Genomic DNA, 144,179 nt, shown 5'->3' with positions numbered 1-144,179 from the left:
ACATTTTAAGTAATAATAATAGTAAGTAAAACTTACTAGAAGTATTTGAGTAAAAAATGTCCTGGGGTTTACAGTGCTCCTACACTGTAAACCTCAATGTGCTGTCATTACCCAAAACTTTTGAGGAAACCTGTTGGACTTATATTATCAGTTACGTAAAGTGATCAGGCCTGCAAGTAGGGTTGCAGAATTCCGGTTACTTTCCCTAAATTCCCAGATTTTCAAAAAATCCTGGCCACGGTTAGAGTTTGCGTGCATAGATGTCAAACTATAGAAAGTACATGTATTGTTAGTGTCAGAGTTTTGGGTAAATATGCCAAAGTAAGTGGAGAATCATATACTTTTTTATTTTGAGTCAAGCTGTCTGTCATTTTCACAGACCTAAAAAGTGAACAGTGAACAAAATGTAGTCAATATGAGCTGGGAGCTGGAAATTCCTCTGTATGCCCCTGATGCCTTCAATTGCAAAATGGCATTTTACTTAGATCCTCTTAATTTCTTTCACACTCACAATTTCACTATTACCTTTTTTGGGGGTAGGGGCTGCCTCTGCTATGCAAAGTAACAAACGTGTCAATTCAGATATAATAGAACATGAAACAGGAAAATGTATGAGGCTACCTCCTCCCATCATTATAGCCTCACTTTCTAACTGTGCGTCATCTGAAAATACTTGGTGGCATGAATCCCCACATCCCCTCCCCCCAGGCAGAAGCACTTAAGTGTGGTGCTGTCTCTGTATCCACTACAAAAAAAGGAAGGGGAAAGCACTTCCACACTTTCTATTTCTATTGTTCTCATGGCGCTGTTTCTTCTTTGGTTGGTGGGGTGCTACGTCTGGTAGTTCATGATACTGCTTTCGCTAAGGAGTTTGTAGACAGACACAACAGACACAACAAATGCATTTAAAACAATTTGCTTGCAGAATTCAGTCTGTTTGTCCTTAATGTTTAGGGGTCCTTGCATTTTCAAGTTCATTGCATTGCTAGAAGCAGTGTATTCTTTTTAGTTAAAAGCTTTTGGGGGCTGCTCATCTGCCATTGGACAGGGTTAGCCTGATATGAGACATTTGCAGGCTCTGACTAAAGAGTGACCCCTCGGGCGCTACATGCTCTCTGACCTTTTGATTCAGACTCCGCTCTTGAAATGTTAGAAATAAGACTCCCATTCAGAATAATTTGCATACAGGATGTGGCTATAGTTTTTTTTTTAAACACACCAGAGCTGCAATACAGTTAATTTGAGAATGTTTGGAGCAACTATAATTCTACCATCCCAACACAAGCTGGTCTCAGGGGAATTCGTAGGATTTGGTAAGTAAATCAGGTCCCTACATTTAGTACGACATATTACATTACGTCAAACACACAACCTTTGGATTGCTAGACGGTTGCGGTATACGCCCCCCGACCAACCTCCCTACTATCGTTTCTATCTCAAATAACTAGACCATTTGTACATATCATATGTCTTGGAGTTGCTCAGAAATACATATAGTGTGTTTTGTATGCCTCTGAGGCCAGTCTGCCCAACAATGGGAAATAACGGAGATTACATTTTCCAAAGTAAAATTTTGCGTCTTTGGAATTGTGATAAAATCATTATTGTAACTGCTTTTTGGTGAAAGACACAACTAAATAATGTCCTCAGGTGTGCTCCTTTTGACTCCATCATGTGTGTAAAGGCTATATTTGGCAACTGTTGCTTTTCCTGAAAATGTCCAATCAATGTCGGTGTTTTCAATGTGAGTGGATGCACCTGCAATGTAACTCCACAGTTTCTGAGGAAGCCACATGTGTGATAGAGTGAGGAAATATTAATGGCAAAGGACAGTCAAGACACAGGCTTTCTCCATATTTTGGAGACAGCTGCTTCCTTTGGGAGATTTTCCAATACATTGGCCATGCTGGGATCCCACTTCCTCATGGAAAGTACTTGTTTTATGTTAGAACTTTTTATATCATCAAAACAATGATATCATAGCTGTCGGGGAAGCCAAATGCTATTTTTGGTTGGATTAATGAGAGACGATTTGTTGTACATTGCCAGGACCACAAATCTACAAATGATGTTGAAAAGTTCTTTGATGAATATGTTCTTGAATGATCAGCGTTTTTGCCCCACTGCTGACCTCAAACTTATAATAAGGTAAAACTCTCTTTCTTAATCCTTATCATTTACTAACTGACATTAGTAATATGCATCATCTATTATTTTTCTTATGTTCAATCATAAGTGACTGAGGCGAACCCCAGGCGGCTTAAACCATGTTCAACAGATATGTTATTCTCTTGCCAGACTGGGTTGTTTCACCACTGTGAATCATACTGTGATTCCCAGCTGCACTTGCAGCGATGTCTGAACTGTCAAATCAAGAAGCAGTGATGCAGTAAAAGGTCACAAATACCACTGACTTACACAATATCCTGACACGACTCAAATGTTGTAACTAGGATAACATCTGCGAGAAGTGTTAGTTATTCATAGCCAAAAATCATGGAAAACATTCAGACAACATAGCCAAAGATCATGGAAAACATTCAGATAGAGAACCGTCAGAGAACATGCACATGTAAAACCAGCAGCCATCTTCTCAGGGGCTATTACTGAGGTCAATTTAAATCTGTTTCTAAGTTTTTTAAAAGCTGCATGGAAATCCTATTGAATGAGCTGTGGTTATGTCACATGAGCTTGTAGGCGGACCTGATAACCACTGCTCCAATAAGGGTTAACTAAGGGTTGGGGAGGGGGTAGAACCCTAGGCAAGGTTTGTTACACTACCATCAGTTATATTGTAGTCTTTACCTTGTCAATTATTTCCCACAATGTAAAAAACATCCTGTTGTTTCTATAGTAACTTACTGACAGTCAGTTACCTGCAAGTTACTGTAAGTAAATGTACAGTATGTTACCGTAAAATCAAAATGAATTTTGGTTTAACAGTACATTACTGCAAACATTAACAATTGGCTATGATATAGAAAATGCAGCCTTAATAAGTAACTAAATCAACATTCGTCAAGGTTTTGCTTTCGTTAATGCCATTGATATTGGACTGGCTTTAGTTCAGTACACTGTCTCATTAGATCGAACAACATTGTAATTATGAGAAACGCGATCCTGCTGCTCTGTGCAATTATTATCTCCGCTATGACAATATTTGCCGCCTTCCTCCTCTAACTTAATTTTCTAGAAATATCACTGGCCTACTAATGAAGCTCTTTCTGTGTCTGGCTTCATTTTGCACGGCACAAAGCCTTGGCTCGCTGCTTAGCCCTTACACACTCACTAGACTGGTCACAAAGCTTGATTCCAGATTCCCCCTGCTCTGACCAACTCTGTCTCTTTTCTTTGAATGATTTCCAAGACAAAATGCCTTCAGGCAATCCTTTGCAAACCCCCTTATAATGTAAATGAGATAGAGGGGTAAGAGAAGAAAAGAAGGCAAGAGATGGACTGGTGGGAAAAGAAAGAAATGAATGCAAGCAGCTTAAAGATCCTTGCACGTCTTAGTCTACAACACCCTGTCTTGGGGGATTTAAACATGGATGGAGGATAACATCATATGATGGTGGTGGGGGAAGGTTCACTGAGATTGGGTCACGTATGAGGACAATCTCGACACATTGGCAGACACGTTCACTCTGGCTGCGATGGAGAGAGAAAAAAACTGTCATAACATGGACATTGACAGCCAAAGCGGAACGAAAGAGAGTGCCACTGAACCCATTGTTGTTCTAAGAAAAGAACGACAAATGTAGCCACATGCATAAAGTTTCCACCAGCTTTCCCTCCACACACCACTGGGATGGCTATTTCCAGTTAACATTAATCCATCTTTCCTACCCCTCGACTCAGTCCCCTGTTGCACTGTAGGATACTGTAAATCTCTCTGCTCACACTTGGGCAGATGTTGCACAAATCCCAGCAACCTCTGGGTGCTCTCTGTTATGCACATGACCTCGGGAAGGCTTGGCAGCAAAGCTGGACTCTTGCCTTATCCTTCCTGCCCATCCCTTATAAGTGCTAACTCATTGAGGACACTAGGCACTCTTCTTCACCCAGCCACCACACCCTTGGTGTACAGGATTCAGGAACACTTCCCAGCCAAAGTGTGTTTGTCCAGCTGAGCACTCTAACATAACTGTTCCGTTGGTCCTCACCCTACCTCGCCCTTGTAGTAGTCCTCAGCACGTTTCCATTGCATTCACTGATAATATCCCACAAAACGGAATCAGTGGGCATGGTTTTCTGCTATCCATGTGTTAGTTAGTGCATGTCACTCTAGGCAATTGAACATGCAATTGAACATTTCAGATAAAGTTATAAGCAAGGCCGTAATTGCATATGAGGAGGTTCGGACCTCGGTCACAAAGAAATTATACAAATTTCTATCATGTACACAATAAAGAAAATCTATTAAGTGTCAACATCTCAATATTGTTCCCAGCATTGATCAAAGTTCAGAATGCTTATATGCTTGATCTGACTGAGTTCTAATCATGCCTTCCTTTTTGCGAACGACTGGAATCATGAACACAGTATTCATGAGGGCCAAGAGAAGCCAGGCTTCCCCAAAAGATTAACCAAGAAAAAAAGAAAGAATGTAAAATAATTTATCTTTCATCTCTCTGTGTTCTCATAATTTTCCATCAATTCGCAAGAGGCTGAATGTACTTTAACTTACCGGAGAAAGCATCCGAGCAAGCGATGCAGGGCCCCTTTGTCTATGTATGCATTGGACCAGTAACCGAGCTGACGAGGTAAAACTATGTCGTTCTGCCCTTGAACAAGGCTGTTAACCCACTGTTCCCCGGTAGGCCGTCATTGTAAATAAACATTTGTTCTTAACTTTTTATGGCTGCAGGGGCAGTATTGAGTAGCTTGGATGAAAAGGTGCCCATTGTAAACAGCCAGCTCCTCAGTCTCAGTTGCTAATATATGCATATTATTATTAGTATTGGGCAGAAAACACTCTAAAGTTTCCAAAACTGTCAAAATATTGTCTGTGAATATAACAGAACTGATATTGCAGGTGAAACCCTGAGGAAAATCAAAACAGGAAGTGGCTTCTATTTTGAGAACTCCATGTTCCATAGCCTCCCTTTGCTGGATTTAAAGGGATAAGAACCAGATTCCTTTTCCTATCGCTTCCTCAAGGTGTCAACAGTCTTCAGACATAGTTTCAGGCTGTTATTTTGAAAAATTAGCCAGAACGATAATATTGTGTCAAGTGGTCACATGAGTTTTGCTCGCGCAACAGAGTTCGGATAGGTATTGCTTTTCCCTCTCCTACTGTGAAAGACATTTGCGGTTGATATATTATCGATTATATATTTTAAAAACAACCTGAGGATAGATTATAAAAAACATTTGACATGTTTCTGTGGACATTATGTAAACTATTTGGAATTTTTGTCTGCGTTGTCGTGACCGCTCTTTCCTGTGGATTTCTGAACATGAACGCGCCAAACAAACAAAGGTATTTTGGAAATAAAAATAATCATTATGGAACAAAAGGAACATTTGTTGTGTAACTGGGAGTCTCGTGAGTGAAAACATCAAATCAAATCAAATATATTTATATAGTCTTTCGTACATCAGCTGATATCTCAAAGTGCTGTACAGAAACCCAGCCTAAAACCCCAAACAGCAAGCAATGCAGGTGTAGAAGCACGGTGGCTAGTAAAAACTCCCTAGAAAGGCCAAAACCTAGGAAGAAACCTAGAGAGGAACCAGGCTATGTGGGGTGGCCAGTCCTCTTCTGGCTGTGCCGGTTGGAGATTATAACAGAACATGGCCAAGATGTTCAAATGTTCATAAATGACCAGCATGGTCCAATAATAATAAGGCAGAACAGTTGAAACTGGCCAGGTGGACTGGGGACAGCAAGGAGTCACCATGTCAGGTAGTCCTGAGGCATGGTCCTAGGGCTCAGGTCCTCCGAGAGAGAGAAAGGAAGAGAGAAAGAGAGAATTAGAGAGAGCACACTTAAATTCACACAGGACACCGAATAGGACAGGAGAAGTACTCCAGATATAACAAACTGACCATAGCCCCCCGACACATAAACTACTACAGCATAAATACTGGAGGCTGAGACAGGAGGGGTCAGGAGACACTGTGGCCCCATCCGAGGACACCCCCGGACAGGGCCAAACAGGAAGGATATAACCCCACCCACTTTGCCAAAGCACAGACCCCACACCACTAGAGGGATATCTTCAGCCACCAACTTACCATCCTGAGACCAGGCTGAGTATAGCCCACAAAGATCTCCGTCACGGCACAACCCACGGCCAACCCAGACAGGATGATCACATCTGTGACTCAACCCACTCAGGTGATGCACCCCTCTCAGGGACGGTATGAAAGCATCCGGTATGAAAACATCCGAAGATCATCAAAGGTAAACTATTAATTTGATTGCTTTTCTGATTTTCGTGACCAAGCTACCTGATGCTAAGTGTACTTAATGTTTTGTCGTGCGATCGATAAACTTACACAAACGCTTGGATTGCTTTCGCTGTAAAGCATAATTTCAAAATCTGACACGACAGGTGGATTAACAATAGGCTAAGCTGTGTTTTCCTATATTGCATTTCATGAATCTAAATATTTGTAGTAATATTTTTTGAATGTAGCGCTATGCGATTCAGGGGTCGTTGATTACACTTATCCCGTTATCCCGGATTGCAGCCATAACAAGTTTTAACTGACTTGCTCAGTTAAATGAAGGTTAAATAAAATAAAAAATAATGTGTAGGCCATCTGATGCAGTCTGGTCATAAAGAGTATAACATTGTTGATCCCTGCCTACAGACAGAAACTAAAACAAGAGGCTCCCACGCTGAGGTCTGTCCAACGCTGGTCCGACCAAGCTGACTCCACACTCCAAGACTGCTTCCATCACGTGGACTGGGATATGTTTCGTATTGCGTCAGATAACAATATTGACGAATATGCTGATTCGGTGTGCGAGTTCATTAGAACGTGCATTGAAGATGTCGTTCCCATAGCAACGATTAAAACATTCCCTAACCAGAAACCGTGGATTGATGGCAGCATTCGCGTGAAACTGAAAGCGCGAACCACTGCTTTTAATCAGGGCAAGGTGACTGGTAACATGACCGAATAAAACAGTGCAGCTATTCCCTCCGCAAGGCTATCAAACAAGCTAAGCGTCAGTACAGAGACAAAGTAGAATCTCAATTCAACGGCTCAGACACAAGAGGCATGTGGCAGGGTCTACAGTCAATCACGGACTACAAGAAGAAATCCAGCCCAGTCACGGACCAGGATGTCTTGCTCCCAGGCAGACTAAATAACTTTTTTGCCCGCTTTGAGGACAATACAGTGCCACTGACACGGCATGCAACGAAAACATGCGGACTCTCCTTCACTGCAGCCGAGGTGAGTAAGACATTTAAACGTGTTAACCCTCGCAAGGCTGCAGGCCCAGACGGCATCCCCAGCCGCGCCCTCAGAGCATGCGCAGACCAGCTGGCCGGTGTGTTTACGGACATATTCAATCAATCCCTATACCAGTCTGCTGTTCCCACATGCTTCAAGAGGGCCACCATTGTTCCTGTTCCCAAGAAAGCTAAGGTAACTGAGCTAAACGACTAAACTGAGTAGCACTCACTTCCGTCATCATGAAGTGCTTTGAGAGACTAGTCAAGGACCATATCACCTCCACCCTACCTGACACCCTAGACCCACTCCAATTTGCTTACCGCCCAAATAGGTCCACAGACGATGCAATCTCAACCACACTGCACACTGCCCTAACCCATCTGGACAAGAGGAATACCTATGTGAGATTGCTGTTCATCGACTACAGCTCGGCATTCAACACCATAGTACCCTCCAAGCTCGTCATCAAGCTCGAGACCCTGGGTCTCGACCCCGCCCTGTGCAACTGGGTACTGGACTTCCTGACGGGCCGCCCCCAGGTGGTGAGGGTAGGCAACAACATCTCCACCCCGCTGATCCTCAACACTGGGGCCCCACAAGGGTGCGTTCTGAGCCCTCTCCTGTACTCCCTGTTCACCCACGACTGCGTGGCCACGCACGCCTCCAACTCAATCATCAAGTTTGCACACGACACAACAGTGGTAGGCTTGATTACCAACAACGACGAGACGGCCTACAGGGAGGAGGTGAGGGCCCTCGGAGTGTGGTGTCAGGAAAATAACCTCACACTCAACGTCAACAAAACTAAGGACATGATTGTGGACTTCAGGAAACAGCAGAGGGAACACCCCCCTATCCACATCGATGGAACAGTAGTGGAGAGGGTAGCAAGTTTTAAGTTCCTCGGCATACACATCACAGACAAACTGAATTGGTCCACTCACACAGACAGCATCGTGAAGAAGGCGCAGCAGCGCCTCTTCAACCTCAGGAGGCTGAAGAAATTTGGCTTGTCACCAAAAGCACTCACAAACTTCTACAGATGCACAATCGAGAGCATCCTGGCGGGCTGTATCACCGCCTGGTACGGCAACTGCTCCGCCCACAACCGTAAGGCTCTCCAGAGGGTAGTGAGGTCTGCACAACGCATCACTGGGGGCAAACTACCTGCCCTCCAGGACACCTACACCACCCGATGTTACAGGAAGGCCATAAAGATCATCAAGGACATCAACCACCCGAGCCACTGCCTGTTCACCCGCTATCATCCAGAAGGCGAGGTCAGTACAGGTGCATCAAAGCTGGGACCGAGAGACTGAAAAACAGCTTCTATCTCAAGGCCATCAGACTGTTAAACAGCCACCACTAACATTGAGTGGCTGCTGCCAACACACTGACACTGACTCAACTCCAGCCACTTTAATAATGGGAATTGATGGGAAATGTAAATATATCACTAGCCACTTTAAACAATGCTACCTTATATAATGTTACTTACCCTACATTATTCATCTCATATGCATACGTATATACTGTACTCTATATCATCGACTGCATCCTTATGTAATACATGTATCACTAGCCACTTTAACTATGCCACTTTGTTTACATACTCATCTCATATGTATATACTGTACTCGATACCATCTACTGTATCTTGCCTATGCTCCTCTGTACCATCACTCATTCATATATCCTTATGTACATATTCTTTATCCCCTTACACTGTGTATAAGACAGTAGTTTTGGAATTGTTAGTTAGATTACTTGTTGGTTATTACTGCATTGTCGGAACTAGAAGCACAAGCATTTCGCTACACTCGCATTAACATCTGCTAACCATGTGTATGTGACAAATAAAAATTTGATTTGATTTGATTTGATTGTTGCCATCTGTAGCATTGAATGCAAGGGAAACCTACTTATACTTATTTTCCACCATAATTTGCAAATAAATTCATTAAAAATCCTACAATGTGATTTTCTTGATTTTTTTCCCTCATTTTGTCTGTCATAGTTGAAATGTACCTATGATGAAAATTACAGGCCTCTCATCTTTTTAAGCGGGAGAACTTCACAATTGGTGGCTGACTAAATACTTTTTTGCCCCACTGTATATGCAGAGACCTGATTAATTCGAGAGTCATCTAAGCTCGTAATTGCAAGTGTATTTTCAACCAACTTTTGAACCTATTAAAAATCATAAAATGTGTTTTCTTTGCATTTAGAACAAGTTTCAGCTGTGTAAAGACCCTTGTAATATCTTAAAATCTGTCTCCAATAGTGATAATGCTTGGTCAGCCATTGAAGCGATAGAGTACATGACAGTGTCATCAGCATATCAATGAATTTGACACTTTATCTCATCACCGATATTGTTTATGTAGAGAGTGAACATTAATGGACCAAGTATAGAACCTTGTGGGACCCCTTTAACCAACTCCAATGGCTCCGACTGGATGCCGTCGACTCTACCAGCCTGACTTCTATCCTTTAGATAGTCATAAAACCAACCACAGGCATCCAATCCCAGTCCTATTAATGATAGCTTACCCAAAAGTATTGTATGGCCTACAGTGTCAAAAGCTTTAGACAAATCTATGAGCAAGGCGGCAGAGTACTTTCTATTATCTAGGGCATTAGTACTATAATTTAGAACACGTACAGTGGCCGTAGTGGTACTGTGTTCAGGTCTGAAGCCAGTTTGATTGCTAGAAAGAGTATTGTTAACAGTTAAAAAAGATTGCCTTTTCACCAATGACTCTAGAATTTTAGCCAAACAGGAGAGCTTAGAGATGGGTTGATAATACTACCATCACCTCCCTCGAGGAGTGGTAAAACAAAAGCTGTTTTCCAATCTTTAGGAATCTTTCCTACAACAAATGTTTGATTAAAGATATGCGTCATTGCACTAGCAATAATAGGTGCCGCACACTTGAGTAAATATGGATCCAGATTGTCAGCGCCTAATGATTTCTTAGAATCTATAGCAGATAGTGCAGATAAGATCTCATCTTCTGTGACTTTTTGAAAATTAAAAACCGGCTTACTGTTTTACACATCAGCTGGAGGTCAAGGGGCTGAAACAATAGACCAATCAGGATCATGTTGGCCATTTTTTTCTTTCAAAAAGAAAACCAGCAGAAATAAAATGCTTATTAAAACATCGCAATATTTAGTTTGGTCACTGATGATCCCAGATTCCGATGTAATTTGCTTCGGCAGTGAAATCAAAGAGTTTCCTGGTTTAAGTGAGTTGACAGTTTTCCAGAATTTAGCAGGATCACCAGCAGACTCTGTCAGAGCATCAAGAAAATACAGAGATTTTGCCATTTGTATTCCTCCGTTCCATTTATTTCTCAATTGCCTAAAAAGCAGCCAATCAGCTGTTTCACCAGTTTTCCTCGCCAAGGCCCATGCTTGATTCTTTGGGAAGAAAAGGATGCTACAGCAGACAATGCCATTCTAGACCATTCTGCGCTTCCAACTTTGTGGCAACAGTTTGGGGAAGGCCCTTTCCTGTTTTAGCATGACAATGGCCCCGTGCACAAAGCGAAGTTCATACAGAAATGGTTTGTCGAGATCAATGTGGAAGAACTTGTGGAAGAACTTACACTACATGCTTTTGGTCATGTAGTGTATGTTGTAATGTGGCTTTTTTTCTGGCTTGGTATCCCCAGTGATTTTACTCACGCACCGCTACTGCATGAACAGTGATTCGTTCGTTATGTTCACCTGCGTACCCAATTTACCTTTATAGCAGCACGTTCACCACTCTCCCAAACAGCTAACTCCACCCACTCGTGGCACAGGCCATGACTGATACGTGACACAAACTACCGCAACTAGACACGTTAGTGACAGTGTGTTTGTGAGATGCCAAAAGGCAATTATAAAACTGTCCCACAACTCCTGCTGTGTTTACAAACATCGCTGAAACAAACAAAAAAACTGACTTTCTGAGAATGAGTGCACAGCTGGTAAATAGTCGCTTATAGATATGTCAGTCAGTCAGGTGGCTAGCTGCCGGCAGAGACTACTATTGCAGTAACATTGAGCCCAGGCTATTATTACTTAGCCTGCTAGAAGGATGAATTAAGAAGCTAACATTAAGTGGAGCCTACAATAGCAGGAGCAAAAGAATAGGCTATTAAGTTATAGTAACTTTACAGATAGTAGGCTACTGAGACAGACAGTGATGTGACACTCAGTGATGAGGCTGAGGCAGGCTGTAATGTATGCAGGAGGAAGCAGAGAAGAGAGAGAGAGAGATAGAGGTTCCCAAACTTGGGGTCGGGGCCCCATGTGTGGTCCCCTGGGAAAATCTGTACTAATCTTTTCAAACAAGTTAGGAACTATAAAAAAGAACATACTTTTCTTTATGAACATCTCTTCATGGCCTATCTTTCCTCATGGACTTAAAATGCAATAAAAATCCCTTCTCATTAGAACTCACCTGGTTATGGCCCTGGTTATGAGATGTCAATTTTTGTCACCTTGGATTTTCACATACAGTCAATTGCAACTGTAATAATGGTTGAAGTTATATCCATATGATAATATCAAGATAATAATGTCTAATCTAAAATGTTTTAGAAGACTAATGTGTTGCCTCTGGTTGGACTAGGACTAAGAAAAATCATGGCATCTACAATAGCTCTTTAGGCTTTAGGTCAGGGTTCATTCATGGGCCCCACCCTTACGGAAAAAAACGCGTGACATTTCCACATGTGAAACCATGTGTTTTTGGAACATTTCATATGATGATATTTGAACTGTGGATTTTCACGTGAAACCATATTTTGGAATGTGATGATATTTCACATGGGGATTTTCACACATGATCAAATAAAATTGTATTTGTCACATGCGCCGAATACAACAGGTGTAAACCTTACAGTAAAATGCTTACTTACAAGCCCTTTATCCAACAATGCAGTTTTAAGAAAAATACATCAAAGTAAGAGAAGAATAACAAATAATTAAAAAGCAGCAGCTAATAACAATAGCGGGGTACTGGTACAAATCAAATCAACTCCAATTTTATTTGTCACATACACATGGTTAGCAAATGTTAATGCGAGTGTAGCGAAATGCTTGTGCTTCTAGTTCCGACAATGCAGTAATATCCAAAGAGTAATCTAACCTAACAATTTCACAACAACTGCCTTATACACACAAAGGAATGAATAAGAATATGTACATTAAAATATATATATCAAAAAAATAAAGGGAACACTAAAATAACACATCCTAGATCTGAATGAATGAAATATTCTTAATAAATACTTTTTTCTTTACATAGTTGACTGTGCTGACAACAAAATCACACAAAAATTATCAATCAAATCAAATTTATCAACCCATGGAGGTCTGGATTTGGAGTCACACTCAAAGTTAAAGTGGAAAACCACAATACAGGCTGATCCAACTTTGATGTAAAGTCCTTAAAACAAGTCAAAATGAGGCTCAGTAGTGTGTGTGGCCTCCACATGCCTGTATGATCTCCCTACAACGCCTGGGCATGCTCCTGATGAGGTGGCGGATGGTCTCCTGATGGATCTCCTCCCAGACCTGGACTAAAGCATACGCCAACTCCTGGACAGTCTGTGGTGCAATGTGGCGTTGGTGGATGGAACGAGACATGATGTCCCAGTTGTGCTCAATTGGATTCAGGTCTGGGGAACGGGCGGTCCAGTCCATACCATCAATGCCTTCCTCTTTCAGGAACTGCTGACACACTCCAGCCACATGAGGTCTAGCATTGTCTTGCATTTAGGAGGAACCCAGGGCCAACCGCACCAGCACATGGTCTCACAAGGGGTCTGAGGATCTCGGTACCTAATGGCAGTCAGGCTACCTCTGGCGAGCACATGGAGGGCTGTGCGGCCCCCCAAAGAAATGCCACCTCACACCATGACTGACCCACCGCCAAACCGGTCATGCTGGAGGATGTTGCAGGTGGCAGAACGTTCTCCACGGCATCTCCAGACTCTGTCACGTCTGTCACATGTGCTCAGTGTGAACCTGCTTTCATCTGTGAAGAGCACAGGGCGCCAGTGGCGAATTTGCCAATCTTGGTGTTCTCTGGCAAATGCCAAACATCCTGCACGGTGTTGGGCTGTAAGCACAACCCCCACCTGTGGACGTCGGGCCCTCATACCACTCTCATGGAGTCTGTTTCTGACGGTTTGAGCAGACACATGCACATTTGTGGCCTGCTGGAGGTCATTTTGCAGGGCTCTGGCAGTGCTCCTCCTGCTCGCATTGATGTGCCATCCTGGATGAGCTGCACTACCTGAGCTACTTGTGTGGGTTGTAGACTCCGTCTCATGCTACCACGAGAGTGAAAGCACCGCCAGCATTCAAAAGTGACCAACACATCAGCCAGGAAGCATAAGAACTGAGAAGTGGTCTGTGGTCACCACCTGCAGAACCACTCCTTTATTGGGGGTGTCTTGCCAATTGCCTATCATTTCCACCTGTTGTCTATTCCATTTGCACAACAGCATGTGAAATATATTGTCAATCAGTGTTGCTTCCTAAGTGGACAGTTTGATTTCACAGAAGTGTGATTGACTTGGAGTTACATTGTGTTGTTTAAGTGTTCCCTTTATTTTTTTGAGCAGTGTATATATGAATGAATGATGGTACAGAACGGCATATGCTAGATGAAGTGGATGGAATAGAGTACAGTATATACATATGAGATGAGTAATGTAGGGTATGTAAACCTATAAAAGTGGCATTGTTTATTAAAGTGGCTAGTGATACATTACATCAAGTTGGCAAGATGCAGTAGATGGTATAGAGTACAATATATACATATAAGATGAGTAATGTAGGGTATGTAAACATTATATGAGATGGCATTGTTTAAAGTGGCTAGTGATACATATATTACATACATTTTTCCATTATTAAAGTGCTTAGAGTTGAGTCAGTATGTTGGCAGCAGCCACTCAATGTTAGTGGTGGCTGTTTAACAGTCTGATGGCCTTGAGATAGAAGCTGTTTTTCAGTCTCTCAGTCCCTGCTTTGATGTACCTGTACTGACCTCACCTTCTGGATGATAGCGGGGTGAACAGGCAGTGGCTCGGGTGGTTGTTGTCCTTGATGATCTTTTTGGCCTTCCTGTGACATCGGGTGGTGTAGGTGTCCTGGAGGGCAGGTAGTTTGCCCCCGGTGATGCGTTGTGCAGACCTCACTAACCTCTGGAGAGTCTTACGGTTGTGGGCGGAGCAGTTGCCGTATCAGGCGGTGATACAGCCGACAGGTGATACAGCCGACAGGCACGGACTGGGCACCAGCGCCATCCCATCTGATTTGCGCTTTGTGGGACTATCATTTGTTTTTCAACAGGACAATGACCCAACACACCTCCAGGCTGTGTAGGGGCTATTTGACCAAGAAGGAGAGTGATGGAGTTCTGCATCAGATGACCTGGCCTCCACAGTCACCCAACCTCAACACAATTGAGATAGTTTGGGATGAGTTGGACCGCAGTGTGAAGGAAAAGCAGCCAACGTGCTTCCACACCTTCATTGCTTGCTGTTTGGGGTTTTAGGCACTTCGAAAAAACATTCCAGGTGAAGCTGGTTGAAAGAATGCATAGAGAGTGCAAAGCTGTCATCAAGTCAGAGGGTGGCTACTTTGAAGAATCTCGAATATAAAATATATTTTGATTTGTTTATCACTTTTTTGGTTACTACATGTTTCCATATGTGTTATTTCATAGTTTTGATGTCTTCATTATTATTCTACAATGTAGAAAATAGTACAAATAAATAAAAACCCTTGAATGAGTAGGTGTGTCCAAACTTTTGACTGGTACTGTATATACTGTCATGACTGTCCTGTGAGGATCCAAATGGGTCAGATCATTTTGTCAATGGATGATAGTAACCAGACCCTTTCTCTCACCCACAGAGGGGAGAGGAGGGACCTGGTCGGGGGTTGACAGATCACGCCCTGTCGTAAGTTAAAGGAGAGGAGCTCCAGAGAACATCCCTCTCCAAATTAACACAGGAATGTTCCTTTGTCTCCAGAGACTTTTCCCGCTGAAACTCTAACACGTTCTAAAGCAAAAACTGGACAAATATTCCTAACAGAGAACGTGGGGAATGGTCAGAGGCGAGCTAAAGAATAATACTGTCATATGGGTTGTTATTTTGTGATGTCATTAAAAGTGTTATTAAGGAAATACTGTAACTTGAAAATATATACAGTCCATGTACGACGTCTCCATCCTTTACGTTGTGCATGAAATATGAACGTTGATGAAAGTAGATAAGAATGTTAATTTGTTAAGATAGGAATGTGATTTTAGGAGCCATAAGAGAAAATTGTCTCCTATAAACTTTGCCCAGTAGGGTAGCCACTCCCCTAGTGAGGTCAGAGAGCATGTCAGCTTGATGGAACTGTCCCTTTCGACCAGAGTGCATAAATGGATTGGTAAAGGAATTAACATTTAGGCCAGGAAAGATGGGGAGTTGCAGCCCACGTCTAAAGTGGTTTGAACCCTGAATCTCAACACGAGGTTGAGACAATAACGTCACCTCCCGGACACTCACTGGTACGGCTGATTGGCTGTCGTAAGTAAAATCTCTTCGAAAGTGAATTTAAGTGGGACCATTCTACTACTCTGTCAAATCACTGTAGTACGCTACTCTCATCACCTCACTGGAACCATTGACACGGTTGGCTAGCCTATCTTCAAAGAAGTTTCATGAGCGAATGAGAGGAAAACAACAGAGAAACACCTTTTGGACAATCAGAGCCTTACAAGTTTGCAGAGGAAAAGCCCAACAGCCTTCCTAAAAATACCTGGTTCCAACAGAGATAAAAGGCGAACGAAGGCATTCATACGTAAATGCATTCATGATTTCTTACTTCAAACAGGCGGCAGTTCATGTGAAAAGTATATGATTACTGTGAGAGTAGTTCCTAAAATGTATCAACGATAAGTGTCCTTTTTCCCTTCTCTCGATTCCCTTCCTATCCATCTCCTGTAACAAGTTGCCATAGATTGTGTCAGTCCAATTTGTGTATCACATCAAATCAAATGTATTTATATAGCCCTTCTTACATCAGCTGATATCTCAAAGTGCTGTACAGAAACTCAGCCTAAAACCCCAAACAGCAAGCAATGCAGGTGTAGAAGCACGAGTAGTACTGAGTCATAAGTAAGGATCAGGGTTTTGCAGATACAGGAAGTTATGACTGTTCAGAATGATGATATGATACAAGATTATGATTAATACGTTGACTGTTTTATGGAAGTGATAGGTAAAGACCTTTAGACTTTAGTTCAGGAGATGGTAACTCTTTAACCTCTTAGGGATAGTGAGACACTAGCGTCTCAAGTGGCCAATAGCCTCAGGATATGCATAGCGCCAAATTCAAATAATACGCGATAAAACTCAAACTTTCATTAAATCACACATGCAGGGTACTCAATTAAAGCTACACGCGTTGTGAATCCAGCCAACATGTCAGATTTTAAAAATGCTTTTCGGCGAAAGCATGAGAAGCTATTATCTGATAGCATGCACCCCCCTGAACTAGCTGATCCAGTTGTAAACAATAGAACTGGCGTTAGCAGGCGCTACACAAAACGCTGAAATAAAATATAAAACATGCATTACCTTTGACGAGCTTCTTTGTTGGCACTCCAATATGTCCCATAAACATCACAATTGGTCCTTTTTTCGATTAATTCCGTCCATGTATACCCAAAATGTCCATTTATAAAGCAGGTTTGATCCGGAAAAAAACAGCTTTCCAAAACACAACGTAAACGTAAACAAAACATTTAAAAAATTGCCTATAAACTTTGCCAAAATATTTCAAACTACTTTTGTAATTTAAACAACCACTCTCGTGGTGCCCCATATTCCAAATTAGTTAATTGTTATGATTAATTTAATCGGAATTGGGATTAAATAGCTTATGTTTGGTAATGTGTTATTGTTATATGACCGCTTTATATAAAAGTACCACGTATGTAAAAGGTATATGTAAAATGAATAAGTAAAATGTATGTATATGCAGCAGAAAAGCTGTAAAAAAAAATATGTATATATATTTGTCCTATATATAAAAACTTTTTAAAAAAATAAATAAATAAACAATTATACATAGTTGATTTGATGAATAACAGTCATCAGATGAATGAAAGTAAAGTCACGACAATACTCTACGTCAAGTGTCCTTGAGCACTGCTCGATTTATGTTGATTTTACATTGGTGGTGGTAATTGAACACATATTTAATTGATTCTGGGCAGCATTTAACAAAGAGCAGTCTGTGGCCAATATCTCTTTCATGCTCACAGATCTGGTGGTGTAGCTGAGTCCCAAGTATGGTCACAGTACAAAATTATACAAGTTTATTTACACTAATTTAAATCAGAATACAGCAGCATACTGTCATTTTATAGAAATAATACCAAGTTGTTGTATATATTTAACAGATTTTTACTGCAACTTTAGGCAAAGAAATGTTTTATTGCCAATATCCATTATGTCCACAGACCTGGTGGTACAGTAGGAACGTCAGGTAGCTAGCAACCTATAGGTTCTGAGTTCAAATCCCAAGAGAGATTGAGTCCCAAGTATGCAGCAGCATACTGTCCTCTAACATGGAGTAACTAGTTGTAGATTTAATGTTTTTTTTTACCGCAACTAGACAAAACCCTCCAGGGGACCATGACACAATGTTTTGTCTAGTTTCCTGGAACAAACCGGGAGCTAGACAAATCCTGCAGGGGATCATAACTATTTAATTGGAATTCATATAAATGATGCCTTTCAAAGTAAAATATTCAAATTACATTTGGCGCTTGGGTTTTCAAATTTTATCAGGTGTAGTGTCATAGTATCACATGTTGAGATTTTGCATCCCCATGTTGTCATTTATTTCACATGAGATCATGTTTTCATGTACTCACATGTTGCAAGTGAAGTTTCATGTTATCATATGTTGAAATTTTGCATCCCCATGTTGTCACATTTATTTCACATGAGATCATATGGTCACGTGTTTATGTTTTGACATGTTGCATCACATGTTGGCACATGTTGCTTCACATGTTATCGCATTAACTTCACATTAAATCATGTGATCACACGAGATTGCATGTGTTCACATGTGAAATTCATGTGGTTTTTCTTTAAGGGCCTCTATGATGTTTGGCAGGCAATCTACAACCAGACAGGAAACTGTGCTCCCACATCCCACTTTTTCCCAGAGCCTTAGGCATTTGGGGCAGGGGCAGAACAATGGCAGGAAACAGAGAAAGATAACACTTCGTTCCTAGAGGTGGAACCTTCTTCAGAGGCACACATAACCTAATAGGGCTGCCACTCAAATCAAGCCCAGAATGTGAGGCAACCAGATTGACCTAAAGCCAACAGTGGGCCAGATGAGCATTTGATGAAATGAATGATTATTTACTACACACTCCCAGTGTGCATCTAAAAACATGGATGCCTACCAGGCTAATATTGGGAAAAGGGGAGCCTTGGATTTGAAGACTACTGAGATGCAACTTTGACCTACATTCTTCGAAAAAGAAAGTGCTATCTAGAACTTTTAAAAAAAAGGTTGTTTGGCTGTCCCCATAGATAGGAGAACCCTTCGAAGAACCATGTTCGTTCCAAGTAGAACCCTTTTGGTTCCAAGTAGAACCGTTTTGCATTCAATGAATAACAGAGATCCACAGAGATTTATACATGTAACCCAAAGTTGTTCTATCGGGGACCAAAAAAGTGTTTTTACCTGTAACCAAAAAGGGTTCTCCTATGAAGACAGCCGAAGAACCCTTTAGGAACCCTTTTTTTCTAAGAATGTAGCACACACGTCCCCATTCATTCGATAAAGCTCTAATGTCAGAACAACACCCATGACCTGCCTATTATGGCAAACCTCGGCTTGCTTTTGACCAACATGGAAGTAAATATGGGTATATCGATATGGCTATACAGCACTAGTAGCACAGTTGTTGCATAAACAAATTATAATATGCATGTTTTCTGATGATATTGTCAAAAGGAACCATTTCAACTGGCTCAAGCCAAGTTTATTTTAGTGTCAGCATATTAAAATACCCTGTTCTCATTGTAAATCCATTGTTATAAGAAGTATGAAAAGGATTATTGCATTCTCTTTCAACCTAAGTTCAGACAAACATGCATTCAGTGGAGCTGCAAAGAGGAGGGTTGATGTCAACTCATGCTGTAATGGAAAGAATTAGAATTTATTGCCCTGTGAATCCTTGCGGCATAATGATTCCGACACTTCCTGCAGTGCCACCCAAAACCAGGTTGCCATAGCAACCGGGATTCCGAGTTCTTGACCTGCCGTGTCACTCATCAGCACCCCATTCCTATAGCAAAAAAGGTTAATACATTGTTCCCTAGAGTCCTAGGTCTACAATCTTGCAACTTTGTGTTCTTTGCGTTATAATTGACTATAATTTATTATCTGCGGTACGGTGAAGATTGCAGAGACAGTGGCTGAGGTTTTGCAGCTTTACAAGGGCTAGGTTCATCTTTCCTATGCATGCTCTACGTCAGTCCTGAGCGGAAATATATGATACTCAAGCAGCACAGGAGGCTGCTGAGGGGAGAACGACTCATAATAATAGCCAAAACGGAGCAAATGGGATGGCATCAAACACTTGGATACCATGTGTTTGATGTATTTGATACCATTCCACTAATTCCGTTCCAGTCACTACCACCAGTCTGTTTTCCCCAATTAAGGCGCTACCAACCTCCTGTGTCATGCAGACCGGGTCTTGACCAAGGTCATTTCTGTTCCCTTATGAAACCAGAGATCACAGACGTTATATTTGACGCTGAAATAGATGCCACTATTGATAGTACTTTGTTGACATGTCACTGTTTTGCAGCATGGAAATGTGAAAGTGTCAGTTGTCATGAGTGGAAAATACAGTATGCTGCCATTTAAACACTTCGACAGATGTGTTACCATTAATATGACCAATCTTGTTTGGATAGTGCTACAGAGATTATGACAAAGGTCAAATAATCTATTACTGATTTGAACTGCTTTCCCTGTTCTTTTACAAAAGCACTTACCTCAAAGATGATCAATGTTATATTTATGGATGCATTTCATAAGTTACCCTTTAACACCAAGTGTCTTGGGAATATGACACTAGGACACCGCTGGGACTGAAGAGAACTGCTGAGCCACGCACACATTCTACTCTCCCTTAGCAGGAGTCTTGGTAACGGTAACCAAAGAAACCTTGTCAGTTGGCACCCTTTAAAATGTTTGGCAGGGGACTATGCTTCACAAACGGGTAATAAAACTCTTATGATCCCTCAGTTGTGATGATGCAAATCCCACAGGCTGCTGGATTGGATCGTCATTGCATTTTTAAAATGTTGTATACTCTGTTGAACTTCCACATCAGTGATGTGTGGTTTTTGTCAGGCTTCACAGTGAGCCAGCAGATCTAGTTCTCCTAGTGGATGCTGACTCCCATGTACGGGTGTCATGTTGGACTGTTGGACGCCCATCTTCAGACTGAGCATAATTGTAATTTTCAACAAATGTAAAGGTTTAAAGACTAAATGTTTCTTTAACCTTTATTGCGGGTTTTATAATGCAGTAATGAAGGTAAATACTTGGTAAATAGGTAAATGCTGAACATATGACATAATACACATCCTTTTATGTATTTTGAACATATTTGCATAATGCATTAATATTAACATAATCTGACGCATCAACCAATCATATCTTTATAAATATTTTTTTTAAATCAATCTGTAGCTATAGAGCAGCTATATTACGTTTGATGTAATATCCAATATATCCTGTATTTTAGGGAATGTCCAGGGTTGAGCCAACACCCAGCCACAGATCCAGAAAAGGTCAATTATACAAAATACTTATGCTCTAAAAATACACAGTGGTGTAAAATACTTAAGTAACAATACTTTACTAAAGTACTACTTAAGTGGTTTTTGGGGGTATCTGTACTTTACCTTACTATTTATATTTTTGACAATTTTACTTTTACTTCACTACATCCCTGAAGAAAATGATGTACTTTTTACTCCATACATCTTCCCTGACACCCAAAAGTACTTATTATATTTGGAATGCTTAGCAGGACAGGAAAATAGTCAAATTCACATACTTATCAAGAGAACAGACTTTGATCTGGTGGACTTGTGTTTCATGCTTTGTTTGTAAATTCTGTCTGAGTGTTGGGGTGTGCCCTTAGCTATCAGTAAAAAAAAAATGTAACAAGAAAATAATCTGGTCTGGTTTGCTTAATATAAGGAATAAATTATACTTTTTTATATTTTTGATACTTAGGAATATTTAAAACCAAATACTTTTAGACTTTTACTCAAGTAGTATTTTACTGGGTGACTTTCACTTTTACTTGAGTAATTTTCTACTAAGGTATCTTTACTTTTACTCAAGTATGAAAATGTGATACCTTTTCCACCACTGAAAACACATACATTGTTTCATTTACTCAGTTCAGTTAAAAGGCCAAAACCAAGCGTTTGAACCTTTCTCCAGATGTATATGCATTCAACTTGCAAAAGGATTTTTGGGGGTGAGCTATTTCTGAAAGACATCAAAATCTACAAATACTGCTTCTAAATGTGGGAGACAGGACCAGTCATTTTGATCCAACCACATTACTTTAAACCTTATTCTATGCCACTTCTGTTGACTGCAGCTTGAAGTGGATTCGTAGGCCTGGTTAGTCATTGTTTCTATGACTCATTCCCATCGTACACTAAATGCTGGGTTAAAAACAACCCAATTTGGTTAAATATTGGACAGAAACACATTGGGTTATTTTGACCCAGGCAGTTGGGTCACAAACAACCCATTGTTTTCTCTAAATTGGGTTGTTAATACTGGGTTATTGAGCTATGATCCACTGGGACAGATCAGAAGACTGGAGGTGTGGTTTGCTGGAGTGTGGCTTTAAGGTAGTTATTTTTGGCCACCTGTGAAAGTTAATGTCATTCTGGTAAATCTGTTGTATTGTCAACACATGTTAAGGTTGAGCAGTGAGACTTTGTAGATTTGAAAAGGCTTACACAAGAGTTTGATTTAAGTGCCTATGCATATCCCAATATTGGGATTGTAACCACTTTATTGTAATATTTCAATATTAATGTTATACATTTCATATAAAAGTATGTCATTTGTATTTTATTTTGGGGTAATTAACGATTTGCAAAGAACGAACTGAACATTACATTTTCTCCAAAAATAACCATCTAAAAGCAATGCCTTTGGATTCCCCAAACATATAATTTAAAGGTCATGAATAGTCAAAATCATGTTGATCAGGAAAATGTATGATATTTGAAGGAAACCAGATCAAATATGACAACTAATATGACAACTAACATACTAAGTATGAAAAATGACTGTTTCTTCTACATTGATAAAGTTTGATTATAAAGTTACTATGTCAAACGCTTGTATTCATTGTTAAGGGGACAAGGTGACATCTTAACTCTCATTAAAATGCAGTAATACAGTAGAAAAAGTCTAAAAACAGTGTGTGCAAATTAGGTAAGATAAGGGAGGTAAAGGCAATAAATAGGCCATGGTGGTGAAGTAATTACAATATTCCAATTAAACACTGGGTTGATAGATGTGCAGAAGATTAATATGCAAGTAGAGATACTGGGGTGCAAAGGAGCAAGATAAATAAATACAGTTTGTGGATGAGGTAGTTGGATGGGCTATTTACAGATGGGCTATTTACAGATGGGCTATGTACAGGTGCAGTGATCTGTGAGCTGCTCTGACAGCTGGTGCGTAAAGCTAGTGAGGGAGATATGAGTCTGAGCTTCAGTGATTTTTGCAGTTCAATCCAGTCATTGGCAGCAGAGAACTGGAAGGAAAGGCGGGCAAAGGGGGAATTGGCTTTGGGGGTGACCAGTGAGATATACCTGCTGGAGTGCGTGCTATGGGTGGGTGCTGCTATGGTGACCAGTGAGCTGAGATAAGGCGGAGCTTTGCCTAGCAAAGACTTGTAGATGACCTGGAGCCAGTGGGTTAGGCAACGAGTATGAAGTGAGGGCCAGCCAACGGGTGTGTACAGGTCGCAGTGGTGGATAGTATATGGGGCTTTGGTGACATAATGGATGACACTGTGATGGACTGTATCCAATTTGTTGAGTAGAGTGTTGGAGGCTATTTTGTAAATGACATCGCCAAAGTCAAGGATCGGTAGGATGGTCAGTTTTATGAGGGTATGTTTGGCAGCATGAGTGAAGGATGCTTTATTGCGAAATATGAATCCGATTCGAGATTTAATTTTGGATTGGAGATACTTATTGTGAGTCTGGAAGGAGAGTTTACAGTCTAGCCAGGCACCTAGGTATTTGTAGTTGTCCACATATTCTAAGTCAGAACTGTCCAGAGTAGTGATGCTGGATGGGCGGGCAGGTGCGGCAGCGATCTGTTGAAGATCATGCATTTAGATTTACTTGCATTTAAGAGCAGTTGGAGGTCACGGAAGAATTGACAGAGTCGAAAGCCTTGGCCAGGTCGATGAATACGGCTGCACAGTAATGTCTCTTATCAATGGTGGTTATGATATCGTTTAGAACCTTGAGCATGGCTAAGGTGCACCCATGACCAGCTCTGAAACCAGATTGCATAGCGGAGAAGGTACGGTGGGATTTGTATTGGTCTACAACTACAAATACCTAGGTGCCTGGCTAGACTGTAAACTCTCCTTCCAGACTCACAATCTGTTTGTTAGCTTGGCTTTCGAAGACCTTAGAATGGCAGGGTACGATAGATATAGGTCTGTAGCAGTTTTAGTCTAGTGTTTCCCCCTTTGAAGAGGGGGATGATTGCGGCAGCTTTCCAATCTTTAGGAATCTCAGACGATACAAAAGAGAGGTTGAACAGGCTAGTAATAGGGGTTGCAACAATTTTGGCAGAATATTTTAGAAAGAGAGGGTCCAGATTGTCTAGCCCGGCTGATTTGTAGGGGTCAAGATTTTGCAACTCTTTCAGAACATCGGCTATCTGGATTTGGGTGAAGGAGAAATGGGGAGGCTTGGACGATTTGATGTGGGGGTTGCAGGGCAGTTGACCGGGGTAGGGGTGGCCAGGTGGAAAGCATGGCCATCCGTAGAACAATGCTTGTTGAAATTCTCAAATATAGGGGATTTTTCAGTGGTGACAGTGTTTCCTTGCCTCAGAGCAGTGGGAAGCTGGGAGGAGGTGCTCTTATTCTCCATGGACTTTACAGTGTCCAATATCTTTTTTGAGTTTGTGCTACAGGATGCAAAATTCTGTTTGAAAAAGCTAGCCTTAGCTTTCCTATCTGCCTGTGTATATTGGTTCCTAACTTCCCTGAAAAGTTGCACATCAACGGGGCTCTTCGATGCTAATGCAGTATGCCACAGGATGTTTTTGTGCTGGTCAAGGTCAGTCAGGTCTGTCGTGAACCAAAGGAATATATCAGTTCCTGGCTCTACATTTTTTGAATGGGTTATGCTTATTTAAGATGGTGAGGAAGGCACTTTTAAAGAATAACCAGGCATCCTCTACTGATGGGATGAGGTCAATATACTTCCAGGATACCCGGGCCAGGTCGATTAGAAATGCCTGCTCGCTGAAGTGTTTTAGGGAGCGTTTGACAGGGATGAAGGGTGGTCGTTTGACCGCAGAACCATTACGGAAGCAAGCAATGAGGCAGTGATCGCTGAGATCTTGGTTGAAAACAGCAGAGGTGTATTTGGAGGGCAAGTTGGTTAGGACGGTATCTGTGAGCGTGCCCGTGTTTATGGATTTGGGGATGTACATGGTAGGTTCATTGATAATTTGTGTGAGATTAAGGGCATCTAGCTGAGATTGTAGGATGGCCAGGGTGTCCCAGTATAGGTCACCTAGCAGCACGAGCTCTGAAGATAGATGGGGGGCAATCAATTCACATATGGTGTCCAGGGCACAGCTGGGGGCAGAAGGTGGTCTATAGCAAGTGGCACCGGTGAGAGACTTGTTTCTGGAAGGTGGATTTTTAAAAGTAGAAGCTCGAATTGTTTGGGTACAGACATGGATAGAAAGACAGAACTCTGCAGGCTAACTCTGCCTCCTTTGGCTGTTCTATCTTGTCTGAAAATGTTATATGGAAATTTCAGGGTTTTCGGTGGTCTTCCTAAGCCAGGATTCAGACACGGCTAGGACATCCGGGTTGGCAGAGTGTGCTAAAGCAGTGAATAAAACAAACTTAGGGAGGACGCTTCTAATGTTAACATGCATGAAACCAAGGCTTTTACGGTTACAGAAGTCAACAAATGAGAGCGCCTGGGGAATAGGGGTGGAGCTAGGCACTGCAGGGCCTGGATTAACCTCTACATCACCAGAGGAACAGAGGAGGAGTAGGATAAAGGTACGGCTAAAGACTATAAGAACTGGCCGTCTAATACGTTCGGAACAGAGAGTAAAAGGAGCAGGTTTCTGGGCGCGATAGAATCGATTCAAGGCATAATATACAGACAAAGGTATGGTAGGATGTGAATACATTGGAGGTAAACCAAGGCATTGAATGATGATGAGAGAGGTATTGTCTCTAGAGACATTTAAACCAGATGATGTCACCACATGTGTGGGAGGTGTAACTAAAGGGTTGACTAAGGCATATTGAGCAGGGCTAGAGGCTCTTCAGTGAAATAAGACAATAATCACTAACCAAAACAGCAATGGACAAGGCTTGTTAACATTAGGGAGATGCATGCAAAGCCAAGTAATCATAGGGGTCCAGTGAGTAGTTAGGAGGGCTGGAGACCCAGCGATTCAGACAGCTAGCAGGCAGGGTCTGGCAAGCTAGCAGAAGGGCCTTAGAGGGACGTCGCAACGGAGGAAGTCTGTTATAGCTGCCTCGTGCGGCGCTCCTCGTGTGGTTACGTCAGTAGACCAGTCGTGATGGATTAGTAGGGTTCCGTGTAGCAAAGGGGTCCAGTTCAATTGTCAAAATTGGTATAGTGGCCCAAGAAATTGGCCAATGGATTTCTTCAGCTAACAGAGCAATATGCTCTAGACAGCTAGTGGGCCACGGCTAGCAGGCTAGCAGATGGGCATTCAGGGGACGTCGCGACGGAGGGGCCTGTTGGAAAACAAAACCTTGGGCAGATTATGTCGGTAGTCCAGTCGCGATGGATAAGCAGGGCTTTGTGTAGTAAAAGGGGTCCAGGCCGATTTGCAAAATAGGTATAATGGCCCAATAATTTGTCCGATGGACCTATTCAGCTAACTGTCCGTTATGCTCTAGACAGCTAGCATGCCATGGCTAGCAGGCTAGCAGATGGGCATTCAGGGGACTTCGCGACATAGAGCCAGTTGAATAACCACCTCGGGCAGATTACGTCGGTAGTCCAGTCATGAAGGAGCTCCATACTGGCAGTAAAAGGGGTCGGGGCCAATTGGCAAAATAGGTATTGTAGCCCCGGAGTGGTTGATGGACCTCTTCAGCTAGCTGGGAGATGGGCCTAACATGGGCTAGCTCCAGGCTAATTGGTGCTTGCTTCGGGACAGAGACGTTAGCCAGGAGTTGCCACTCGGATTGCAGCTAGCTAGTCTAAGGCACTGCATCTCAGTGCTTGAGGTGTCACTACAAACACCCTGGTTCGTTTCCAGGCTCTATCACAACTCGCTGTGATTGGGAGTCCCATAGGGTGGCGCACAATTGGCCCAGAGTTGTCTGGGTTAGGCCTGTGTTGGCCGTCATTGTAAATAAGGATTGGCGCCTTTTTTTTATTTTAAATTTTGCTTAACATGACAAACCCAAATCTAACTGCCTGTAGCTCAGGCCTTGAAGCAAGGATATGCATATTCTTGGTACCATTTGAAAGGAAACACATTGAAGTTTGTAAAAATGTTAAAGGAATGTAGGAGAATATAAAACAATAGATCTGGTAAAAGATAATACACCGAAAAATCAAACCGTTCTTTTGTATTTTTTTGGTACAATCATCTTTGAAATGCAAGAGAAAGGCCATTATGTATTATTCCAGCCCAGGTGCAATTTAGACTTTGGCCACTAGATGGCAGCAGTGTACGTGGAAAGTTTTATACTGATCCAATGAACCATTACATTGCTGTAAAAACAATTGTATCAAGACTGCCCAAATGTGTCTAATTCGTTTTTTAATAACTTTTCATGTTCACAACTGTGCACTCTCCTCAAACAATAGCATGGTATTATTTCACTGTAACAGCTGCTGTAATTTGGACAGTGCAGTTAGATTAACAACAATTTAAGCTTTCTGCCAATATCAGACATGTCTATGTCCTGGGAAATTTTCTTGCTACTTACAACCTCATGCTAATCGCATTAGCCTATGTTAGATCAAACGTCCCGCAGGGGACACACCAATCCTGAAGATGTTTTAACCCTTTAAGCTAACCCTTCCCCTAAACCTAACCTTAACCCTTTAACCTAACTCCTAAACTGAACCACTAACCTTAAGGATAACCCCTAACCACTAGCCTATTTAATGTTAGCCAGTTAGCTAAAATGAGCCACCTAGCTAGACTTTGAGCATGGTATGATCTTCGGTGCCATGCGTGCCGGATCCAGGATCTCAGAAATGGCCGCCCGCACAACAGTGTCTGGGGTTTACCGAGAATGGTGCAACAAACAAAAAACATCCAGTCAGTGGCAGCCCTGTTTGCTAAAACAGATCTTTGATGAGAGAGGTGTAAGTAGAATGGTTAGAATTGCTGCTGGTCACAAACCAACCTGGACTATATTATATTATTCTGTACGTAAATCCGGGACCCTCCATTTAGTATGATATAATATGTTTAATTTGGTATGTTTTCATCTGTGGAAGTCACCCATTTCGTATGATATGTTACAAATTACAATTTGTATTATGTGTTGCGAATTTGCAAAGCAATATGTTAAGAATTAAGTCTAATGCTCAATCGAAGAGTAACTGAATGCTTTGATGCCTGTCTGCCTGCTTTGCATAGCAAGTCACAGCCATGTGACTCAGTGTCTGCAGGAGCGATCTATTTTTGTGATCATGATGGTGTAGCTGATATAATGTCCGGTGAGTGTGGGATGAAAGGAGGCCACAAAATGGTGAACCACTATACAGAAATGGCATAGAAAAGTATTTTGTATTTTGAAAATACAAATGACAGCTTTCGAAAGTATCTTCTTACAAAATACATTGGGGTACAGTTTAGCCCATTATAATCCAAAATTCTCAGATGCAATTAAAATACTTATTTCAAATACATAGCCAACTGTTCATAGCTCAATAACCCAACTAAGTGACCCAACTGCTGGGTCAAGAATAACCCAGCTGAGGGACACCCATTTCAAATCTCTGTCTCTCTAGAATTATTGAGGAATTGTTACACAATCAGACGTAATACTACATTTAATGAAAGCCATGAAAATGTTCCTAGAGGGGAAGATCATTCGAGGCACATCACCATCTGACCTTTGGAATAGCTATGGGAGAAGGTGAACTGATGCGTGATTCAGTCATTTCCATTGTTCAAGATTGGTAGGTCTCTCCTCAAGCTTGGTAGGTCTCTCCTCAAGCTTGGTAGGTCTCTCCTCAAGCTTGGTAGGTATCTCCTCAAGCTTGGTAGGTCTCTCCTCAAGCTTGGTAGGTCTCTCCTCAAGCTTGGTAGGTCTCTCCAACAGCTTACTAGGTATGTCCTCAAGCTTGGTAAGGTTCTATGCGGACCAACAGCTGCAGTCTCAATCTGCATTAATCTGACATTACTATCTTAATTGCCTTCATTTCCGAGCTAAGGGCAGAGGAGCAAGGGGACATTTGTAAATAATCCCTCCCTTGTTTATGGAGCGCTCTTATCTAAATACATGCACGAGATTGCACATTAAACCCATTTGTTGTTGTTGGCATGTCCAAGGGAACATACAATACCTTAAGTTAAATAAATGTCAGCTGTCTCCTTGTCGGTTTATAAACATAGAATATAAACCAACTTTATCCAAGCAATGATTTGATTAATGATGGATTGTTTGATTTGCATTGGCATGCCAAGTTTAAACTAGTTCTTCAAAGCACTGCACTAGTTTCTCTTCACAGCACAATAGAAAGGGAGGTCTCACTTGAACCACATCCTATTGATTTAGGATTTATATGAACGTTTGAATTGCATGCTTCTCAAATCAGGATTATGCCTATGTGATTACATTGGAAAGCAATGTTAGACAGCTGAAGAATTTAAACTCTTTCAACTCTCTATCGGGGTCAATTTCCATTAGCAGTTGCTTATATAATCTATAGCTATGCACAAGATATGATTGACCTTTATGGGAGTCCATAAGGTTGACATACTTACGTAGCCCGATGACCACAAGTAATGACAACAACAAAAAACTCTCACCGGTGATTTCTTACAATCACAGGAAAGCTGCATATAGTGCTCTTGACCCTCTTACATGATAGTGTGGAGTGACCTGAACAGATATTTCCTAATCTGATAGAGGAGTTACTCTAGTAGTAGTAGTTACCATTGTTAGTGGTCATCAGTCTACTGGCTCCGCAAACATGTCGTCTACAGACTCTTCCCTGGTTTTCTTAGAGTAATCGCTGCAAACGGTGCCACTTTACAATCCAAAGTTTTCCTTGTCTTTGTGAAACTTGACAAATAAACCATGCTCTCTTGACCTATCAGGGAGTAATCTACTCTGCAGAAATGTGTTTATATCCCTGTTAGTGAGCATTTCTACATTGCCAAGTTAATCAATCCACTTGACAGCTGTGGCATATCAAGAAGCTGATGAAACAGCATGATCATTGCACAGGTGCACCTTGTGCTGGGGACAATAAAAGGCCTCTCTGAAATGTGCAGTTTGGTAACACAACACAAAGCCACAAATGACTCAAGTTTTGAGGGAGTGTGCAATTGGCATGCTGACTGTATCAACGTCCACCAGAGCTGTTGCCAGAGAATTTAATCTTCATTTGTCTACCATAAACCGCCTCCAACATCGTTTTGGGGAATTTGACAGTACGTCCAAACGGCCTCACAACCGCAGACCACGTGTAACCACTGTGCTCTTCACCAATGAATCCCGGTTTCAACTGTACCGGGCAGATTGCAGACAGCGTGTATGGAGTCGTGTGGGCGAGCTGTTTACTGATGTCAACATTGGGAACAGAGTGCCCCATGGTGGCAGTGGGGTTGAGGTATGGGCAGGCATAAGCTACGGACAATGAAAATGTTTGATCGATGGCAATTTGAATGTAGAGAGATGCTGTGATGACATCCCGAAGCCCCTTGTTGTGCCATTCATCCGCAACCGACACCACATGTTTCAGCATGATAATTCACAGCCCCATGTCGCAAGGATCTGTGCACAATTCCTGGAAGGTGAAAATGTCCCAACCAGACATGTCACCAACTATTAAGCACGTTTGGGATGCTCTGGATCGACATGTACGACAGCGGTGTTCCAGTTCTCGCCGATATCCAGCAACTTCGCACAGCCATTGAAGAGGAGTGGGACAACATTCCATAGGCTACAATCAACAGCCTGATCAACTCTATGCGAAGGAGATGTGTCACGCTGCATGAGGCAAATGGTTGTCACACCCAGATACTGACTAGTTTTCTGGTCCACGCTCCTACTTTTTTTTAAGGTACTATATCTGTGACCAACAGATACATATCTGTATTCCCAGTCATGTGAAATCCATAGATTAGGGCCTAATTAATTGATTTCAATTGAGTGATTTCTGTATATCAGTACAATCTTTGAAATTGTTGCTTGTTGCGTTTATATTTTTGTTCAGTGTACATACTCAGGGAGAAGAAGTCACACATTGATATATGACTCGCTGACAGATCCGAAGGGGGATTATCCAGATATTCCGATAGATGCCTGACACAGAGGCGAAGACCTGCAAATTATTGTTTGGTAAAAGACTGATGCAAGAAATGGAACAAGACCCTTGGGTGTCAAGCTCAATAAGCTCTCTGATTTCCTTGGGCAAAGTCTTATATTACAACTAAGTCAGTAACTTTGTAAAATTAAGTGGGATGATCCATGTTAGTTAAAGTGGATTTAAATATGTTGATCATTTCTCTCAGTTTATTTTTTAAAAATTTACAGTAGTTTTCCTCTCGCTGAAAGGTGCTTGGTCAATTGAAACACTTACAGGTTCAATGCAGCCATTTTTTAAAATCTCAATATCAAATCCTTTCTGGGTTACAATAAAGTACCTTACTGTGATTTTTGTTCAATTAACATGGTCAAAAGGAAACAAAAATAGCTTCTTAGCAAAAAGCAATTTCTCGAACTAAAATGTCACCAGGACTGTCTGGGTGTGTTCTGTATTTAACCTGAAAACAAGCTGTTATTGGCAGAGAGGTTCTAAATTCTCTTTGTTATTGGTCTATTAACTTCACCAGGCGGTCCAAAACCCCACCCATGCAAAACGACCTGACAATTTTTGTCTGTCTTTTCAAACAACTATTACACTAAAAGGGGATTATGCTGATTTTCACAATTTCACAGTATTGTTCCAACCTCAGTGTGGAAAGACATGGAAAACCCAGGAGAACCTCGTTTTTGACTGCACTGCCACTTTAAGATCATCTTTCACTTCACTTTAACTCAACAACACATACTCAGTGGCTGTCTCAATGACCGTTTCCTTTTGGAGGATGAACAAAAAAGAAGGAAAAATCTGATATTCTTTCTACATTGTTAACTTGACCCAATGCTCTGTTCCTGATGCCAGTGGGTGGTTTTAGCTGGGAGCAATCCAAGCAATCCATGTCAAGGACATACATGTATATTATCTCAACAACTGAGAAGACTGTAGTTACTGGTCTGGGACACACACACACACACACACACACACACACACACACACACACACACACACACACACACACACACACACACACACACACACACACACACACACACACACACACACACACACACACACACACACACACACAGCTCTGGTTACTCACACACGAGAGCAACAGTGCCTTTCAAAAATATTCAGACCCCTTGGATTTCTTCAGATTTTATTGTTACAAAGTGGGATTAAAATTGATTTAATTGTATTTTTTTCGACACAAAATACTCTGTAATGTTAAAGTGGAAGAAAGATTCAATAAAATAAAAAAAGATGAATAGACATTAAATAACAAGAATCTAGAATTTACAGGACATTACAGATTTGATCAAAATGCAAATAGTTTGAGGGCAGAGCTCATTTGAATAATACCCAGCAGTGTGCTTTGCAAATGTTCATTTTTAACATTGACATTTTGGTCATTTAGGAGACGCTCTTGTCCAGAGAGACTCATAGCTGATTTATGCTTGATCCGGAAATGCTGTCCGGAGGCTCAGTCCGGAAGCTCCATATGGAGGATGTGATGCAATTGTACGCCTCCTAATTTTTGTAACAATGCAGAGGACTTTGTGTAGCTCCACATTGACATGATTGATTGACGGTAGGTTGGGGAAGACGGTCAGTCGGTCTTGTATAAACACAACTTCCTTCACAACAGCTCTGCTCTGTGCCTTGAAGCGCAAGAATTATGAATGCCCTGATTTTTGATTTTGACTGTTCATTACCTTTTATTTGGTAAAAAAAAAATCTTTACAGATAAAATGTAAACTTAAAATTCAATCAACATTATTTTAACATTCAAAATAATAAACATTTCAAAACAATAAGCAATCAATTCAAATTAGGCAAACCAAATGGTCATCGAATCAAACAAAAGCAAAAACATAACTATCAAAAAACAAAACAATCTGGAGAATAATTCCGTCAGTCAATCAGTCTGTCAGTCAGTCCACAATGTGTCTGTGTCTTTGTGTTGCGGAAGGGGTGGGATCTGGGCTGGCAGTTGCTGGATGAAGGTGGCACTTGTGGTTGGTCGGCACTGTGTCCAGGGTTGGTGCTGGTGTTGGGGCTGGGGCAGGGAGAAAACTGGGTTGATGCTGGTGCTTGGTTCGGGACTGGAAGTCATGGTAGTACCGGGACTGGAGACCAGGGGTTGGTGCTGGGTCTGGTGCTGGTACTGTGGACCGGGAAACAGGAACCGGGAAGAGGGAACTGGGAACTGGGGCTGCTGCAGGTTCCGGGTCGGGATCTGTAGTGGAGAGGAAGGACAACCTGAGGAGCAAGCCGACACATAAGGGAGCCCCAGGGGTCAGTGGTAGTACTCCACTGTGGACTGCCAGCTCTAGGTGAAAGTCTGGTCCCTCTTCCGTGCCTTGTCTGGTGGTCTGGTGCTGGAAACCGGGATCTGGTTTGGTGTAACTAGACCAGGACCAGCAGACCGCCACCCCCCCGGAGCAGACCAGACAGTATTAGCACCATATTAGCCTCCCGGAGGTCAGTGATGGTACTCCTCTCTGGCCTGCTGGTCCACCACACCTCTCTGGCCTGCTGGTCCACAACACCAGAACAGGCGTGGTGGAAGGACCAAAGATCTAGACCTACGCCCAGAGCAAGCAAGCCAGAGAGGAGTACCATCACTGACCTCCGGGTACTGACCCGGTTCCTGACCTGGAGGTCAGTGATAGTACTCCTCTCTGGCCTGCTTGCTCTGGGAGTAGGTCAAGATCATTGGTCTTTCCGCCACGCCTGTTCTGGTTTGGTGATGAATAGTTCCTGGTTCTGGTCTTGGTGTTGTCTAGTCTGGTCGTTGTTCTGTTCCGGTCCTGGAAGGGGAGGAAGTGTGAGCAGTGAGCAGACACACCTGGAAACCTGTGACCCGTAGGTCAATGGAGGCGCTCCCCTGTTATCTCCTTCCTCCGTGCCTCTTGTTCTGGTGCTAATACTGTCTGTTCTGCTCCCGGGGGCTGGCGGTCTGCTGGTCCTGGTCTAGTTGGTGGTGGCCTGAGCAGGGTAGATGGAGAAAAAGAAAGGTGGGGGAGTAAGGCTCATCTAGGCAGCCGTCCGTTGTCTTTTCCTCAGGCAGCTGGTCCAGGGCTAGTTCTGAATGCTTGGGGGGGTGGGGGGGGGGGGTATCTACTACCACATATCACTTAAATTGGTACAGCACTCACACTAACGGGTGCAACAAGTACAGCCTCCAACAAGGCACGCCTCAAAATGTGTTAATGATTCTCAACAACACCATGCACCTACAAAAGGTTTTTGGCGCATAAAAAATACAATTTGATATTGTATTCTGTGGGGGTGGTACTGAATTACAGTAAATTGGCGACACATTAGCCAGTAACTTGCTGTTGAATCACAGGAAATGTTTTTTAAATTCCCCAAAAAATGGTGTTGTTCTTTCCACTCTGTCATTTAGGTCATTATTGTGGAGTCACTACAATGTTGTTGACATTCAACTCTGTAGCTGTTTTAAAAATCATCAACGTCCTCATGGTAACATCCCTGATTTGTTATTGATTTGTTATTGTTACCCATCTACCAATCACTGCCCTTCTTTGTGAGGCTTTCGAAAAGTTCCCTGGTCATTGTACTTGAATCTGTGATTGAAATTCCATACTAGACTGAGGAACCTTACACATGTTGGATGTATGGGGGACAGAGGAATGGTTAGTCACTCAAAAATCACATCAACCCCTATTATTTCACACAGAGTGTGTCCATGTCACGTATTACGTGATTTGTTAAGACAAATTCAGTGGTGTAAAGTACGTAAGTAAAAATACTTTAAAGTACTACTCAAGTAGTTTCAGGGGTATCTGTACTTAACTTTACTATTTATATTTGTTGACAGCTTTTATTTTTACTTCACTACATTCCTAATGAAAATAATGTACTTTATACATTTTCCCTGACACCCAAAAGTACTCGTTACTTTAAATGCATAGCAGGACAGGGAAATGGTCTAATTCATGCACTTATCAAGAGAAGTCTCACCAAACAAGAGCAGTCTCACCAAACACACATGCTTCGTTTGTAGATCATGTCTGGGTGTTGGAGTGTGCCCCTGACTATCCGTCAATAAAATAGTAAACAAGAAAATGGTGCTGTTTGGTTTGCTTAACATAAGGAATTTGAAATGATTTACACTTTTACTTTTGATACTTAAGTATATTTTAGCAATTACATTTACTTTTGATACTTATGTATATTTTTACTCAGGTAGTATTTTGCTGGGGGACTTTTACTATCTTTACTTTTATTCAAGTATGACAAGTATTACGTACTTTTTCCACCACTGGCCTAAATGTAGGATTGCCTAAACAAAGGGGTCGAATTCCTTTGCAACGTCTCTATTTGATTTATGATTTTTTTTTCTTTCCATTTTGACATTACAGACTGTTTTGTGTAGATGGTTGACGAAAAAATTACAATTAAATCCATTTTTGTAACACAATAAAAGGCAATACTTTATCCTTCAATTCTCATTTTCTGTTAACGGGGCCTCCGTTACGACACACCTGTCTTTGCGCGCTAGGCTCTTAAGACTTACAGTCCTCAAGAAACTTTCGGGCTGACGCAGGTCGGCCGCTGCTTCAGAACTTCTCTTGGTCAAATCTCAACAGATGGTTGGCACCATCAGGTGGTTTACACAAATAGCATTGGACGTGATAATAAAGGACCTCGTTAGGCATGAATTATTACCGTGGGTGCGCAGGTCAAACATACTGGTTGGGGGACACAACTATTTCGGGCACTCTAATTGTTGGGCTTTCAAGTGTAATCCTCTACTGATATTTCATTACCATTCTCATTCCTTTTTCCTTTTTAAGAGGACAAATGGGCAGCGTGTTGTTTGGCAACCGAAGCCATTAGAAGAATTGCCATTGATTGCTCAGCAAACAGCCTAACTAGGCTCCAGCTTTCAGAGCATGCTCACAAAGATAATGCTCTTGCTTGTGCATTTATTTATTCATGGGGCTGGTCCGACCTCTGGGGATGAGGGAAGCATCCAGGCCTGATCTTGACATTTCAAATTATTATTTATTTCAGGGGATGAACTGATGCTCTTCAATTATTTCAACTGTGCCTGGGTGAATATGTCTTTATAGCGTTTAATTTCTGTTACATTTAGCAGACACTCAACCCAGAGGGACATACAAGGCAGATGACACCTGCTTTAACAATCTGTGGCATGTTCGAAATTTGCAACAGCCATCACAATAACACACGAAAGCACAACTCTTGTGATATGACAACACTTTGTTTATGTCATTACCTCTTTTATAAGGGCACTGCAATATATACATTTTTTTTTTTTAATTATACCTTTATTTCAACAAGGAACACAGACTGAGACCAAGGTCTCTTTTACAGCTGGGCCTTGCGTACACATGTTTACACATACAGTTTAGGTACAATGATTAAGAAACTACACAAGACAAAGAAAACGATCACAGATAACACAAAAAAATAGAGCAACAGATTACATTTACACACAGGTTATTCCCCTAACAGGTTATTCCCCTAACAGGTTATTCCCCTAACAGCACAATAACTTGCATTACCTGAAACAGTTACAAGCAATACAAAAAAAAAAAAGACAAGAGTCTCAAGTTTAAGTTTAGCCTGCAGGCTATTCCATAGGCAAGGAGCGTAACAGGAAAAGGCAGCCATACCCAACTCTGTGGAAACCGCATGGGCCTCAAGTGTAATCCATGCTTAAGACCTGGTTGTAGGAATTCTAATTATAATGTTGATGAGTGATGATAAATAAGAAGGTAGCTTATTCAGAAGTGCTTTATAGACAAACACGCATGTTGTCCTCGTCTCATGGACAGCGAAGTCCAACCCGCATTTTGTTACGAAACGCAATGGTGAGTTCTGTAGCTAGTACCCGTAATAAACCTAAGTGTGCAATGATAAGTAGCATCCAGCGATTTAAGTGTTGATACCGTAGCATGCATGTAGATAATATCCTCACAATCTATAACAGACATAAAAGTAGCTTGCACAATTTGTCTTCTATTTATAGAGGACAAACATGTCCTGTTTCTATAGAGGAAGCCTAGCTGGATTTTTAGCCGTTTACAAAGTTTGTCAATATGCATTTTAAAAGACAGTATATCATCCAACCATATCCCTAAGTATTTATATGCAGAGACCTGATTAATTTGAGAACCATCTATAATACATGTATGTGACCTGCACACTGATTCAGATAACATACAGGGTTAGTATAGCTGCTCTGTGAAATGACAAACAAAGAGTGCATTGCCGTGGTCTCCTCACCCCAAATCCCCCTTGGGTATTTCCCAAGGCACGGAAAGACAAATCCGACCAACCTGACTCTTCTTCGCAGCTGTGACCCCTGCAAAGGGACAGAGGGGTAACGACCGAACACCCTCTCAAATATCAGCTCCTGTCCCTGTTGTGTTTCCGGAGAGGGGGGCTGTGAGGGGAGTAACGAGAAAGAGAGAGAGAGAGGAGAGTCCTACTCTTCCCAGAAAACCACGGTCAACCAGTAAACAACACCACGACCACCAAGAGTGCCCCCACGTTGATCCAACTGCATTGATAAAGCAGGTGGAAATAACAAGGAATCTACATTGACAAAACCATCCTCCCCAAGAGATGTGGTTCAGAAATGTGTGAGGTGGATTGTAATTTGAAAGTAAATGTATTAGGAGTACAGCAGCTTCTCTTATTAGTTTCAGGGTTACCATCTGTTTGGTTTACTTCAAAAGGTCCCACACTTTAGGAGACATATTATCAGCCAATTGGTCATTGATTTGGTTTGTGAGGATTCTGATCTATACCATACGCTCTCTTCTATACCATTCCAGACACAACCAATTAAAGAGGGAGAGCTATTGAGTCCATTAACCCATAAGAGTCTAGGCCCTGTCTTAGCCAGAGGAGGGGGGGAGTACTATATGGATTTTTAAAAATAATGTCATACCAAGGATCATTTAGCTATTTGATTTTGAATGTTAAGATCCCTTGATGTATAAAAATCTATACAAATTATTTGATGAAAAATTATTTTTGGCCTTACTGCTATTAATTAGCCCATACAAATGCTCAAAACAATAGATTCACTACATGGAACAACAGTCCCCCCAAAAGTATATCTGGAAGATATATGAAAGACCAGGAAACATTTGGTATATTAGTTTTAACATTATTTAGCATTTTACATTTAACCCCTTATTTTTTGTCAGTTAACAGTCTCCATATACTGTATACTTCCATAAATGTTTTCAACTGGTACCGGAGGTCCTTCAGACAAGTCTTACGAGGCCTGTGGGCATGCTAGAGCAAAACAACTGACATGTACGTGTTCGAGAGAGTCTAACCTTCACACAGAGGGCTCATATTTTTTGGATGCTACATACAGAAGTTGGCAGATTGGCATTACCGACTTCATAGAAGTCCCAAGACGCTTGTGGGGGTACTTTTGTAGGCCAAACTGTTCGAATGATACAGACGATTTTGTGAGGAGACCGATTTTCGGGATGTCTCATGGTCTGACAAACATCGCTCTAGCACTGTCACCTTTCACCACAGAAGTGTTACATAGACGGTGGGTTGAGATGCATCTAATGCAAAAAAAACAGACATCTGTAGCTTAAACTGACAGATTTCTATGCTTTAAAAAATAATTATGCTAATTCGATTTCTGCAGGGGTGCAGACATCGACCTTTGGGAGGGTTTAATGTGTCCTTACAAAACCTCTCAACCCTGCTTACATAATGGCTAGATCAGCCAATCAAAAGAGTCCAATCATAAGTCTAACAGTTGCTGAAGTCCAGTTGCACCCAAGCCGGCGATTGCTGTTCTTGCTCAAAAAAGTCTTGTTCACTTTGCGTATAACCATTTCCAAAGTTCCGCAAGTAAACAGACCTTTCTCTCAATAACAAGTTGGCTCAGTTCCTAAGGATACATTGGAGCTATCAGCACAAGCCTTTGTAATTATTCTTATTGAGCAGAGACTCTCCCTTCACCCCATTTCCTCTTCTATCATAGAGAGGGGGTGATTAGATAGGAAAAGCATACAAGTTGGCTCCTTCCTATCCTGTGTTTCCTGCCTTGCAGCTCTCAAGAGCCTGAGCAGGTCAGGACCTTCTTAGACGTGTTGCATAAAATCAAACTCATGGTTTGTCCTCTGTTTTCCACTGTGTCCATGTACAAAAGTGACTTTAGTAGAATATATTTTCCAAAATTAGACAAAGCAAAACAAGGAAAATGTCTCTACTTCTAGGGTTTTAAAGCCATCCTCCTTATGGTGCGTCAAAAGTGATTGATGGCATTTTACTGAACACGTTTCACCACTCTTCAATAGATGATGTCATCCTGAGTCTCAGTAGGGTTGGACCGCTCTCCGTTATCCTCACTTAAGTGGTGGCCAGACCATAAACACTGGGTTTTCCTGGCACCGCCGTTATGGTGTTGCCCGATTGTTGATGGAGGACACCGGCGGTTGGTTTTCGCATGAGATCATGTGTTTGGTTTGGCCAATCGTCGACAGGTTAATCTCTGTCAGGCCAGAGTATATAGGAAGGTCAGTCTATCATTAACTACTAATCAAACACCATGCACATGCAGAGGCCATGCCTAGTTAGATCATTTCCTCACTGACTTGTACCCAGGCATCTTGTTTTATATATGGTCCTGCATTTTTTGACATTTGTTTCGGCTTGTCTTTCAGTTAAACATCATTTTCTAAAATAGAATGTTTGTTCATGTTAAAATTATACATAAGGACGCAAGTCATCAAAACAGGTTTTGCACTACATTCAACTTGAAAATAAAAGGTCTCTAAAGCAATCAACATCTCAAGCCTCAAGTTCCCCATTAACTGCAATGGATTTATTTGATATTCAAGAATGAACCACACAATCCGTCAATACTATTTCCTCTTGTCCCGTCATCTCCAAAGGCCCCAAATTCATACTCTTAATCGGGGGCAATATTTAACAGATATGACAGTGGTACCATGAAGGTCAGAGACAGTCTCCAATGCACAGCTCTACAGACATTTCTCTCTTGGCACTATTCCACACCTCTGGATGTCTCTCTTTCCCCCTTTCACTCATTGCACCCAGCGATCAAGGCTCGTTAGGGAGCCGTGGGAGAATCAGAGCACTGATCCACGAGGGGAGAACCGTGGCTCTTTGACACGTTTCACTGGCGCTCATAGCAGGATGAAAACAGCCTCCAAATGGAGTGCACTGAGAACAATAGGAAGTTGGATGGGATGAGGGCAGCATTTTGCCATTTGGTTGCATTGGGCGCATGTGGTTTTTTGGCTGTTTCAGCAGCAGTGCGACACATGCTTTGTGTCTGTTTTAAACCTGTCGGCTATCACTAACAATACAGTCAAAGGTGCATCTCCTCCCTTTACTGCACTGTACCTATCAAAAGCTGTACCTATCAAAAGCAAGCCTACTTATATCCCACGCTGTGGCTGAAGACCTGTAGATGGGTCTCAACCAATTTCTTGATGTTGCGGCTTAAAATGGGGCTGTTGGAGGACACATCGTTTTGTTCACCCCGAGTGTTAATAAAGGGAAATGATCTCTTGCAAGAGGAACACATTTGCAATGACATGAGGTAGAGCAAACATGAAACAAAAGAATGGGGCGCTGAGAACTGTGTTTGTTGTACCAAATCTCATCCCACGCATCGCTCTGTCTGTGGGTATCTGAGTCACTGAAACAGAATTTGCTGAGTTAAACAGAACATTTGGAGAACTATTTAACAGCAAAACGACGTGTACTGTATGTACCTATGTGGTTTGAAGAGCAGGGAGACATCTACACTGAGCCTGTAGTTGTGGTTTGTGTAACGCCTGTTACCATCACATTTTGAAGCTAAGCGCAGGTGACAGTGGCCCAAAGTCAACCTTGTCCTGCTATAACCAACCATCGGTGTGGCAGTCCTGCTATATTCAGGTCATTCTGCAGGAAGACAAGTTAGCAGCAGGAGCATTGAACTGACATGAAAGTATTATCTCTCACGCAATAAATATATAGTAGAACTTTTTGCTTTATGCGGCCATTTAAAATGAAAGGTCTAAAAACCTTCAATTTTGGACTGGTGTGAACACATAAGGAAGTGTTGAATAATGCCTGAGTTTCCCCTCCCATGCAAAAATCTCACAAACGGTCATTTGAAATTTCAGCCGTCAACTCCAGCTAGTCGTGGCCAGTCAAGCAGCAGTAACCTAGCTGTACAGGGGAGTTATAATTGGATAACGTGTGATATTGAAAGGGATTGGTGGTGAATACATCTCTTTTGCCATTTTGGAAGAATAACTTTAAGCTAGTGTAGTAGCAGACATGGGTTTAAATACTATTTGAAATCTTTCAAATAATTGCAGCACTTGCTTTGCAGCCTGCCGTGAGAGCCAGATAGGCGGTGTTTGCATTTTTGTGACTATTCTATTGGTCCCACTGCACCAGGCAAGCTCAAATCAAGCCCAGCTATAGTTTTTGAAATTATTCAAAATGGTGTTTGAACCCAGGTCTGTGTAGGAAGGTGTTGAACTGTTGAACTCCTCAGATAACTATTTGTGTAATGAAGATTAACCCTTTCTAGCAGTGATTCTAACCCTAACCCTAATTCTAACCCTAACCCAAAACATAAACCTAACCGCTAACCGCTAAATGAGCCTTTTTTCAAGTGATGACTTTTAAAATATCCTACATTCTCAGAATTTTAATTGGTTTACTATTCTTTTGGTACTCATAAATATAGTAAAACGTGTACAGACGCGCACACACACACACACACACACACACACACACACACACACACACACACACACACACACACACACACACACACACACACACACACACACACACACACACACAGTGAAGTTCAATTGATCATAACATTAATTATCATTCAGATTTTGTATTGCAAACCTATATGACAATGTGTATTATCTTCTCTTTCCACGCTTGATTGATTATACCCGAGGCATGGAAAGAGAGAACACATAGAGTACAAGGAAACGGCTTGACAATGCTCAGTGCTTGTGCAGAGTGATTTCATCTGGAACTTACATTGATGACAGTGTTTCAAAAAGCTAATTAGAATAATTTGTAGCAAGTGCATGGTCTGCCCCCTGAAATAAGGTTCAGAGAACCATTTTGTAACTCATGAGGTATATTAAGTTGACTGTTAGACTTCCATTTGGCTTGTATTCATATCCCATTTGCAAATAACTGAAATAACAACCAGTAAGTTCTTGGGAAATGAAACGTGTCCTCAATGACTTACTAGGCTAATGCTAATAAAAATTGAATAAAGTTGCATAAAGTACGGGATTGGATTGGTTAGTGTGATGCTTCAAATCTACCTATTGCCTTTGGCACAATCCAATACTGACTAGCTCAAAACCATCAATAGCACATAATAGTCCATTTTTACCGTAGGCATAAAAAGAGAGAATGACGCATGCCCAAGTTGTTGAAGCCCCCACAACTCCTCTGGTTACAATAAAACATACGGTGAAACAATAGCCTGTGGGTAGCAGGAAAGGCACTTGTTCTCCATTTGTCAAGCACTCTCTGTTTGTCACATCACCTGTTCAAGTGTTCCATTCTTTAAAAAATGGCTATCCACATTGTTGATAAAGAAAGTGGGAAGCTGGTACGTTACTCTACATCTAGCTTGAGTATGTGTTACTACAGATGTAGGATCTTAATTGTACCACTATTTTGTTGCTGAGAATTTTCTGCACAGCAGGAAATACAAACTTGTAGTGTATTTAGGTTTAAAAATGCTTTTAAAGTTTGTAATTTCCACAATTTCCACTTTTAAAAATACTTGATTTACTCTAACAAAAAACATACATTTCCTGTTGCTGCAGGATTATTTACCTGCTGTAGAAAACTGGCTCAAGTTAAAACCCCAAATCTGTACCAATCAATTCCCCTCTACAGAGGCAGAGCTGCTCATGAGAGCTATGATGTGACTGACAGTCAGTTACCAATCATTGTGTAAACCAGCAGTACACAGCTCCAGTCCTCAATGCCCACACCAGCATGCACTCTCCAGCCAATCAATACAATTAATTGATCAATTGAGTGCAGAGGACGTAACTGAAACCAGCAGGACTGCAGAACAATCAATCAAATGTATTTATGAAGCCCTTTTTACATCAGCCGATGACAAAAAGTGCTGTACAGAAACCCAGCTTAAAACCCCAAACAGCAATTTAATTTCAATTTCAATTTCCATGAACACCCATCTGTTAAGTGAATTTTTCAGATTTTTTTGTTGGTTTCTAAAACAATCTATAGGGAACTCATAAACAGTGTGGTCATGACAGGATTATTATAAGAATAATCCATCTGAAACAAAAATCTAAGTTAAATAATAGGACTAAATCAAATCAAACTTTAAATGGACTTTAAATAAAGTTGAATTTGATTTAGTCCTATTCATTTACTTAAATTTTTTGTTGAGATGGAGACGTGAATCCAACAAATCAATTATTCATTTGTAGACAAACTGGAATTAAAGACAGACTACGTCAGTGGAACAGTTGGAACTATCCAAGCAGAAGATACCTCTCCTTCAAATATTGATACTTCGAGAGTTTAGGATATTAAGATGATTCTGAGAAAAATGGCTTTAAAGTTCAGAACCCTCATTGGTTTGAATAGTGTCAGCAATTTGTATAATGCCCAACCCTGGGCAGCAATGCTGCCCAACAATGCTACCCAACCCTTTCTTTTTCTGATAGTGGGATAAAACATTGAAAATCTGACATTGTTTTAAAGATACAAATTCAACATATTTTATACAGGGTTTGTCTATGTTGAAATGTCAAAACAATAGTTAACATTGATACATTTTTAAAAATCCAATGTATTTTTCACGTAGATTCCATGTCACAATACCTTGACATTACGTGACTTTCCTATTAAATTAAAAAACGTCAGTGTATCTTATTTTTTCTGTTGAAATAGAGAATATAAAAAATAACAAAGAAAAATAAATGTTTCACAAATATATATTTTCACATCCAAAGAATAAAACACATACAAATTACACCCATACAGTCAAGTGGAGTCAGGGTGTGTAGACTTCCAAATATATATACACAGTACATTTTTAACATACAATACAGACATTATCCTTGAAAATACTTTTCTTCGTAGTAAGTGCTACTTCAAATGTCAAAGTCGTCTAATATGAAAACACCTCTGAATACAGTTTTAAGATGTCTTTAAGTTCTTCAATAAGAAACTGTCCTGCAGTCCACGTCACATTCTAACAAATGTTACGAAACAGGATGCATGGAATTTACTTGCCAGAAGTACTGGCAGCTAATATAGAGATGTATCTGAGAGTTGGTATCGACATGTCTTCTTGTCTCCATGCCACACTACACACACACACACTTGTGCTGTGTAATAGTATCTGTTTAGTTACCAACGGTCACTGTATGATTGTGATTATAATGTTCAAGTGGTAGATGCCTGGGACGGCCAAAACAACTTTCCTTGTTAGGAATTTACAGATGCAATTCAGGCATCATTCACCCTCTATCAGAGTGCACTGGCAAAATGGAGGAATGGCTTTGTTTGTACCCTTGTGGAAAGCTAGCAGAAATGGCAGAGACAATTCATTTGAATGTCAGTCCGATGGCTAATGATCAGTAAAAGCATCAAAATTGTAAAAAACAACTTCCTGCTGACAACCTCCCACACACTTCTATATGACAGCTGTTTCATATTTGAATGCCTCGTATACACCCGTAAATACAGCGTAAATATATACAGTATATGTACATAAAGCACTCACCTTAATTGCATTTCTGCACTGCAAGATTTACAACATACAAAAGTATGTGGACACCTGCTTGTCAAACATCTCATTCCAAAATCATGGGCATTAATATGAAGCTGGTCCACCCTGCACTTTTCTGGGAAGGCTTTCCACTAGATGTTGGAACATTGCTGCGGGGACTTGCTCCCATTCAGCCACAAGAGCATTAGTGAGGTTGGGCACGGATGTTGGGCAATTAGGCCTGGCTCGCAGTTGGCGTTCCAATTCATCCCAAAGGTGTTCGATGCGGTTGAAGTCAGGGCAAGGTGCAGGCCAGTCAAGTTCTTCCACATTGATCTCAATAAACCTTTTCTGTATCACTTTGTGCACAGGGGTATTGTCATGCTGAAACAGGAAAGGGCCTTCCCGAAGCTGTTGACATAAAGTTGGAAGCACAGATTCGTCTAGAATGTCATTGTATGCTGTAGTGTTAAGATTTCCCTTCACTGGAACTAAGGGCCCTAGCCCGAACCATGAAAAACATGGTTCCTTCGCCACCTAACTTCACAGTTGGCACTATGCATTCTGGCAGGTGGCGTTCTGCTGGCATCCACAAAACCCAGATTTGTCCGTCGTACTGCCAGATGGTGAAGTGTGATTTATCACTCCAGAGAACGTGTTTCCACTGCTCCAGTGTCCAATGGTGGTGAGCTTTACACCACTCCAGCTGACGCTTGGCATTGCACATGGTGATCTTAGGCTTGTTTGTGTCTGCTCAGCCATAGAAACTCATTTCACGAAGCTCCCGACGAACAGATCTTGTGCTGACATTGCTTCCAGAGGTAGTTGGAACTCGGTTGTGAGTGTCACAGCCGAGGACAGACAATTTTTACTCATAAAGGGCTTCAGCACTAGGCAGTCCCGTTCGGTGAGCTTGTGTGGCCTACCACTTCGCGACTGAGCCGTTGTTGCTCTGAGACGCTTCCACTTCACAATAACAGCACTTACAGTTGACCGGGGCAGCTCAAGCAGGGCAGAAATTTGACGAACTGACTTTTTGAAAAGAGTTCTTCAGTACGGGCCATTCTACTGCCAATGTTTGTCTATGGAGATTGCATGGCTGTATGCTCGATTGTATACACCTGTCAGCAACAGTTGTGGCTGAAATAGCAAAATCCACTCATTTTGAAGGGGTGTCCACATACTTTACATAATCTGATTGTGAGTCGTTTCCAGCATTTGGATGAAAACAATTATTTAAAAAGTAGTGAAATTCACATGAATGATTCCGATAGTGAACAGTGGCAATTATATGGAATTTAGAATATATGAACATACAGTATGTGCCAGACATATATTACAATAAACACAATGTTTTATAGGCATACCGTTTGCCACTGAGGGGAATGTAAGGTTTAACCTATAAATATTTATTCCATAGATTTAAAACAGTGCCAGAACCAAACTTCATAATTGAAGTAACATTCAGTTGTACAGGACAGATATTGGCATAAATGACAATAGTTGATAATGGTAAAGCATGTACCTTTTCAAAAGTTATTAACTACCAACAAGGGACTGTACTGTATATCTGTGTAACTTTGCCCTTAACTTGAGCTTAAATTCAGCTAGAGAAACACAGATAATAGCCTCAGAGAGCCTAGTTCTTAGTGGCATAGATTGTTGTGTATAAAAATAGCCGACAAGGGTGGTTCTTGGCTTGGCATATCACAAATAATAATTTTGGGCAAACACCCAGGCTTTATCTGAACTGATAATATCTTAATTTGGATTGTCAAACCTCCTTTTTACATTGTTTATGTACAGTCATGTTAAAAGGACTGCGTAACACTTGAATGCTTTAAGATAAATTATCAGAATATAAACATTTGGCTTCCTCTGAAAAGCAGCAAAGAAGCTTCATACATGGATACTTGAAAAAGTTTTGCAAAAAGTGATTCTCACTAAGCTGATAAAACAATTAAGTGCCCATTTCAATGTGTTAATCGAAGGTAGCAAATTTTTTTTTCCCCCAGTGCGTATACAAGTGTCCGAACGTTTCTGTTGTTTATCCCTTCTTTCTCCCTTCCCTCGGTTAACCCAAGAAACCTACTAACAAACTGCAGCCTCCCCTTCCCCACCATTCCGAAAAAGAGTCATCCTATCCTCAGGTGAACGGGTTCTCTGATTTTAAGATGGAGGTCTCGATTTCGAGGCAGGCCCCCTTGCCGTTCAAGTGTTCTGTGTGGCTGTCGATGCTGTAGCAGCCCTGGACCTCGGTGATGGACGAAGCAGTGTACGAGGCAGACCGCATGGCATCTGAGTGGGCGAAGGTGCTTCCAAACTGGATACGGTACTGGTTCCAATGTCTCCTCAGAACCCCTTGCACCTACCAAGACACGATGTCGACCATAAGATTCAGCACACAGAAAATAAATCAATACATTTAGTAATAAATTACTAGTAATGAATGAACCCTAATTGCAAGACCGTATCCTCACACAGTGTTTTCCTGGCCATCTCCCAGGCATTCACAATTACCATATTAACCCTTGACCACTTCATCTGTTACATAAAGCAACCCTAATCCAAACACAAATAACACATTTGGTAAGAAACCCTCTCAATTTAAGGAAACGTATAGTATTACGCAGAGTCATGAGTGCATAGAACTCCCTTCCATCTTATATAGTGTATGGGAACAGCAAACCTGGTTTCAAAAATAAATAAAGCAACACAGCCTCTCCCCCATGTGACCTACTTGTTGTATATATGTACTGACAAGTACAGTTGAAGTCGGAAGTTTACATACACTTAGGTTGGAGTCATTAAAAACCCGTTTTTCAACCGCCCCACAAATTTCTTGTTAACAAACTATAGTTTTGGCAAGTCAGTTAGGACATCTACTTTGCGCATGACACAAGTAATTTTTTCAACAATTGTTTACAAACAGATTATTTCACTTATAATTCACTGCATCACAATTCCAATGGGTCAGAAGTTTACATACACTAAGTTGACTGTGCCTTTAAACAGCTTAGAAATTTCCAGAAAATGATGTCATGGCTTTAGAAGCTTCTGATAGGCTAATTGACATCATTTGAGTGAATTGGAGGTGTACCTGTGGACGTAGTTTGAGGCCTACCTTCAAACTCAGTGCCCCTTTGCTTGACATTATGGGAAAATGAAAATAAATCAGCCAAGACCTCAGAAAAAAAATTGTAGACCTCCACAAGTCTGGTTCATCCTTGGGAGCAATTTCCAAATGCCTGAAGGTGCCACGTTCATCTGTACAAACAATAGTACGCAAGTATAAACACCATGGGACCACCCAGCCGTCATACTGCTCAAGAAGGAGACACGTTCTGTCTCCTAGAGATGAACGTACTTTGGTGCGAAAAGTGCAAATCGATCCCAGAACATTATCTCTGGTCTGATGAAACAAAAATGGAACTGCTTGGCTATAATGACCATCGTTATGTTTGGAGGAAAAAGGGGGAGGATTGCAAGCCGAAGAACACCATCCCAACCGTAAATTACGGGGGTGGCAATATCATGTTGTGGGGGTGCTTTGCTGCAGGAGGGACCGGTGCACTTCACAAAATAGATGGCATCATGAGGCAGGAAAATTATGTGGATATATTGAGCCAACATCTCAAGACATCAGTCAGTCAGGAAGTTAAAGCTTGGTCACAAATGGGTCTTCCAAATGGACAATGACCCCAAACATTCTTCCAAAGTTGTGGCAAAATGGCTTAAGGACAACAAAGTCAAGGTATTGGAGTGGCCCTCACAAAGCCCTGACCTCAATCCCATAGAAAATGTGTGGGCAGAACTGAAAAAGCGTGTGCGAGCAAGGAGGCCTACAAACCTGACTCAGTTACACCAGCTCTGTCAGGAGGAATGGGCCAAAATTCACCCAACTTTTTGTGGGAAGCTTGTGGAAGTTCAACAATTTAAAGGCAATCCTATCAAATACTAATAGAGTGTATGTAAACTTCTGACCCACTGGGAATGTGGGAATGTGAAGCTGAAATAAATCATTCTCTCTACTATTATTCTGACATTTAACATTCCTAAAATAAAGTGGTGATCCTGACTGACCTGAGACAGGGAATTTTTACTAGGATTAAATGTCAGGAATTGTCAAAAGCTGAGTTGAAATGTATTTGGCTAAGGTGTATGTAAACTTCTGACTTCAACTGTATATAGGGTACAAATCAGAGTGCTAATAAGTCTCAAACCGTAAATGGTTTCTCTTCATTATGCATACCTCTGCTTGGTGGAGATTTTCTGGGATGGTGTCCCTTTCTCTATCCTTGTCTTTTGAATGGATAGACCAGGAGTCTGCAACGGTAATAGTGGCCTGACCGCGAATGGCCCTGTCTCTCTCAGCGGACAATCGCCGGAAGGATTGGAGAAGACTGAACGGTAACCGGATCCCCCCCAAGGTGTATGTAAACGTCCGACTTCAACATATGTGTAACTGACAGATGAATACACACACTACATGTTAATGTTTTTAAATGTATGTAAATTGTTAAGTATTTTGTCTGTAATGTCTTTTTTGTTATACGTCAGACCCCAGGCAGACGAGCTATCGCTATTGGCTATCGGCTAATGGGGATCCTAATAAATCAAATCAGCACTGCTCATACCACTCTATGGACTGCCCCGTGACTGTCTCTGGATGCCTGCCAATGCTTTAATGATCTTCAATCTGAGAGAATCATCTCCAGAGGCCCACAAGCTCCCATGAAATGCTCTGGAAGGTCAACTTCCCCAGATGCATCCCCAGGTCAGGTCACCTCTCGGGGAGGGTTTGCACAGAGGAAGTTGCCTAACCTTGGCTTGATCGCACAGGGAACTGAGGACTCAAATGTACAGGGGAGGAGAGGGTCGCGACATTTCTGAAATGGTCCCAAAATGTCCTGTGGATAAGCTGCAAGGGAATCCTTCGACCTAAAATTCTATATCTGGGATTTCAGAAAACCTGATAAATGAATGTGGGTCAGAATCTTACCTCTCCGTTGAAGAAGCAGAAGATGGTGGCTACCAGCAGACCCTGAGAAAATAAAGCAAACAGGAGCCCAGTCAGTGCATATCGGTTATAAACCCATCGCTTTAACGCCCTGGGAGAATGTCTCAAGCTCTCAAACACCCAAAACAGTCGAGCCGTGGGGCTGATTTAGCCAACTTTGATGCATTTTGGCAGCGGACCTTTCGAGGAGCATGTAAAACGAGGGCGAGAGAGAGGTACAGAGAGAGAGTAGGGACAGAGAAAGGCGTTGTAATGTATTATTCATTGAGCTGATTCAGCCTGGCACCAGAAGGCACTGACTGTACCTCATCATGAGTTGCAGCATTCAACCCTCCTCCTCCCCTGCCAGACAATGACATATACTTTCTTCCACAGGCCATGAGATAAAGACACGGGAGTCAAAGGCTAATAAGGCGCCGACCTGGTCTTAATCCAATAATAAGAGACGGTGGCTGCAGATGACTACTTCAGTTTTATTGTGGCAATGGAAACGTTACTGCTGCTTACTTCAGAAGGGGTATGGTTCTCTTTTTCTCCCCCAGACACCTTAGTATGCACTTACCGACAGTACGTCACTCTGGACAAGAACATCTGCCAAATTACCATGCACAACATACACGAAAGTCACCCTAACCTTGGATGGAAACATGAAAGATACATTACTGTAAGCCTAGAAATGTATAATGTTAGAGTCATATGTGAGCGAGGGTAACTAGCAGAGAATAGATAGTCTTACCTGATAATGCATTAAGATGTGCATGATGTAGTCGTAGATCTCAGAGGAGACCCGTCCCTCTGGTTTGTAGGGCAACAGGACGTACTGGATCCCCAGGAGAGGTACCAGAATCAGGGTGGCGCGCACCGCCTTCATGTAGAGACTGGACTCAGCCTGGTGGGTCACCTTCAGCTTGGTGATCAGGACACGCACAATGTTCAAAAGGAAGAACAGGTTCACCTTGGAGGATATAGAGAGAGGAAAAGGCCACATTTGTCAGAATATAGCCATTGAGAGGATATGTTTATCCAAAGAACCCTCAATCACCATACATAAAAAACAAGAAATACTGTTCACGACTGTAAGCAATAGTGGGTTTACTTCTTGATGTCATAAAATGATGCATTATGGGTAATACATACGTTTCTGAACCACATATAAGTGTATTACTGGAGAGCAGATTAACATAACATTCATTATAATTCTCAAATTGACTAAACAAGGAGAAATCAGGCAGAATTCCTCAAAATAAAGAAACATCAGCACATCTGATAAGACATGCAGCTCTAAACCAGATTGGACCCAAAGAAAATAATTGCAAACTACAAGAGGATGCTTGATTGTCCGGTTTCCTTTGAAGTCAGACCAATGGTTTTATCAGGTCATTCCTTGAATGCCAAAGGCACGTGGTTCTGCCGAATGACTAATGGTCGGGTCACTAATCTATCAACCTACAGGATAGTTCTGTGAAATTACTTATCTAGATATTTGTTTCCTGGGCTAGTTGAACAAAAACAAAGTGTGGTCTCTTTTTGTCCATAGACTACGTTCAAGGTAAGGCAACAAAAATGAAAACAACATCCTTGAACACTGCAACCCCTTTCCACTTAAGTTTGCACTCAAGAGAAGCAGGAATATAGATCGTATTTGCATGTACCTAAATGTACTACAGACTTACCAACAGAGCAGCACAGATGGGCCCATGGATTATGTAGAGGAGTGAAGTGTTGGAGCTTATCCAACAACTGTAGGAGGGGAAGAGACAAATTAGCATTCAGGGTCTACCGCCTTCTTTTATGGTTTAAATTAGATTTTTACAAGAGCTGCTTACAGGAAACATATTCATAAAATTGGATTGAAAGCTCTAGAAGTGTGCCAACAGGATTCTAATAGGCAATGGATACATGGTAGGGAATACTTGTAGCTGTAATAGAAACTAATTACAGCAAGATGTATTATGCTGTATGAATAGCTTGTAGTTGAAGAAATGATAAATTCACTGAAAACAATTGTGGTACAAAATACAGTATCTGAACGTAACTCACTTGTCATTGTAGTAGTAACTGCGAGCGATTGCATGTATAGATGCTGGAATTAGAGGAAAGCCTGAAAAACAACAGACATCCATTGTCCGTGACAAACAGTGTTACTTCCATGAAATAACATCCAAACTTCACATCAAAATCATATACGGGTATACGGGGGGTATCCCCAAAAACCTACCCCAGCCGAGAAGATAGTACCACATCAAGTGCTGTTTCTCAGCAAACACAGCAACAACGATGAGGGTGTGCAGGTATATCCCTTCACAAAGCATCCAGAAATAGTTGCAACCAAAAAGATAAAGATGGATAAACTGGGACACTTTACAGCTTGTCTGGAAAAAAAAAGAAAATAAGGATGTTGCACATGCAGTTCTTCTGTGCTTTACTCTTTGAATATCTCTAAAGGCAGCAGCAAATTAGCAGTGTGTATACTGCCATTGCATTGGTGTGTGGCTGTAAAATGTACATCATACATCATAATACACATATAAAATGATCAATCACATAATATCCATCCATCCACCCACCCACCCATCCACTTACAGGGTTTCTTTGTACTAGCTCCTGGTTATTCGCCACAGCGGTCAGCCAGATGATGGTAATGACCGAGTTCAATACAAAGGAGAAGAAGAGGTTTTTGTGGAGAGTGATTCGCTGACAACTTAAACTCCTACACGAAAGGGGAAAAGGTGTAGACTTTTTCATTGTGGCGTTAAAAACCGAAAGTAATTTGGCATCGACTGTCCGTGTCTAATAACAGATCCAGGAACAAAACCTTTGAATATTCAATTAGTTCTATTGTTTGGTTCATTTATACTCACTTGAAATAGAAAAATATTCCCAGGGAAATTAATAGGGATGTCAGTGATAAGCCATGACCGATGAGGGCCAAGTAGAACAAATTCATGGCAGTCTGAAAGAGAATAGACACAATAAGCCTCATATTGCCCTAGCATATTACTGTATGTGTTCTGAACTCCCTAAAACCCAGCTATATAATGGCAATGCATTGATGAATCAATACAAAATTATAATGCAAGTCCCATAGCCCTGATAATCAAAGAGCAAAGAGTATTTTCAAGTACTTATTGTCCATTCAATCAAAATAGCCATCTGAAAGTTTCTGCAGGAGGTCAAAGTGACATTCCTCACATGCAGCAAGCACTTGCGTTTGAATTAACGGAACATCCATTTGAGAGTTGTTGTTTTTTGGACCGCAACGTACCATTCTGCCTTCATTAGTATGCTCGTTGCATCGTGTGTAGTTGGTCCATGTTCGGTTGCTCTCTGGATGCAGAAACCAGTGGCCGTTGTCACTGCATATTTTTGTCACCAATTCTGTAGAGCATTACATCAAAAATGTAAGTAGATCTATAAACACATCAAATACAGTCTTCAAAATGCCGAGACTTGAAGTTGCTTTTTCTGAAGTCATCTTTCCTCGAAGTAATATAATTTGCAAGTGCTTTTAAAAGCAACAAGGCTTCTGAAGCCTCTAGGGCAGGGCTGCTCAAACCTCTTCCTGGAGATCTACTGTCCTGTGGGTTTTCAGTCCAACCCTAACACACCTGATTCTACTTATTAGCTGCTCAACAAGACCTTAATAACTAGCTGAATCAGATACGCTAAATTAGGGTTGGACTGAAAACCTACAGGACAGTAGATCTCCAGGAAGACGGTTGGGCATCCCTGCTCTAGGGCTTGATTACAAAGGAAAGTACATTGGAAAAGGCATTTGATCTGCCTTAAACCCAGTGTTTTTCAATGTTGATCCTGGGGGACCCACTGTAGGTTGAATTTCACTACCACTGATGTCACTCAATTAGACCAAGGGTCTCCTACTCCCGTCCTGGAGAGGCAGCCTATAGGGAGGTTGTTAGGGACCTGGCAGTGTGGTGCCAGGACAACAACCTCTCCCTCACTGTCAGCAAGACAAAGGAGCTGATCGTGGACTACAGGAAATGGAGGGGCGAGCACGCCCCCATCCACATCGATGGGACTGTAGTGGAGCGGGTCGAGAGCTTCAAGTTCCTTGGTGTCCACATCACTAAGGAATTAACATGGCCAACACACACCTATACAGTTGTGATTGGGCCACAACTGTGTGGGAGGCTGAAAATATTTGGCATGGACCCTTAGATCCTCAAAAAGTTCTAGAGCTGCACCATTGAGAGCATCTTGACTGGCTGCATCACCCTTGGTATGGAAACTGCAAGGCTCTACAGAGGGTGGTGAGTACGCCCCAGTACATCACTGGGGCCAAGCTCCCTGCCATCCAGGACCTCTGTACCAGGCGTCATAGGAAGACCCCAAAAATGTTCAAAGATTCCAGCTACTGAAGCCATTGTCTGTTCTTTCTGCTACCACACAGAATGCGCTACTTGGGCTCCAGAGAGACGCAGCGGTCTAAGGCACTGCATCTCAGTGCTAGAAGTTTCACTACAGACCCTGGTACAATTCCAGGCTGTATCACAACCGGCTGTGATTGGGAGTTCAATAGGGCGGCACACAATTGGCCCAGCGTAGTTAGGGTTTGGCCGGGGTAGGCCGACATTGGAAATAAGAATGTGTTCTTGTTTGAACTGCCTAGTTAAATTTAAAAAACAAGTCTGGGACTGTGAACAGTTTCTACCCCCACTGCTAAATAGCTAATCAGATGGCTACACAGACTACCTGCATTGACCCGTTCTTGCACTAACTCTCTGGCATTGACTCTATGCACACACACTGGACTCGACCCACACACTCACACATACTACACTGACACTCCAACACAACTCCTGCACTGACTCTATGTACACACACTTTGAGCTCTTAGGAAACTATGCAATATTTAGTTTTTTAAAAATATATTACTTCTTACATTGTTACCCCAGGAAATCTTAAGTCTTATTACATACAGCCGGGAATAACTATTGGATATAAGAGCAACATCAATTTACCAACATTACGACCAGGAATACAACTTTCCCGAAGCAGATTCTCTGTTCGGACCACCACCCAGGACAATGGAGCTAATTCCAGTAGGTGATCCAAAACAATGACACCGCAGAAGTGGCAGATGAAGCGACCACCTGGCCAGGCTCCGTAGACGTGCACATCGCACACCACTCCCGAGTATACTACTAGCCAATGTCCAGTCTCTTGACAACAAGGTAAACGAAATTCGAGCACCCAAAACCCTGACAAACTTTTACAGATACACAATTGAGAGCATCCTGTCGGGCTGTATCACAGCCTGGTATGGCAACTGCACCGCCCTCAACCGCAAGGCTCTCCAGAGGGTAGTGCGGTCTGCACAATGCATCACCGGGGGCAAACTACCTGCCCTCCATGACACCTATAGCACCCGATGTCACAGGAAGGCCAAAAAGACCATCAAGGACATCAACAACCCGAGCCACTGACTGTTCACACCACTACTACCATCCAGAAGGCTAGGTCAGTACAGGTGAATCAAAGCTGGGACCGAGAGACTGAAAAACAGCTTTCCTCTCAAGGCCCTCAGACTGTTAAACAGCCATCACTAACATTGAGTGGCTGCTGTCAACATACTGACTCAACTCTAGCCACTTTAATAATGAAAAAAATGATGTAATATATGTATCACTAGCCACTTTAAACAATGCCACCTTATATAATGTTATATATATATGTAACAGGAATCACTAACTCAGAGAGGCTGCTGTCTACATTAAGACCCAATCACTTGACTAGACTCTACCCACACAGTCACAAATACTTACACTGACACCCCCTACACACACATACACACTACATACACCCACACACATAACACATGCATACATGCATACTGACGCCACTCACACACTCACACGCACTTTCACACTCACCACATACCTTGCTGCTATTGTGTATTTTCTATCCTGTTGCCTAGTCACTTTACCCTTACACATATAGCTACCTCAATTACCTCGTACCTCTGAAAATGTACCCGGTACTAGTACTCCCAGTATATAGCCATGTTATATTTACTCTTTATTTTTACTGTTTATTGTTATTCGTTATTCACTGTGTATATATTCCTTGTGTCACTATTTCAATGTATTTATTTTTATCTTTATCTTTCACCCTGCATTGTTGGAAAAGGACCCGTAAGTAAGCCTTTCATTGTTCATCTACACCTGTGGATTACAAAGCATGTGACAAATAAAATGTGATTTGATTTGACATGGTGTGCAGGCCTTTGTTCCAGCCCAGCACTAACACACTGATTAAAACTGGTCGTGATCCAGATTTATGACCATGATTAGATTAAAATTTGAAACAGATGTGCTAGTGCTGGGCTAGAACAAAATCCTGAGGTTTATTAGTACAGCATATCTACTTGGTACCACTGAACTGGAACACCCTGAGTCTGCAATTTTAGAAGTATTCTAAGACAGAACATGACGCAGAAGGCACAGAATAAGTTTGAGGAAAGACTAAAAGAAATGGAGCAATTTATTCATGAAAGATCAAGTGTAATATATTCTAAAAATAAAGCCAACTGGATGGAAAATAGGGAAAAATGCACCAAATATTTTTTTCTCTTCAACATCGAACGAAAAACTATTTACAGAAACTTGTTACAAATGATGGAGTCATCCATGATTCACCAAACAACATTTTGAAATACAATACAATAAAAAAAGAATATAACCTTTACATTACCGTTTACCAATCAAATGTTCCAACTGTGAAGTACTCAGTATATATATATACCGAAAGAAAGAAATGATTTCACTACACTCTATTTGAATAGAAAGTTAGCCAAATTAGATACGATTTATGCTACCAAACCTGTCTACATAGCTGGTAAATTCGCTCTGACTATCTACTCCGATTTCAGGGCACGGGTAAAATAGTCTAGCTAGCTACATTTTCAGATATTGCAAGTTTCTAATTTTGACAGAAAGTAATTTTCATTTCAAGTTAAATTGTACAGTTAGCTAGTTAGCTAACGTTAGCTAAAATTACGTGTATGATCTTATTATTCGTATCTCAGCACAATTTGCTTTTGCTAGTTACAGCCTAATGTTAGCTAGCTAATATTGAACCTGATTGATTAGCTCCCTGCAGATTCATACAGGGCTGTAACGTCATGAGTTGGGATTATGGTTTGTTGTTTACCTAGCTAGCTACATGTCTTAACAAAAGACTACACTATGCAAGTAACCATTTCATTAGAATGTCACTGCGACAACTGTTGACAGCCAGCTGGTAAATTCGCTCTGGCTATCTACTCTGATTTTTCAAAGCACTCTGGTCTGACTGTGCCAGAGTGCAGAATAACTGAGGAATTTACGAAAGCTCAACACCCGTTGAATATGGTCGGTGTCAGTAAACACTGGCAAAAGAAAAATTGTTGCCAGCAGCACTGTTGCAGTCACCAATGCTGTGGATACCACAAAAACAGCCTAACCAGCTCTGCTAGGGCGAGTAAAATGGTCAGTGAGCTGTTCTCTTATTTGTGTCTGGAAGTTGCTAGTAAGCTAGCTAACATTAGCCAGTTAGCTTGGGTGCTTGACTGTTGTTGTTGGGACAGAACGCTCGGATTAACCCTTAAAGAGATGGGTGGGTATAAAGCTTAAGAGGGTGTGAATGATGCTGAATGGGTGTAGACAAAGACCTCTCCTGTAGGTACTAAATAATTCAAAGGCCATTTTCTCAAAAGTGAGGTTACAAGTTTATCAACTTTCAAAGCAGAATTACTTTCCCATTGTTTCTCAAATGCAGTGTATGATATAACACAATTTCAAATTTTGCTACATTAGACCGAATCAAGGCGGTCGGTCACAATTGTGATAAATAAAAAAGAAGAGACAGAATCATTAGATCACTTGTTTCGGTACTGCTCATATGTAGCTTGTTTTTGATCGCAAGGTTCAGGAATAGCTGAGAAAAATTCAACATTTAGCCAACTCTGCAAATAGCACTGCTGGGTGATTTGATAATCATAGTCAATCGATCAGTAATATAATAATACTCTTAGCAAAGGTGTTTATCTTAAATTTACAATCTGTAGAAACTATGAGAAATACAAGCTTCAGAACTTCTGTGAAACATCACAGCACAATGGAAAAATGGATGGTCTACAGAGATAGTTGGGAGGAGTTGAGGGTAGCTGTAGGCTGGGACTAAAATCAAACAAAAGATAACTAATGTAAAATATACCTTCTGTGAAATGTATGTAGTATGTATACGCTGGAAGTGGACGCCTAAGTATTGTTGTCCATTAGTTTACTCCAATCAGGGGAGGGGTGGTAGGGTTAGAGGAAAACAATAAAAAAGGAAAATATCTTTAAATAATATATATTTACAAAAAACTATATATGGGAAATTGGAAATGATGCATACAATTACATTGATAGCAGCCACAATCTTCGTGGGCTTCGGAGGTTACCTGAGGGGTCAAAGTCCTGGAAGTAGTCAGGGCAGTACTGCTCTGAAGTGAAGCCTGCCTCTGTGTCGTCCCAGCACAGCCACCCATCCCAAGTCCGGTTACACACTGGTCCTGCAGCATAGAAACCATCAGAGAAGAAACCTGTTCAAATAAAGCAGGAGCACTGAGAGGTGAGGTCACTGACACTGTCTGTTACACTAATCAACACTGTGGTTCACCGAAGCAGGTCAAGCCAATACTCAGTTTAAATCAATATGTGATGTAAGTACATACAGTGTCTTCAGAAAGAATTCACACCCCTGGACTTTTTCAACATGTTGTTGTCTTACAGCCTGAATTAAAAATCTATTACATTTTGATTGTTTTTGTCACTGGCCTACACACAATTCCCCATAATGTCAAAGTGGAATAAAAAATGAAAAGCTGAAATATCTTGAGTCAATAACTATTCAACCATTTTGTTTTGGCAAGCCTACATAAGTTCAGGAGTAATAATTTGCATAACAAGTCACCGAATAAATTGCATGGACTCAATCTGTGTGCAATAAAAGTGTTTAACATGATTTTTTCATGACTGCCTCATTTCTGTACCCCACACATTCAATTATTTGTAAGGTCAACAATGGTGCCGGAGAAGAAGGCTGAAGTTTTACGTGTCCCCAACTGATTATGTTTTTTGTTTGTTTATTTGTGATGTTTTTGTAACTTAAAAAAAAACTTATTTTGTACATAACGTTGCCGCTACCGTCTCTTATGACCGAAAATAAATTCTGGACATCAGGACTGCGATTACTCAACACTGGCCGGCATAATCCTTTTTCTCCTTTAACGAGTCTGACGAGGCCAACGCGAATGACATACTGCTTTCTTGGGAACAGTCCCAGATCCCCGTGACTTGTGTGAAGAGGAGGCAGAGAAAAAAGGGCCAGAAGGCAGGCTGCCTTCTGAGAATTCGTAGGCGAACCTCCACTTCCTTCCATTCTGCTAGCAAACGTGCAATCTTTGGAGAGTAGAATAGATGACCTATGCGGAAGATTAAGCTACCAACGGGACATTCATATCTTATGCTTCACGGAGTCGTGGCTGAACGACGACACTATCAACATGTTGCTGGCTGGTTATACGATGTACAGGCAGGATAGAACAGCGGCGTCTGGTAAGACAAAGGGCGGCGGACTATGGATTTTTGTAAATAACGGCTGGTGCACTATCTAAGGAAGTCTCAAGCTATTGCTCGCCTGAGGTAGAGTATCTCATGATAAGCTGTAGACCACACTATCTACCTAGAGTTTTCATCTGTATTTTTCGTAGATGTTTACATACCATCAAGGGCACCAAGACAGCATTGAATGAGCTGTATTCCTCCATAAGCAAACAAGAAAACGCTCACCTAGAGGCGGCACTCCTAGTAGCAGGGGACTTTAATGCAGGGAAACTTAAATCCGTTTTACCAAATTTCTATCAGCATGTTAAATGTGCAACCAGAGGGAATACATCTCTGGACCACCTTTACTCCACACACAGAGGTGCATACAAAGCTTTCCCTCACCCTCCATTTGGCAAATCTGACCATAATTCTATCTTCCTGATTACAAGCAAAAATTAAATCAGGAAGCACCAGTGACTAGATCAATAAAAAAGTGGTCAGATGACGCAGGTGCTAAGATACAGGACTGTTTTGCTAGCACAGACTTGAATAAGTTCCGGGATTCCTCCGATGGAATTGAGGAGGAAACCACATCAGTCATTGGCTTCATCAATAAGTGCATCGATGATGTTGTCCCCACAGTGACCGTACGTACATACCTCAACCAGAAGCCATGGATTACAGGCAACATCCGCACTGAGCTAAAGGCTAGAGCTGCCGCTTTCAAGGAACGGGACTCTAGCCCCTAAGCTTATAAGAAATATTGCTATGTCCTGCGACGAACCATCAGACAGGCAAAGCATCAATACAGGACTAAGATCGAATCACACTACACCGGCTCTGATGCTTGGCGGATGTGGCAGGGCTTGCAAACCATTACAGACTACAAAGGGAAGCACAGCCGAGAGCTGCCCAGTGACACAAGCCAACCAGACAAACTAAACTACTTCTATGCACGATTCGAGACAAAGAACACTGAAACATGCATGAGAGCACCAGCTGTTCCGGAAGACTGTGTCATCACGCTCTCCCAGCCGATGTGAGTAAGACCTTCAAACAGGTCAACATTCACAAGGTCGCGGGGCAAGACGGATTACCAGGATGTGTACTGCGAGCATGCACTTACCAACTGGCAAGTGTTTTCACTGACATTTTCAACCTTTCCCTGTCCAAGTTTGTAATACCAAGATGTTTTTAGCAGAACACCATAGTGCCTGTGCCCAGTAACTGCTTAAATGACTATTGACCCGTAGCACTCACGTCTGTAGCCATGAAGTGCTTTGAAAGGCTGCTCATGGCTCACATCAACACCATTGTCCCAGAAACCCTAGACCCACTCCAGTTTGCATACCGCACTAACAGATCCACAGATAATGCAATCTCCATTGCACTCCACACTGCCTTTTCACACCTGGACAAAAGGAACACCTATGTGAGAATGCTATTCATTGACTACAGCTCAGCGTTCAACACCACAGTGCCCTCAAAGCTCATCAATAAACTAAGGACCCTGGGACTAAACACCTCCCTCTGCAACTGGATCCTGGACTTCATGACGGGCCGCCCACAGGTGGTAAGGATAGGTAACAACACATCCGCCACGCTGATCCTCAACACAGGGGCCCCTCAGGGGTGTGTGCTCAGTCTCCTCCTGTACTCCATGTTCACTCATGACTGCATGGCCAGGCATGACTCCAACACCATCATCAAGTTTGCCAATGACGCAACAGTGATCACAGACAACGATGAGGAGGAGGTCAGAAATCTGGCCGTATGGTGCCCGGACAACAATCTCTCCCTCACCAGGCACGACAAAACCTATTCCCCCTCTGGAGACTGAAAAGTTTTGGTATGGGTCCTCAGATCCTCAAAAGGTTCTACAGCTGCACCATCGAGAGCATCCTGACTGGTTGCATCACTGCCTGGTATGGCAACTGCTCGGCTCCGACCACAAGGCACGACAGAGGGTAGTACAAACGGCCCACTACATCACTGGGGCCAAGCTTCCTGCCATCCAGGACCTCTACACCAGGCGGTGTCAGAGGAAGGCCCTAGAAATTGTCAAAGACTCCAGCCACCCTAGTCATAGACTGTTCTCTCTGCTACCGCATGGCAAGCGATACCGGAGTGCCAAGTCTAGGTCCAAGAGGCTTCTAAACAGCTTCTATCCCCAAGTCATAAGACTCCTGAACATCTAATCAAATGGCTACCCAGACTATTTGCATTGTCCCCCCTTCTTTTACACTGCTGCTACTCTCTGTTGTTACCATCTATGCATAGTCACTTTACAAATTACCCCCCCGCACATTGACTCTGAACCGGTACCCCCCTGTTACAGTATATAGTCTCGCTATTGGTATTTTACTGCTGCTCTTTAATTACTTGTTACTTTTATTTATTTTTCTTATCCATATTTTTTTAAACTGCATTGTTGGTTAGGGGCTCGTATTCCGCGCATGTGACTAATACAATTTGATTTGTTTTGAAGGTCTCTCAGTCGAGCAGTGAATTTCAAACGTAGATTTAACCACAAAGACCAGCGAGATTTTCCAATGGATCGCAAAGAAGGGAACCTATTGGATGGGTAAAAAAAGTATACAGTAAATCCCCTTTGAGCATGGTGAAGTTATTAATTACACTTTGGATGGTGTATCAATACTCCCAGTCACTACAAAGATACAGGCATCCTTTCAAACTCAGTTCCCGGAGAGGAAGGAAACCACCCAATAGTGACTTTAGAGCATTTACAGAGTTTAATGACAGGAGAAAACTGAGGATGGATCAACAATATTGTAGTTACTCCACAATAATAACCTAATTGACAGTGAAATGAAGGAAGCATAATAAAAAAAATATTCCAAAACATGCATCCTGTTTGCAACAAGGCACTTAATTAAGTAATAATGCAAAAAAATGTGGCAAAGCAATTAACTGTGTTATGTGTTATGTTACGTTATGTGTTACGTTAGTGTTGGCTGCCTCATGTTATGGGTATGCTTGTAATCATTAAGGACTGGGGAGCTTTTCAGGTTAAAACATAAATGGAATGGAGATAAGCACAGGCAAAATCCTAGAGGAAAACCTGGTTCAGTCTACTTTCCACCAGAGGCTGAGAGATGAGTTCACCTTTCAGCAGGACAATAACCAAGAACACAATGCCAAATTTACAGTTTTGACTTAAATCTGCTTGAAAAAAAGACTCCAAAATGGTTGTCAAGCAATGATCAACAATCAATTTGACAGAGCTTGAAGAATTTTGAAAAGAATAATTGGCAAATGTTGCACAATACAGGTGTGGGAAGTTCTTAGAGACTCACATCTGTAATCACTGCCAAAGGACTTCTACAAAATATTGACTCAGTGGTGTGAATATTTGAGATATTTCTGTATTTCATTTTCAATACATTTGCAAACATTTGAAAAAAAACAACATATTTTCACTTTTTCATTATGGGCTATTGTGTGTACATTGGCGACACGATAAATATATTTAATACATTTTGAATTCAGGCTGTATATGAGTATATGAAATATTTTAATGTTGTTTGTTGACATTACATACAGAAGTTATTGGAAATATCTTGTTGCTAATGTCTTTGTTGTTTTTTGTCTACTTATCAGTTTGTTATGTACAAAACCAACGAATGAACAACTATTGATTCTGACTAAGCCCCTAATTGTATGGTGGCAATAAGATATTACTGTAGAAAACCCAGATAATGAAACATCTCACATCAGACTGATTTCTAAATATAGAACTGCTTCCTGATACTGTCTTCCATCCACCAAAAAGTCCAGTTGACTAAAATCAATCTTAGGGAACAACATTGAGTCAGAAAGGAATACAAATGCCCTTTCTTGGGTTTGAATTTGAAAAAGCAAAAATACCCCTGCTTGTCTCACTATTTACTTTTCTTCACTTTTATCTAATAGTCGGGAGTTTCAGACTTTGTTTTTGACAACAGGGTGGGATGTGGGTTTTAAAGCTTTGGATTGAAATTCACAATCCCCTGGCATGTGGTGACAATAACGCTTGAAATAATAGAAGAGCTAGACGTTGCTCTTGATGGGGAGACTTATTTTAGAAAACATTTCCCTGACAAAGATTGGGCCTTCTACTGAAGAAAATGTGTCATACCTCCTACTGTAGCATCCACCCACACAAACATTTTAATAAATCAATATAACACTAAAGTCAAAAGCATTATTGAGAAAAGAAAAGTGGCAAATATACTTCCCCAAATATCTCCAAACGTTTTGTTTGAAATAGTCAGTTAAGTATGTTTAGGGTCTTTAAAAAGTTTTGGTATTACACCTGTAGGGTTACCCTAAAATTAAATATGGATTATAAGTGTGATAGGACTGCTAATTAGCCAAGACTCCAAGCGAACATCCCCTAGCTGATTGCTGGTGTGACTGAATGCTAATTAGGATTGGGCAGTATCCAGATGACCCTACCGTCATACCATTTCTGTACTATACCGGGGTATACAGTATTACCGGAAGTGTAGACAAGGGACACTATTTTAAAAATATATATAATTTCGGCCCCAGGGCAGTAGTGGAAAAAGTACACAATTGTGATACTTATGTAAAAGTATTGATACCTTAATAGAAAGTTACTCAAGTAAAAGTTAAATTCACCCAGTAAAATACTACTTGAGCAAAAGTCTAAAAGTATTTGGTTCTAAATATACTTAAGTATCAAAAGTAGATGTAATTGACCAAATTTACTTCAGTATCAAAAGTAAAAGAAAATATAAATCACTTCAAATTCCTTATATTAAGCAAAGCTGACAGCACCATTTTAATGTTTTTCAAATTAAAGGATAGCCAGGGGCACACCCCAACACTGAGACATAATCTACAAATTTTGCATTTGTGTTTAGTGAGTCCGCCAGATCAGAGGCAGTAGGGATGACCACGTATTCTCTTGATAAGTGTGTGAATTGAACCATTTTCCTGTCCTGCTCAGTATTCAAAATGTAACGAGTACTTTTGGGTGTCAGGGAACATGAATGGAGTAAAATGTTGATTATTTTCTTTAGGAATGTAAGTGAAGTAAAAGTAAAAGTAGTAAAAACATTTTTTTGAGTAAAGTAAGGTGCAGAAAACCCAAAACGCTACTTGAATAGTACTTCAAAGTATTTTACTTAAGTACTTTACACCACTGCACCAGGGATCAGGAGGGGGTTGAATGTCTCTGCTGTTGATCTTGACATCTCGCCACTTAGGTAGCAAGTTAGCAAACCAGATGCATAGCTGGAGCCCTGACTTAGATATAACATACTCAGCTGACCCCTCCCCGGATGTTGTGTTAAACACTCTACAACAAAGCTTGCTTAGTGTCCAACAGGTTTTCTCTGCCCTTAACCTTGTTCTGAACACCTCCAAATCAATGGTCATGTGGTTTGGTAAGAAGAATGCCCCTCTCCACACTTGTGTGATTACTACCTCTGAGGGTTTAGAGCTTGAAGTAGTCACCTCATACAAGTGTTTGGGAGTATGGCTAGACGGTACACTGTCTTTCTCTCAGCACATATCAAAGCTGCAGGCTAAAACTAAGTCCAGACTTGGTTTCCCCTATTGTAATCGCTCCTCTTTCACCCCAGCTGCCAAACTAACCCTGATTCAGATGACCATCCTACCCATGCTAGATTGTAGAGACGTAAACTCTGGGACACTGTAAAGTCCATAGAGAATAAGAGCACCTCCTCCCAGCTGCCCACTGCACTGAGGCTAGGAAACAATGTCACCACTGATAAATCCACGATAATTGAGAATTTCAAGAAGCATTTATCTACGGCTGGCCATGCTTTCCACCTGGCCACCCCTATCCTGGTCAACAGCCCTGCACCCCCCACAGCAACTTGCCCAAGCCTCCCCCATTTCTCCTTCAAATCCAGATAGCTGATGTTCTGAAAGAGCTGAAAAATCTGGACCCTTACAAATAAGCAGGGCTAGAAACTCTGGAACCTCTCTTTCTAAAAGGATCATCCGAAATTGTTGCAACTCCAATTACTAGCCTGTTCAACCTCTCTTTCGTTCCTGAGATCCCCAAAGATTGGAAAGCTGCCACGGTCATCCCCCTCTTCAAAGGGAGAGACACTCTAGACCCAAACTGCAACAGACCTATATCTATCCTGCCCTGCATTTCTAAGGTCTTCGAAAGCCAAGTTAACAAACAGATCACCGACCATTTCCAATCCCATCGTACCTTCTCCGCTATGCAGTCTGGTTTCCGAGCTGGTCATGGGTGCACCACAGCCAAGGTCAAGGTCCTAAACAGTATCATAAACTCCATCGATAAGAGACAATACTGTGCAGCTGTATTCATAGACCTGGCCAAGGCTGTCAATCACCACATTCTTATCGCCAGACTCAACAGCCTTGATTTGTCAAATGACTGCCTGGCCTGGTACACCAACTACTTCTCAGACTTAGTTCAGTGTGTCAAATCGGAGGGCCTATTGTCCGGAACTCTGGCACTCTCTATGGGGGTGCCACAGGGTTCAATTCTTGGGCTAACTCTTTTCTCTGTAAACATCAATGATGTCTCTCTTGCTGCTGGTGATTCTCTGATCCACCTCTACGCAGACGATACCATTCTGTATACTTCTGGCCCTTCTTTGGACACTGTGTTAACTAACCGACAGACGAGCTTCAATGTCATACAACTCTCCTTCCGTGGCCTCCAACTGCTCTAAAATGCAAGGAAAACTAAATGCATGCTCTTCAACCAATTGTTACCAGCACCTGCCCGCCCGTTCAGCATCACTACTTTGGATGGTTCTGACTTAGAATATGTGGACATCTATAAATACCTAGGTGTCTGGCTAGACTGTAAACTGTCCTTCCAGACTCACATTAAGCATCTCCAATAAAAAATTTAATCTAGAATCGGCTTCCTATTTCTCAAACAAAGCATCCTTCACTCATGTTGCCAAACTAACCCTAGTAAAACTGACTATCCTACCGATCCTTGACTTTGGCGACGTCATTTACAAAATAGCCTCCAACACTCTACTCAGCAAATTGGATGCTCTAGCAGGTATATTTCACTGGTCATCCCCCAAAGCCAAATCCTCATTTGGCCACCTTTCCTTCCAGTTCTCTGCTGCCAATGACTGGAATGAACTGCTAAAATCACTGACGCTGGAGACTAAATCTCCCTCACTAACTTTAAGCACCAGCTGTCAGAGCAGCTCACAGATCACTGCACCTGTACATAGCCTAGTTAAATAAAGGTTAAATAAAATGAAAATGTATTGAAAATCATACAGTCGGTATCTTTAAATACCCAGGTATATGGTATAAATGGTATATCACTCAAGCCTAAAGTTAATCAGACACAACACTAGCAGATTAGCATCCAAATAAGAGGCTGATTAAAGCCCCTTGTGTAAATGACACCAAATTACTGCAGCACTGATATATTGGCATTCCTCTCAGTCCCTCAGCACCTTTTCTCTCCTCACCTGCCGATTGGCTAATGTTAATTCCCTGGATACAAATAAGACTGGTGGGATTATCAAACCTTGTCAGCCATGAACTACACAAGCTTTTTTTTATATACCTCCTCGTTGGACATCAGTTGCTCAGCTCGAGTGCTTGTGTAACATGAATCGAACCCACTTAGGATTCAAACTCATACATGAGCACAAGCACTCGATAATCAAGTTATCCTACCTAATCGGTTGAGGATGTTGCCATTCACAATGAGTGGTACTAGCTTCAGAATTTTCTACAATAAAGAAAAAATAAGTATGTCAATGTAGCAACCTAATTTTGCTACAAGACAACTTTTCCCTATTTGGGATTCAGACGCTCAATTTCCCTCACACAAATAATAATTTACCATGACCCACTATGCCAATGACAGTGGTGCCTGTACACAGGTCATGCATTTTTGATCATTTTACCTATTTTGTTGTGGTCGTTATCTTTCATGATTTTCTGGTAGCACTCAAACTGGGCGGTCACAATCTTTTTCCTGGTGACGTCTGTGTCGTGGTAGACATTCACCGGTACGTACTCCTGGGTCTCGTTCACCTCTGGGTTAGCCACAACAAAGATCTACAAGTAAGAGAACCCAGTGCATTACATACATTACATTACATTACACATAACATACCACATAGCATTACATGGCATCACACGACAGAATAAATATAGAATATCCAAGGGAACAGTATCAAGTTAATAGCAGAAAATCATATGAATCATATAAATGCAAAGCTTAAGTGGAATTAATAAACATTATTAATTTAACATTTTTGCTAATCACAAAATTAAAAAGGACTCATTCATATTTGATAGAAGTCATCTTAAGCTAAATTAACTGGACTGTATATAGATTGTCTGTCATCTCCATCATTAGTTTGTCGACTCATTTGACTGTAAGCAAATAGCTAAACAACACAGTATATTTTTAAAATGTATCTACACCACCCAGGGTTGTGTCTGAATTCTATATTTGAACTCAACGGGGGACCGATTAAAAACGCTCAGTCACCATATCCTCATTTAGGACACAGGAAGAGGCCGTAATGTAGAGCGGAGTGACTCCCTTTAAATCCATGTGAGCTCCATGGAAAATTAAACAAAGTAAATGGTGTACAAAGACATGTCAAATCACCCAATGTGAACCCAAATACCATGGGGCAATGTTAAATTGCAAGTCTTAACAAAATGTCATGCCAAAATAACAAAATTGTGGGTGTTCTATTGCTGAATCATTAGGTGATCACTGGACGCAAAAGCAGTATACACTGCTTTGTATTCAATGATTTTAAGTTTGTCCTGCTCTTTTTTTGTACAGATCAGTCCCCCAGAGAGGGATAAATGGATGGGGACAATAGTGACAAGAATCAGTTAACAAGTTAATGCATGTTAACCTACCAGTGTCTGGACCTATATGCCATCATATTGACCCCTTGCCAATTTCACATGCACTTTATTGAGTATTCATCAATATAAATGTTCACCTAAGTTATTGAGATTTTCTGCATAGATAATTCACTAGAATTAAAAAGGATACAAACACAATTTTTTCCCAGCAAATGGTGGCGTTCTATTACTGGGCATGCCTTTTAAAAATGTAAACATACACAGTATCTTATACGGTGTATTAACCCACCAATGAGACAGTAGACATGAAAAGAGCATTTCTCTGCACTTATGTGGCCCTGCACATATGTGTGTGCGTGCGTTTGTATGTGTGTGTGTGTGAGGGACAGAGAAAGCGACAGAAACTCAGACAGACACAGAGAGAAAGAAAAAGAGAGAGTAAAGAGATTAAATTCTTACATCAGTGGGAGTGCACAGTAGGAGACAGATGACCATCCAACACCAGCCGAAACCGTCCATCTTATTTTTCGGCATGTCAGACGATTCACTCTTTAATGGCTATCAAGCTGCTAAGAGGAAAAAAGCCCATTAAAATTCTGATCCACATTTTCTCACTACAGCAATCAACATCAACCCTCCATCTCCATCCCTCTTTCATCACTCATTCCTACCAAAATATGAAGATGTACACCCATTTGCTGCGCTCTACCTAAATCCTATGCAATCGATTGAGCGCCTTCATGGGATTATTTCCAACCACGGACATCACATCGGCTCCTTAGTGCAGCTGTGGACTGTGCTGTGCCATCACCAGTATTTATGGCAACAGAGCATGCACATGTACTCCAGTTCAGTTCAAATTGGCCAGTGTGGATAGTAGCGAGGTCAACACAATCCCAGAGGATGACCAGAGGAGACTGGGGAAGAGTGAAGAAACACCCGATCTCTAATATGTTCAGACGTTACAGGCTTGGAGGCGTAATTCTTGTACAGCTGCCATTTGCTCCTTTAGATGTAGTCCTGATGTATTTGTATATTGTAAATATATAAACAGCTAAATACATTTACTACTCCAAACAATCTTTGAGAAAAGTCTTTATATTGCTCTATTTCTATTTTGAAATTCACATAGATCGTTTGCATGTAAATTACATTTTGAAATTCCCAATGCATACAGTGGACACAATGCTTTGTCAGGTGGATCAGAACACAGAGTCTTGGATGCTATGTCAATCAGTATCTAGAAGCGTTGCCCAGACACTTTGTTTGGACCGGACATCCCACGTACTGCACACATAATGTAAGTGTTTGTAGAATTGGGTCTTGTCAGGACCACGAAGTACTACACTGCTCAAAAAAATAAAGGGAACACTTAAACAACACAATGTAACTCCAAGTCAATCACACTTCTGTGAAATCAAACTGTCCACTTAGGAAGCAACACTGATTGACAATAAATGTCACATGCTGTTGTGCAAATGGAATAGACAACAGGTGGAAATTATAGGCAATTAGCAAGACACCCCCAATAAAGGAGTGGTTCTGCAGGTGGGGACCACAGACCACTTCTCAGTTCCTATGCTTCCTGGCTGATGTTTTGGTCACTTTTGAATGCTGGTGGTGCTTTCACTCTAGTGGTAGCATGAGACGAAGTCTACAACCCACACAAGTGGCTCAGGTAGTGCAGCTCATCCAGGATGGCACATCAATGCGAGCTGTGGCAAGAAGGTTTGCTGTGTCTGTCAGCGTAGTGTCCAAAGCATGGAGACGCTACCAGGAGACAGGCCAGTACATCAGGAGACGTGGAGGAGGCCGTAGGAGGGCAACAACCCAGCAGCAGGCCCGCTACCTCCGCCTTTGTGCAAGGAGGAGCAGGAGGAGCACTGCCAGAGCCCTGCAAAATGACCTCCAGCAGGCCACAAATATGCATGTGTCTGCTCAAACGGTCAGAAACAGACTCCATGAGGGTGGTATGAGGGCCCGACGTCCACAGGTGGGGGTTGTGCTTACGGCCCAACACCGTGCAGGACATTTGGCATTTGCCAGAGAACACCAAGATTGGCAAATTCGCCACTGGTGCCCTGTGCTCTTCACAGCTGAAAGCAGGTTCATACTGAGCACGTGACAGACGTGACAGAGTCTGGAGACGCCGTGGAGAACGCTCTGCTGCCTGCAACATCCTCCAGCATGACCGGTTTGGCAGTGGGTCAGTCATGGTGTGGGGTGGCATTTCTTTGGGGGGCCACACAGCCCCCCATGTGCTCGCCAGAGGTAGCATGACTGCCATTAGGTACCGAGATGAGATCCTCAGACCCCTTGTGAGACCATATGCTGGTGCGGTTGGCCCTGGGTACCTGGCCCTGACAATGCTAGATCCTCATGTGGCTGGAGTGTGTCAGCAGTTCCTGCAAGAAGAAGGCATTGATGCTATGGACTGGCCTGCCCGTTCCCCAGACATGAATCCAATTGAGCACATCTGGGACATCATGTCTCGCTCAATCCACAAACGCCACGTTGCACCACAGACTGTCCAGGAGTTGGCGGATGCTTTAGTCCAGGTCTGGGAGGAGATCCCTCAGGAGACCATCCGCCACCTCATCAGGAGCATGCCCAGGTGTTGTAGGGAGGTCATACAGGCACGTGGAGGCCACACATACTACTGAGCCTCATTTTGACTTGTTGTAAGGACATTACATCAAAGTTGGATCAGCCTGTAGTGTGGTTTTCCACTTTAATTTTGAGTGTGACTCCAAATCCAGACCTCCATGGATTGATCAATTTGATTTCCATTGATCATTTTTGTGTGATTTTGTTGTCAGCATATTCAACTATGTAAAGAAAAAAGTATTTAATAAGAATATTTCATTCATTCAGATCTAGGATGTGTTATTTTAGTGTTCCCTTTATTTTTTTGAGCAGTGTATATTAAAAGCTACATGGTAATGCTTCAAGGGTTGCAGCATGGCTGGTGCATAGTTTAAGAGACAAAATTCAAATGTTCACATGCCCCTCAGGTCCAACAAATGTGCTTTTCAAAATCAAGGGAAGATGAGGGAATTTCAATCTTAACCAAATGTGGTTGCCAAGAAGAAATGTCTGTACAAACGTCTGCTCTGGATTCAGAGTCTAATGCATAGACCCGAGGGGAGCCCATCTAGCACTTGTAAGCAATAATCCATCCGATTAACAAGACATAGATGTACAGATATGTTTGCAGAGTCAGAGTTCTGCATGATGCATTGGCTGAACCTTGCAGTAATGTTGCTAGCTGTTAGCCGGAACAGACTTTTCTAGTGAGACAGTAGGGAAGAGTGAGCATTCCTGACACACATGCCACCATTGTGTATACAACTGTTATATCACAATATGTTAGCTAAATACAGTGCCTTGCGAAAGTATTCGGCCCCCTTGAACTTTGCGACCTTTTGCCACATTTCAGGCTTCAAACATAAAGATATAAAACTGTATTTTTTTGTGAAGAATCAACAACAAGTGGGACACAATCATGAAGTGGAACGACATTTATTGGATATTTCAAACTTTTTTAACAAATCAAAAACTGAAGAATTGGGCGTGCAAAATTATTCAGCCCCTTTACTTTCAGTGCAGCAAACTCTCTCCAGAAGTTCAGTGAGGATCTCTGAATGATCCAATGTTGACCTAAATGACTAATGATGATAAATACAATCCACTTGTGTGTAATCAAGTCTCCGTATAAATGCACCTGCACTGTGAATGTCTCAGAGGTCCGTTAAAAGCGCAGAGAGCATCATGAAGAACAAGGAACACACCAGGCAGGTCCGAGATACTGTTGTGAAGAAGTTTAAAGCCGGATTTGGATACAAAAAGATTTTCCAAGCTTTAAACATCCCAAGGAGCACTGTGCAAGCGATAATATTGAAATGGAAGGAGTATCAGACCACTGCAAATCTACCAAGACCTGGCCGTCCCTCTAAACTTTCAGCTCATACAAGGAGAAGACTGATCAGAGATGCAGCCAAGAGGCCCATGATCACTCTGGATGAACTGCAGAGATCTACAGCTGAGGTGGGAGACTCTGTCCATAGGACAACAATCAGTCGTATATTGCACAAATCTGGCCTTTATGGAAGAGTGGCAAGAAGAAAGCCATTTCTTAAAGATATCCATAAAAAGTGTTGTTTAAAGTTTGCCACAAGCCACCTGGGAGACACACCAAACATGTGGAAGAAGGTGCTCTGGTCAGATGAAACCAAAATTGAACTTTTTGGCAACAATGCAAAACGTTATGTTTGGCGTAAAAGCAACACAGCCCATCACCCTGAACACACCATCCCCACTGTCAAACATGGTGGTGGCAGCATCATGGTTTGGGCCTGCTTTTCTTCAGCGGGGACAGGGAAGATGGTTAAAATTGATGGGAAGATGGATGGAGCCAAATACAGGACCATTCTGGAACAAAACCTGATGGAGTCTGCAAAAGACCTGAGTCTGGGACGGAGATTTGTCTTCCAACAAGACAATGATCCAAAACATAAAGCAAAATCTACAATGGAATGGTTCAAAAATAAACATATCCAGGTGTTAGAATGGCCAAGTCAAAGTCCAGACCTGAATCCAATCGAGAATCTGTGGAAAGAACTGAAAACTGCTGTTCACAAATGCTCTCCATCCAACCTCACTGAGCTCGAGCTGTTTTGCAAGGAGGAATGGGAAAAAATGTCAGTCTCTCGATGTGCAAAACTGATAGAGACATACCCCAAGCAACTTACAGCTGTAATCGCAGCAAAAGGTGGCGCTACAAAGTATTAACTTAAGGGGGCTGAATAATTTTGCACGCCCAATTTTTCAGTTTTTGATTTGTTAAAAAAGTTTGCGAAATACTTTCGCAAGGCACTGTATGTCTATTTAGCCTCAAGTGCTATGGGAAGGGAGAAGTGCTATACTTGAGTGGCAGGGTTAAATGAGCAGAAATACCCTTAATGGCCTAAAGGAGTAGGACATTTTTATACTTCAAGTTGCATGGCTAATTATATTAAACTGTAATGCAATTGACCCAGGATAATAGGAAAAATAACTGGGAGAAAATTGCTGTTTTGTATTCAAGAACTGCTGTTTGTAATTCAACAACATCCAGCAAACAATTCAATGTTTTTGTTCACAATACGACAGAGGTTAGTGACCACTACGCATGCTCAATAGACTTTCATAAAGAATTCCCAACAAAAATATATCCAAGGCCTACTTCTGACTCAAAGCCCAACAAACATGGTCATGGGAAACTTCACTTTATCCTGCGCTGTGCTATCTACTATTCTAGAGACCCTAAATCCAAGCCTAGGGGAATGGATGCCCGCCTCCCAAGTCTGCTAGGAATTAAAACGCCATTACACCAGGGAAATGCTGGAACTGGGATTGTAAAAAAAAAGTATGGCTAAGTGCAAATTGGAAACAGACAGGAAACTATCAGCTGCACTGTCACACACTAATGGTCCTCTGTGCCAAATCCCCCAGCTGTACTGGAAGGGCTGACTCCAACCTTTTACAAACTGAGACTAAAGCCAAGGATGGATATGTCCAATGACAATATAAAACAGACATTACAGATGTTTTAATTATTAATTTTATTTCACCTTTATTTAACCAGGTAGGCCAGTTGAGAACAAGGTCTCATTTACAACTGCGACCTGGCTAAGATGAAGCAAAGCAGTGCGACAAAAACAACAACACAGAGTTGTGCAAAGGTACAGTCAATAACACAATAGAAAATCTATGTACAGTGTGTGCAAATGTAAAAGAGTAGGGAGGTAAGGCAATAAATAGGCCATAAAGGCTAAATAATTATCATTTAGAATTAACACTGGAGTGATAGATGTGCAGAGGATGATGTGCAAGTAGAGATACTGGGGTGCAAAAGAGCAAGAAGGTAAGTAATAATATGGGGATGAGGTAGTTGGGTGTGCTATCTACAGATTGGCTGTGTACAGGTGATCGGTAAGCTGCTCTGACAGCTGATGCTTAAAGTTAGAGATGGAGATATTAGACTCCATCTTCAGTGATTTTTGCAATTCGTTCCAGTCATTGGTAGCAGAGAACTGGATGGAAAGGCGGCCAAAGGAAGTGTTGGCTTTGGGGATGACCAGTGAAATATACCTGCTGGAGCGCGTGCTACGGGTGGGTGTTGCTATGGTGACCAGTGAGCTGAGATAATGCGGGGCTTTACCTAGCAAAGACTTATAGATGACCAGGAGCCAGTGGGTTTGGCGATGAACATGAGGGCCAGCCAACGAGAGCATACATGTTGCAGTGGTGGGTAGTATATGGGGCTTTGGTGACACTGTGATAGACTACATCCAGTTTGCTGAGTAGAGTGTTGGGGGCTATTTTGTAAATGACATCACCGAAGTCAAGGTTCTGTAGGATAGTCCGTTTTATGAGGGTATGTTTGGCAGCATGAGTGAAGGAGGCTTTGTTTTGAAATAGGAAGTCGATTCTAGATTTAATTTGGGATTGGATATGCTTAATGTGAGTCTGGAAGGAGAGATTACAGTCTAACCAGACACCTAGGTATTTGTAGTTGTCCACATATTCTAAGTCAGAACCGTCCAGAGTAGTGATGCCAGTCAGGGGGGAGGATGCAGGCAGCGGTTGGTTGAAGCATGCACTTAGTTTTACTAGCATTTAAAAGCAGTTGGAGGCCACGGAAGGAGTGTTGTATGGCGTTGAAGCTCGTTTGGAGGTCAGAAGTATGGAGGGCCAGATGTATGCAAAATGGTGTCGTCTGCGTAGAGGTGTATCAGAGAATCACCAGCAACAAGAGCAACATCATTGATATATACAGAGAAAAGAGTCGACCCGGGAATTGAACCCTGTGGCACCCCCATAGAGAATGCCAGAGGTCTGGACTACAGGCCCTCCGATTTGACACACTGAACTCTATCTGAGATTACAGAATGCATCCATGGTTAACTTGGATTAGATTCAGATATGCAGTGCTACTTCATGACACATCTCTGAGGGTAAAACTGCCCGCTGGGGTATAGACTGAGAGGTTTGCAGAAACATGTTATCTAATCAGCAAACCAGCTTAAGATACCAAGAGTGAAATGCTTAGCTTTATGTCAAAGACTATCTGCAAAAGCCATTTGGATGATTAAATCATTGTTGGACATTCTAAATAAATATTCAGTTGTCGTATGTTTTCAAGACGAATGACCATGACTCAAACAATTCATTTAAAAAATGTTTATTGTTGGGGGGTTTACAGGTACAATATCAATATCAAATCATATTTTCATTTTATATAACATGTACCCGTTAGCAGCCACTCAAAATAAAACATAAGTAAGAAATACATACAGAGAAACTATCACATTAATCAAACAGGATTTTGTAATAATAAATTTGGCATGTAAAGAAAAATAAACAAAAAGAGATAGGCCTACACCCCCAACTCCCGATCCCATTCCCCCCGCATCCTCCCAACCCGGACTCCAACAATTCTAACAATATATCCCTTCGTAAGACATTCAAAGGACTGTTTGAGATTGAGAAGAGGGATATATTCGGCACCAATTTAGAATGATGCTTTTTAAAGCGTTCATAAATGTTCCATACCTGTGTCATAATCACCAATGACAAAGATGACATAACCCACTATGTTGAATATGACATAAACATGTGCTTTATAAATGGTGACATGTTGTGCTACAAGATGACATAGGCTCTAAAGTAAGGGTGGGCAACTCCAGTCCTGGAGGGCCTGATTGGTGTCACATGGTTTTCCCCATCCCTAACAAACACAGCTGATTAATCAAATGTTATTCTAAACTGAAGATCATGATTAGGTGATTATTGGAGAGGTGTGTTAGCTGGGACTGAAGCAAAACTGTGACGCCCACCCCTGCTCTAAAGACAAGTCATGTTAGTCACATTACACCAGGCACCAATTACCCCGATGAAAGTCCCCAACATCAGGAAATTGAAAGTGTCTTTCTTCTGGAACCAAGTTACATGTTCCTCAGTACACAAACACGCACACAACAATATAACTAGCCATACCGCAGTGTGCTGGACCCAGTCAGGTCTTTGACATAACAATATAACTAGCCATACCGCAGGGTGCTGGGCCCAGTCATGTCTTTGACATAACAATATAACAAGCCATACCGTGGGGTGCTGGGCCTAGTCAGGTCTTTGACATAACAATATAACAAGCCATACCGCAGTGTGCTGGACCCAGTCAGGTCTTTGACATAACAATATAACAAGCCATACCGCAGGGTGCTGGGCCCAGTCATGTCTTTGACATAACAATATAACAAGCCATACCGTGGGGTGCTGGGCCCAGTCAGGTCTTTGACATAACAATATAACAAGCCATACCGCAGGGTGCTGGGCCCAGTCATGTCTTTGACATAACAATATAACAAGCCATACCGTGGGGTGCTGGGCCTAGTCAGGTCTTTGACATAACAATATAACAAGCCATACCGCAGGGTGCTGGGCCCAGTCAGGTCTTTGACATAACAATATAACAAGCCATACCGCAGGGTGCTGGACCCAGTCAGGTCTTTGACATAACAATACAACAAGCCATACCGTGGGGTGCTGGACCCAGTCAGGTCTTTGACATAACAAGCCATACCATGAGATGCTGGGTCCAGTCACATTCACTCACTCCACCGCTGAAAGGTCAGCCACAAAATGTTGGCACCATTGTAACACGTTGTAATCAAGCCCTGGTCTCCAGTATGAGAACAGAAGAGGTATACCTGGTGCGGTAGTCTCAGGTTGGACTACTCCAAATCATCTCGGCTCTGACACACACACACACACACACACACACACACACACACACACACACACACACACACACACACACGTTGCTGGTCCATCAATCCATCTAAGTACCCCTCACACCCTACAGTAATATGTGGATCATGAGAACATTCATAAATCAGCAAACAGTTTTTCACCAATTTATTCACACTTTATGTAGTGTCCTGTAATACTTTGTTTGAATTGAGACACCTTTGGTCATTCATAACACATCCATAAATACTATATATCACATGACACTGTACTTACTTTAAAGTCAGATATCTTTGGTCATTCATAACACATACAGTACCAGTCAAAAGTTTGGACACAACTACTCATTCCAGGGTTTTTCTTAATTTTTTAAAACAATTTTCTACATTGTAGAATAACTATGAAATAAGACATATGGGATCATTCAGTAACAAAAAAAGTATTAAACAAATCAAGATATATTGTATATTTGAGATTCTTAAAAGTAGCCACCCTTTGCCTTGATGACAGCTTTGCACACTCTTGCACACAATTAGCCCCCCAAAACATACTGATTTTAAAGGGCCCAACCAATGTTTTTTTGGCTGTGCATGATTGCACTTTAGAGTATGTCATCCTGCAGCACAGCATTTTGGGTCAAGCTGAGGTCAGGTCCAATATTGGCTGGGCACCCATGAGGGAAAGAGGTTGGGCCATCCTAGAAAGGGCTTAGAGTAATGGAATGTGTACAATTTATCCAAAGTGACTAATAGTCATGTGTTAACACACCATCCTGGTGTTGCAATGCTCTACCAAGATGCATAACAGGGTTATAAATGCTTTGTGAAGCCTCAATTTAATACGATTTCTAAAGCCTTTATTAAGCGGCACATATGCCACCCTTTATAAAGCACAGGTTTATGTCATATTTGACATAGTGGGATATGTCACACTTGACAATGGTGGTTATGTCACACAGTTACTCCACATTTATGAACCCTTTATAGAACATGACATACGGTCACAGATGCATTGTAACACATTTATGAACCCTTTATAGAACATGACATACGGTCACAGATGCATTGTAACACATTGATGTAGCTCTTATGGAGTCTTTATGAAGCATTTATGAGCTGAATGTAATTTGAAGCGGGACCACGCTAGGTTCACCAATTTTTCACATTTGTCTATTTTCTTTATCAGAAATGATTGGTTATGGGTACCTTCAAGTGTTTGTAAAATAGTACTGTTCTCAGATTTTTTATTAATAGATTTTAGTGTATCTATTGCTATGCATAATAAAAATTTTGAAATCCTGATTATTTGACTGTGATATGTGGGTGTCTCACCTAACTATTTTAAGATGAATGCACTTACTGTAAATCGCTCTGGATTAGAGCATCTGCTAAATGACTAAAATGTTAAATGACTAAAATGTAAATGTTTTACATACAGATCTCATTACACTGTATTAAGTAATTTTAAAAAAAACATTGAAAAAATATTGATAAATAATATAGTTATTTATTAATAATCTAGTTATTTGTTACATTTGACTGTGGAAAATCTAGCAGTACTACTTATTTCTCTGAATGTGAGGTGGATATATAGCATTTTGCAAATAAAACATGATTGTTTGTCTCTGAAATGAAACCATCAAGTGATAAACTGTAAATTCTTGAGTGTTAAATGTAACACTGGTCCAGTATCTATACGTGTCCACACATCTCAGTGTTAAATTAAACACACTGCTTAGTGTAAAGTCTTATTTGCATTTTTCCCAGTGCCTTGACTTTTGAGTGAATTGTAGCGTTACCCCCCATGACTGTATTTGTTAGTGAAAGAGACATGGTTGTTGCATTCGTCAATTTTCAGTCCTGTGTCCTTCACTAAGTGCGATCTTAAAATAATATGTCATCTTTAAAATTAAATAACAATATAACAAGTACTTAATTAGGCCTTATTTTGGGGGCCTAGTTTTCAGGCATGAAACTCACATTATAATGGCTTGCAAAGTGGTGTAAATCCTATTAGAATTCAGCCAGAGTGGGGATATCCAACATTTGACATTTTATTCACCCACAACATGCATTCAGAATGACTGCAAGGTTGGAAGGACTAAGATATGAAACTGCCTAAAGCAGGGGTGGGGAACCTTTTTGCCATCAAGGGCCATTTGGATATTTATAAATTAATTTGGGGGCCATATTATGCTATTTTCTGCTTTATTCATGTTTTAATGTGACGTTAATCACTGACATTGGTTTTTCAGTTTATATATGACTTGTATGTTTCTTGTGTCCTTGATTATTTAGAAAAGTGCTAGTCCTATTTAAATAAATGTTAGTATTGTAAATAATGTTGTTGTTGTTTTTATGATTAATTGTTCAAACTCTAATGCGATGGCTGAAACTGCTTATCTTTGAAGAGGCGTTTGATGTCAGCTGGCAGTGAAGATGACGCTACTCGCAGCTGGTTTTCCAGGTTTTCCCAGGTTCCAGTCAGTCTTGAGCAGAATCGAGTTTTTACAAGAGTCAGTTTGGAAAAGAACTGCTCACAGCAGTAGGTCGTCCCGAACACAGATGCACATTTAATTGCTTGTCTCATCAGAACAGAAAAAATGCTCATCGCTAAAGTACATTTTTGGGACTCAAGGAGAGGGAGGTTGTTGTACCTGGCATTGAACTCGTCATTGCTTTGCAGCTCAATGACTTCATGTTGTAGGCCATCCGGCACATCCGCTGATTCAACAATAAACGGGGTTGCAAATATGTTCAACTCCAGTTGTTTACTTTTCACATCCTTAAACCGCTCACAAAATGCCTTGGCGAGCTTTCCACACTTACCGTCATATTCCAACGTAATTTCAGGCTCTTGTCCTTGCAGAGTAGGAAAATAACACCTTTCTAGTTGGACTTGCCACAGCTTTAATTTCGCTTCAAATGATGCAATTGCATTCAATTAAATCACTTGGACTGAGACAACTCATTTATTTTTTCACTAATGCAGTTAATCCCTTTTTCGAGCCAACCATGGCTGGCGCTCCATCTGAAGTAAGGCCACTTAATTTTTCAAACCGTAGCTCAAATTTGCTCATGGCCGAGACAAGTCTCTCAAAAAAATTCTCATCTCTGGTCGTGCCATGCTTGGCTTCGAACGACAGCAATTCCTCCCTTGCGCCAAACTCAGCGGTAATCTCATGCACAAAAATGGCAAATTGGGCCGTATTTGTGATGTCAGTCGTATCATCACATGACAAAGAGGGAAACTCGACATTTCTTGCAGTCCTTCAATGTTTTTTCGATATCTTGTGCCATGCCACTTATCCACTCCGTGACGGTTCATTGAGGCAAACTGACACTTTGGGAAAAAAAAAATATATATATTTTAATTTTTTACCCCTTTTTTCATCCCAATTTCGTGGTATCCAATTGTTTTAGTAGCTACTATCTTGTCTCATCGCTACAACTCCCGTACGGGCTCAGGAGAGACAAAGGTTGAAAGTCACGCGTCCTCCGATACACAATCCAACCTAGCCGCACTGCTTCTTAACACAGCGCGCATCCAAACCGGAAGCCAGCCGCACCAATGTGTCGGAGGAAACACCGTGCACCTGGCAACCTTGGTTAGTGTGTACTGCGCCCGGCCCTCCACAGGAGTCGCTGGTGCGCGATGAGACAAGGACATCCCTACCACGGCCAAACCCTCCCAAACCCGGACGACGCTAGGCCAATTGTGCGTCGCCCCACGGACCTCCCGGTCGCGGCCGGTTACGACAGAGCCTGGGCGCGAACCCAGAGTCTCTGGTGGCACAGCTGGCTTTGGAACAATTTAACTTTGTCTGCTGCTAGCAACTCTTTTGCAAATTCTCCTTCCAAATGAGGCTTCAGTTTCTTTGCAATAAGCTCGCTCACCACAAAACTTGCATGCATAACACTTTCCCCATCCAAACAAGATTTCGTAAAGAAGGCTTGTTAGGCACCCAAACCCTGCTGAAGAGCAATGACTTTATCCACACATGATGTTGTCCTCGCAAGTCATTTATTTAAGCATGTTTCAAGCTGTAATGACGCTCCAAATTTGCCTTTTTCATTACTGCAAGTGCATCCCCACAAACTAGGCATACAGGAATGCATATCACTTCGACAAAAAATAAAATAATTTGTCCATTTGTCTTGGAAAACTCAACATCTACTTTTATTTTATTTACTGTAGCCATTTTTTCTGACGTACAGGTGCTCGATGATGACGAGCTGCCTGGTAGTGCCTAGGCTTTTGGGGGAGGTGGGTGGGTGGATGTTTTACATTTTATTTTTGAGGAAAAACGACATCTAGAGCTTTTTTAAAATAAAAACAATGTTTTATTTATGAATTGGCTCGGGAGCCTGATCAAACAGTATCGTACGTCCCCCGCCACTGGCCTAAAGCATCTAAACTGGAATAACCTAGTAACAAATGGGATTAGTTTAAAATGTTAGAATTTATATTTGAGTAGCATACAATTAATTAATCAGTCAATGTACATGCAAAAACACTGATATTGAAACAAACTATTTTAAAAATCAAACCTCAGTGCCTTGTTCAGGGGCAAAATGACAGCTTTTTACCTTGTCAGCTCGGGGATTCGATCTAGCAGCCTTTACAGTTACTGGCCCAATGCTCTAACCACTAGGCTACCTGCCACCCCGATGATTGTCAATGCTGGGGTTCTTTTACACAGATGAGTGTTAATTTAACACTTACAGAGATAATGTAACACCTGAATTACAAATAGAATAGAATAGAAACTAGGTAACAGAAACTAGGTAACTAGGTAATAGAAACTAGGTAACACTGGCCCAATTACTGTGTAGATTTTAACCTCTTGAAGCTAGGGGGCACTATTTTTTTGTTTGGTAAAATAACATTCCCAAAGTAAATGGCCTATTTCTCAGGACCAGATGCTAGAATATGCATATAATTGACAACTTAGGATAGAAAACACTCTAAAGTTTCCGAAACTGTCAAAATATTGTCTGTGAGTATAACAGAACTGATATTGCAGGCGAAACCCTGAGGAAAATCCAACCAGGAAGTGCCTCTTATTTTGAAACCCTTCTGTTCCTTTGCATGCCTACATTTAAAGGGATATCAACCAGATTCCTTTTTCTCTGACTTCCCTAAGGTGTCAACAGACTTTAGACATAGTTTCAGGCTTTTATTTTGAAAAATGAGCGTGAAAGATCACATTGAGTAAGTGGATAGGTGGGGGCTCTCAGAGTGAGTTTTTGCGCTACAGAGTAAAGCCGCCATTGTTCCTCCCACTGTTATTGAAAACCTACACACTCGGTTGATATATTATAGAATATATATTTTAAAAACTACCTGAGGAATGATTATAAAAAACATTTTACATGTTTCTGTGGACATTATGAAGACTATTTGGAATTCCCGTCTGCGTTGTCGTGTCCACTCTTTCCTGTGAATTTCTGAACATAACGCGACAAACAAATGCCGGTATTTTGGGTATAAAAATCATCTTTATGGAACAAAAGGAACATTTGTTGTGTAATTGGGAGTCTCGTGAGCGAAAACATCCAAAGATCATCAAAGGTAAACGGTTAATTTGATTGCTTTTCTGATTTTTGTGACCAAGCTTCCTGATGCTAAGTGTACATAATGCTATGCTAGCTATCGATAAACTTACACAAACGCTTGGATTGCTTTCGCTGTAAAGCATAATTTCAAAATCTGAGATGACAGGTGGATTAACAAAAGGCTAAGCTGTGTTTTGCAATATTGCACTTGTGATTTCATGAATATGAATATTTTTTAGTGATATTATTTGACTGTTGCGCTATGCTATTCAGCATTTGCTGACGAAAATTATCCCGTGACAGGGATGGGTAGCGTCAAGAAGATTTTAAACAAATACATGTCTGTCAGAAAAACACACCAATCTCTTTCATAACTTTAAACAATAAAATATAATTTACCAACATTTCTGAAAGTGGATATACAGTATAACATTTTGGAATGAAACTCTTCCAGCACAACTCACAGGAAGAAGTGTCTGTAAAAGTGTTTTTCGAGGACCACCCTGTCCCACCCTCTCCTGTCCTAATACACATAATGCCCCCGTGAATCATGTTGCTATGGACTACAGCTATTATTTACAATGGAAATAGCCAGAAAATTCTATGTCTGGGGCCGCACGCTATAAGACAAATGGAGGAACACTTAATACATGTATTACCTCCTAAGTGACTTACAGTTTATAGAGATCAAGAAGAGAGAACTCCGCTTATCATATAGCTCTGATTTTTGAACAGGACAAGATACCACAAATTACACATTCAGTAGTGTGAAATGTGCATTGCATGTAGAATTGTGTTTTAATATTACAAAACAGATATGATTATTTCATCACGTGGAGTAGCCAATCATGCCCTCTCCATCCACTACATGTTTAGCTACAACAGAACTTTTTCTCTTTCTGAACGCAGCCCATGGATAAGCTAAGCAGGTATCAGGTCAGTTATTGATCTATTTGGGTAATACAACTTTTATCGTTGTTTAGACACATCTGTGGAAGGGGAAGACAGTGGGTGGTCTTCTACAAGCCATACATCAGAGTAGTAGGGAGGGAAGAGGTTAGTCACGGGCCTTTGTAACAAGAACAACATTACTTCTTCTACATCTGAAGGCCGAGAGAGATCCCTTGGAAATATGAAGAACAGCTGTGAATTCTCGCCTGCCACAACAAGCGAACTAAGGAGCCAGAGAGTGAGCAGTCTTGGCTTATCAACTCCATTGTCCGTTGATCCAGTTGTGCGTTGTAAACATCCTACTGCCCGCACAGGATGTTTGCGCCTCCATCCTTCCCAAGTTTCTTTGTATGGCATTTAGAGAAGCAATTTATTTCCCTTTTTAGAGAATGCTGAAACATCGCAGTCTTTTTCTCACAATATGACCTGCTGCGATTACACTTATCGTTCAATAGCACACCAGCTGCAGACCAATCGCAAGGACACAACCGTAAACATTGGACAATGCAATGTTTACATAATTCCCAACACTGTTTAAGAATTCAAATAGCAAAAGGCTACTGAAGCACCTAGATAAGAGCTGTGTGTGTGTGTGTATCTGTAAACAAAAAAAACAGTCCACTGGCAAAATATTGAAGTTGCTTATCTTTTCTTTCTTTGTGGAAGCATGCAGTATTCAGCACTGTGGGTGTATTTTATAAATCACATATTTCAAAAACGACTTCACCATTTACAATTTGGACATTGAGTTCAACAACTGTGTAGGGAGGATCCTTGGAGAGACAAGGAGGCCGTTGTCCCATTTCTTAAGGTCATTGTTGCAGTCAACATGCAGCTTTAAAACATTATACTAGTGGGAGATGTCACCTGGGAGCCAAGGGAGGACAGTCTGACTTCTGGCTTCTTTTGGGCCTGGAGTAACCCAGATTAAACCTTCTCCTGGGCCCGTATTCATAAAGCGCATCAGAGTAGGAGTGTAGATCTAGGATCAGGCCATCCCTGTTCATTCATTATAATCTAAAAGGCATAACTGAACTGAGATCAGCACGCTACTCTGAGACACTTTATGAATACAGGTCCAGGACAAAACAAAAACACTCATTACAGAAGCTCAATGGAGAATAGATCATCCTCTTTTCCTTCACTGTATTACAAAGACAAGGGACACCTTCTCTTTGACACAAGCATGGACCTTGATGAAAAAGTCCCCTCATTTTCCCTGATAGTGTGCAGGTGAATGACGTGTGGCACTCTTTCCTACACAAGACACAGCACGTGCCAGGGCAGTTATTCAAGGAAACAGGTGGCTGAGTGCATAGGCATTATCAGCTGTAACCATGAAACACTTTTCTACGGACCCAACATAAGGATTCCAGGTGACGAATGATGTGTTGAATGAATTTGAGTCCAGCTTCATTGAAAGCAGATAATATGCATCCAGCTGGGCTGGGTTTATTTGCATATGCACATGCTGGCTTTAAGACCTGCTAACAAACCCTGTGTAATATCAAGGGAATGAATTCGGCGAAACACTGTTCAAAGCCCATTTTTTGCTAGACCCATCTCTATGTTGTAATGAAATATAGTGAACACTATGTCTAGGAGATATGGGACCCTTGGATGGCAAAGGGGGAGCAAATCAATCACCTTTAGTTCCTAGAATGTCTCTTGAAGGGAAACAATCTTTGGTTCCTGGAATGTCTCCGGACGTTTTCAGCATGGTCACATTCCAGGAACAGACCACAGGGGAGGGGGAGACATTGAAATGACTAAATGAGAGCCTGGTGAGTAATATACTGTGTGTATATATATATATATATATATATATATATATATATATATATATATATATATATATATATATATATATATATATATATATATATATATATATATATATATATATATATATATATATATATAGTCATTTCATATGTCAGTTGGGAACCTTCAGAGCATTCTAGACCTTCAGAGGATCTTGTCACGGTATCTCTGAGCATTCAAACGACCACCAATAAAATGCAATTGTGTTCATTGTCCGTAGCTTATGCCTACCCAAACCGTAACCACACCGGCACCATGGGGAACTCTGTTCACAACGTTGACATCAGCAAACCGCTCGCCCACACAATGCCATACTGTCTGCCGAGCCACTGCCTGTTCACCCCGCTGTCATCCAGAAGGCGAGGTCAGTACAGGTGCATCAAAGCTGGGACCGAGAGACTGAAAAACAGCTTCTATCTCAAGGCCATCAGACTGTTAAACAGCCACCACTAACATTGAGTGGCTACTGCCAACACACTGTCAATGACACTGACTCTACTCCAGCCACTTTAATCATGGGAATTGATGGGAAATGATGTAAATATATCACTAGCCACTTTAAACAATGCTACCTTATATAATGTTACTTACCCTACATTGTTCATCTCATATGCATACGTTGATACTGTACTCTATATCATCGACTGCATCCTTATGTAATACATGTATCACTAGCCACTTTAACTATGCCACTTGGTTTACATACTTATCTCATATGTATATACTGTACTCGATATCATCTACTGTATCTTGCCTATGCTGCTCTGCACCATCACTCATTCATTCCTTATGTACATATTCTTTATCCTTATGTACATATTTTTTTGGAATCCTCGTTATTACTGCATTGTCAACTAGAAGCACAAGCATTTCGTATAAGATCAGTAGTTTTTGATTTGATTTGATTTGATTTGATTTGTTTGAAATGATGTAAATATATCACTAGCCACTTTAAACAATACCTTATAATGCTACATTGTTCATCTCATATGCATACGTTGATACTGTACTCTATATCATCGACTGCATCCTTATGTAATACATGTATCACTAGCCACTTTAACTATGCCACTTGGTTTACATACTTATCTCATATGTATATACTGTACTCATCTACTGTATCTTGCCTATGCTGCTCTGTACTATTCATATATCCTTATGTACATATTCTTTATCCCCTTACACTGTGTATAAGACAGTAGTTTTTTTTGGAGTTAGTTAGATTACACTGCATTGTCGGAACTAGAAGCACAAGCATTTCGCTACACTCGCATTAACATCTGCTAACCATGTGTATGTGACAAATAAAATTTGATTTGATTTGATTTGCCATTGGCCAGGTACTGTTGAAACCGGGATTCATGCGTGAAGAGCACACTTCTTCAGCGTGCCAGTGGCTATCGAAGGTGAGTATTTGCCTACTGAATTCGGTTACGACACCGAACTGCAGTCAGGTCAAGACCCTGGTATGGATGCTCTGGATCGACAGCGTTTTCCAATTTCCACCAATATACAGCAACTTTGCACAGCCATTGAAGAGGAGAGGGACAGCATTCAACAGGCCACAATCAACAGCCTGATCAACTCTATGCGAAGGAGATGCATTGCGCTGCATGAGGCAAATGGTGGATTTCCTTATATATGAACTGTAACTCAATAAAATTGTAGATATTATATCTTTGTTCAGTGTACAGTGCCTTTCGAAAGTTTTCGGCCCCCTTGAACTTTGCGACCATTTGCCACATTTCAGGCTTCAACCATAAATATATAAAACTGTATTTTTTTGTGAAGAATCAACAACAAGTGGGACACAATCATGAAGTGGAACGACATTTATTGGATATTTCAAACTTTTTTAACAAATCAAAAACTGAAGAATTGGGCGTGCAAAATTATTCAGCCCCTTTACTTTCAGTGCAGCAAACTCTCTCCAGAAGTTCAGTGAGGATCTCTGAATGATCCAATGTTGACCTAAATGACTAATGATGATAAATACAATCCACCTGTGTGTAATCAAGTCTCCGTATAAATGCACCTGCACTGTGATAGTCTCAGAGGTCCGTTAAAAGTGCAGAGAGCATCATGAAGAACAAGGAACACACCAGGCAGGTCCGAGATACTGTTGTGAAGAAGTTTAAAGCCGGATTTGGATACAAAAAGATTTTCCAAGCTTTAAACATCCCAAGGAGCACTGTGCAAGCGATAATATTGAAATGGAAGGAGTATCAGACCACTGCAAATCTACCAAGACCTGGCCGTCCCTCTAAACTTTCAGCTCATACAAGGAGAAGACTGATCAGAGATGCAGCCAAGAGGCCCATGATCACTCTGGATGAACTGCAGAGATCTACAGCTGAGGTGGGAGACTCTGTCCATAGGACAACAATCAGTCGTATATTGCACAAATCTGGCCTTTATGGAAGAGTGGCAAGAAGAAAGCCATTTCTTAAAGATATCCATAAAAAGTGTTGTTTAAAGTTTGCCACAAGCCACCTGGGAGACACACCAAACATGTGGAAGAAGGTGCTCTGGTCAGATGAAACCAAAATTGAACTTTTTGGCAACAATGCAAAACGTTATGTTTGGCGTAAAAGCAACACAGCTCATCACCCTGAACACACCATCCCCACTGTCAAACATGGTGGTGGCAGCATCATGGTTTGGGCCTGCTTTTCTTCAGCAGGGACAGGGAAGATGGTTAAAATTGATGGGAAGATGGATGGAGCCAAATACAGGACCATACTGGAAGAAAACCTGATGGAGTCTGCAAAAGACCTGAGACTGGGACGGAGATTTGTCTTCCAACAAGACAATGATCCAAAACATAAAGCAAAATCTACAATGGAATGGTTCAAAAATAAACATATCCAGGTGTTAGAATGGCCAAGTCAAAGTCCAGACCTGAATCCAATCGAGAATCTGTGGAAAGAACTGAAAACTGCTGTTCACAAATGCTCTCCATCCAACCTCACTGAGCTCGAGCTGTTTTGCAAGGAGGAATGGGAAAAAATTTCTCTCGATGTGCAAAACTGATAGAGACATACCCCAAGCGACTTACAGCTGTAATCGCAGCAAAAGGTGGCGCTACAAAGTATTAACTTAAGGGGGCTGAATAATTTTGCATGCCCAATTTTTCAGTTTTTGATTTGTTAAAAAAGTTTGAAATATCCAATAAATGTCGTTCCACTTCATGATTGTGTCCCACTTGTTGTTGATTCTTCACAAAAAAATACAGTTTTATATCTTTATGTTTGAAGCCTGAAATGTGGCAAAAGGTCGCAAAGTTCAAGGGGGCCGAATACTTTCGCAAGGCACTGTATATTGAGACAAATCACAAATAACAAAATAGAACTCAACTGATTGAACATGAACTGTTTTTCAATATGATTGAAATAGGGCTATAGCCTACTGTTTATATTTTATTGCAGGCAGGCATCTCGGTTTTCATTTGAAGCAACATTTTATACTTCACTTGTTTGTAACATTGGCAACTTTGTATTTGTAGTCAACTATTATACTGGTAAACAGCCAATACAGTAGGTTGCGGCAATACACTAATAGGTTGTAGTCTGTCATAAAACCTTGAAGAAGAAGAAGAAGACAGAGCAAGAGAAAACAGTCATGTAAATGTAAAGGTCAAAGTAAGCATACACTGATTAAAACACCTGGTTTTCTGAGCAATCTTACGAATTATTAAGACATGTAAACCCCTTAACCGGTGTTCCAGCGGGTGTATTTGATCTGTACATGTGCTCGCACCAGCCAAGTGAGCCTCCCTCCTTCGCTTCGAGTGAAACAACTGAATGTATGTGTCCCGGAAGTTGTTTTCTCATAAAAACTTTAAATGTCCAAACTCAGAATCAAATATGCTTCCCAAAAATGACATGTTCACTGTGGTAAAATTGTCATTTTGATTGTGCCATCGGGTAGCCTGATTTCAGTTGTGTCCATGTAAACAGAGTTATGAGGGAAATCGTTCTTCTTGCAAAGCATGTCATTGTTTTAATATAACTATTATATGAATCTGACTATGCACAATAATCACATTTTTGTGTGCATGAAACCACACTCTTTGTTAGGTAGCTTGTGTTGTGATAGTGGGTCAATGGCGATGGCGGCTGCAGCAGCTGTTATCAACTTGAAGGTGGATGTTGCTGAAAAGTATGTAATAAAATATATTTGCAATGGAAAGTAAGATTTGGTTTGTTCATTTCATTTTGGACATGAAATGGTTTTGCTTTTGTATTGGTATGATTTCATGGGGCCTACTGGAGAAAATGGGCTGCTAATTCTTTAACATTATTTGATGCTGTTTGTGACTGCTGTCGTATGTCTATCAGCCGTGTCTGTCTTTGACCAAAACGGGCTCTCCTTCAGCGCCATGGAGTGCACAGGTATTACGGTCGCTGTCCTTTCATCACCATGAGCCTGTCACCTTTGATGTGACACTGTTCTTGTTGCTGTTGGTGATAATATGATAAGGGTGTTGGCTACCATAAATTGTGTAAACAGTGCATTATTTTATGCTGTGTGTCATGATGTCGTGTCCATGCCGGTTCTGTATCTGTGTGCTGCAGCCCGAAGCGCGGCCAGGTCTGTTTGATTCATTCATCATGTCATCAAAAAGTATTCCTCCTTCTTCACTAGAGCTAGAATGGTCTGACTAAAGAAGCTATAATGTCGGGTGCATTAATGAAGTGATGCTATGTTTTCTGTTATTTCCTAGATTTTTTCCTAGATCACCTGCAGAGATAGAGCACCTTATGTACTCGCCCATGGTTCTAACCGGTTCTAAATGGGTATGACCATGTACAAAATCTAAATTACCTTACATATACAGAATGCTTATTTGCAGTCAAAACAACTCATAAAAGTCTATCAATGGCATGAATACTTCGTAGAATTGTCATACAGAAACAAGCGACCCCCTAAATGTGCACATAGTGATGTATTGTATTCTCAGAAAAATAGTTGTTGTACAGGAAATGTTCTACAAGTTCCATAATTCCTGTATTATCTCCAATATTCCATTCCAACATTTAAACATCCTGCCATATGCCCTACTAATCCCATTGTTTCACTAGCAGCAATGCTAAAGCTGGCTGTGGGGTAAGCAAATAAAGAAAACTAAGCCATATTTTTGGTAATTGTCTCTCAGGATCAATGGATTAATTGCTTTTTGTCAATAAAATGATGTACAGTATATTTAAAATGTTGGATGTAGCACCCCTGGCAGTTGATTTTTACACATAAATATGACAAAATGTGTATTTACTTCAAAATTCTAAAAATGATACTGATATCAGATGATGGTGAATTCGCTTTGTATTTGTATTTGTTGATTGTATTTGGATTGCACTTGGAAGAAACCTCCACATTATTTAAGGGAACAATTTAGAATTACATTTGAAAAAATATGCAAATGAACTGTAATTTTGCTCAAATAACAGTCTGTTTTGACAACAAAGAAAAGTCAGATAACATTATTTGCATGTCTAATGATGTTTTGATATGAAATAAGTTGATATTTTGCTATGATTGTTTCTTTTTCCAATGACCCCAGTTGCTAATTCATGTACTGTGTAAAATATGTTGGAAGTATGAGGGTTCATTTCTTCAAGATACCTGACTAATTAATTACATTCAGGGAACATTGTCTCTGAACATTATTTCATAACCAACACAGAAGCAAAGGAGCAAACAAGAAAATGTTCTCAGAACACTCTAGGAACATTCTTGGAACATCATTCTGGTTGTGCAGCAACTCTGTGTTATCAGACCCTATCGGTAATCCCTCCCATATGACCATGGAAGTTCCTGGCCTCACATTTCAGGCGGCAGCCATATAAGCAGGACATGAGAATGGACAGACCACATCATGTTGACTCGCAGTTCGCCTTGGGCACTACCAGATGTCAAGGAAAACAATAACAAACGCACACAGATGCTAGGGAGGAGCCATTTCCCAAATGGACATAAGGAACCAAACGTCTTAGGCGTGAGTGTTATGTTTACCCACCATAATATAGGAAGGACATGCATCGCATAAACTGGCTAAATTGGCCCACAGAGACAGAGACATGCAGTATAATTCTGGAGATGAGCGGGAAGCAGACACTTGTGTTGGGGGAAGAAAGAAAATATGCTTCATATTGGCACTGCAAGGGGGAGTAGAGGATCTTATGTCAACTTTCCTCTTCACCCAAAATGACAAACCCAGATGCAAAGCCTCTGTCTCTTCCCACACCACCTGCAGATGGTTTGCCAACCCTACCAATGCTTGGCATGCACAGTCAAGATTCTTCCCACCATTGTATTACTCACTAGAGGCTAACTAAGACAAGGCCAATGAAGGCATTCCCAACATTTGCTGGCAATGAGGAAGTCTCAAGGAGGTATCCCCGCTGCTAAATAACAATTGGACACACAATGGTAAAGCATGCTGTTAGTAAGGCAGCATTTCAAAAACACATCATACTAATGGCCTTGGAAAATATGCAAATTCCGTGTCAAGAGAAACAAGTTCATTTTTAATTTTTTGTATAAACTTGCAAGGGATCTTCGAAGGTAAAAACTACAGAGATGTTGACATTTTGACGAGATTAAAGTGCAAATGTATACAGTACTATGTAATGTACCTTGCAGAAATATCAGGACTGTGCCTAAAGTAAAATGAGGCACAACACAGTCAGGGTCCGGTTTCACAATAGCGATGGAACTTAGGCTTACAAGTGTTTTCTTGATGCATCTTTCCTACAACGGCTGTAGATGTAACATGCGTTTCCCCAAACACCAAGCTGACATATCATGAAATTCAACAAAAATATAAATGTAAATTGTTGGTCCATGTTTCATGAGCTAAAATAAAAGATCCCAGAACTTTTCCATGTTCACCAAAAGCTTATTTCTCTAAAATGTTGTGATCACATTTGTTTACATCCCTGTTAGTGAGCATTTCAAATTTGCCAAGATAATCCATCCACCTGACAGATGTGGCTTATCAAGAAGCTGATTAAACGGCATGATCATTACACAGGTGCACCTTGTGCTGGGGGTCAATAAAAGGCCACTCTAAAATGTGCAGTTTTGTCACAAAACACAATTGCCGCAGATGTTTCAAGTTTTGAGGGAGTATGCAATTGGCATGCTGACTGCATGAATGTCCACCAGAGCTGTTGTCAGATAATTTAATGTTAATTTCTCTACCATAAGCCGCCTCCAGGATCTTCTAAAATCAGGCACCTGGACAGCTGATGAAACTGTGGGTTTGCACAAGCGAAGAACTTCTGCACAATCTGTCAGAAACCATCTCAGGAAAGCTCAACTATGTGCTTGCCATCCTCACCAGGGTCTTGACGTGACTGCAGTTCGGTGTCGTAACCGAATTCAGTAGGCAAATGCTCACCTTCGATAGCCACTGGCACGCTGAAGAAGTGTCCTCTTCACGTATGAATCCCGGTTTCAACAGTACCGGGCCGATGGCAGACAGTATGGCATTGTGTGGGCGAACGGTTTGCTGATGTCAACGTTGTGAACAGAGTTCCCCATGGTGCCGGTGTGGTTATGGTATGGGCAGGCATAAGCTACGGACAATGAACACAATTGCATCTTATCGATGGCCGTTAGAATGCTCAGAGATACCGTGACGAGATACTGAGGCCCATTGTCGTGCCATTCATCTGCCGTCATCATCTCATGTATCAGCATGATAATGCACAGCCCCATGGTGCAAGGATCTGAACACAATTCCTGGAAGCTGAAAATGTCCCAGTTCTTCCATGTCCTGCATTCCAGACATGTCACCCATTGAGCATATTTGGGATGCTCTGGATCGACAGCGTGTTCCAATTCCCACCAATATCCAGCAAATTTGTACAGCCTTTGAAGAGGAGAGGGACAGCATTCTACAGGCCACAATCAACAGCCTGATCAACTCTATGCGAAGGAGATGCATTGCGCTGCATGAGGCAAATGGTGGATTTCCTTATATATGAACTGTAACTTAATAAAATTGTAGACGGTGTATATTGAGACAAATCAGAAATAGCAAAATAGAACTCAATTGATTGAACATGAAATGTATTTCAATATGATTGAAATAGGGCTACAGCCTACTGTTTATATTTTATTGCAGGCATCTCTGGTTTTCATTTGAAGCAACATTTTATACGTCACTTGTTTGTAACATTGGCAACTTTGTATTTGTAGTTATTATTTGCGTTATTCTGAAGTTATCGGCGATCACAGAGAGACGGATAAACCGTGTGATTCTATGTTTAGCGGAGATCTTTAATGTATAAAGTGAGGTGGCAGGACAAAAAAAAGTCAGGCGTTAGATTACGAGCATTTTCAAGTGCAACGTTAATAACGATGGTTTAGGATAAACAGCTCTGAGATTTAGCGACCCTCCTACGAAGGTTCTTACGACAAACTTAGCCCTTAGATACTTTTGGGAAACCGGGCACAGGATAATAAGACAATAAAGGTATACAGGTCAGAGTTTGATTTTGCTATAATTAACATCACTATGGCAACTATATATCCTAATGCATCTACTTCTATTCATACTTGAACGTCCAGTTGTACCTCAATTTTGCACTGATATTCTGAGATTTAAAACAACGTACTCTGACCGAGACTGACGTCTTGTATTTAAATCATAGATGAAAAGTTGACACGTTTCCCTCGTGTCTTGGTAGACTAAACTAAAGTTTTAATATCAACTTAAACACGTATTGCCTTTGAGTAGACCGTTTTAAATTACTCATGCAACAACAGTAGTTACTTTCTTAATTAAGAAAAAAACAATACAGACATTTCTGCCTGAAAACAACTTATCTTCTCACTGCGGCTGTGAGCTGCCTACAATGTCATGTCATCCTTGAACAAGGCAATGTGTAATCATCTAATTTGTTTACCAGGCGAATATGAAAAACAAGGGGAAGCTCAAAAGGGAGAAAAACACACACACACACACACACACACACACACACACACACACACACACACACACACACACACACACACACACACACACACACACACACACACACACACACATAGGAAAGAATCCGGTTTCAAAGGTTTGCTATGTTGGGCAGCTGTAAAAATATGTGTAAAAATACACAGGTATAAATACAGCAAGGACGAGTAGCACCATACACAGCACTTGTAGTGTTAATAAAAGTTCAACTCTATATTAGGGGTATGATTTCAATGTAGACTTGAATTACACAATAGGTTAGTTTAAATAGCCTAACCTAGCAAGCATGAGCCTACTTGTTTCATAAGTTAAAGAACCTGAAGCAGTAGCATGTAAGAAAACTAGTTCTTATTCCATCATACTTTCCACTTGGCCAGACCACATTGTAAGGTCAGTTGATGATCAAATGCAGTCAAGTGCATTGGGCAAACATGCACACGCATGTAGTGTTGTGTCTAGTCATTACACTGACATTCATTCCCTAGGGTTTTTTTTTAGGCCAAAAGCCACTGTGGAAAAGTTGTTTGTTTACCTTTATGATCTAATCTCTATATCTGTGGTCTGTTTACTTCCACAAGACATCAATTACATACTGGGCATGTAGCCCTTCATCATGGCTTCCCATGGGATACCATTCCCCAAGTTCCCTATGGGAAATATAAAGTTATTCTATTATAAATAATGGTCAGTGAAAGAAAAGACCCGTGGTGAGTGGACCTCTCAACCCACTGGAAGAGGACCATCCCTTGTCCCTCTGTAGTCTCAGAAGTTCATCATGTCCATCAAAGTGTAACCCCATCCACCCCACTGCCTGAGACCAGCATACAAAAACCCCATCCGCAGACTAGCATCCCCATTCTACGCCAATAAAAAGGGATTCCAAGGGTATGGGGGCTCAGGCTAGACGCTGTCCTTGTTGATCCTAGGACCTACAGATCTAGGGTCATGCTACCCAAATCTTAACCATAGTTATTAGAGGTGGTGAGAGTGGCTGTGAAAACGAATTAGGGCAACCTTACTGGATTGAACTGGTGGGGGCACTTTTAGTAGCCCACCCTATTTATGACGTTTGTTAGGACAGGGACAGTGTACAACAAAAACAAAGGTCTCAGAGCGCTTATAAGTGATGTATTGCTTCAGATTTAGCTGACAGATACCGTATAGAGCAGATTCAAACCATGTTTAGCCCAGCATCGCTCGTGCTAGCCTGGCTTGTTTTGGCTCAGCAGTGTGAAAGGGGTATTCGTCTCTCGTTGCATCTGGGACTTTCTGACAGATCCTGTCCTGATCTCTATGGCTAGCTGGCCTGTGAACTCGACCTGGGGGGCCAAAGAATCCTCCCACACGTGCACACCATAGGCCCTAGACTTAACCTCTGAAACCATTCCCCTCACACATGATAGACTCATGTAGGCTACTGTAGCGTTAGTGTGTTCACATGTCAACTGCAAAAGAACAAGACATTTAAAGTATGCAAATACAGACTTGGAAATGAGATGTACAGGCAATGTACAAAGGATTACAAAGGGTAGTAGTGTACAGAGCATTGCAAAATCAGGGATGTTGTGACGCACACAGGCAAATGTTAAAACCACAATATTGACATCTAAGTGGGAGGACAGCTATTGAAGATCATAAAAACAAGATGACTATATGACTACGGTGTCTACTATTGAGACACACAAGCTAGCTCTCTAAATATGTTGAATCTTATGGAAATAATAGGCCTGACACAATAAATTGTTTCCCTTGTGCTATACTGCCCAGGGCAGGGGTGAGATAGTATGCGTATCCGCCCCATCCAGTGTACTAACTCCTAGGGACCCTTTGTCTCTCTCTGTGACCCATCAGAAGCCACCTCCCGCCCTCTAAATCAGGAAGGTTGTGTCAGCCGCTGACAGTTTGTTTAGCACGCATCGACATGGAACACCCCTGGAAATGGCCACAGATTATTTCCACTGTCCTTTATTCTTCAAAAAGCCCTCAATCTCAGATAAACGTTAGCCCGAGCACACACACTCAAGCATAGAAGATGCTGTCCAAAGGGTCTGACTGTTGCAATAACACACAGTAAGTCCAGTTAACATGACAGGGCTGTCAGTGAAACATAGTTCAAATCAACGGTCACTCACTAAAATAATGGTCTGTAATACATGAGTGTGTATGTGTGTTGGGGGGGGGGTCTTTTTAATGTCATTGGGTTTCGACTCAGAATTAAATATAGGGACTAGAGGGAGGTTTGAGAGAGTGATGCATATCAGCACCATTGTAGTTTAGTGTAATGTGATAGCCGAAGCCTAGGGAGAGCGGAACACTAAACATATGATGTGTGCCAAGGTTGTTGTTTAAACAGGGGGATTCAATAATGGCCCGATGCACTTGAATGCATACGAAGGGTAATAAAATATGGAGACAGGATGTGAGATGATGGGGTTATTAGCCCGCTCTCAGATTAATGACTAAACCACAGGCTGGTGAGAAATAGAGAGACAGAGAGACAGAGAAAGATAGAGAGAAAGATAGAGAGAGAGACCAATGAGAGGGGAGAGTGTATGTGTGCATGTGTGAGACAGACAGACAGACAGACAGACAGACAGACAGACAGACAGACAGACAGACAGACAGACAGACAGACAGACAGACAGACAGACAGACAGACAGACAGACAGACAGACAGACAGACAGACAGACAGACAGACAGACAGACAGACAGACAGACAGACAGACAGACAGACAGACAGACAGACAGACAGACAGACAGACAGACAGACAGACAGACAGACAGAGACAATCAAGGGCCTCCAGCATGATGAAAGCATCACAATGCATTTGTGTTTGTGTGTCCCGACTTCAAAACATGGGAGATGATTTATTGGAGATGGTTTAGCAGTGAGCAGCATCATCTCTGCAGATCAGCAGCATGTATCCACAGCATCTGCTTCCTGAGAAGATATCCTGGCTAACATATCTGCCTGAAGGTGTTTACTTCTTCTTAAACTGTGTTGCAGCTGTTGGTTCAGATGATGTTTAGATATCGGAAAAAGTAAGCGGCCATTTGTGTTGAGGGGACATTTATGTTGAGAATTTGTTCAGAACCTCATCTATTATGCAGAACTATGAACAATGTCAGATTCGAAGGTAGCTCTTGGGATAATGCATCATATTCGTCTTTGAAGAATGGTATTTTCTTATTTTTATTCCTCCCATGTTGTGGATTTTTTGCATACTTTTTCATAACATTGTGAGCAGTGAGTTCATATTCACATGTAATGTGAATATCTAGGTAAGACAATAACGACTGATCTTAACCTATCCAAAATACAGTCCATTCTGTAGCTAGACCAGAGTGAGAAACAGACACATTTTCAATCTTCAACACTGTTCTCCTTGTTGACTTTTTTGGATGCCTCAGCATAATCTGTGCCATGGAGATGGTTGAGCATCTAAAGACAATGTTACCAAGTCACAGAGGCACCTATTATACACTGACATGTAATATCCCACTTCGACGCAGCATGCAATGGCCACTCTACAGGACTGCTCGGGTGTGGAATCCAAATCCAATGCTTTACAGTTCAAAACAAACACTCCCCTTTTACTGTGTGAGCTCATACAGATGACGGATCTTCATTTAATCACACTTATTTTGCTACACATTTTCCTGCACAGCAGAAAATGTTAACTTGCAGTAAATTCAAGGTTAAAAAAGGCTTCTAAAGTTTGTAATTTCCACTTTAAAATGTCAGACTTGATTGGCCCTAACGAAAAATATATCAACCCCTACAAAAAAAGTCCATGAATTATATTATGATCCCAAAAATAATTTCCTGTTGCTGCAGGATTCTTTTCCTGCTGTAGCAAACTGGCTCAAATGAAGATCCTACATCTGTATATTTACTGCGAACACTTGGCCATTAATCCTTGCAGATTTATTAGACACTTCTGTCAGTTGGCATCTCATGAGATATTCAGACTGAAGAACCTTCTTCGGCTGTCCTATATCCCCAGTCCATGCAGTGAAACAGCATATTTTCCTCAGCACGCTTTTAAATGGAACACAACAAAAATCATGAAAAACGTCATAAATGTTGAAAGAAGCAATAATATTTTGCGTCATGTTATTTTCTTCATGCTAGTGGGTTATTGTGGATGTGTAATGAGTAATTAGACTTGTGAGAGTGCTTGTGAGTTTAAAAGGGTGCAAATTATGGATGTTGGGGGGGATGAGGAATACAGTGTCAGCAAAATGCATCTGGAAAGGCTTTACAATGTCTAAAGTGTCCTGATGGACTTATAGTACTTGGTTTTTACATGTCTACTCTATCCTCTCATTGAAGGAGTACTATCTCTGCATTTCTCATCGTATCGTGCCAAGATCTGATGTGAGCATCATCATCTTCATCATGGTCTTCCCTCTAGCTTCCCCACAATATTTCATCATGTCCAATCTGTGCCTTACATAACAATGCAGCTGATTCAACAACAACTTGAGATAGCACTGGTGCCAAACAGTGTTCGGGTACACCAAGAATGACACCGCTGCAATGCTGTCAGTAAAAGTTCAGTTCAACTGTATGTGCTGTGCCATGTAAAAATAAATGTCTGCATTTCATGTCTGTTTTCAAATGTAACAGTGTCTGTGGAAAACCCAATTTTCCCTGTGTCTGAAGACAGTGGATGATATTACAAGATGGCTATCTGTGACACAATAATTCTCATTCATTTGACTCAATGTTCAGGCCAAATATAAAAAGTCTCCAGTCAACTCATTCTCAAACAGCAATATACATACACTTACGGAATGCCCAGTAAATTACTTTTTGTTTAGGAATAACATGGTTATGATGACAATTTAGGATATATAGGTTACCTACCATATCATGGCCTAAATTAAAACGAATTGGTTGCCTATCACTTACACTTTATGTGCAGCTTCCACTATAAAGTTTGAAAAGGTTCCATATAAGGACCCATACAAGGTTGTAAAAACATATCTTGAATAAAGCCTGAGTTAAAAAATAATTACATATTGTAGGTTGTCTTCCTTATAAACCTGTAATGAAGCATGCTGCAGTGCAACCTTAATGACAGGCTACCTACCACTAAGCATTTACCACCAGGCAACATCATTTGGACGTCTTTTTTTGGTCATGTCCTCGGACGTTGATTTCTGGTCCGGATCGGACCAAATCTGAACCAATCATAGACGTCTATATTTGGTTCAGATTTAGACCGGCTTTGATTTCAATGTCTGGACCAGCCTACGTTTGTCCTAAATATAGGCCAAGATAGCACTGGTGGACAGCACAGTACAGTTTGGACAGCACAGTACAGTACATTACAGTTCACGATAAAGAAAAGTACAGTACACTACCACAGAGTACACTAGAGTTACAGTAAAGTAAAGAAAAGTATATTAGTGTACTGTATTGTACCCTACTCTACTCTAATGTACTTCACTGAACTAAACTGTACTGTACTCTACTGAATTAAACTATACGGCACTCTACTGTACTGTACTGAATTAAACTGTACTGTATTCTACTGAATTAAACTATACGGCATTCTACTGTACTGTACTGAATTAAACTGTACTCTATTGTACTGTACTCTACTGAATTAAACTATACGGCATTCTACTGTACTGTACTGAATTAAACTGAACTGTATTGTACTGTACTCTACCGAATTAAACTATACTGTACTCTACTGTACCGTACTTTACTGTGTCTACTGCACTCTACTGTACTCTAATAAATTCATCTCAACTGTACTGTATTGTACTATACGGTACTTTAACATACTCTACTGAATTAATCTCTACTGTACTATACTGTACTGTACCCTACTGTACTGTAATGTACTGTACCCTGAATAAAACTCTGTCCTGTACCGTATTGTACTGTATTCTTGTGTTCTACTGTGCTGTACTGTACTAAACTGTTCCCTACTGTACTGCGATTTTCAAACTTGTAAAACATAGCTTAGACATCTATGATTCGTTCAAATTTGGATCTGGTCCACACCGACCAAAATTGTACTTGTTTGGGTGTGGAGTTTATTAGAAAATAAAACCCAGTATGCTTTGCTAGTGTTTGTTTTTTTATATTTACATTTTGGTCATTTCTAACCTTTCATTCTGCACCTGAAATGCAGGTGATGTCAACGTCTGGAAAATATTTCTAAAATACACATTTTCAACTAATTTTGCTTATTGGGCTTGCATTGTTTTCTGTTCCAATCCTTTCGATTCCTTTAAAATTACAACTCTTTATTGGAAAGGTTGTCATAGATTAAACAAATCCGTTTAACACTAACATAACCTAATGATTAAGTATTCATAGGCTATTCCAAGTAATAGGCTATAGCCTCGTTATTGACCTAATTCCTGATCTTCTTCAATACTGTCTCACAGGGGTATCGACCAAGCCTTCTATTGATTGTGTTCTCATTTCCCCATGGAATTATGCAAAATATTACTGCAAATGACTAGCCTATCTGCGGTGCGCAATTGATTTTTGAGTATTACAAGAAATACAGTAGTCTATACATGTAGACAGTGCACTGAAATCCAAAAACCGATTTCAGGACAATATTAATCCGACAGAAATGTAACTCATTACAACAGACTCTTTCCAATTATTATGGTCTTGAATTGGATATTCATAGGCTATTGATTTGAGAAATGCAAATGCCTATGCATGGATAAAACTGGAAAATAGTCATCTTAAAATAGATCTGTAAATATGGCCATCATAGGCTATTCCAATATTTCTTACCTGATGACAAGAGCTTAAAATCCAATGACAACGTGTCTTAGAAAGTCACATAAACCGACCAAACACTCCAGAGACAGCTTTCCAAATGCAACCTTCGGGACGGTGATAGTGAACCAAACCCAACGGATCCCAACGCTCAATGAATAAAGTGTCAGACTAGGACTGCTGTCAGGTTGTTGGAAGCCACCCACTATTGTTAGCCGACTTCCTTTTACATCACGAATTAGCCTACAGCGCTTCGGGAGAACCCACCAAGCTTTCACATCATTCACGCGTAACAGACGCCGACGGCATGTAGGGCAGACCGGGTTGGTTGTCTCGCGGGTTGAGCCCGGTTTCCCAATAGCGATGGAACTTAAAAAGTGCGTCTTTGAGGCATGCGTCGATACTGATAGGATCGAAAGAAAGGCAGCGCTGCTCTCGGGTCATCTGTCTCCACCCAAATCTTATTTTAACATTAGAATTATTCCACAATACTGACGACGGATCAGCTCCTAGAGAAATAATATCACATCTGGCTGCAAATATTCAGGCAGCTTATTCTAATGCTTAGCCTATAATAATGCACTAAATCAACATTTTGCATACCATTGCGCACATGTTAGGCTACACATAATGAAATATATTTAGGCAGAAATTACAGTAGCCAAATAGCAAAATAAAACTAAATTGAATGAACATGAAACTGATTTCAATATTATTTAAATATTTAGACCTATATGTAGCCTATAGGGGAGACTAGGGATGGTGCAACACTTTTTGCATTTTTATCAATTTCTCTGAGATTGTTTGAGCTACAACATTAAACATGTGGTATGAACAACGTACATTGGTCTTCTACAAATTGGTATAGGTAATATATCTCTAAATTAAACGGTCAAGGTGTGACTTTGTCTCAAATACAAGGAGTGAAATGTTACAATTTACCCCACCAGTAAACCCGTGAGGTCAGTTGTAACAGGGCTTGGGTTGAAATTTTAAAGTAAAAAAAAAAAGCATAAATCATGAAATATAACAACATATTGAAAGCCTTTATTGAGAACATGAGAACAACATTGTCATGTTTAAAATTCTGTTTGGAAGAAATAATATTATTACTATTTTTACACTCCACTAACTGGCCATTTTCAACTAAACAATAATGTCTGACTACTAAACAACACCATCTGAAGTAAACAACTGAATGTTTGTTTGTGTGTGTGTGTGTGTGTGTGTGTGTGTGTGTGTGTAAGTCAGTTGCGGTAGTGGTATGGTAGTCCTGGGGAACAGGCTTGGTGGGCCCATAACTCACATTCCCAGTACTGCACCCAGACCGCCTTAGGCTTGCTACAACTAACCCTGACCCTTGAAGCCATTAGCTACACAGCAAATTCCCCTGTGTTAAATTAACACCAAAAATGTGGATCCGAATAGCATAGGAGGTTGGTGGCACCTTAATTGAGGAGCACGGGCTCGTGGAAATAACTGGAACAAAATAGATGGAATGGTATCAAATACATCAAACAGATGGATTCCATGTGTTTGATGCCATTCCATTTGCGCCGTTCCAGACATTATTATGAGCCGTCCTCCCCTCAACAGCCTCCACTGCCTTATAGACACTGAACATTGCAATATCAACACACTGCTTAATGTAAAGCTTCATTTGCATATTTCCCAGAGTGCTTGACCTTTCAAGTGACTTTTAATGTTATAACACATGACTGAATTTGCTAGTGACAGAGAGATGTTTGTTGCATTCATCACCTTATCACTCCGACAGAATTCAAAAAGTGAGATTCTATGTGAATATGTTGTCCTGGAAATGTTAATATTTGACACATTACAATGTTTTTCATGAGGCCTTATTTTGAGGGCTTACACTCTAAAAAAATATTGGGTTGTTTGGATGACCCAACTGCTGGGTTGCAGGCATTTGTAAAAAAAAAAAAAGAGCAAGGTTGATTAGTTGATGCTGTGTAATTGAGATAGGACCCAACGGATCAGATCAGAAGACTGGAGGCTTGGCTTAGTAGGGGTGTGGATTTAATTAAGCACTTTTTGGCCACCTGTGAGAGTAAATGTCATTCCGGTTCATCTGTTCTGTTGAACTGGTATCCCTAGTTAGGGTTGAATTGTTTTTATTGCTTTAATGAACTGTATAAAAGTGTATGAGTTTCTTAAAAGCTTACACAAATCCCAAAGTGATAGTACCCACCTTGTTGAAATATGTAAAAGATAATGTACATATTTTTCTACTAGAATATGTATTGTGCAATAATATTTAAAGAAAATTATACATTGCAGTATACAAACTTAACAAAATCAACAGAAATAGCAAAAAATGGCTATCTAAAAGCAAGTTACTGCCTAGTTAGGTCTTCAGCCAGCATAGAACAAAAGGGGGCGAAGGGTCGTTCAAAACTCTGACAGTTGTCAAGTCAACGCATCACAAGAAACATGCCAAATGGGAGATGTATAATTATTGATGCAATTGACTCTGGTTTCTCTTCATTATGCACAACCCTGCATGGATGATATTTTCTGGAGTTGTGTCCCTCTCTCTATCCTCTCTCTCATTATCCTTTTCTTTGGATGGACCAGGAGGCAGCAAAGGTAACGGTGGCTTGACCATGGCTGGCGCAGTCTCACTGGTCCAGCAGACAAGGCCGGAAATCCTGGAAGGACTGGGGAAGACAAAAATGTAACTGTGGCCTGACCACGGCATGACCTAATTCCATGGACCACCCCAAATCCCAGCACCAGACCAGCTGCCTGTGGAGGAAATTACGGACTGCAGGCCTTGAGGCGAGTAGAGTGCTGCCGAGGCAGGCCTTACTCCCTCTACCCTTGGCCTGCAGCCCTCCTCCCCTGCCTTTCTTTTTTTACATCTGCCCTCCATAGGCAACCACCGACCTGTCCAGAACCAGCAGAAGACCAACAGAAAGAGAGAAAAGACCAGACAGTATCACCACCAGAACCAGAGGCATGAAGAAAGGATCAAAGACACCAACCTATGCCTGGAGTGAGCAGACCACAAGGGAGTGCCTCCATTGACCTAAAGGTCACAGGCTTCCAGGTGTGCCTGCTCACTCTGAGGTTTGTCCTTCCTCCCCCTGCAGGACCGGAATAGATCAACACCGTCCTTCTTCAAATCCCCCCCACCCAACCTGAACAAAATGACCGAGATGAACCCAGGAGTGATGCACAGCTACAACGCGGTGAGGCTGGCACTAATCCCCATCGAGGAGGCTGCCAAGGACAGAGCGCCGCCAATCGCTGGGGAGCAGCTGGAGCAACTTGAGCAGCAATAACAACCGCCAGAGCAGAAACCATGACCCGCCTGGAATTCAGCAGGGCAGTTCTACAGAGAGGTATGGGCTTTGAGAACTGCCTGGTGAAACCTCCAGGGCCAGGAATAATTTGAAGCCAGTTTAGATTAGTTCGGTTTACACCATTTTGCCACTAAAGGCAGTGGCTAGGAGGGTCCTGGACGAAGACAATGTCTGGACTGGGGCACGAAAATGTCTGGTTCAGTTGAACCAGACCCAACAGGAGTGGGTGGAGTCTAACATCTCCCAGTACCATCATGCTCCGGTCCACTACATGGCATGCCCAAACGATGCAGGAACTGCGGCCAACTTGGCCGTCTGGGCGCTACCTGCTTGGCCATCGTCTGCAGAATCTGTAACATGATCCTGCAACCTGAGTGGGGAAGGGGGCCACTTCTTTAAAAACCTGCCCCAATTCCTATGCCGGCAGGGCAAGGGCCACCACCACCAACCCCGCTAACCCAAATCCCAACCCCTCCACCCACAATCCCAACCCCTCCACCAGACAATGAAGTCCCAGACCTTTCCACAAATACTTTTACTTTAAGTTTGAGCATTTACATGCAAAACAAATTTTATGGGTGATATTTTAGTCACTCAAAAGGCTATTTTACATGGGAATCAGAATGGCTGTTCGGGACCAGCTGCTTGATCAAGCCAACATGAATGAAAACCCAAATGATGGTTAAAACTAACTTGTGTTGGGTTATTTACGGAACCTGTTACATTATGCTGGCTTGCAAAGTGAGGTGCAATTCCTATTGAAATCCAGCCAGAGTGGGGATTTCCAACCTTGTGAATTTGTAGGTTTATTTTATTTGGTTATGCATACATAATTAAAATGACATTCAAGTTAAAAAGTTTAAAGCAAGGTATTAAATTAATTCACATTCATATGATTTATATTTAATAAATATAAGTTGAATTGTTCAATCAATGCACATGCAAAAACATAGATATTGAAACAAATAATTCCTAAAATCAACCTGCAATAGAGCATGCTGGGAAATATAATGATGGCAGTGGTTTCAGCTCAAGTCTAGTTATTAACGGTCCTGTTTATCATGAAATTGGATGATATTTGAATGAAACCAGATCAAAGTATGATGTTAATATTTTTATACATCTCCCGTTTGGTAGGTCTCTTGTGACGTGGTTTTCAGCAGCACCGACGGATGTGCTGACTTGACAACTGCATTTAAGTTTTGAACGAGCTGTCCCCTCTCATTCCATGCTGGCTGAAGACCTAGCTAGCCAGTAACTAGTTAACAGCAGACACAGATGAAGACCTAGCTAGCCAGTAACTAGTTAACAGCAGACACAGATGAAGACCTAGCTAGCCAGTAACTAGTTAACAGCAGACACAGATGAAGACCTAGCTAGCCAGTAACTAGTTAACAGCAGACACAGATGAAGACCTAGCTAGCCAGTAACTAGTTAACAGCAGACACAGATGAAGACCTAGCTAGCCAGTAACTAGTTAACAGCAGACACAGATGAAGACCTAGCTAGCCAGTAACTAGTTAACAGCAGACACAGATGAAGACCTAGCTAGCCAGTAACTAGTTAACAGCAGACACAGATGAAGACCTAGCTAGCCAGGTTAACAACAGACACAGATGAAGACCTAGCTAGCCAGTAACTAGTTAACAGCAGACACAGATGAAGACCTAGCTAGCCAGTAACTAGTTAACAGCAGACACAGACGAAGACCTAGCTAGCCAGTAACTAGCTAACACCAGACACAGATGAAGACCTAGCTAGCCAGGTTAACAACAGACACAGATGAAAGGGGAAACACAGTATAAGGCTCTTCACCACAGATGAATAAGGTAAACTTTTAATTATATTTGCTAACACACTCCAGTCAAATTTTGGCACCAGTAGAATAGCTTTCTAGCTATGTAAACCATATCTCTCTGCAAGCACACCTTATCCTGTTGGTTACAAGGCAGTACTTATTTAAATTAGGTAAATATCATGTTACCATTAGTGTTTTTTTAAATGTGATTTAGGGTGAGGTCACCCTATCCCCTTAATAAAACTGCCTCCTGAATCCAAGTGTTTGACATGGGGAAGGGGACCAGTAACTTTATGATCAAACTTTGTAGAAGCAACATTCATTTTTTAATATTTTGGTCCGCATTCTTTTATCTGGTTTCATCCAAATATCCTCCAATTTAATGAAAAACATGATTTTTACTGTTCATGACCTTTAAGGTAAGGGTTACGGTTGAGGTTAGGGTTAAGGATCCTGTATAGAGTCTACGATATGGAAATGATAGCCTATTCTGATAATACAACACTGCCCCCTTGTGTCTGAATAACAGTCTTATCAGCGGAGCAAATTCCAATTGCATACATAATGCAATATAAAAGGGTGCTTTGAACAAAATGAAAATATCCAGAAATGCAATGTGAATGACTATGCAACATTTTATTTAGGCTCCAATTGGTTGATTAGATATGTTCTTTCCAACTATGTTAAAAAAATGTAATGTGCATTTCTTTTACATGGTAATACATTACTCACATGAAGGAATGATCTTAAATACTTACACTGATAATGTAAATGATAGAGCTTTATATTTCATGGGCAGTGCAGTGCTATTGGGTTCCTTAATGTTAATCATTTGTCAATAAAAACAAACTTGTCTGGTGTCCTCAGGAAAAAAATGACAATGATATACCGTTTTTGAGGATGTGACAAGGGAAAAAATGTCTACAATGTTGATATTACAAAACCACTCCTCATACAAAGAGCTAAAAGGTTAAAATAACAAAATTACGTAATAGGCCAAAACAAGCCTTTTATACAATTGCTGTAAGACGACCACATAATACCACAGTCAAATAAGAATAAAACAATAAAGTGTAATTTAAAAAGTAGTGTAAGAATGATTTAATACAAGGCCTTGATTTAGACAGTTTGAAATAAGATGTTGGTGTTCTTCTTTATCCTGATGGTCTTCCTTTTGTGAGTGGGATCTGGAAATGGCACAACACAAATGACAAGTTGCAATCTTTTCAAACACTTCTCTATGGCACAAGTAAAGAAAGAAACATTGCATTCTTAAGGTAAATGCTATTTAGCAAAAACACACCTGATTTTTAAACGAAAGGTCAAAGAGTGAAACAAGTGTGGCACTAACACACCTGTTTCAAATAATCAATTAATCATGGTCTTCAGTCTGGATGTTGATCATTTGAATCAGGTGTGCTAATGCTGGGTGGGAACAAAAGCCTGCACACCCAGTAGCTCTATAGGACCGGTGTTGGAGAAAACGGTAACTTGGATCTTACTCGGCTTCATACACATCTTCATGCAGTGTCTCTTGAGGACAAAGTTGTTCTTGTTGCCCCCACAGCCCCTGTTACGCAACCAATGACATCTCTTTGTCTTGGGGTTGTACGCATATCTCCTTCCCGTTCTCCTCTCCTCTCTGTCACACATCGTGCCCTTGTCATTGGTACTGAGACAGAACTCTGGAGGACTGAAGTCTGAAAGAATTACACAAAGGCAATAGTAAACTGAAATGACGTACAACAATGACTCCATCATACCAAAGACACATTTTATAACACTAAAGAAAGTGTGTAGGCTACATCACCAATGCAACTCTGATAGAACATACTTTAATAAAAGCATTTTTTAAATTTTAGCTATATGGAAATGAGGCTAATGGTAATATACTGTAAAAGTGACTACCCACTGGGCACACACTGGCTGAAACAAGGTTTTTTCCACACAATTTCAATGAAATTACACTGAACTAACATGGAATAGACATCGAATTGACATCTATACCCAGTGGGTACTTGATTCTACTACTTTTTCTTTTACATTTGAAATGTACCTCAAGAAAGGAAACATTGTTTTTACTACCTCAAGAGTCCAACTGTGGAAAAGCCACAAGATGTCAGCCTTGGGTTACGGGAGTACTGTAGGTATCCTATATCACTTCACTGGAATGACAAATACGAATACAGAAACACTCCTTTCCTGAATTCACTGACCTGGGTGGAATTTTGTAACATGAATCATAACTACTTGTCTGTGACTGAGAGACTCCCTGTGTCCCCTTTTTATTGTGCTGTGACTGTATCAGACAGTGGTGGTCTATGAGTACTTACTCACGCCTCATACACCCATACCCTCCCATTTTAATAGCAGTGAATCAGTGTTACATGGAAGAAGGAGGTATGGTGGACGATATGCTGGCTTTATACGTTGTAGTTTGTTTACCTAACTGCTTCTGAAATGGCGCATATAAAATGACTGTCCCTCTTACCTAGCTATTGCAGTTGCAGCATGGTATGTGTGCAATAGTACACATGAGAAATGACTGCATTCTTGGGTTACAGTACTAACCTGTGGCCTGGTGTTGATGATTCTGCTGCATGTTGGAGGCGCTTAAAGCAAACTCATCTGAAAGAGGAAATATTCAGCATATTCACATGCTGCTTTCAATATGAGACTGGAGCATGGTGGAGCATGCATTTCTCCTTCCTTTTACCAGTATTAGAAGTTGTGATACTGTAGTTAACTTAGGAGTTAATATCAACTCACCATGACAGAAGAGATATATACTGTAGCAATACAGTTCCACAAGGGTACATGGTGTTGTCATTTCTACTCTCTCTATAAACCTTCTCCCTCAGCTTTTTCCTCTCTCCCTCAGAATTGTCTTAAACAGAGCTGACAGGATATCAGTCCTTCCACTTAGTGTCTGTGGTTCATAGTCTTCAGAGACCCCACAACCCCACTTTCCTGGCCCTGCCAATCAGAAGGGCTGACAGAAGGGCAGACTGGCATGCTGGGAAAATGAAAAGCTTCATGGACAAACAGTTTAATATACTGAGGCTATGTACAGTATCATGAAGAATTACTGTAGGGCTACTTGCAACATTAATGCACAAATGAAACAATTACTTTCTGTCTGATTATTGAAACATTAGATCAATATATGGTTATGTTTAAAGACATCCATTTTGTTAAATCAGATTAGGCCTGTCTGAAATATCTTTGGTGCTACTGCACAATTAATTGTCTTCTTTAATCAATTACTAGAGCTAACATTTGTTTAAGAAATAAAAATACATAAACATTGTCTTACCAGTTACTTTGACAGGTTGTATATTAGGTTTTCTAGTGGGTTTTGGGACGGTGACCTCCAAATTAGGAGTCACATCCAATTTAAGGGCCACATTGGCGTTTTCTGCCATGAAACCAAAACATTAGAGTTTACTTACATAATAAGTTACAGCATGTAATAGAAATGTAATATAATACAAACTGTTTACTATTGTTAAAACCTGTTTACCGAGGAACTATTGTAATATGATATACTGTACAACATACAGTTGTTATTATACTTATGGATTCAGATTTATTAAAGAGATAAATTATTTTTGAGCCCAATGAAGATGGATTAAGGATTCTGATACAGAATGAAAATGTAATTATCTTTGAGTTGTCGTCAATACTTTTTTTTTTTTTTTACATTGTTTGTCCATTTATATTAACACAGACTTCCAGCTAGCGTTGGTCACAGTAGAACAATTTATCCAATATTTTCTTTGACAAATGCAGTAAATAAATTAATTTAAATTAATTCAAATCGGACTAAAATAATTAACTATGCTCAAAAGGCCAAAAAAACCCGATCTAAATGCAAAATGAAGATGAAGCATGACTTGATGGTTTGAAAAAAATCCATCAACAAGATAATTTGCAAGGTAGAGCAACATCGACTGGGCAACTACATTGAAATGACTCTCCTATGGGTATTTGGTCTTTTAAAGAGGTATGACTGCCTAAAAGCCCAGGCATCACAACAATGACATTAATGCACTTTGAAGAAGTAATATACTCCCCTAGCACATTTCTATTAAAAGAAGCCTTGATAGTGCTGCTATGGCCGTAAGTCCAAACCTTTTTCCTTACATTTGAAAATATTGATTAGCCTCACTGATCAAATCTTTCTTGCAAACCATATGATTGGTTGGTCCCTTTTAGACTACTTGGGTGTCACGCAGTGTTTTGAAGAACAGTGTTCGATGCCGATGCACTACCTGGGTTCTGGCACCTGGCCTGGCACTCTTTCATACTCTTGAAGTTATTGGCGTTGCCGAAGCAGCCTCCGTAGTAGAAGTGCTTGCACTCCTGGCTCTGGCTGTCAAAGAAGTAGCGCGTCACCAGACCTCGGCATGGCCCCGGAGCCTCATCCAGGTGACAGGGACTCTTGTCAGCTGGGGGGAGATGGACAAAGAGTGAGGGAGAGGGCAGAGAGAGAGAGAGAGAGAACATTATTGAGAAACTGAAAAAGGGGAGAAATTGATACTAGCTACTGGGTCATTTGAAAAGATGATAGCTGGGAAATGTGAAAAAGTGCAGTATAGGGAATGGGCTACTGAGACATACTGTTCACTGAAATCAAATACAAATCTACACTAAGGACCCTTCATACCCAGTCAATTGACTTAAAGGGAAATTGTGAATCATAGAAAAAAAAGTGGTGGCACTAAGACTGGAGTGCTTAGAGAGACTGACTGAAAAGCTGGAGAAAGGAAGAAAGAGAAGACATACTTAGGCATGGAGGAAGATAGTGTGGGCTGCCGACACAGTCATGAATAGATAGATGTAAAATAGATGTGGAGAGAAAGGTGAATTGACTGGAGAAAAAAAGAGAGAGAGCGAGAGGGGAAAGTGGAGGTAAGAAAAATACACCACATTACATTGAGGAGTGAGGAGAAATGGAGGTGCAGAGATGCTGAGTTGAAAATCTTACTGGAGCCATAGTCAAATGCTCTAGTGTCGATGAAGCATGTGATGAGAACTAAGCAGATACAGTGGATTCGGAAAGTATTCAGACTCCTTGACTATTTCCACCTTTTGTTACATTACAGCCTTATTCGAAAATGGATTAAACAGTTTTCCCCCCCTCATCAATCTACATACAATGCCCCATAATGACAAAGGAAAAACTGGCTAAGATTTTTTTTTAAATGGATAAAAAAATAAAAAACTTAAATATCACATTTACATAAGCATTCTGATCCTTTACTCAGTACTTTGTTGAATTGCCTTTGGCAGCGATTACTCCTCGAGTCTTTTTGGGTGTGACGCTACAAGCTTGGCACACCTGTTTATGGGGAGTTTCTCCCAATCTTCTCTGCAGATCCTCTCAAGCTCTGTCAGGCTGGATGGAGAGCATCGCTGAACAGCTATTTTCAGGTCTCTCCAGAGATGTTTGATCGGGTTTATGTCCAGGCTCTGGCTGGGCCACTCAAGGAAATTCAGAGACTTGTCCCAAAACCACTCTTGCGTTGTCTTGGCTGTGTGCTTAGGGTCTACGGTGCCAAGAAAATGTATGTGAACCCTTTTGGAATTACCTGGATTTCTGCATAAATTTGTGATCTGATCAAAAGTCACAACAATAGACAAACATAGCATGCTTAAACTAATAACACACAAATTATAGTATTTTCTTGTCTATATTGAATACATAATTTAAACATTCACAGTGTAGGTTGGAAAAAGTATGTGTGAACCCCTAGGTTAATGACTTCTCCAAAAGCTAATTGGAGTCAGTTAACCTGGAGTCCAATCAATGACACAAGATTGAAGATGTTGGTAAGAGCTGCCTTGCCCTTTAAAAAACACTCACAAACTTTTAGTTTGCTATTCACAAGAAGCATTGCCTGATGTGAACCATGCCTCGAACAAAATAGATCTCAGAAGACCTAAAGATTAAGAATTGTTGGCTTGCATGAAGCTGGAAAGGGTTACAAAAGTATCTCTAAAAGCCTTGATGTTCAGTCCATCAATCCACAGAATATAAGACAAATTGTCTGTAAATGGTGAAAGTTCAGCACAGTTACTACTCTCCCTAGGAGTAGCCGCCCTGCAAAGACGACTGCAAGAGCACATACTCAATGAGGTTAAGAAGAATCCTAGAGTACCAGCTAAAGACTTACAGAAATTTTTAGAACATGCTAACATCTCTGTTGATGAGTCTACGATACGTAAAATACTAAACAAGAATGATGTTTATGGAAGGACACCACGGAAGAAGCCACTGCTATCCAAAAATAACATTGCTGCACATCTGAAGTTTGCAAAAGTACACCTGGATGTTTCACAGCGCTACTGGAAAAATATTCTGTGGACATGTTAAAGTACAGTTGTGTTGTTTGGAAGGAACACACAACACTATCTGTGGAGAAAAAAAGGCACAGCACACCAACATCAAAACCTCATCCCAACAGTAAAGTATTGTGGAGGGAGCATCATGGTTTGGGGCTGCTTTGCTGCCTCAGGGCCTGGACAGCTTGCTATCATTGACAGGAAAATGAATTCCCAAGTTTATCAAGACATTTTTCAGGAGAATGTAAGGCTATCTGTCCACTAATTGAAGCTCAAAAGAAGTTGGGTGATGCAACAGGAAAACAAACCAAAAAAACAGAAGTAAATCAACAACAGAATGGCTTCAACAGAAGAAAATACACCTTCTGGAGTGGCCCAGTCCTGATCTCAACCCAATTGCGATGCTGTGGCTTGACCCCAAGAGAGCAGTTCACGCCAGATATCCCAACAATACTGCTGAACTGAAATGGTTTTGTAAAGAGGAATGGTCCAAAATTCCTCCTGACCGATGTGCAGGTATGATCCACAACTATAGAAAATGTTTGCTTGAGGTTATTGCCGCCAAAGGAGGGTCAACCAGTTATTTAAATCAAAGGGTTCACATACTTTTTACACCCTGCACTGTGAATGTTTACATGGGGTGTTCAATAAAGACATGAAAACATATAATTGCTGTTTGTGTGTTTAAGCAGACTGTGTTTGTCTATTGTTGTGACCTAGATGAAGATTAGATCAAATTGTATGACCAATTTATGCAGAAATCTAGATATTTGCAAAGGGTTCACATACTTTTTCTTGCCACTGTGTCCTGTTGGAAGGTGAACCTCCGCACCAGTCTGAGGTCCTGAGCGCTCTAGAGCCGGTTTTCATAAAGGATCTCTCTGTACTTTGCTCCGTTCATCATTCCCTCGATCCTGACTAGTCTCCCAGTCCCTGAAAAACATCCCCACATAATGATGCTGCCATCACCATGCTTCACCGTAGGGATGGTGCCAGGTTTCTTCCAGATGTAGATTGATGAAGAAAAATATATAATATTATCCATTTTAAAATAAGGCTGTAACGTAACAAAATGTGGAAAAAGGGAAGGAAGGGGTCTGAATACTTTCCAAATTCACTGTATATCATTGATGCAATTTCGATGTTTGAGTTGCTTTGTGTATCACCAACTTTGATTGAGAATATATTACTGCAACACTTCTCACTGCATCCAAGTTGTTTGACATAGGCGTTTCAAAGAGCTGTCAGTCAAGGCGAGCTCAAAAATATGAGCTCCCCACCCACAGCCTGTCTTTCCAAACTTTCTGGTAGTTAGCCATGAGAGAAAAAGTAATTTTCAGAATGACAGTTCAGGACCCATAACATTTTAAAGAACGGTTTGTTTACGTTACGCCTTTCAAACTGGAACAACCATTTCAGTAAGGGATGCAAAAAAATCTAACTGATTGGATTAGTTTAGAAAAGGTATGTTATTCATCTTTATGAAGCATAAGATAAATCAATCAATCAATATACCAATATACCTATAAAAAAATCTATCTGCAGTAGAGCATGCTGGAAATTAGACAATGATGGGTGTGGTTTTGATTCAACAATGGTTATTAACACCAAGAGTGGGGTTATGTTACACCAATGAGTGGTTTTGGTTCGATGTGCTATGTATGAGGTTCAGACCCTTGTATTAGAGTAAAACTAGGCCTTCAAAGTAAGGCCTTATGAAACACTTTTGGTATCGTGTTGCATTATATATATATATATATTATATTTATTTTTATTTTTATGATAACGTTCACTTAGGATCTCATTTGGTGAAGTCCATTTGACCCAAAAAGTGATGAATGCAACAACCATGTCTCTGTCACTAACAAATAGACATGGGTGGTAAACTCTACAACTCACTCAAAGGTAAGGCACTCTGGGAAATATTCAAATCGGTTTTACACTAAACCAGTGGTTCCCAACTCCAGTCCTCGATTACTCCTAAGCATACACATTTTTATTGTAGCCCTGGACAAGTACACCTGATTCAACTTGTCAACTAATCCTCAGGCCCTCAACGAGTTGAATCAGGTATGTTTGTCCGGGGATATAACAAAAACGTGTGCTGTTGGGGGTACTCGAGGACTGGAGTTGGAAACCACTGCACTAAGTAGTGTGTTAATTTAACATTGGTTCCAGTGTGTATGTCAGGGTTTCCCAAACTCGGTCGTCAGGACCCCAAGAGGTGCATGTCTTGGTTATTGTCCTAGCACTACACAGCTGATTCAAATAATCAACTAATCATCAGCATTTCATCACTTTAAATCAGCTGTGTAGTGTTAGGGGGGGAAATAGTGATGTTACGGTTGATACCGGAGAGATGAGTCATGCGTCGAAATTACGACATTTGAAGTGGCATCCCGATGCTTATATGACTTCATTAGAAGCATATGATCAATGACATCCAAAGATTCATTTTGTCGAACAACCACCTGATTGGTTTAGTATGGGTTTCGGTAGAAGACAAAAAAGACTGTCCTGCGTGTGCGATGTCATCTATAATAATTTGGCTGTTCTAAATTATTTTCACCAGCAGGTGCCACTAGTGTAAACAATGTTGCTCAAATCCTCGTGTAATGAACCTATTTGACACAATTGTCTGGAAATGCTCAAGGGCTTCAGGAAGCTTAGTTTCCCCATCACTAGCAAAAACCAAAACGTTCACCCCTTGGGGTCCTGAGGACAGAGTTTGGGAAACGCTGGAATATATGGTCCCACTCTTTCAGTGTTATTTAACACTGAATAATTTGCTGTGCAAATCATTGCTGTGCGTCATTGTCACAGTCTTGCCAATAGATTTGGCTGATAGTTTAAAAGAAAAACATCCACATTTCTTTGAAATGGCACTGTGTGCATTATGGGAATGTGTTTGTGAGTAAATGTTTGGTCTGACAGTCTTATCAAAGTGAAAACAATGATAGCGTTCCTCCCAAAACCATAAAGCACTAAAACTATATTGCTAATTTTAACATATGATAGGACACTGTGAACTACTTACTATCATTCAATAAAACCTGCATTCCAAAGCAACTACGTCGATGATGTCATTGTGTTTATTGCCTCAAAGATAATGTCTAATCTATTTTGATACATTGGTAACATGGCTGATGATTAAGTTGACCAGGGAACAGAGTAAAGCAAGTACAAACTACAAAAGGTACATATCCGAACAAAATGTGTATGCTTGTTTCAGATTTTTCACATATCAACAGTCACATTTGACCTGCAGAGAAATCAGAGAAAAGGTCCAACAACTCACCAGACACCAGGCACATTCCCTCACAAGCTTCCAAGGTCTCAAAATTGTTGGCGTTGCCTCTGCAGCCACCGAACTCAAAGGACTCGCAGTGGCCCGTGTCAATTTCGAAATAGAAGCGCTCCTTTAACACCTTGCAGGGCCCTTCATCCTTCTTTAGGGCACACAACTCGTGGAAAATGAAGAGCTCGGGCTGGGCTCCATCTGCTATGAAAGGAAGAAAGCCAAAGTTGGCATACAGCCATGCACAGATTCACAGAATCCCATGGAAATGCTCTGGTGTAATTTAGGTCATCGCTGTGCTTTAACCTGAGGCTTTGGACTAGGTTAGAACTTATCTCTGGTACATTCCAAACAACTCCAATTTTAGTAGTTCAAGACCCCTTGCTGCGTTCGGATAAATTATTTGACATTACAGCCTCGCTGGTAACTCTCAACAGTCCTGAATAGAATTCAACATGTACAGAATTCTCAACAAATGCACCTAATTAGACGGACTTCCAGTAAGTGCACTCAACAACAAAACCCTAAACAGTATAGCTGTGACTTTCATGGTGATCTTTAAATGCATTCCACCAAACGCACATACCACATGTTCTACAAGACATGGGAACAGATTACTTGGAATAGTATCAAAACACTGTAGCATCTTCACAGCAAGCCATCAAGATGTTAAATCACCATCTCAGTCTGGGGCTAGATTCAGCCCGCTGTGAAAGTACCGTTCCTTCAGATCAGGGATGGGAGGGGGTTGAGTGACAGCCTGCTTTCCAGTGGTTGGATCACTTAACTTTCAACATCCTGATCTTCATCTGCCAAAAGGGACTGGGTTTTCCTTTTCCACACATTGTAGATCAGGTTAGTTGACCCCTCTGTTTGCTTATGGCTACCTTCTATCATATACAGCTGGTCACACATATACTGATTCAAACAACTGCAACGTGACAATCAAGATCGATACCCTCTATCTTATATCGAAACTTGTCAAACATCAACAGTCATCCAGCGTGTGTCGCTTTGTTTGTGAGGGTTTGATAGCAAAACACCCTGACAACTATTAATTGCTGCGGGATTGCCTGCCCAGCAACACCTGCAGACTCCACAACCCCACCATTTTGCTCAGGCCCCAGCCAGCCCACAGCAGGTCAGCTGTCTCAACAAATACCCTCTCGCCAGCCTGCTGCTAATGAGAACACAGGCGTGGCATTCCAATCTGCCACCTCTTCCACGGATACAATTCCTTCTTGTAACGAGGCCGGAAACACTCATCAAAAATGCAAACCTCTGGGTTTATGGCGGTTCGCTTTTGCAGGGGAGATTAAATGTTTTTAGAGTATGACTCCAGATATTTTTATTTACATTCCTTTGTCCGGGCAGATAACCAGAGAGAGAAGCGGCCCTTCCAGGGGATAATTACACAGCAGGCAGGCAATCCACATTCTGTCTTCGTCTCTGTACCACTAGGCCCTCTTTGGCTGTGTAAACATGCATCTGTCCTTAGACTCCCTGAACAAACTGCACAGGGCAAAAACAACAAGTTCATGCCTGGTCTTTCCCTCACAGCCCACACAGCACCACCCTGGGTGCAACAGGAGTCACTTCGCTTGTCAGTCCTAAGATCTTTGAAAAGTAAAAGAGGGGAAAAAGTGACTGCTCATTTGTTCCACCGTGCTTCTTTTAAGTGGAAACTGGGAAAACAGCTTGTTTTTTCAAAGATGTGTAAATAAGCGAGGAGAACTCTTCCCAAAGAGGAAAGAGAAAACAACATGTTCCTATTGATTTTATCTGCCTGGTGAGGCCAAGAGAAATACTGTACAACAGACAGTATGTATTTCCTTCACTTATTGTCCAATGTCCAGCCGTGCTAATGTGGGCCATCCAAAAATACAACACACCTAGAGACAACCGTATCGCCTCAAATGTTGGGCAACTAAAAACTTGATCTGAATAAAAAAGAAAATCATTGTTATTGCACCAGAGACTATTTTCCATAAAAATATGATCTTAGAAACTTGAAAAAAGTTAGCCTTGGTGCACAGTAACTGTAAACAAGTTGTGTTCTACCTAATCAAGCTATTCATTATTTGAAATAACACAGAATTGGACATATCGTGAAAATCAAGTGACACTTCACCAAAAGACCTCATTTGACAGTACAGTGCATACATAAGTTATTTTTCAGACCCCTTCTCATTTCTCCCCTTCCACCCTCCCTCCCTGTCAAAGTATGTCTGCATCTCAAGACTGGACCAATGTGCCCTTGCACTGAATGCCAATGAGTTGGGACTATTTATGTTCATCTTCCCACAATACATCAACAAAAGCCTGGTTGATGCCAACCAATAGATCAGCTTTTTCAGCTCACCCCAATACATGTACTGTAGAGCCTGGCACAAAATGTACCAACACATTTTTGGCCTCTTAATTTGGATAATGAGCTGAATTACTCAACACTGGTGATGTGCCTAACTTCTTGGTAATGAAGAAAACGGGCAGGTTGACCCGAGTAGAGGCTCAGTCGTAGCTTGTTTAGAGAAATGTCAGGGGGAAGGCAGCATTAATTTCATTGAGATAGGAGACTTGACATTTGTCAGGCCTGAAAAACAAACATCATTCAAAATCAACAATGTGAGGGCATACTATATTAAAGCCCCATAACATGATAAATTGAAGAAGACAAATTGGATTGGTTTAAAAGGTGTGTCCAAGTGATTGTTCCAAGTAGTTCCAAGTCCAAGTTAGTCACCATTATCAAAACAAAATGAATCGTGTGGATGAGGATATAAGTCTAACTGTAATGTCAAGAAGTAAGGGTAGGTCAACTGATAGTAACATGAGTCAGCGATTATGTCACCCTTATGACAGAGGGTTCAAGTGTCACCACAATTTATTTATGTGACCAAATGTTGCAAGAGAGGTTTTCATCCTAGTCATAAGGTAGGCAAAGGTGGGTGTGATCACTGTAATGACAGTATATAAAGTAAAGGGCACATCATCCCTGGCTGTGCAAACAAAGCCTAAAAAGATACCAGAGCAACAGGCCATGTTCATTTCCAATGAAATATGAATTTCCAAGATGTAGTAGTTTGGTTCTGCTTTCCCTGTAAGGTTGAGAGAGAGAAGAGAGAGAGAGAGCATGAAGTAGTGAGAGCAAGACAGAAATGGGCAGAGGAGAGGCAGGAAGAGAGGCTCAGAAATAAAATAGGTGACAAGCACCATTCAACTATGAATCAGAGTATTAGAAAAGGAAGATGATACAGAATGATACCAGGAGATTGATAGATAACGGTGATGACAGAACACGAGTCATGGGTCCTTGAGAAAATCTCACACAAATTAAAGGATACCTTTCAGAGGCGACTAATTATGACCTCATAATCACAAGCATCCTGTGGTTGCTATAGAAGAAGGCTTATCTCACTTCACATTAGAGATAAGATGCCTCAAGCACTTTCCAAACGAGATCCAAAAAAAAAAACAGATCAAAGGAGCCTGGGTGAAGTGTTTTCTACATGGAGTACACTGTTACCACTTCCATTGATATTAAGTGCTTGGCTCTCCAAGAGACTTTCAGAAAAGCAAGGTTCATTAGCAGACACCTTTAGTGACCTCTAACTTCAAACCCATTCATTTTTGTCTTGTTTGCTGGAACTGCAAGCAAAGCCTTGCTTAATTTTCTAGAAGTCTACAACAAAAACCATTATTTTTTGTATGTATTAGTGTTGCTCAGACAGTTTCTCTCTCTTCCATAGGGACAACTAGGGATGCAATAACAGACGCATATGTTGTAACCACTTCGCTCAATAACTTATCCCAATTGACCGTATTGGGCTTGAGTTTGGATTCAATATAGGTTGTCTTTAGTGCAACTGCTCTACCATGATATGGCATCTCCAGAAACATCCCTTGACAAGAGGCAGAAAGAGTTATTTGTGGCATCGCTGTCAAGGATGACCAGTGTGTAACCCAAAGGAAGGGACTTGGATGACACTAGTCGACGTGGCGCCAGAGGAAATGGCAGCAGTTTTACGGGCGCCCAACTAATTGTGCTATTATGCTGGGGTTTTTTTTGTTGCGTAATTTGTAACTTGTTCTGTACATATTGTTTCTGCAACCGTATCTTACGGCAAAAAAAGAGCTTCTGGATATCAGAACAGCGATCACTCAACAAGATTTGACAAAGATTTTTCTTCAACAAACAAGACATCCTCCAAACACCCGGCAGGGCAGATATCCACGTTATTTGCAAGAGGAAGCGACACAGGTACAGAGGACAGAGCCGGATGCCTGGTTAGGACCTGAAAAAGGTGAGTGGAAAAGCTGCCATTACCGTCAATACTACTCGCCAACGTGCAATCATTGGACAATAAACTAAACGACGTACGATCACGAATATCCTACCAACGGGACATCAAAAACTGTAATATTTTATGTTTCAGGGAATCGTGGCTGAATAATGACATGGATATTCAGCTAGCGGGATATATGCTGCACCGGCAAGATAGAACAGCACACTCCGGTAAGACAAGGGGGGCGGTCTGTGCATATTTGTAAACAACAGCTGGTGCACAAAATCTAAGGAAGTCTCTAGATTTTGCTCGCCTGAAGTAGAGTATATTGTGATAAATTGCAGGCCACACTACTTGCCAAGAGAGTTTTCAGCTATACTTTTCGTGGCTGTTTATTTACCACCACAGACAGATGCTGGCACTAAGACACCACTCAGTCAGCTGTATAAGGAAATAAGCAAACAGGAAACCACTCACCCAGAGGCGGCGCTCCTAGTGGCCACAGATTTTAATGCAAGGAAACTTAAATCAGTTAAACCAAATTTCCATCAACATGTTAAATGTGCAATCAGAGGGAAAAAATATATATTTCACCTGTACTCCACACACAGAGACGCGTACAAAGCTCTCCCTCACCCTCCATTTGGTAAATCCAACAACAACTCTATCCTCCTGATTCCTGCTTACAAGCAAAAATTAAAGCAGAAAGCACCAGTGACTCGGTCTATAGAAAAGTGGTCAGATGAAGCAAATGATAAACTACAGGACTGTTTTGCTATCACATAATGGAACATGTTCCACATCAGTCACTGGCTTTATCAGTAAGTGCATTGAGGACGTCATCCCCACAGTGACTGTACGTACATACCCCAACCAGAAGCCATGGATTACAGGCAACATTCGCACTGAGCTAAAGGGTAGAGTTGCCGCTTTCAAGGTGCGGGACTAACCCGGAAGCTTACAAGAAATCCTGCTATGCCCTGCGACGAACCATGAAACACGCAAAGCGTCAATACAGGGCTAAGATTGAATCATACTACACAGGCTCCGACGCTCGTCTTATGTGGCAGGGCTTGCAAACCATTAGACTACAAAGGGAAGCACAGCCACGAGCTGCACAGTGACACGAGCCAACCAGACAAGCTAAAATCACTTCTATGCTCGCTTTGAGGCATGCAACACTGAGGCATGCATGAGAGCATCAGCTGTTCCAGGCGACTGTGTGATCACACTCTCCTTAGCTGATGTGAGTAAGACCTTTAAACAGGTCAATATTCACAAGACAGCGGGGCTAGACAGATTACCAGAATGTGTGTTCCGGGCATGTGCTGACCAACTGGCAGGTGTCTTCACTGACATGTCCCTTATTAAGTCTGTAATACCAACATGTTTCAAGCAGACCACCATAGTCCATGTGCCCAAGAACACAAAGGCAACCTGCCTAAATGACTACAGACCCGTAGCACTCACGTCGGTAGCCATGAAGTGCTTTGAAAGGTTGGTAATGGCATTATCCCAAAAACCCTAGACCCACTCCAATTTGCATGCTACCCAAACAGATCCACAGATAATGAAATCTCCATTGCACTCCACACTGCCCTTTCCCACCTGGACAAAAGGAACACCTACGTGAGAATGCTATTCATTGACTATAGCTCACCGTTCAACACCATAGTACCCTCAAAACTCATCACTAGGCTAAGGATCCTGGGAATAAACACCTCCCTCTGCAACTGGATCCTGGACATCCTGATGGGCCACCCCCAGGTGGTGAGGGTAGGTAGTAACACATCTGCCATGCTGATCCTCAACATTGAAGCTCCCCAGGGGTGCGTGCTCAGTCCCCTCCTGTACTCCCTGTTCACCCACGACTGCATGGCCAGGCACGACTCCAACACCATCATTAAGTCTGCAGACGACACAACAGTGTCTGATAGGGAGGAAGTCAGAGACTTGGCCGGGTGGTGTCAGAATAACAACCTAGACCCTCAACGTAACCAAGACTAAGGATATTATTGTGGACTACAGGAAAATGAGGACCGAGCACGCCGCCATTCTTATCGACGGGGCTGTAGTGGAGCAGGTTGAGAGCTTCATGTTCCTTTGTGTCCACATCAACAACAAACTAGAATGGTCCAAACACACCAAGACAGTCGTGAAGAGGGCACGACAAAGCCTATTCCCCCTCAGGAAACTAAAAAGATTTGGCATGGGTCCTGAGATCCTCAAAAGGTTCTACAGCTGCAACATCAAGAGCATCCTGTTTGGACTGGTTGCATCACTGCCTGGTACAGCAACTGCTTGGCCTCTGAGCGCAAGGCACTACAGAGGGTCGTGAGTACAGTCCAGCACATCACTGGGGCTAAGCTGCCTGCCATCCAGGACCTCTACACCAGGTGGTGTCAGAGGAAGGCCCTAAAAATGTCATAGACCCCTGCCACCCCAGTGATAGACTGTTCTCTCTACTACCACATGGCAAGCGGTACCAGAGTGCAAAGTCTAGGACAAAAAGGCTTCTCAACAGTTTTTACCCTCAAGCCATAAGACTCCTGAACAGGTAACCAAATGGTTCCGGGACTATTTGTATTGTGTGCGACTTGGGGCTCATCGGAAGTTGGTACAGCCAATCTGGCAACTTCTTTCCGAAGAGTTTTGGTTAAACACTAATATGGTGAGACTCTCAAGAACATGTACATGTCAGTTGTTTTGCTCTAGGATGCCCATAGGCCTCACAAGACTCGACTGAAGGTGCCCGAGTAACAGTTGAAAAAAATGAATGAAGTATATATGGAGAGTGTTTAGAGACAAAAATTAAGGGTTAAATACATGAAACAAATCTAAAAATGCTTCCTGATCTTTTTAATATCTCTCAGATATAGGACAGACACTTCAGAATAAACTTCCTTTAGTTTTTTAAGGGGGGGGGGGCTATTTGTTGTTCAATGCATTTGTATGGGCTAGGGCTGAACCCATTTAGTCGACTGGTCGAGTGTTTGGCCGACCAAATATTTTTTTAGTCGAGCAGTTGCATGTAAAAAAAAATGTTTTTACGGCACATCTTAATTGATGCCTGTCTCAGTGTACTAATCCATTGCAGAGGCCGCGGCGATGGCACACCAGTATCACCAGCAGTACCTTTCATTCCCATCATCTCTAATCTACAATGTTTATTTGGTAACCATCATTTCTGTTAATGCATTCAATATATTATTGTTACAGTCTTTTACTGTTCTCATTGTCAGAGTGGACACATTGTTTGCAGAAAGCCCACAACCTAGGCTGAAGAGAGTAGGGAATCATGGTACCATCTTAAATCGCTGTGAAATATATTTTCAATAATAAAACATTATTGTTTTTTTACAGCTGTTTGATGCTGTAAAAATTGTATTTGTTATTATTCAAAATATATTTCACAAGGATTTATATGGTACAATGATTAAACTTTTTTTTAAAATTACAATGCAAAAACTCTAAAATACCCTATGTGTAGCACCTTTAAGCTTGGTATAGTTAGCATACTTATTATCTATATACTGTATACATATAATTGACCACTTTCCTTTCATAACACTATTTAATTGGAATATGTGTGTGGGGAAAATCATTATTGGTTTCATGGTGGTATCGTCATGGGGATTATAGTTGTGTTTTCACAAAACAAGAGAACACAAAGCTCGAATACTGTATGCACACAGGAGACCTTGAGCAATCAGCAGAGTAATCACCTCTTTGTACTTGTTTGTGTTTGTTTGTTCAAAAAGGTCTCCCATCTGCCAAGTGAGTCTGAGAGGGACTATCGTGGGACCTCTACATTGTAACAGTAGTTTTAGCGGATAGCTCTGTTCGCACATCCAAGGACATCCCTTAAATGATTTAAACCCTCTTTATTACTACACATTAAACCCTTTGAATTTAAGATCTTAAGAAAAAGGTGCTAAATAGACACAGCTATTTAGCCTGAGTTACAACAAGTAAAAGTTACAAGAAGCTGAAACAAGTGTACAAGCGACACCTGAAGTAAAAGAGCAAGCCAAAAGTGCAGCTACGGTCTCTAAAGTAAACCAATGTATACTTGAGGTTACTATGAGGTTATAGTGCTGATTTTGGACTGCGATATCTAAAGTAAAAAGCAAATATAAGTCAGATGCACCTGAAATATCTGAGCATTTTAAAGATACAATTCACTATCCAGTATCCATGCGAAAATGGTTTCAGCCAAACCAACGAGTCCATCCTTGAAGAGGATGTGATTTTACTGTAGAACCGATGGAATAGATAGGAAACCAAAAAGAGCTTTGTCTGATGTCACCCTTAGACCGATCCACACTGTAAGTGCGCTCTTGATTAAATGGTAAGATCAATATGTACTTGTTTTCTGCAATGCAGGTTATCAACATTCAAACAATACAAATGAGAAAAAAGGGACTCCACATTCAATATACAGTTGAAGTCAGAAGTTTACGTACACTTAGGTTGGAGTCATTAAAACTCATTTTTCAACAACTCCACGAATTTCTTGTGAACAAACTATAGTTTTGGCAAGTCAGGTAGGACTTCTACTTTGCGCATGACACAAGTAATTCTTCCAACAATTGTTTACAGACAGATTATTTCACTTATAATTCACTGTAATACAATTCCAGTGGGTCAGAAGTTTACATACACTAAATTGCCTGTGCCTTTAAACAGATTGGAAAATTCCAGAAAATGATGTCATGGCTTTAGAAGCTTCTGATAGGCTAATTGACATAATTTTAGTCAAATGGAGGTGTACCTGTGGATGTATTTCAAGGTCTACCTTCAAACTCTGTGCCTCTTTGCTTGATATCATTGGAAATGCTGGAGGAGACAGTTACAAAAGTGTCTATATCCACAGTAAAACGAGTCCTATGTCGACATAACCTGAAAGGCCGCTCAGCAAGGAAGAAGCCACTGCTCCAAAACCGCCATAAAAAAAAGTCAGACTACGGTTTGCAACTGCACATGGGGACAAAGATTGTACTTTATGGAGAAATATCCTCTGGTCTGATGAAACAAAAATAGAACTGTCTGGCCATAATGACCATCGTTATGTTTGGAGGAAAAAGGGAGAGGCTTGCAAGCCGAAGAACACCATCCCAACCATGAAGCACGAGGTTGGCAGCATCATGTTGTGGTGGTGCTTTGCTGCAGGAGGGACTGGTGCACTTTACAAAATTGATGGCATCACGAGACAGAAAAACTATGTGGATATATTGAAGCAACATCTCAAGACATCAGTCAGGAAGTTAAAGCTTGGTCGCAAATGGGTCTTCCAAATGGACAATGACCCCAAGCATACATCCAAAGTTGTGGCAAAATGGCTTAAGGACAACAAAGTCATGGCATTGAAGTGGCCATCACAAACTGACCTCAATCCTATAGAAGATTTGTGGGCAGAACTGAAAAAGCGTGTGCTAGCAAGGAGGCCTACAAACCTGACTCAGTTACACCAGCTCTGTCAGGAAGAATGGGCCAAAATTCACCCAACTTATTGTGGGAAGCTTGTGGAAGGCTACCCAAAATGTTTGACCCAAGTTAAACAATTTAAAGGCAATGCTACCAAATACTAATTGAGTGTAGGTAATCTTCTGACCAACTGGGAATGTGATGAAAGAAATAAAAGCTGAAATAAATCACTGTACTATTATTCTGACATTTCACATTCTTAAAATAAAGTGGTGATCCTAACTGACCTAAGACAAGGAATTTTTACTTGGATTAAATGTCAGGAATTGTGAAAAGCTGAGTTTAAATTGTTTTAAATTGTTTTATTTGGCTAAGGTGTATGCAAACTTCCGACTTCAACTGTATATACAAAAGGTATGTGGACACCCCTTCAAATTAGTGGATTCGGCTATTTCAGCCACACCCGTTGCTGACAGGTGTATAAAAATCGAGCACACAGCCATGTAATCTCTATTGACAAACATTGGCAGTAGAATGGCCTTACTGAAGAGCTCAATGCCTTTCAATGTGGCAACATCATAGGAAACCACCTTTCCAACAAGTTAGTTTGTCAAACTTCTGCCTTTATAGAGCTGCCCCGGTCAACTGTAAGTGCTGTTATTGTGAAGTGGAAATGGCTAGGAGTACCAACCGCTCAGCCGCAATGTGGTAGGCCACACAACCGGTACCACCAAGTACTGAATCGTGTAGCCTGTAAAAATCATCTGTTCCCAGTTGCAACACTCACTACCGAGTTCCAAACTGCCTCTGGAAGCAACGTCAGCACAATAACTGTTCGTCAGGAGCTTCATGTAATGGGTTTCTTTGGCAGAGCTGCCGCACACAAGCCTCAGATCACCAAGCGCAATGCCAAGCGTCGGCTGGAGTGGGGTAAAGTTCGCCGCCATTGGACTCTGGAGCAGTGGAAACGCGTTCTCTGGAGTGATCAATCACACTTCGCCATCTGGCAGTCCGATGGATGAATCTGTGTTTGGCGGATGCCAGAAGAACGCTACCTGCCCGAATACATAGTGCCAGCTGTAAAGTTTGGTGGAGGAAGATTAATGGTCTGGGGCTGTTTTTCATTCTTCGGCTAGGCCCCTTAGTTCCAGTGAAGGGAAATCTTAACACTACAGCATACAATGACATTCTAGACGACTCTGTGCTTCCAACTTTGTGGCAACAGTTTGGAGAAGGCCCTTTCCTGTTTCTGCATGACAATACCCCCTGCACAAATCGAGGTCGATACAGAAATGGTTTGTCGAGATTGGTGTGGAAGAAATTTACTGGCCTGTGTCATGTAAAAATCTTTCCAGTGTGAAATAGATCCCAATCGTTCTGATTGTGTTGTGATTGTGACGTCATGTTGTAAAATGTCTCAGAGCGTGAAAATAATAATAATGGCACGCGTCTCTTGCGGATGGCTGAGCTCCTGCGGATGTCTCTCTCATCCTCAACAAACTTTTCTGGGCGTGTGCTTTTGCTAAATCTGCCAATGCAGACTCCAGCATTAAATGCTGAGGGTTTATGTGAGGAGATGTCTTGTGATTGAAAAGACTGCTCTACTTTTTCGATTGATAGCCGTCTTGAACAAATATATGCATTCTCAAAACTAATGCTCGAGGCTGAATGGAAGCAAGTCCCCACAGCAATGTTCCAATGTTTTATAACACACTTTTTGCAAAACTGTCAACACAACTCACTGCTTTACACTCAGTTTGCAAAATAATTACACACTTCTAGCAAAACTGTAAACATTGGTCTCTACATTGCTACACTATTTCGCCAATTGCCTTTCCATATTGACACATGTAATGAGTTCACTTACAAATCAGAGCTTGAGCACTATAAATAGGCCACAGGTAAACATTTGGTTTGGACAACAATGGAGGCCAATACTGGACAGAGAGTGAGAACTAGAGGAGGATGAGGAAGTGAAGAAGTGAAGAAAGAAGTAAGAGGAGGAGGAAGAGGTGAAGTAGGACATGGGAGAAGGAGACGGGGAAGAGGAAGGGGAGTCAGAAACAAATTAACTGATGAAATCAGAGTGACTGTTGTTGACCATTTTGACAACCATGGGATGAGCATGAGGGAGGCTGAGCAACAGGTTCAACCAAATCTGAGCAGCTATACTGATGCAGGTATCATCCGGATGTTACGAAAAGAGAACCGGTAAGTAACTATAAGTTCTGAAGTCTTACTGGTACAGTAATATGTACTGTACTTTCATAATGAGAAGAATCTATCACTCAAACCATTCAAATGTTTTTACAGAACTGCAAGAAAACCAGTATCTGGTGAAAGAGGTTGACTGTTCACCCCAGAGCAGGAGACCCACATTGTAAATATGTTCATTGAAAATAACTGCATCAGACTCAGAGACCTGCAGGACCACATTATGGCAGATAACACCATATTCCAAAATGTCAACAGAGTGAGTCTCTGTTGCACTGTCTCGTCTACTGAAACACAATAGAATTAGGATGAAGCAGCTGTAGTTTCCCTTTCGAAAGAAACTCAGACCGTGTAAAACAACCGAGATATGAATATGTGCAGGTAAGCTATACTATCCTATCATTGGTACTGGATCTGCAAGTCTATGGTGTTACATTCATATTGACTGATCCCTGTCTTTTCGTACTGTGCTACATTGTTGTCTTGTCTCTGTCAGAGAGTCATGGAGCTAGAAGCAGATGCAGTGCATCATGAGCTAATATATGTGGACGAGGCAGGTTTCAACCTTGCAAAAACAAGGGGCTGCGGCAGAAATATCATCGGACACCGTGCTATCATCAACGTCCCAGGACAAGATGGTGGCAAGATAACAATGTGTGCGGCTATTAGTCAAAACGGAGTCCTTCACCATCATGCAATCCTAGGCCCATACAACACTGCACACATTTCTGGACAACAGACTAATCCCTAATGACCAGGGGCCAGAGCAGCCCAGGTACGTTATCATCTGGGGCAATGTTAGTTTACACCGGGCTGCTGTGGTCCGCAATTGGTTTACAGGTCACCCACTTTTCATCGCACTCAATCTCCCCCCATACTCTCCATTCTTGAATCCTATTGACAAATTCTTCTCTGCATGGTGTTGGAAGGTGTATGATCGCCAGCCCCACCAACGCATACCCCTTCCACAGGCAATGGAGGAGGCTTGTGGAGACATGGATCAGGGGTCATGCCAGGCCTGGATACGGCACTCCAGGCCATACTTTCCACGCTGCCTAGCTCAAGACAACATCGCATGTGATGTGGATGAAGTCTTATGGCCAGACCCACAAAGGCGAGATGTAGTCTAAATGTTTTCTGTTCTTTTTTTTCTAGCACAAATGTTTTTGTTTTCTTCTACTGCGCTTTTGTTGTTTGAGGAGTGTTACAACATTTTGAGAAACAAAATATATAACTTTTCCCCCTTATTTGTATTGATAGTGTGTTATGTTCAGAATACACATCCATACTATACACATTTGGACACCTGTGTGTATGTGTGTTTTTATTGCAAACTGCTATGCACTGCACACAGAAAAAACAAAAGAAACAAGTATTTTTCATTTATACTATCAGTGCGTAGTTGGTGCTTCGTGTGCTTATTCAAATGATGGTTTGTGTGTACTGTATTGACGCAAAAACACTATTTTTAATTTTTTTAAAGAGTGAAGAGTTTTGTTGTTTGCAAGAATTGTTTGCTTTTGCACGAGATGTATAATGTTTTGCTGGTTTGGTTTAAGTATTTGTGGTTAGTGTGTTGAGTTTTGCAAAATAGCCTATAGTTTCAAAGATAGTGCCTATGCAACTGTAATGCCTTTTATTTTGGAATGAGATGTTCGACGAGCAGGTGTCCATATACACTACATGACTAAAAGTATCTTGTTAGCAGTGAACTGAACTGCTTTGGAACTCAGAACTGCATTCAATACTATTCCTTACATGGATTAACACGACACAACGCCAAGATTAGAGCACATACTTGTTTTTCTATAATAACACATACGCATTGTGAAACTGAATGGAATTCCACAATGAGTACGATTTGCCCAGCTTCAGAACACCAAAATGGAATTGTCATTATTATTTAAAGTACTTCCATCCTTTTCGTGCTCCCATATAAAAAATATGGCAAACACACGCACCCACACACCCACACCTTTAAGAGTACCTCTGCGCTCCATCACAATGTCAGTCTAATTACTGTTACTGAGGTCCCCACAGAGGTGATTAGCAGAATCCAATATGACAATATAGCATGCCCTTTCCCTGCACATTCCTCACCCACTACTCATCCCTTTCAGTTGCTAAATATTGAAAGATATGCTTAAGCAGGTGAAAAGTGTATTTTTTCAGGGTAGATTCAGATTCCTTTTCTGTTTTGAAGAAACAGAAAACCCTCATCATGACCTACAATATGTTTTTCCGATTAGACTATTCTCCAATAACTAGACAATCTAGCAATAGATGTAAATTTCTTCTCTGTGACTATGGTCTCCTTCATCAACACATTTGGACTACTGGGGCGATGGTGGAGAGACAAATGCAATGAGGGACACAAAAGAGCAGTAAGTGTGACCAGAAGGGCTAAAGGTGTAGGTTCCAAATGGGTTCTGGCATCAGGAGAGAAGCTTTAAAACCAGAGCCACTATCAAGTGGCCAGGCCTTCCATTGTTACTGAAGTGAGAGAGGGATGAAAAAAAGCATAAAAGCAGGATCAGTTATACGACCTATGAAACAGACTGAAACTAAAGGTTGACTATGCCAAGTCACTAACATAAATGTTGAACTCAAAGAGCTCCTCTTAATGCAAATCCTTTAAAGGCCCAGTGCAGTCAAAAACCTTATTTTTCTGTGCATTATATATATTTAAAAGTTTGGACACACCTACCTATTCAAGGGTTTTTCTTTATTTTTTACTATTTTCTACATTGTAGAATAATAGTGAAGAAAATAAAATTATGAATTAACACATATGGAATCATGAAGCAACAAAAAAAAAGTGATAAACTAATCAAAAAATGTTTAATATTTTAGATTCTTCAAAGTAGCCAGCCTTTGCCTTGATGACGCTTTGTGCACTCTTGGCATTCTCTCAATCAGCTTCACCTGGAATGCTTTTCCAACAGTCTTGAAGGAGTTCCCACATATGCTGAGCACTTGTTGGCTGCTTTTCCTTCACTCTGCGGTCCAACTCATCCTAAACCATCTCAAATGGGTTGAGGTTGGGTGATTGTGGAGGCCAGGTCATCTGATGCAGCACTCCATCACTCTCCTTCTTGGTCAAATAGCCCTTACACAGCCTGGAGGTGTGTTGGGTCATTGTCCTGTTGAAAAACAAATGATAGTCCCACTAGGTGCAACCCAGATGGGATGGCGTATCACTGGAGAATGCTGTGGTAGCCATGCTGGTTAAGTGTGCCTTGAATTTTAAATCATTCCCAGACAGTGTCACCAGCAAAGGACCCCACACCATCACACATCCTCCATGCTTCACGGTGGGAACCAAACTTGCAGAGATCATCCATTCACCTATTCTGCTTCTCACAAAGACACAGCGGTTGGAACCAGACCAAAGAACAGATTTCCACAGAGAACAGATGTCCATTGCTCGTGTTTCTTGGCCAAAGTAAGTTACGATAATGTCCTTTTCATGTAAGAGCTGTTTGAAAAGACCGCCTGAAATTTCAGTCTGTTTTGGTAGGATGGAGTTTTGGCTTGCCTGGTGAGGTCACCAAGCGTTATATTAGTTCAAAACCTCTCCGCCAACAATAACTGCAAATTAGCTCTCTTCCACACTCAGACAACTCCCAGACAGTCCAAGAAAAATTATTTATTGAGAAATTGCTATTTGTTCCTTTTTGACCATCAGAGTAAGTAAGGTACTTAATTGTTACCCCGAAATGATTTCATTATGAGATCAAACAGCTGCATTGGGCCTTTATCAATTCTTACCCTTGCCCTAACACAGAGTACATCATTGGACCTCTACCACTCCCACCCCATAAGGAAACAAATTAAAAGCACGTTACATAGAGGACAACTAATAGCCCGTATTGCTCACTCTGTTCAGATCTCTTGTGAAAGGCAAGTTCCGACTTAGTTCGACCAGGCCTCTTTTCCACACCTTTTGTACACTCTCCGATATCAGTTGTTCTGTATGAGCACTTAGTATATCATTGCGCAACATCTTGCTATGACTTTCCCTACCACGTTACGTGAGAGTTCAGATCGTTTATCTCAAACGTATTGCAGGCTATACACTTAGCAGAATGTCAGGCTGATTGTATCATGGATACCTCAAAGGCATGTGTCTGAACAGATCTCTCTCTATCCCAGCATCAGAAGAACACTTGACCTGGATCTGCTGTTTTCATGAGAGTTAACTTCTCACAGCGTGGCTTGTTATTCTATACAGGGTGACATTTTAACTACAGAAAAATGTGAAGATGTTGCCAAAAATCTATAGGCCTAATTAGGCAAATGTGTATTGGAAAAGGCTTGAGGGCAGTATGTCAACTGGTCAGTAATGTGCAGTGGGAGATCAGGTCGATCTAGGAAAACATACACATCTTAAAAGCAGCTTGGTCATTGCTCTTTTTGTTTCCAAGTTTTCCAGTAACTCAAGCCACATCTCTCGTGGAGCCAGTATCATGTAAATACCATGGATTTCTGACACACATCCCTATAAAGCATTCGACTTCAGCAATCATTTGTAAGTCAGCCAGGAAGAACATAATCCTATCCGCTAACAAATGCTCAGTGAAATCCTGATCAGCTCTAACAGACTCAAATAGCCTACATACACTCCCCCCAAAAGATTCAGTACAAGTACTAATATATCAGTATCAACTCAGACATGCACCAGCCTGAACTGACTCATAGGAAGAGGAATGACACATAGGGGGGCATTAGATGGCTCAACACAAAGCTCTAAGTGACACCATACAGTCTGTTACTCCTGGCAACTGCTATAGAAAGTGCAATTTGGCCCTTTGTTCAGTTAATGTTTAACTCCTAAAATACACACAAACCCATGTCTTAATGATTTTAAAAGACAGCATTGAACTTTATAAGCTATTAATCACATACTGGAAAGTATTGGAAGCCCTTTTGAGATACAACCTTTTTTTTTGCTTGACCAACTTTGTATTGAGGGTGAGGGATAGCCTGATAGCTAGTTAGTAAGAAGCTGATGGAAAGAATGGGCCAGGAGCAGGCATTGCTTCTCCAGATTAGGGCTTGGAGATATGGCCAAAATACCATATTACCGTATTTCTCAAAGTTTTGACAGTGTTTTACAGTATTTTATGTTTTACATTTGCTTTATGATAGTGCGTGACCCTAGGGTGGCTACACATACACTCTAAGTGATTCCAATAGGTCTTTCTCCAGTCTGATTCTTTTTTACTGTTCAATTCAACTTCAACCATAAATCATTTCCTGCATTTCCATCCATGTGCATTTCCTACACTCATTTGAGATCATTTCCACACTGCCACGTCAGGCTGCAAAAAAAAAAAAAAAAAAAAAAAAAAAAAAAAAAAAAAAATAGGCCTTATTTTTTAAACAATTGTTGCAATTGCGATTTGACTTGCGATTTAGATAAAAACACTTGGGTGAAATGTTGGAATCGCGGAAATATAATTGTTATTCTAATCTTAAATGTTTCCTCATGGCTGCATCTCAAACAACCTACCCTCGCCTTATGCCCTTTGGGGACTCCCCGTGGCCATCGTTCCAAACACTTAGCCAAGTAAGGGAAGTTGGCAATGTAAGCCCTCGTTTGTAAGCCCCCGACACACTTCTGGCGCCGACAGCGATGGCCGCCTTGCTTCTTGTTCCTAGGAAACTATGCAGTATTTTTTATTTTTTTTACGTGTTATTTCTTACATTGGTACCCCAGGTGATCTCAGGTTTCATTACACTGACACTGACTCAACTCCAGCCACTTTAATAATGGGAATTGATGGGAAATGATGTAAATATATCACTAGCCACTTTAAACAATGCTACCTTATATAATGTTACTTACCCTACATTATTCATCTCGTATGCATACGTATATACTGTACTCTATATCATCGACTGCATCCTTATGTAATACATGTATCACTAGCCACTTTAACTATGCCGCTTTGTTTACATACTCATCTCATATGTATATACTGTACTCGATACCATCTACTGTATCTTGCCTATGCTGCTCTGTATCATCACTCATTCATATATCCTTATGTACATATTCTTTATCCCCTTACACTGTGTATAAGACAGTAGTTTTGGAATTGTTAGTTAGATTACTTGTTGGTTATTACTGCATTGTCGGAACTAGAAGCACAAGCATTTCGCTACACTCGCATTAACATCTGCTAACCATGTGTATGTGACAAATACAATTTGATTTGATTTGATTTATATATATACATACACACACAATTGCACCATAAGAAATTCAAACCTGTTTTTGCTTTGTCATTATGGGGTATTGTGTGTAGATTGAGGAAAAAAATGTATTTAATCTATTTTAGAATAAGGTTGTAACGTAACAAAATGTGGGAAAAGTCAAGGGGTCTGAATACTTTCCGAATGCACTGTATAGTATCTGTGGTGGAATTGATTTAACTGTAAAATGTTTTCACTTTCCGTATAGTACCAGAGCTGGTGTTTAAGACCTAGACCCTTCTTGCACTCTACAGGTTTACTATTCTGATGTCTTCTCAATTTGTATCATTCTGGTTGCAAAAGCATATTACTTAACTGTTGAAATTATTCACCACAAAATGAATCCACCGCAATATAATATACTCATCATGACCATGACACCTTCTGTTAATAACCATCTCATTCCAGTTTGAAATGGTTTTATGAATGCTTATAAATGGCGAGAACATGTGCAGGGGATTTTTATTTTTTACTACTTGCAAGAATGCGATTGCAACAGTAAGTTTTTTTTAAATCATGGGGGAGGGTACTGAAACAGTCTCATGTGTATAAGGAGAAAAATTACCTCAATGTTCAATGTACTGAGCCAAGTCAACAGATTTCATGATATAACCACATGCACAAACAGACAAGCTCCAAGTTCCGCTGCATTAATATTTCAATGTGCCGTTACGAACACCAATCTATTTTTGAAAACAGCTTTAGTAAAACATTCATGACAATAACAACCCTGTTTGGATCAGTTCATATTGCTTGTATGCGAAGGATGCAGATATGCTGCCTTCATAGCTGCCTGGCAGAGAAGACAAGTACAATTTTCAATCGACAGCAGGCCAGAAAATTGATTGCTGTACACTCTTAGAAAAAAAGGTGCTCTGTAGAACCATACAGGGTTCTTCAGTTTGTCCCTTAGGGGAACCCTTTTTTGTGTTGGGTAGAACCCTCTGTGGATTTCTACCAAGAACCATTTTATCATCTAAAAGGTTCTTCCTAGGACCATCTATGAACAGTTCCACCAGCCTTATTAGCCTTTGCATTGAATTATTTATGACAATACATACTTCATAAGGCCTTTCTTTGAAGACCTAGTTACACCCTAACACAGTGGTGATAGGAAACTCCTGGTTTACAGGCCAAATCAGGCCTGCAAATCATATTACGCTGGCTTGCAAAGTGATGTGTAATTCCCATTGGAATCCAGCCAGTTAGAATATCCCAAAAATGGACTTCTCAGCTGCAACTTGCATTTAAAATGACTGCAAGGGTAAGAAATATTGAATACTGAAACTCTCTCACTCATCTAAACTGAAACAACCATCTCAGTAACGGTTCCAATAAATCAAATTACTACCAGATTGTATTGTTAAAAAAAACGGTATGTTATTTATCTTTCTGTAGCATAAAATTAATTAATCAATCAATGTACACGCAAAAACACTATTACAGTAAAACAAATTCTGAAAATCTCCCTGCAATAGAGCATACTCAGAAATATTATACAGTTGGAATCAGAAGTTTACATACACCTTAGCCAAATACATTTAAACTCAGTTTTTCACAATTCCTGACATTTAATCCAAGTAAAAATTCCCTGTCTTAGGTCAGTTAGGATCACCACTTTATTTTAAGAATGTGAAATGTGAGCATAATAGTAGAGTGATTTATTTCAGCTTTTATTTCTTTCATCACATTCCCAGTTGGTCAGAAGATTACCTACACTCAATTAGTATTTGGTAGCATTGCCTTTAAATTCTTTAACTTGGGTCACACATTTTGGGTAGCCTTCCACAAGCTTCCCACAATAAGTTGGGTGAATTTTGGCCCATTCTTCCTGACAGAGCTGGTGTAACTGAGTCAGGTTTGTAGGCCTCCTTGCTAGCACACGCTTTTTCAGTTCTGCCCACAAATTTTCTATAATACCATGACTTTGTTGTCCTTAAGCCATTTTGCCACAACTTTGGATGTATGCTTGGGGTCATTGTCCATTTGGAAGACCCATTTGCGACCAAGCTTTAACTTCCTGACTGATGTCTTGAGATGTTGCTTCAATATATCCACATAGTTTTCCTGTCTCGTGATGCCATCAATTTTGTAAAGTGCACCAGTCCCTCCTGCAGCAAAGCACCCCCACAACATGATGCTGCCAACCTCGTGCTTCACGGTTGGGATGGTGTTCTTCGGCTTGCAAGCCTCCCCCTTTTTCCTCCAAACATAACGATGGTCATTATGGCCAAACAGTTCTGTTTTTGTTTCATCAGACCAGAGAACATTTCCCCAAAAAGTGTGATCTTTGTCCCCATGTGCAGTTACAAACCGTAGTCTGGCTTTTTTATGGTAGTTTTGGAGCAGTGGCTTCTACATTGCTGAGAGGCCTTTCAGGTTATGTTGATATAGGACTCATTTTACTGTGGATATAGATACTTTGTACCTGTTTCCTCCAACATTTTCACAAGGTCCTTTGCTGTTGTTCTGGGATTGATTTGCACTTTTCGCACCAAAGTATGTTCATCTCTAGGAGACAGAATGCGTCTTCTTCGTGAGCGGTATGTCGGCTGCGTGGTCCTATGGTGTTTATACTCGCATACTATTGTTTGTACAAATGAACGTAGTACCTTCAGGCATTTGGTAAAATTGCTCCCAAGGATGAACCAATTTTTTTTCTGAGGTCTTGGCTGATTTATTTTGATTTTCCCTTGATGTCAAGCAATGAGGCACTGAGTTTGAAGGTAGGCCTTGAAATACATCCACAGGTACACCTCCAATTGACTCAAATGATGTCACTTAGCCTATCAGAAGCTTCTAAAGCCATTACATTTTCTGGAATTTTCCAAGCTGTTTAAAAGGCACAGTCAACTTAGTGTATGTACACTTCTGACCCACTGGAATTGTGATACAGTGAATTATAAGTGAAATAATCTGTCTGTAAATAATTGTTGGGAAAATTACTTGTGTCATGCACCAAGTTTGATGTCCTAACCAACTTGCCAAAACTATAGTTTGTTAACAAGAAATTTGTGGAGTGGTTGAAAAATAATGACTCCAACCTAAGTGTATGTAAACTTCCGACTTCAACTGTATATGGTCCTATGTAGAATCCTTCTTGCCTTCCAAAGAATCATCAAATATCCCTTTCTTCCAAAAAAGTTTAGGATGTTAAAGGTTCTAAGTAGAACCCTTTACCTTACAAGAACCCTTGTCTCCCAAAAAGAGTTCTTCAGATCAAAATGGTTTTTGGTTGAACCCTATCTCTCTGCAAAAGAGCCCTTTTGGAACCCTTTTTTCTAAGAGTGTAGATAAGCAGGTCTGAAAAGTTTACCAGATGGCTTACGGACAAAACAAACCCAAGAAGCATGCTGCAGCTTAAATCGCCTGCAGGTGAGATTTATGGTCAATTGAAATGGACGCTGTCCCATAAAAATAGAAAATTGGGACCGAACACTGACTGAGTGTTGAAATCCTAACACATTTTCACTGGTAGAACCACCCCAAAAAGTTGCTCTTTTACAGATCTCCTGGAAATATGTGATCTAACAAGAGTAGCCTACCTCAAACTCACAACAATACACTACAACAGAGTTACAGTAGACGTTACTTAAGTCAAACTGCTATGGAATTCCCCTTTGCATATGGCCTGGGGTTTTAGCATAACGAACCACATCAAACACTGAGTGAACAGCTAATTAAATTTCCCCTCAAATTAATGGGAGTGAGATTGTTTATGCTTTTCGCCCGCACCAGACAATTGAAGGGGCCTTAAAGGGATTGTGTGAGATTTTGTCTACTTACCCAGAGTCAGATGAATTCATGGATATCATTCTTATGTTGTTGTGTCCAGTATGAAAGAAGTTAGGTCGTTTCAATGAGTTCATCTGACTGTTTTTATCTCTATTTAACTAGGCAAGTCAGTTAAGAACAAATTCTCATTTTCAATGACAGCCTAGGAATAGTGAGTTAACTGACTTGTTCAGGGTCAGAACGACAGATTTGTACCTTTTCAGCTCAGGGATTCAACCTTGCAACCTTTTCGTTACTAGTCCAATGCTCTAACCACTAGGCTACCTGCCGCCCCTGTGGGTAAATAGATAAAAAGGCTTAATTGCCAAAATATCGCACTATCCCTTTAAGAGTGCGGATCCATTTCACTGTTGGTACTACTGTTGAATTTATAAAAGGTTACGATACTCTATGACTGTTTTTCCTCTAATTCACCCAAATGATATGCAATTAGCAAATGACAACATTCTTCTATAAGCAAACCCTTTTTGTAGAGTGCAGAAAGCAAACACTGCTTATTAGCATTCAAGCATATTGTATATTCTAAGGTCATGGTTGTGATATACAGGCCAAATAATTGTTGTATGTGTGCGTTTGTGTAAATCATAAAAAATTTATTGTCAAACTTGTACAATGTGAGGTGCCATAAAAAGGTGAGCATGCAAACAGACACTTGTTAAAGACCAATCTTATAGGGGCTCAATGAACACAACACATTTTCCAGAAAATGTGGACTTGTATAATCACTGGAACAGTGTTAAATTTAAGGTCCCGAACTAGTCTTTCTGATGACCATGTAAAATAGCCTTTTCAGTGACTAAAATATTTTTGGAGGATAGAAATTCAAAAAATGTGAGAGTTATTTTGGTCTCATGGCTAACTATCAGGAAGTTTGAAAAGACAGGCTGAGTGGGAGCTTATATTCATGAACTTGCCTTGACTGACAGCTCATTGAAATGCCCATGTCAAGAAACTTGGATGCAGTGTTACAGTAAAATCATCTCAAACACATATGGTGATACGCAAAGCAATGCAAACAACAAAAATGCGTCAATGACGTACAACTTTTTAATACATGTCTCTTGAGCTGCAGCGTTTTGAATGACCCCCCCCCCCATTTCGGAGGCAGGTGGTCCAAAATAGTTGACGGTTGTCTAACTTTTATGTATGTATTTTTTTTTTGCGTTGGGGAGGGTTGTGTGTTTTTTTTTATTGGTCACAAGGGAGAGTAGTGTGTTTTTTCCCAGGTTTACATTCACCATTTTGCAGGTTTTACTGTATAATTTCTTCCATCCTAGACAAATATCCTTATCTGCTTATGCGCAACGTTTTTCCGCATGCTAACTATGCCAGTCAAGTCAATACAGTCTACCAGTCTAACTGTCTATCCTGCCCTTTAGCCACCATTCATAATGGAAAAGTGGTGGGTGGATCGTTTTTCCAGATCTGCAATATGCTAACTAGCAATTATACCACACATAAAATCATCCAAAGCTGGATGGTGAATGGTATCAAACACATGGAAAATATGTATTTGATGTGTTCGATACCATTCCATTGACTCCGTTCCAGCCATTACTATTAGCCCAACCTCCCCAATTAAGGTGTCACCGGCCGCCTGTGGACCAAATATGTTCCCAGCAGGCCCAGTTATTCAGGAAAGCTTAACGCATGCTCTGCCTCCTCTCCAATCCGAACAGCTATTTCTTGAGCACCTAGAACCCATAACACTTCAATAGCCTAAATATTTGTAATTTCACTTTTTAAAATGTATTACCTTTTATGTGTGGCATAAACACAACCATTCACAATTTTTTAAGCTGATGAGGTTACTCTCCTGTAGGCTACCTGCGCACGTTTGTCCAAAATATAATTCCAGCAACCAAACTGTGCAGATTGCGGTGTTGAAAGTGAAAACCATGATGTAATTTGTCAGTAAACTTTGCTTATTGGTTGTTGACCAGAAACCTGTTGGTGGCAGATGTGTTGCATATCCTGTATTTTATATCATTATACAGTAGCGTCCACAATTTTGAAAATCTGATTTCTACCTAGCTGATCATTTTCTGCAGCCGGGTCTGATCGTAGTGTAGGTCTAATGAATCATGAAGGGTAAATTAGTTCTGGTGATCGGCGAACCCTGGCCTCAACCCTGTTCCTGATACCGCAAACCAGCCAGCCTTAGTCCAGACCTTCCGAACCGTCTTCACCACTCTCAGCATCCCCCATTCCAAGTCAATACAGGGGGCCACCAAGCAGTCAGTGGGTAGGCATGTCAAGAGCTGTGAACAGCCGAGAACCAACCAACACCACAAAGGACCCGCTAGAGGCCCTCATCCAAATCTGCAACGAAATGATCAGACCTACCCAGCAGAGTGCTACGCAAGTGCTAATTTTCACATTTACATTTTGGTAATTTAGCAGACGCTCTTATCCAGAGTGACTTACAGCATTAAACTAAAGAAGATAAACAAGAACATATCACAGTCATAGCCAGAAAGAATGTTATGGTACCATTACTGAGGATGTTGTTGAAGTGAAGCGGGCAACTTGAAAGTTTATTATGGTAATAGAAAATAAAAAAATATTGTATTCTAATTAAACTGTTACAAAATACGGTAATTGTACTTTAGGCCAGTGAAATACAAGTTACAAAATCGCTATTGACATACCTTAATCAAATACATGCCTGCACTATAAATCTAACCACCATGCTTCCAGTAATGCAGTGTAAATTCTGGAAATACAGTTTGTTGCTGTAGTCAGGTGTTACAGTACTATGCTGTAAATGTGTAAAGACGAATCTGTCTTTTAGTTTAAAAAACTGCTCAACTTAATTGAGTGACCAATATAGCCTATGTTATTGACATCGGCAGAAAGCATCAGCCATATTCCTGGTGAGTGCACATATTCACTCTTGATCATTGTTGGGTCAGTGCCACTTGACAGTTTGTTTTCAGAGAATCATTTCCTCCTCCAGGTTAGATGAACATCATATTGTATTTGTGTCTCCCCTTCTCGTGGGCCTATTATATGGATCAGATAACGCCGTTTTTAATTGATCTGTTTGTCAGTGTCAGCAGAGTAGGCTAAAATAACATTTTTGTCGGTTTAACAGTGTAGCAGAATTGCATGAAATGTGTTTATAAAAGGCAACATTTTACCCGTGCGTAGAAATAATACATTTATCTAGCATAGGCCCAAAGTCTACGCGCTCAGCCATGCTTTCAAGTGACTGAGTTATATTATTAGCCTACATTATAATTAACTATCTAATCCACAGTACTCATCAGATTAGGAATAGTATGCTATTTTAGACAAATCTGCAAATGCGATACAAGGAACGCTTTATTATAGGTGCATTTTTTATCAAACTCACGCGCCGACTATGCGATTGTACGACATGCACATCTGTGCACAAACCCAATAACACTTATGATTAACTATTAACAATGATGAAGGTACATTATTTGCAACAACATAACCGAACTAAAACGTGAACGTAGCATAACTCCGTTTTCTGTTTATTAATTGTGGGGATATCACGCGCAATCAGGTGATATTGAATTTGCGAAATCCAAATTACACACAAACTTCTTGACACATGAAGTCTATTCGGGAGAAATGTTGTAAAACATATATCTTGAAACAACTAAACAACTGTAGATCGTTGCATGGGCACACAATGGAGAAAATTATTAATAAATAAGTAAAAATACGTATCTTACCTATTTCAGAGCCCGAATCACAAGATCCCAAATAAGTGAAATGAACTAAAACAATGCATGAAATCAACCAGCTATTCATTGCAGCCATATCAGCGTTCGGAGAGTAGACTACAGTAAAGTTGTGGTGTGAAAACTTAATTAACTTTTCTTCAAGAGACTGATGGTAGTAGCAGTTCGCCCATGCACTTCCGGTTGATAATAGACAATTGGCTATATGTACTCACCTTGATAGTGAGCTGAACACACATTCTTAAAACTGTTTATATTCATATTTTCGAAATTAAAATATATGACTCAATTTCTGGTATTATTATCATCACTGTTGTTATTCACTCCTACTGTATTGATGATAGTGCGGTGCTGAATTTGTGTATGAATGTTAACCTACACGTCAGGTAATATGAATAGCTAGGAAAACATTTACATGAATAAATTGTATTCATACTGTGACGCCCACCGTTTGGTGCGACGCAAACTCGGTGGAGAGCGTGGTGAAATGGAGAAGACAGTAACTGTGTTCGAATACCCATACTAACAGACCATATACTACATACTGTTAGTTCATTTTAGTATTCTGTAAACGAATGGTATCGTTTCAGTTGAGCGTATTAGAGCTTTGCCTGTCTACCGAAAGTTGATGCTGTTGCTATGCAACCTCTTGCTAGCTTGTTAGCATAACAAATGACTAGCTAAACATTTTATGATTTTGGGTGTGTTTGTAAATTCAATCTGGACTGCCAGAGTGCGCTCTGGGGGCTCTTAAATACAGAGCACTGTACGTTTCTCGGAGCATCTGAATGCACACTAGACGCTCTGGCCGAGGGGTAGGGTTGATCCGAGCTTTCAACAGCAGTCAAGCACCAAAGCTAACTGGCTAACGTTGCCTAGCTACTTCCAGACACAGATGAGAGAACACCTCACTCTGACCATTTTACTCGCCCTAGCAGAGGTGGTTAGGCTGTTTTCATGTTATCAAGGGCATTGGTGAATGTAACTGTGCTGTTGGCAACAATTTAACTATGTTTTTTTTTACAGACAAACAGCCATATGCAACGGGTGGTGAGCATTGGTACATTCATCAGTTAGTTATTCAGAGTGAGAGTGCTCTGAAATCGGAGTAGATAGCCAGAGCTAACAATGTTAATTGAAAAGTATAACAGCTTAGCTAAGAATGATGTGAATAATCAAGTCAGTAAACGTTGGGTAGTTAGTTAGATAGCTGATAGTTAATATACTGCCTGGCAAGTTCGATGTGGTAGTAGCCAACTAATGTTAGGTAACTAGCTAATATACTGGTACATACTGCTGTAATGCTTTGCGGTTTGTAAGGATAGCGTAGCCAACAAATTGTCAGCCAACATAACGTGAAATGTAACTTATTTGAAAAGTCATTACTTTATTACTGTACATTGCTCAACATTAGCTTAACATTTGTCATAATTAGTTCAAGCAATGCATTTGTATCCGCTCTCGTTGGACCTGGACATACTGGTTGGATTTGCATATTTTCTGCCATTTTCTTCAAATCTGAAAACGTTGTGAAGCCACCCCAATTTTCTGAAGAATTGCATTATGGGCCCTAAAACCACGGAAAGTGTCCAGTGCATGTATACTTTGTATTTTGGCGAATTTAGTACGACATCTGGGATTTTTGACATATTAACCATATCCATACTATGACCAATAAGCATACTATATACTCAATTCACATCACAAATAGTATGGTTAGTGTGGTCAGTATGACTATTCGAACACAGCTACAGTCTAACCTGCTAAGTTTTGATGCAGTCTTTGCCCGACAAGGTCAAGTTAGGATGTGTTAAATACCCTCCTGTGAGAGCTTTTTTGTTCCTGAAATACTATGATGTTTTAAGTGCCAACCTTATGGTCATGTTGCGGTGTATAGGAGTGAGGAGACGAAGGAATGTGTAGTATCAGTGGAGAAAGTTGTGTGTGTCTGGTGAGAGAAAGCCAGGTTGGGGTTGCCAGGGTCAGAGTAGTACCAAAAGTGTAGTATGCTGAAGCGGTTAACCCTCCTGTTATGTTGTGAGTCAGTTTTACCCATTTCCACTTTTGAGTTGTCTAAAATTCTAGTTAACCTCTCTTTTTCTCCGTGAAATTAAATAACTTTTCCTCATTTAGGGTCATGAATCTAACTTTAAAATGTGGACACACTGATGTGTTGTGTTGTGGAATGTCTGTGCAGATTTTGTATACAAATGACCTGGAGGCTTTCATG

The 144,179-nt window shown here is 41.0% G+C and overlaps 2 protein-coding genes across 6 annotated transcripts; both read right to left on the bottom strand.

Annotated features, from left to right (window-relative positions):
• Window positions 1-46,280: 46,280 nt before the first annotated feature.
• calcrla (calcitonin receptor-like a) lies at window positions 46,281-101,882 on the bottom strand. 3 transcript variants are annotated; one of them, XM_024389126.2, is made up of 13 exons: window positions 101,493-101,882; window positions 69,064-69,173; window positions 67,677-67,830; window positions 58,608-58,748; window positions 53,427-53,539; window positions 53,023-53,114; window positions 52,745-52,871; window positions 52,380-52,533; window positions 52,202-52,262; window positions 51,835-51,901; window positions 50,898-51,116; window positions 50,144-50,185; window positions 46,281-47,509 (listed from the first exon to the last, which is right to left on the bottom strand). In XM_024389126.2, exons 2-13 carry the CDS (start codon window positions 69,136-69,138, stop codon window positions 47,288-47,290), a joined length of 1,467 nt encoding a protein of 488 aa, XP_024244894.1. In that variant the 5' UTR covers window positions 69,139-69,173; window positions 101,493-101,882; the 3' UTR covers window positions 46,281-47,287. The 3 variants fall into 3 exon arrangements, with proteins under 3 accessions (XP_024244894.1, XP_024244895.1, XP_024244896.1); XM_024389127.2 differs by having other exon boundaries at window positions 69,064-69,170; XM_024389128.2 differs by having other exon boundaries at window positions 58,608-58,718; window positions 101,493-101,880.
• A 5,339-nt stretch (window positions 101,883-107,221) lies between these two features.
• Window positions 107,222-142,309, bottom strand: LOC112225305 (tissue factor pathway inhibitor). 3 transcript variants are annotated; one of them, XM_024389124.2, is made up of 7 exons: window positions 141,941-142,309; window positions 116,251-116,451; window positions 110,879-111,055; window positions 109,921-110,022; window positions 109,176-109,232; window positions 108,107-108,304; window positions 107,222-107,791 (listed from the first exon to the last, which is right to left on the bottom strand). In XM_024389124.2, exons 1-7 carry the CDS (start codon window positions 142,026-142,028, stop codon window positions 107,724-107,726), a joined length of 891 nt encoding a protein of 296 aa, XP_024244892.1. In that variant the 5' UTR covers window positions 142,029-142,309; the 3' UTR covers window positions 107,222-107,723. The 3 variants fall into 3 exon arrangements, with proteins under 3 accessions (XP_024244892.1, XP_024244891.1, XP_024244893.1); XM_024389123.2 differs by having other exon boundaries at window positions 116,251-116,454; window positions 141,941-142,307; XM_024389125.2 differs by lacking the exon at window positions 109,921-110,022 and having other exon boundaries at window positions 116,251-116,454; window positions 141,941-142,298.
• Window positions 142,310-144,179: the final 1,870 nt, after the last annotated feature.

The sequence above is a fragment of the Oncorhynchus tshawytscha genome, linkage group LG26 (genome assembly GCF_018296145.1).
Source record: "Oncorhynchus tshawytscha isolate Ot180627B linkage group LG26, Otsh_v2.0, whole genome shotgun sequence".
In the NCBI taxonomy this organism is placed as follows: Eukaryota; Metazoa; Chordata; class Actinopteri; order Salmoniformes; family Salmonidae; genus Oncorhynchus; species Oncorhynchus tshawytscha.
The sequence above is the reverse complement of the archived record's forward strand: the minus strand, read 5'-3'. Positions and strand labels throughout refer to the sequence as shown.

What these genes read in the sequence shown, in the direction of transcription:
- calcrla (XM_024389126.2), bottom strand. Translation starts at nt 69,138, where the DNA reads ATGCCGAAAAATAAGATGGACGGTTTCGGCTGGTGTTGGATGGTCATC. An exon ending in GGAATATTTTTCTATTTCAA is followed by an intron (nt 52,872 to 53,022) that starts GTGAGTATAAAT and finishes CCTTTCGTGTAG; the next exon opens with GAGTTTAAGTTGTCAGCGAA. An exon ending in AGTTACTACTACAATGACAA is followed by an intron (nt 51,902 to 52,201) that starts GTGAGTTACGTT and finishes CCCCTCCTACAG; the next exon opens with TTGTTGGATAAGCTCCAACA.
- LOC112225305 (XM_024389123.2), bottom strand. Translation starts at nt 142,028, where the DNA reads ATGGCTGCAATGAATAGCTGGTTGATTTCATGCATTGTTTTAGTTCAT. An exon ending in ACAACCTGTCAAAGTAACTG is followed by an intron (nt 109,233 to 109,920) that starts GTAAGACAATGT and finishes TTCCTCTTTCAG; the next exon opens with ATGAGTTTGCTTTAAGCGCC. An exon ending in GAAGATGTGTATGAAGCCGA is followed by an intron (nt 107,792 to 108,106) that starts GTAAGATCCAAG and finishes TGCCATTTCCAG; the next exon opens with ATCCCACTCACAAAAGGAAG.